The 133,374-nt window shown below is 46.8% G+C and overlaps 4 protein-coding genes across 5 annotated transcripts; 2 read left to right on the forward strand and 2 right to left on the reverse strand.

The window, feature by feature from the left end:
- Positions 1 to 8,006: 8,006 nt before the first annotated feature.
- Positions 8,007 to 27,327, reverse strand: LRRC20 (leucine rich repeat containing 20). 2 transcript variants are annotated; one of them, XM_001374846.4, is made up of 5 exons: positions 27,182 to 27,327; positions 22,980 to 23,146; positions 21,606 to 21,755; positions 16,486 to 16,653; positions 8,007 to 10,760 (listed from the first exon to the last, which is right to left on the reverse strand). In XM_001374846.4, exons 2-5 carry the CDS (start codon positions 23,047 to 23,049, stop codon positions 10,603 to 10,605), a joined length of 546 nt encoding a protein of 181 aa, XP_001374883.1. In that variant the 5' UTR covers positions 23,050 to 23,146; positions 27,182 to 27,327; the 3' UTR covers positions 8,007 to 10,602. The 2 variants fall into 2 exon arrangements, with proteins under 2 accessions (XP_001374883.1, XP_007478021.1); XM_007477959.3 differs by lacking the exon at positions 22,980 to 23,146 and having other exon boundaries at positions 27,182 to 27,295.
- Positions 27,328 to 58,530: 31,203 nt separating this feature from the next.
- Positions 58,531 to 60,154, forward strand: LOC100011519 (methionine aminopeptidase 2-like). The gene is given in 2 exon segments (XM_016428477.2): positions 58,531 to 58,918; positions 58,921 to 60,154. Coding segments are annotated over 2 exon segments (1,434 nt in total). The 5' UTR covers positions 58,531 to 58,581; the 3' UTR covers positions 60,018 to 60,154.
- Positions 60,155 to 63,378: 3,224 nt separating this feature from the next.
- EIF4EBP2 (eukaryotic translation initiation factor 4E binding protein 2) lies at positions 63,379 to 91,769 on the forward strand. Its single transcript, XM_001374925.4, has 3 exons — positions 63,379 to 63,805; positions 83,719 to 83,895; positions 85,252 to 91,769. The coding sequence occupies exons 1-3, from the start codon at positions 63,646 to 63,648 to the stop codon at positions 85,281 to 85,283; spliced, it is 369 nt and encodes a 122-aa protein (XP_001374962.1). The 5' UTR covers positions 63,379 to 63,645; the 3' UTR covers positions 85,284 to 91,769.
- Positions 91,770 to 94,719: 2,950 nt separating this feature from the next.
- On the reverse strand, positions 94,720 to 102,095 carry NODAL (nodal growth differentiation factor). The gene is made up of 3 exons (XM_001374963.4): positions 101,869 to 102,095; positions 96,027 to 96,754; positions 94,720 to 95,600 (listed from the first exon to the last, which is right to left on the reverse strand). The coding sequence occupies exons 1-3, from the start codon at positions 102,029 to 102,031 to the stop codon at positions 95,448 to 95,450; spliced, it is 1,044 nt and encodes a 347-aa protein (XP_001375000.1). The 5' UTR covers positions 102,032 to 102,095; the 3' UTR covers positions 94,720 to 95,447.
- Positions 102,096 to 133,374: the final 31,279 nt, after the last annotated feature.

Here is a 133,374-nt window from a genome sequence, read left to right on the forward strand (position 1 = left end):
GCTCATCATGATGACTAGATATTAGTGTAATTTTCTGAACTTTCAGAGAAGCACATCTTCATGGAGCGCCCCTTGTCAGAATGTCAATTTCTTATTTCCATCAAACTCTCGAAGTGCTCATAATAGCCTTAGGTGACAGCTGGGAGGGCCCTCAGAGCTGGTGGAGCTGAACCTCCTCACTTGGGGGAGAACTCTGAAAGCCTGAAGATGGGATGAAATCCGGCTGAGGAAGCGCCAGGCTCAGGGTTGGCACTACATCCTTGGGGTCCAAATCCAGGGTTCTTTCTCTGCATCACAGATTTTTATACCAAGTAATTTCCATTTTCTCCTGGGAGACAAAACCTGGGTTTTCCCTCTTTATATCTGTTTCATTCTCATTGTGTCCCTTTTCTATATTTGCTCCATAAGGTCTTAAATTGCTTTCACTTTCTTATAGATGTTCAGCCTCCCAACCAGGCGTGGGCTGGTAAATGTTTAACTTCCAGCTTCCTGGAAGAGAACATGTACTCACTTTTAAGTTCAATGTGCATTATTAGCATTTTCTCCATCACTTTCTAATTCTAGGAAAGCAATAAAACAATCCATCCAACCCCGACTTGTAGTGTTTGTTGATTTCTGAGGTATAAATGCTCACACTGAAAATTTAACAATTGGCTTTCCATGAGCTAGCAAGAGCTGCCTCTAGCCTTCTACCCACTGCTCCCATCCCACCTTCTGAAATACTTTATTTTATTTTATTTTATTTTATTTTATTTTTTAAAAACCCTTACCTTCCATCTTGGAGTCAATACTGTGTATTAGCTCCAAGGCAGAAGAGTGGTAAGGGCTAGGCAATGGGGGTCAAGTGACTTGCCCAGGGTCACACAGCTGGGAAGTGTCTGAGGCCAGATTTGAACCTAGGACCTCCCGTCTCTAGGCCTGGCTCTCAATCCACTGAGCTACCCAGCTGCCCCCTGAAATACTTTTTTAGAAGGAGTTAGAATGCCAGAGAATGCCAGTAGAGCCTGGCCTTCATGCTGGTAATTCATGACTTTAAGTAAGAAATTTTCAGACTTCCCAAGAACGTGAGAGTCTTCAGGTTGGAAGGCCTTTTGGAGGTCATCTAGTCTGACTTGTTCTAGAGGCCTCAAACCCCCCTACGGAATCCCTGACAATGGGGTCATCTAGTTTCTGTCTTCTGAAGGCTTCCAGTGAGGGGAAGTTCCTTACTTCCTGTGCAGCCCGTCCCATTCTTGAGATTGTTTCCAAGTTATTCTTCGCAATGAGCTGAAATCTGCCTGTCTGCAGCTTCCATACTGCTTCTTGTTCTGTCCCATGGGGCCAGGCAGAGCCAGTCTTCCATGGAAGAATTCATCAAATACTTGGAGACAGTTCTCAGGTCTCCCCCCACCCCAAATTCCTGTCTTCTCTTTTCTAAACTAAGCACGCCCAGTTCTTTTGCCTCCTCCTTACATGGAACAATCACCAATCATCTCCCCATCCTGATCATCCTCTGGACACTCTCCAGTTTGTCCTTGACCTCTCTAAAACATGGGGTCAAAATGGAAAATGTTACTCTAGATGGGATCTCACCAGGTTGTGGCACTGTCCCTTGATGCCACCATATCTCCTTTTTTGTTTAAACCCTTCCCTTCCATCTTGGAATCCATACTGTGCATTGGCTCCAAGGCAGAAGAGCAGTAAGGGCTAGGCAATGGGGGTCAAGTGACTTGCCCAGGAAGTGTCTGAGGCCAGATTTGAACCTAGGATTTCCCGTCTCTCCGCCTGACTCTCAATCCACTAAGACACCCAGCTGCTGCCCCCTGTTATATCTCACAACAGAGCCCAAGATTATATTTTAATTTTATCTTAATTTCAGTTCTAAGACAGAAGAGTGGCATGGTATGGCAGGCAATTGGGCTTAATTAACTTGTCCGGGATCACCCAGCTAGGAAGTGTCTAAGGCTAGATTTGAACCCAGGACTTCCTGTCTCTGAGCCTGGCTTTCTATCTACTGAGGCACCTTGCTGCCCCAACACTGCTGATTTATAATGAGGTCCTCATCTTTTCACATGAACTGTGATCCAGCCATAACTCCGCCATTCTGTACTTGTGAAGTTGACATTGTGAACCCAACTGGACTCTATTTTACATTTGCTACAGAACTGTACACAGTATATATAGATCTCGGTTTGATAGTCCCGCCATCATCATCAATCAAGGCATAAAAGAGGGAAATCCACATTTGCCAAAGATGTTCGCCTCCATGATGGAGGAGATTCAGCATGGCGTTCCCATGGAAGAGGAATTCTCCCTGGAGGATGGGCCATGTGGCCATCCTGATGGTGGAGGGCAGAACCAACCCTAGTTCCTTCTGAAGACAGGAGATAACCAGACAGAGAGCCAGAGTGCCCTCCTCCTAGTGGGATTCAACCTACATAAGGATACTCCCCCAGCACCCTCTCCTTCCTTCTTCAATGGACTCATCTCCCATGACCTATTCTTCCACCCCTTCTTGGTCACACATTGGAGATGGTCATAGCCTGGATCTTGTCTTCCCCCACAAAGACTTCCATATTCATGAGCTCTAAAATTCCCTTCTCAGATCATGGTGTTATTATTTGACTTCTCCCTCTGCCTTGCTACCCGAAACTCTGTTCTCTGTCCTCATCACAATGGCATTCAGTCTGTCTCTTCTTCACTTCTTTCCTAAGCCATTGCCCTCTGGGGAGAATGGACCAGGTGTCTACTAAGCACCTACTGTGTGCCAGGCATGCTATTAAGTGTTTTACAAAAATGATTTCATTTGATCCACACAGGACTCTGGGAGGGAGATGTTTTTAGGTGCTATTATTATTGCCATTTCACTGTTGAGGAAATTGAGGCAGCCATAGGTAAGAGGCCTTGTCCAAGGTCATGTTGAAATTAAGTGTCAGAGCCAGGATTTGAAGCTAGATTCTTGAATTCCTGAATCTCGTACTCTGCCTGCTAGCACAAGGGTTTTTAAAGCGGGATCCTACAGATTTCTGGAAGTTTGTAGATTTAGATGGGAAAAATGACATCTTTATCTTCATCAACTTTTGATGTCCTTTACAATCTTGTACATTTTACTAATTTAAAGCTATCACTCTGAGAAGGGACCGATAGGCTTTGCTAGATTGCCTAAGGGGGCTGTAAATTTAAAAAATTAAGAACCCTGGTGCTTTGAATTAAGTGGAAGGATTTTTCAGACTGGGAGTTCCCCACCTTTACTATCATGCCCCCCCCCCCAAGAAATCCCCTTCCTAAAAAGCCCAGGATCCTTGCTTCCCTGAGCAAAGATAAAAAAGGACCCCAAGTTTGCTTTTAAGGGGTTCATGGATTAGTAGGGTGCAATATGGCACCAGCAGAAAGAAGCATGGTATGGCAAAAAGAAAGCAGAACTTGGAAACAAAGGGACTGGGTTCAAGTAGCGACTGCTACCTACTTATTTACTCCTTGGATGACTTTAGGTGAATTATTTCACCTCTAGGCTTTCTTTTTATTTTTCCCTCATCTGTAAAATGGGGGTTGGAGGTGATGGCTTCTATGAAAGGATCACCCTATATCCATGGCAAAGTGTGACAAGGGCAGGGGAAAGACAAAGGGTTAGTGCAGTATTTATTCTGTATGCACAACCCATTGTTTATAATTAAGATTCTCTGGAGCCTGTATCTTAATTCATGGTTACTTATTAAATTATTAAAATTTTATTAAATAATAAAAAAGAAAAAATAATAAAAAAGAGAAAGAAAAGGCACCGGCCACCTGTGGCCAGCCACTGTCCCCCTCCACCACCACCACATTTAGAACGATGGCACGCGGTGCAGTTCTCTGTTGTCCATTTTTCTGTGCTTGACTTTGACTAACTTACTTAGATGCTTCACTAGCCAAAAGGCTTGTTTACAAATAAACAAAGAACTTTCTCCATCTTCATTCATTCATCAAGGGGGGGATGAAACAAGGCTAGAGCCTCAATCTTAAGACTTCACTTTGCCTTGAAAACCCCAGGGTTGTCTTGGGGTGCCCCCAAAGGGGCACGGTTTGATATTAAATTTCCACTCCATGCATCCTGATGCAGGAGGGGGGGGGGGAGCTCTTCCATTCCCCTTTGACCTCCCAATGCCACATGATTTGCAAGCAGATTTTGTGTGGTTTGTTAGGGGGGCACGACTGCTCTCCCCACTTTTCAAATGAAGAGGATGGTCATAAGCTGACTCACTTCTAGGATCAGTTCTCTAAAAATTCCACCGACTGAGGCCAGACTTATTTACTAAGGAGTCACAAGCTTAGCCAAATCTACTCAAGGCTACCTACCCTGTGCAAGGATGGCATTGTATGGAGCACCAGTGGGCATGAGGATAAAACAAAAGAATCTGCTCTCAGGGAGCAGACTCTGAAATGGGGCAAATGGTTAGGGTCCCAGATTTGAAGTGGCTCCCCCCCACCCTCTTTTTAAACCCTTACCTTCTGTCTTGGAATCAATATTGTGTATTACAAGGCAGAGGAGTGGTTAGGGCTAGGCAATGGAGGCCAAGTGACTTGTCCAGGGTCACACAACTAGGAAGTGTCCCCATTTGAACCCAGGTCCTCCTGACTCCCGACTTGGTGCTCTATCTCTCGTGCTACCTAGTTGCCCCAACAAAGCCCTTCTCTTTAAACCTCTGCCCTCTCCACATGATTATTCTTGATGAAGAATATCATATGGTTTGTTTCCTCATCGTGTTCTAAGCTTTATAAGAGTTCTGTTCTTTCTCCACATACATTCATGGTCTCAGAATCATAACTAGGAAACATAAATGGAATCCACATTTGCAGCTGGGGTGAGGGGGGGCACTTTCATTTTTTCTTTAGAAAACAATCAGAGATTGATTGGGAAATGGCTAGACAAACTGCTCCGTGAACGTAATGGAATGTTATAATGTAGTACAAAACAATATGATGAATACCAAAATTTTTTTTATTAAAAAAAGGAGGGGAGGCAGCTGGGTAGCTCAGTGGATTGAGAGCCAGGCCTAGAGATGGGAGGTCCTAGGTTCAAATCTGGCCTCAGACACTTCTCAGCTGTGTGACCCTGGGCAAGTCACTTGACCCCCATTGCCTACCCTTATCACTCTTCTGCCTTAGAGCCAATACATGGTATTGACTCCAAGATGGAAGGTAAGGGTTTAAAAAAAAAAGGAGGGAAAAGGTTAACAAAACTAGATAATACCTCCAAAGAGTGATGTTAGATGGGGTGTTCATTCCCATGGTCCCCCATCCCTGCAAAAGAGCAGCAGGTGGTACCAAGTGTCTTCTCCATCTCTTCTTTAGGACCAACTTGGTCATTCTAAGTTCGAAGTCTTCCCTTTTTCGTTGGTGGCCATTGCGCCCACTGTTTTCCTGGTTTGGCTTACTCTACTTACGTGGCAGCTCTCCACACTTTTCTGAATTCTTCACCTTGTGAACTTTAAAAATTATTCCACCCTACACAGACAGTACTTTAGGGGAAGATAAAGTTGTAATATCCTGATTGAACAATGAAGGTACTTAGTTCCACCTTATAGTGAAGCTAGAACAGTAAGCGGTCTATTTTTAGACCTCAATACAAAAAGGTGTTAAGTAACTATGAAGGTTAAATTAATCACAAAAAGGTCAAGTAACTAACAAAAGGTGAACTTAACAAAGAAGTGTGAAGAAGCTCAAAATATATAATCTAACCAGAGAAGGTGAGCACTAAAGAATGGGCAGTCCTGGAGAAAAGTGTCTGCTGTGATTGGTAGATGTGAAAATTTAGGAGAGGTGACACAAGAGAAGGTCTTTAAAAAGAGGATGTAAAGGCCAGAAAGAGATTCCGACATATGGGAAGTTCAATGGTGGAACTCGGCCTGGAGGAGCTCAATCAGACAGCTTCCTTGAGATGGTCTCTTGGTGACTTGGATAAGACTGACTTCCTTTTCCCTTAGGCTCAGGGAGGCCATTTTTGCCAAGGCCTTTAATTCCTGCCTGGCTCAGCCTGAGTCGGAGCAGTTTAAATGAACTCTTTCCTCTTTCTCTCTCTTCTCCTTAATTCCTTCTCTCTCTATTAATTAAAATCACCATAATTTCCCAGCTGATTTGGGTATTTTATTATTTGGGATTTTCCCCTGGCAACCAATTAATTTAGATTTTAAGTCAAAATGCTAAAATCATCCTTTACAACCTTCATCGTTTCTTAGAGAAAAACCATTTTAAAGGGATAATTCAGTTCATCCACCTTGTTAACAGCCTGCTATGGTTGTGGTACAAAAATCCTGGGGTCTGGAGATGATTTTGCAGGTGGGGATCTCAGAGAGTTAGTGGACAGTGACAGGTTTGGAAGGAGAGAATCTGCTTCTGGAGTTGTTTGCACAACTGTAAAGTGAGAAGATGGCTTCCATGAGCCCCAGGGCCCCCTGCCAGCACGTACATCTTCAAATTGGATGAGAAATACAATGGCCTGGAGAAAAAGGGGCCCTTTGCTGCCCTTGGGATTAGGGCAAATTTCCAAGGACCCAGAGCCATGGAGTGACCCCATTTCTGAGGGGTCTTCCTCCTTGTTCCCTTTCTGGGGGCTCTGGAACCAGTCCCTCACAGCCTCACAGAACCCTCCCTTGGGGAGAAGGGATCTGCTTCCATGGCAGCCTCCAGAGGCACTGTCCGAGGCAAACGCCACCTGGTCATTGCCAAGCTCTGCCTCCTCTTTGTCCTCTGCTAGAGCTACTACATGTCAAAGGGTGTTACCACTCAAGGCACTGGCACTATGGAATGGCTCAGCATCAGAATGGTGATGGCTCATTAGCAAAGCAAGGCTAACTCGATCTTGCTGCTGCCTCACTATGACTCCCCAAGAACTCCTGGGCCTTTCCGTGCACCCTGCCGCTGCCCTCTCCCCTCTCCCGGAGAACAGGGGCTTTGTGCCGGCAGGGACTGTCTGCCTCTAGTCTCCTGCATAGCCCTCCACACACAGTAACTGATTAATGATCATTTCCTCTCCTCCCTTTGGCCTTTCCTCTTCTCCCTCCCTTCTTTCCTTCCCCTTTTCTTTCCTTCTCTCGTCCTCCCAGCTTTCTTCCCTGCCCTCCATTCTCTCTCTCTCCCTCGCTCTCGTTTTTATTCCTCCTTCAGTCTGTGCTCACAGTTAGGCACCTTGGTTGGATCCGCCATCATCTGACCTCCGCTGGCACAGTCTTTAAAGCCAAGTCATTGAAAAAAATGTAAAAAGTGAGCTGTCAGGTAGCATAGTGGATAGAGTACCAAGTCCTGGGTTCAAATCTCACTTGATACTTCCTAGCTTTGTGCCCCTGGACAAGTCACGTAACTCCCGATTGCCTAGTCCTCGCCACTCTTCTGTCTTAGAATTAATACCAAGACAGAAGGCGAGGGTTTCACATTTAAACAGAATGCACGCTCTACGTTTTTCTGTTCAGAGAGAAGGGAATGGGCCCAAGGGCTTGCAATGATCTGGGAGGCTCCGAGGACTCCAGCTGGCCATCAATATCTGAATACCTGAAATACGGCCCCTTAGAGATTCATTCCTTTGGGTCAAGTATGGTCTCCTCCCTCTGGGCAGTTTTCTCAAAATGCAAATAAGCAATAAAATACACATCTATGATGCAATTAACTGTTAGAAGGGATGGTGCATTGAGTCCTAATAGCATACTTTGAATTAATTTCATTTTTAAAAACCCTCATCTTCCTCTTAGAATCCATACTGTGTGTCAGGGCTGGGCAATGGGGGTGACGTGCCCTGCCCAGGGTTACCCAGCTGGGGCGTGTCTGAGGTCACATTTGAACCCGGGCCCTCCCGTGTCTGGGCCGGTACTCTCTCTACTCTACGATGAAGACTCCTCCAGATGAGCCTTGCTGGGGCCTGGGCTTGCAGCTAGCCTGTGCCAGATGGGGAGTCCCCTACGACGGATGGACCCTCCGGTAGGTGCTGGGGCCACAAAAAGGTAAGAGACGTTTCTGCCTTCAAGGACCTCCCAGTCACTCAGCCACTGCCCCGAAGGTGGAATCAACATCCTTTATTGCAGACCCAGAACCCAGCAAGCACTCTTCACACCACAGATCACACCAGCTTCCAGACAATGGGCCAGGAGGCACTTCCGCTTCCACGGAGAGAGCGGAGGCCGAAGGCCCCTCCTTGAGGGCCCAGGTGGGGCCGCAGCATCAGAAGCCGGCGGGCACAGTGGGCACGTGGCACGTGACCTGGAAGTCGGGGACTTCCGCTCCAGCCTGGCCTGATGGCCAAGAGCGGGCGATCCTGGCTCTGCCCCTTCCCCTCGGGGGCCTCAGTTCCTTCATCTCTAGAGAGAGGGCGCCCGGAGGTGGGTGTAGCCGCGTCCAAGTGCTGCCCGTTGGGAATCTTCCCCTCTAAGCCTAGGGGGTAGCAGCTGAAGCAGGGAACGTCCCCAGCCCAGACCGTGACTGGCCCTGGCACCTGGCCCCCTTCCTGGCCACGGCTTGGCCCAGACCGTCTCCTTTTGGCTCCTGCCCATCTCCCCGCTCTGCCAGGCTCTCGACCAGACCCGTCGGCCCGGCTCGTTCCCTCCTGGCGGGGAGGGGTGGCATTTCTGGAGGCCTCCGAGCGGCAGAGCCCGCGGGCACGAGAGGAAGATGGCCTCGAGGCCAGATGCGGGACTTGGCGGCATAGTCGGGCACGGTGCCAGGCCTGAATCCTCACACACAGCCCGTCAGGCCCCGGGAATGGAGGGAGGAAGAGCCGGGCCACCGGCTGGTGTGGGCAGACACAGAGGGGCGGAGATGGCCGCTCTGCCAGCGTGCACCAACGGGGGCTTCCTACAGGCCATTTGGGGAGGCACAAAACAAACCCCAGTCCCCGCCCTCAGGAACGTGCCTCAGCCAAGCCGCCAAGCATCCGAGCGAGGGCCCCGAGGCACGAGAAGCCACCAGCAAGCGCTGACGTCGGAAGAGGGACGAGGGAAGTCCCAGGGTCTCTGCAGGCCGTCCAGCAGGGGTGCCCCATTGAAGAAGGTGCCATGCTCGGTGGGCAGAGCAGAATCGCAGCAGCTCCAGGGCCCGCTGAGCCCATGCAGAGGAGAGCCTCGGCTCCCGTGGTGGCGCACACACACACGCACGCACACGCGCACACACACACACACACACACACGCACACACACGCACACGCTCTCTTCCAGGGCGAAGGACAACGACCTTCTCGTGGGCAGTGCCAGGAACTAGCGGTCATGGCTGGGACTAAGGCAGAGGGAGGAGGGGCTGTGAGGGTCGGGCACCCACACGCAGACACCCCAGAGTGACTGTGGGGAGGGAGAGAATTGGGGGCGACCAGGGCGCTGGGGATCCCGGCATCAATGGCAGAAGAGGGAGACTCACAGGCCCTGAGGAGATGGGCAGCGGCGTCAGGAGGGCATGCACGGTCTGGGACGCGTCCCCTCGCCCCGCACAGGGTGCCACCAGGGCCACGGCCCCATCAGATTCTCCGTTATGGGAGGCTAGCCCAGGAGCGCTAGGGAGAGGCCCCCCCCCCCCAGTCCCTCCGGTTCGGGGTGTGAGTGGGGGGAAGAGAGCACACAGCAACCCCTGTTTTTCTTTTCTTCTCCGGGGGCACCAGAACCTGCCCCAAGCAGGATTCCTGTGATTTCGGGGCCAGGACCGCCCAAGCCAGGCTCTTTGGGAGCTTTCTTGGGGACTCACCCTGGGGCGATTCTCCCTTCAGAAGCCACTTGGGAGGCAGATGGAAGGGGGGCGAGTTGGGGGTCTTCTGCAAGCCCCTTCCCTCCTCACTACCTTGGGAGGGAGGGGGCATGTTGGAGGAGCTCCGTTTTACAGAGGCAGGCATTGAGGCTCACAGAAGCGAATGCTTTGTCCTTGGCTGCTGAGCCAGGGCTAGGGTTCAAGGGGTTTGGCCTGGACAAGGCCGTCCCTGGGCAGGGCGCCTAGGGCTGGCCGGCCTGTGGTCTGTTACTGGCTTTAGGAAGTGAGCCTGAGGAGCCGAGTCCTTGTGGGGCTACTGTGGACCTCTGCTGGGGCAGTGATGGTGAACCTTTTAGAGACCATGTGAGGTGTGCCATGCCCCGCCCCAGAGGTCACATGCCCTGCCCTGCCCCCACCCCACTCAGGGGAGGGAAGACTTTCATTGGGCTGCTGGGTAGAGGGGCAGGGAGGAGGTGGAGAGGGGGAGGGGAGCGCTGGCAGAATCCCTCAGCCTTCTAGTAAGTCACTCTGGCAGGCAGTGTGTGCCCACAGGGTGGCCATGGGCCTTGGGCAAGCACATCGGGGCACAGAGGACTAGGGTGAGATGATACTTGGCCTAATCCCTGGCATTTGTCATGCTGCCATATTTGCAAAGGGCTCTGCTTAGGACGTGTGCCTTTTCTTATTGCCGTGCCTTTGCCCGGGCTGTGCCCCATACCTGGCACCTTTGCCTCCCAGAATCCCCGGTTGCCATCAAAGCTCAGTTTGAAGGCCCCCCCACGAGGTCTTCCCCAGCCTCTCCTCCAGCACCCTCAAAGGCCCTCTGTGGCATTGCACCTGCTTCTCCGAGGCCCACCTCCCCTCCCCTGGCCTTTAGGGGGTCCCGTCACCACGCTCCCCTCCCCCTTCCCCCGGCTGACCCCCCACCCCCTAGGGAGCCGCATCGCCCCGGGCCCCCTCGGGGGACAGCAGGAGGTCGAAGCTGAGGAGGGGCCGGGCAACGGCCCGCACCTCTGCGTTCAGGGGGTTCCGCCGCAGGTTCACGCTCTTCAGGGACGCCATGGCGGCCAGCTTCTCCACGGGCACGTCTGTGGGGAGACGGGAGACGCCGAGGTGAGCTCTTCCCTCCCCCCACACGGCGGGGAGCTGGGCCTCAGTGGCCTCCGTACGGGCCAGGCCTTCAGCACCTGCCCGGAGGCCCTCCCGCCCCTCCCGCTCTACAGCGTCTCGGGGGGCCCCCGAAGGGTCTGCCGTCCCTGGCCGAAGGCCTCAGGCGGGGCTCCTGCCTGGAGCTGAGCCGCCTCGGCGTCTCCGTCAGGCACAGACCGAGGATGGCGGCCCGAAGCCGGGGGCAGGATCTGAGCCCGAGTCCCCCAGCCTTCTCCGGAGAGCCCCGCAGTGAGGGGAGGCCTGGCCGGGCACTGCCGCAGCAGCTCTGGGGAGGGCAGAGCGGCCTCTGGGTGAGAGGGCCAGAGCGGGGTGCTGCGGCCTCCGAGGAGGGGAGAGAAGGGCCGGCTGGGGACGAGGGGCCGCGAGCCAGGGAGAACCGTCTGTGGGAGGGCGACCGCGGGCCTGGAAGAGCCTTTAGAGAAGGTCGGGGGGCTCGTCGGAGGCCAGGCAGAGGCTGCGTCGGAGGGTCTCTGGCGTGCTCGTGAACAAGCTGTTTGCCCCATTTTACAGAGGAAGTGACGGAGGCAGGATTCACACTCGCCTCCCAGCTCCGGTCCTGCCCTCTGCTCACTATGCCTCCTGCTGCCATGAAGTGCCGGACAGCCTGCTCCGGGGATGCAGGAAGGGGGGTCTTGTTGTCCCCATCTGACAGAGGAGGAAACTGAGGCTGACCTCGATGGGATGCCCCATCAGAGCTGTGCCAAGGGACGTCGTCTTCCATCTCTCTGTTTGTGGATGTGTTTGAATTAGAACCCAGAGCCGAGAACGGAGCGGGCTGCGGGCCGTCAGACCTCGGCTCCTGGGACATTCCAGACGGGCACCCCGAGAGAGCGGCCCCGGCGGGTCCCAGACGACCCCGAAGGTCTCTTCTCGAGCCCAAACCCCCAGGCGGAACCCTCGAGGGCTTCCTTAGAGGTGCTCCGGGCCAAGTGCGGGCAGGGGGATGGCAGGGGGATGGCAGGGGCTGGGCCGGACGGGAGAGCCCGCGAGGGCGGCGGAGGCAGAGCCGGGAATGGGACCGGCGGCTCCCTCCTCCCGAGGGCTCATCACTAAAACGCTTTTCTTTCCATCCGCCTCCACCTGCCTCTCCAAGGACGCTTCCTTCCAGCCTCCGACGATCCTCGAGACTCAGAGCACCTCCGGGCGCCGCCGCCACCTTCCTGACGGGCCTCTTTGCGTCCCGCCTGTCCATTTTATGCTTTTTAAAAGGTGTCGGTTGGAGAAAGGGCGCGTCGGGAATGAGCCTGAGGAGGCCGGCCGGTCTTCTTCGGCCACGTCGGCCCTTTACAGACATTTAGCGTCCATTAAGCCAGAGAGAGCCGCCACCATCACCAGAAATGATCCGGATCAATGGCACGAGTACAGCATTCAAGGAAAAACAACCAGCAGGCGGGCAGAGGGGTCAGCGGGCAGGCTGGCAGGCGGGCAGATGGGCAGGTAGGTATATGGGCAGGTGGGCAGGCAGACGGGCAGTGCCCACCACATCTCTCCCCATCCAATGGGGCAGGCATGGCTGGCCGAGGCTGAGGTCGAGTTGGGGAGGGGCTGCAATCTGTCTGTGGGCGAAGGACCGGCAGTACCCCACAAGGCGGATGAGTAAACTGAGTCCAATGAGGCTCGCGGGAGGACGCCGGTGTGTGTTTCAGCCAAGGAGAGGCCACAAAAGAAGGACAGGAGATGAACTCGAGAGAGGCTGGAGGCCTTCGGGCCAGCCTGGGGTGTCCGCAGGCTGGACTGGTGACCTCATCAGGTCCATCTTCTCGTCTACAAAATGAAGGAACTGGAAGAAGGTCTCTGAGGTTACGCAACGCCCATTCACCTGTCTCTGGAGGGAGGACATCCAGCCGGGAGCCCCCAGTCCGACACTCACCGGCTGCTTAATCTAGGACGGTGATGGTGAACCTTCAGAGCACGAGGGCCCAAACGGCCCCAGCCAGGGGAGGGAGGGAGGCAGCGCTGCTGGGCAGGAGGTGGAGAGCGTCCCCTCCGGCACGCGTTGCGCAGGCTCGCCAACACAGCTCTGGGACAAGGGCTCCGGGGCTCTGGGGCTCCGTTCTTTGGGTAGCTGGTCCCTCTGGCAGTCTTGGGGAAGGGGGCCCTCATCAGAATGGCACGAAACACACCGTATTACCAAGGAAGCTTCTTGGGGACTGGCAGAGCCTTCCTACTGCGGCCTCTTCCCACCTTCTTTCCAGACAGGTCTAACTTGCTGCTGTCAAAGTCCCAAAGGCAGCCAAACCAAATTAAAACAGAATGGGCAACACTGACCAAAGAGTGACAGGTCGAATGACCGAGAGAGAAGCTCAGGCTTCTGAGGCAGAGTGGCCCAGGGAGATGCCTGCCACGACTTTCGGCCAACGGATGTGTCGCAGGGCGGGAGCCTTCCTGGCTTGGCCCAGCTCTACCGTGGAGCCCATGAGGAGAATCGCTGCGAGTCCCCTTCTGCTCCTGGGCCGGGCTTGGTGCTGGATGTTGGGCCCCTCCAGACTTCTGCTGCCAAGCGTGCTAGTGGGGCCGGGCTAGCGTCCTGCAAGCCGTCTGCTCTGCCCTTTGCCGCAGGTAGTGACTTCAGAGCCACTCCGCAACGCCACAACGGGACAGGACACGCCGCTGTCTCTGCCGGAGGGCACCCGGCGCATGTGGTGTTTAGGCAGGCCTGGACTAGGCGGCCGAGCGCTCCTGGGGACAGGCTGGGCCCTCCTCCAGGCTCAGGACAAGGCCTGCTTGGCTCCACCTCCAGAGAAAGAGCGGCCGGAGTCAGGAGGGCTGAGGGAGGCAGGGAGTCAGAGAGGCCAGGGAGGCCAGAGAGGCAAGGGAGGCAGAGAGGTGAGGGAGGCAGAGAGGCCAGGGAGCAAGGGAGGCAGGGAGGTGAGGGAGGTGAGGGAAGTGAGGGAGGCCAGGGAGGCCAGAGAGGCCAGAGAGGCAAGGGAGGCAGAGAGGTGAGGGAGGCAGGGAGGCCAGGGAGCAAGGGAGGTGAGGGAGGCAGGGAGGCAGGGAGGCCAGAGAGGCGAGGGAGGCAGGGAGGCGAGGGCTGCTTCGCGGTGGTGGGGTTGTGGGAGACTCTTCAGGACAAAAATGAAGGCTGTGGAAGGATGTTTTGCATGATAATGCGTGGCTCACCCAGATGGAAGCCTGCCAGCTCCTGGCGGGGGAAGGGAGGGAGGCAGCCTCGTGAGGATGCACGAACCCCACTGCGGCACGCTGGCCCAGGGCCGGCACACACAACGGGTCTGGATCAGGTCCCGGCCGGCCGGAGGGACGGGACGGTGGAAGCGGGTCCCTGGAGCCCGCAGAGGCACTCCTGGCCTCCCCCCTTTAGAAATGTTCAGAAGGTGTTCGGGGGGCAGCCGGGCTGGCCCTTGCTGTGCGGCTCCTGCCTCGGAGGCCATCCAAAGGGAAGGTAAAGGGTGTAACAAAAGGGAGCCGCCCCCCCCTCCCCCACAGCCGGCTGGGCTCTTGGAGCAGTCGGGCTGGGCTCAGACAAAGCCGAGCACAAGCGGTGCCTGATTGCAGCACCTGCCCGACGGCCCAGGAAAGGCTCTGCGGGCGGCCCCTCCCCCACCAACAAGGGCCTGTATTTCTCTCTCCACAAAACCCTGCTTTGACTTAGAATAGTCCTAAATGAATAAAACGCTTCCGGTCAGCTGGGGCCTGGCAGGCTTCTTCTGCCCCAGCTCCGGCCTAGCGAATCCTGGGACGCCAGAGGGGAACCCCGCAGGGCCCTGAGTCCTGGCTCAGCCCGTCCATCGCTGGCCGTGGGGCTGGGAAATGGCGCCCAAAGAAGGGGCTGCCGCTGGGCCCCGGCCCCGGGGGATGCTGGGGGACAGAGGCCCAGGCGAGCGGCCGCCGTGCCGCTTGTCCAGCGAGAGCCGGAGCTCAAGTTAGGACGTGCCCTCCTCCGGGGCACAGACTGGCACGGAGCAGGGGTGCCCAGAGACGTCTCCCCGATCCTCGGCCCACAGATAGAGGCCCGTCGTCGCACCCATCCCAAAGCCCAGCAGATGGGGAGAGGCTGTTCCTGGAAGCAGGCGCGGAAAGAGAACAAAAGGGCAAGAGATGAGAAAGAACCGGCCGCCGGCTTGAATGGAGGGCCTCCGAGGCGCCAGGCTCAGGGGAGGCAGTGGGGTAGGAGCACAAGGAAGGACACGGCCCTGGGCCGGGGGGGAGAGCGTGAGGCGGGCAGCCCTGCCAGAGGGCACGAGGGGGCACCCACGGGCAAAGGCCTAAAGGGCAGGCTGGACCTCTCCCGAGCTTCATCTCTTCTTCTGCGGGGGCTCGAGCGCCGACGACATCCGGAGAGAGCGGCCGGGGCGACGCGGGGGCTCCTCCTGCGGCTCTCTTCGCCCCTTCCTGACGTGAACATGGAGGAGGTCCTGGGCTGCTCTGGGCAGGCAAGGACTCCTCTGGGTCATGAGGTCAATGAGGCCCTGCCGGCCCTCTGGCCTTTCCCTGTGATCTCGGGCCGGGTCAGGCCTGCTGACTAAGGGCAGTGATGAGCTGGCCTCAAGAACCAAGGCCCAGGAGGGCAGGAGGGCAGGAGGGCAGGAGGCACAGGAGGCCCAAGAGGGCAGGAGGGCAGGAGGGCAGGAGGCCCAGGAGGGCAGGAGGCACAGGAGGCCCAGGAGGGGAGGAGGCACAGGAGGCCCAGGAGGCCCAGGAGGGCAGGAGGCCCAGAAGGCCTAGAAGGCCCAGGAGGCCCAGGAGGCCCAGGAGGGCAGGAGGCCCAGGAGGGCAGGAGGGCAGGAGGCCCAGGAGGGCAGGAGGCCCAGAAGGCCTAGAAGGCCCAGGAGGCCCAGGAGGCCCAGGAGGGCAGGAGGCCCAGAAGGCCTAGAAGGCCCAGGAGGCCCAGGAGGGCAGGAGGCCCAGAAGGCCCAGGAGGGCAGGAGGGCAGGAGGCCCAGGAGGGCAGGAGGCCCAGAAGGCCCAGGAGGGCAGGAGGGCAGGAGGCCCAGAAGGCCCAGGAGGGCAGGAGGGCAGGAGGGGAGGAGGCCCAGGAGGAGGGTCCCAGAACACCAGGCAGGAGGGGATTCAGAGACCCTGTTACAGAGGCGACACGGAGGCACAGAGCGGGCGGGACTCGTCACATCCCACTACTGCGATCTGATTGTTGCCTCCGAGGTCGCTGGCGCCCTCCTCTCCAGATGGCTCTCCAGCTGACCCAACTGCTCGGGCCCTTAGGCCACCACTAGTGGTCCGTCCTGGAGGCTCTGTCCTGGGCCCTCTTCTCTCCACACTCCCTCAATGGTCCTCTCCGTGCAGATGCCTCCCAGGTCTACACATCGAGCCTCGTCTCTCCAGCGCTCTTCTAGACTGTTCCCACACGTGCGCTTCCCAAACTCAGCCTCCTCTGGAGGCTGGCGGCCTGGAAGGCTCACTTTAGCTGGGCCTCTGAGAAGCCCACTTCCCCCAGAAGCCTCTCCTGCGCCCGCCGTGGGTGCGCCCCCCGAAGGGCCTGCCCGGGGTTGGGCAGACGCACGGCTTTCCCTGGACTCCTGGCCGGCAGGGATCTCACTGCCTTGGGCTCGCTCGCCATAGGTCTGTCCTGAGGAAGAACTTAATAAATGCTCGCTAAGGAACAATTCACAAAAACGAACACGCTCTGCCTCCTCTTGCTCTCCCCCAAGCGCCTGGCATAAGAACTCACCCACAATCTCATTCTCTTCTAGGTTGATGGTCTCCAGGGCCTGCAGGGCAGTGAGCCGCTCTGGGAAGTCCTGGAACTGGTTTCTGGACAGGTCGATGGCCTGGAGGTGCTGGAGGGTGCCCACCTCATCAGGCAGCCCGTGCAGGCAGTTTCCCTCCAGGCGGAGCTCTGTGAGGGTGTGAAAAGAGAGGCGATGAGACGGAGGAGAAAGGAAGGCGGGTGCTTAGAGCTCGCACGGCTCCTTCCGTATTTTTAGAACTAGGAAGAGAGACTGCCTGGCTTTGGTGGCTGCACTTGGAGGCGGTTGCTCCGGCTCCCGATGCTGGCTCTCCTCTTTCCCGACATGACACGGTGTCCTTGGCCAAGTCCCTCCCCATATAGCTGGTCTGTGGGGCCTCTGCTAGGTACCCACCTGTCTGAGAGGGAACCCCAGAGGACGAGAGGTGGATCCCACAGACACTGCTCCACTGGGCAGGGCTAGGCAATTTGGAAGCTGTGATTGGCCCCTGTGAAGAGGGGAAGGGACAGGAAGGACTCTAAAAGGTCTGGAACTTCCTGTCCTGGTCCCTGCTCCTTTGGACTTCTCGGGACTTCTGGCTTGGAGAGATTCGTGCACCCTCTGCTTGTTGGCGCTTCAGTGGGGCACCCTCTTCAGAGTTCGAAGACGATGGTCTGTAGAAACCGAGGAACCGCAGCCATTAATACCGCTGTACGATTCTGAGACGACGGAGACGGAGGGGATCGGATTACCGGCCATAAACTAGCAGCTCTTTTGCAGAGAGGACCCAGAGGCCGCCCACGGGGCTTTACCGGGGCCGCGGGAAGGCAGAAGTGATAGTCTGGAAGCGGCGACTTGAGACGGACTCGCCAGGCCTAGACGTGGGCCAGGGAGCCCCCGCGGGCATCGGCTCGTTAAGCAGCGGAAGCAGCCGGGAGACCCGCAAGTCACGCTCAGCCAGGAACGAGGGCCACGTGCAGAGTTGGGGCGCAGGACTTCTCCTTACAGACTTCCCTTTACGTCCCTTTTCCTCCGCATTTGAACAAAAAGGAAACTGGGGCCCAGAGGAGGGGAGGGTCCACGCCTCTCTGTCTGGCACGGCCTCCTTTGACCTTACAGTCCTGTCATACACGCACGGTGTCTGCCCGCTGTCTCAGCGGCCAAGCTTTAGCCTTTTTTCTATTTCCAGACCTTAGCACAGGACCCGGCACCGTTTGTCAGGAGTGATGACTACGACGACAGTATCTTTTGGGGGCAAGGGAAGAGGCCTCATCCTCAGGGAGGCCTGTCTGCTGTCCCCAGGAAATACAAAGAAGCCTCCCCTTCAGAAGGGAAATCCCTGGGGGCAGCTGGGTGGCTCAGTGGATGGAGAGCCAGGCTGAGAGAGGAGGTCATGGGTTCAAATCTTGCCTCAGACACTTCCTAGCTGGGGGACCCTGGGTGAGTCACTTAAAGCCCATTGCATAGCCCTTACTGCTCTTCTGCCTCAGAACCAATACGCAGGAGATTTTAAGGTGTAAGGTTAGAATTTTTTTTAAAAAAGGGTGATGCCCAAATCACATACCCACCACAATGGAATCAGCTGCTGCCAGCCTCCAGGCCCTTGAAAGATGATGTGCAAAGCCAAAAGGCTCAACTTCATTTGACAGAAGAGAAAATGGAGGCTGGAGAGAAGTCTCCTTCCTTCTCTGGCCTTTTCTCAGCAAGTATTGATTACGTACCTCCTAAGAGGTCCTGGGGAAACAAGGTGGAACAGCCCCTGGCCTTCCCACCTTGTGCCGTACGAGGGCGGTGGTGGCAAACCTTTCCAAGATCACGTGCCCAAAGTGCTCTTTACGCCGCCTGGGAGTCCCTGTGTTACCCCAGACAGCGGAGGGAGGATGTGCTCGTGCTGGGTGGCTGGGGGGAGGGGGAGGGGAGCAGCCCCCTCCGGCAGGCCAGGGCACGTGTGCCGCAACTTCGCCAACACGGGACCAGGAGAATCCAAGCATTCACGTAGACATACAAGCTGCTGTCACTCTGTTGTGTCTGGGGTCTTTGACTCCATTCGGGGTTTCTTGGCAGAGATTTTCTGTGCATCTGGTGGGATCCCCACCGAGCAGGCGGCCCTCCATTCCCTCGAGCCCTCAGGACCTTCTCCTGCTCTGACTTCACCCTGGGCTCGGCGATGCTCCTCTCTTGCTGCGTCTCGCTCCTCCGCCTCCTCTGCCTCCCCTCACAAGCTGCCCAAAGGGGCTGGCCAAAGCCCGGCCACAGCGCTCGCTGCCTGCCCCGCCAATGTGCACCGACTCCTCATCACCCAACGCTTCCCTCCCTCCTCTCAGCTGAGGATCTGCCTCGGACGTCACCGGAAAACCTGGAGCTCCGGAGCCCTCGGCATCGCGCCCCGCTCTCTCCTCCTCTGCCTCAGCCTCTGGCAGGGAAGCGGCCTTCTCCGGACCCAGGCCAGACCCCATCCCTTCCCCCTTTCCCAGCAGATGAATCATCCGTGCGGAATCATCGGCCTCCTGTTCCTTCCCTTCTACCTTCAAACCAGTCCAAGTCGCCGCCATCCTTAAGAAGCCTTCCCTGGGGCAGCCTGGTGGCTCCGTGGCGGGCACAGAGACGGAGGTCCTGGTTTCACTGTGGCCCCAGACATTTCCTCACTGCATGACCCTGGAGCCGCCACTTCAGCCCCGTGGCCTTGCCTTACCGCTCCTCTGCCTTCACATCCCTGCAGGGTACTATCGACAGCTGGGTCTCCTTCCTTCCTGAAACGCCCTGAAAACCGTCCGCACTCGCTGCCTCTGTTCCTCTCTTCTCACCCCTTAGTCCGGGGAGCCAACAGACCGAATGTAGCCCGACATGGAAATGCATGTGGGGGCTGTTCCGTACTTTGGGCCCCTCGTGGGACGGCGAAAACGCGAACATCCAGGTTTTTTCCAGAAAAGTTCTGCCCAAACCCACCCAAACCCACCTCTCCCATCTTGTAATTGAGGTAAAAAAATCCATTTCCTAAGCGTCGTCCGCTTTCATTCCTCGTAGAGCGGTCGTGCAGGCCACAGGCAGGAAGCAGAAAGACGAGGAGACGCGGGAAGAGAAGGATCCAGGCTGGACAGCAGTCGGGATGGCCGGGAGACAGAGAGGCCGAAGGTGAGCGAGGCCCGGAGCTCCTGGAGGCGCTGCTCAATAAATGCTGACAGACTGACTGAAAAGGGGCTCCCCGGCAGAGGTTGGCCCCTTGGAGCCCGCAGGGCGACGCCTCCCAATCTTTCTGTCAGTCACCGCTGGACAAAGAGCGAGGAGGAGGAGGCCTCCCAGACACCGAGCGCCCCCTGCCCGCTGGCCTCCTGGCCGCCCGGGAGGGCCGGACAAGCGTCCTGGGCTCCCTCGGGGGCAGAGTTCCCTGACCGTCTCCCAGGAACTCCCCCCCAGAGGCCTCTCCCGGGCGTCCCTGAAGTCTACCCGCCTGCAGGGGGCAGCCCGTGGGGGGATGGGTGCCCTCCGCCCTGGCCCTCCCTGGGCAGCCTTTCCTTTCACCGTCTTCTGGAGGCCAGCTGGCAGGGCTCGTCCCACTCGGGGCCTCCTGCTGCCCTCCCCGCAGGGCCTTCTGCAGCGTGTGGGGGAGGCCGGGCGGCCTCCCAGCATCCTCCTCGCTGCTCTGTGTCTGAAGCTCCATCTCGTTGTCCAGGGGGCAGCGGCCTCGCCTCGGCCTCCTTTCGGGCTTCTTCTCTCCCAGCCCAGAGGGAAGCCCGGCCAGAGCCGCGTTTGCCTGCTCTGTCTGTCTGATGGTCTTGGGCTCCCGGAGCCGCGGCAGCCTCTGGAGGAGGCCTGGAGGCGCCTGGGGGGGCGCTCCTGCGGCTCTGCCCAGGACGGTCCTGCCAGGCTGGCCTGGGCACCCGCCCGGGGCTGATCCGCCTCAGACAGGCCCTACAGTGGGGGAGGCCGGCGGCCATCGAGGGGCCCGAGAAGGGCCGGCAGCGGTCTGGGCCCTGCCGGAGTTCAGGCACAGCCCGTGTCTGATGGCGCCGAGAGCAGCTTCTCCCCACAGCGGGGCTCGGCGTGCGGCAGAGCGAGGGCAGGGCAGCCGCCCAGCCGCTGCAGGGCCAGAGAGGGAAGCCTTTGCTGGATGAAGTGAAGGCCGGGCCACCGGGGAGGCCAGGATGCTCCCACAGGCCGCGACACGAGCCTCCCTGCCTCCCTCCGTCTGAGCCTCAACTTACTCCTCTGCAAAACGGGGGTGAATGCCCCGCTGGATGGCTGCTCGGGCAGGAGAGGCTCCCAGGGATGGGCCAGCCGGGCCAGCGGCCTTTGTTGGATGAGGGAGACGGCCTCCCCCCTCCGGCCCCGCAAGAACAAGCACTCGGAGGAATCCGGGAAATGGGTACCAAGAACGAGGGGCCGGGAAAGGGGGGTCGTGCAGTCTGGGGGTGGGGGGCTCCCCGGCCCCAGGAGAGAGCAGGCCTGTGGGCTGGATGACCCAGAGGAGGGTGCCGAGGAAGCTCGCTGAGCTGGGAGCGGAGGCACATCGGAGAGCCTCGCGGAGGCTGGCTTGGCAGCAGCCGAGTGAGCACTGAGGAGGCGCCTGACAGTCAGCATGGGGGGGGGGGGGCGGCAGCCACTCGTTATGAGCCCCATTTTACAGTGGAGGAAACTGAGGCTGAGAGATTAAACAGGGTCACCCAGCTCTGGTCCACATTCAGAGCAAAGGCCCGCTGGGCCTCAGGCCTTCATCTGTGCAATGGAGCCTCCTGGCCTCCCAGCATCCTCCTGTGAATGACTAGGGGGTGAACAGGCAGACAGACGGAGGCTTTCCGAGGCTTCCCTCCCCTACCCCGGGGTGCCCCGTTCCCGCGGGCCCTGGAAGAGATGCTTTAAGGATCCTCTGGATGGAGGGGGACGCGGAGGCCGCCAAGGCAAGTGACTCGGCCAGGGCCACTCATCTGGGAAGGGCTGGAGGTCTTCCTCCTGTGGCCAAGCCGCCCGCACCCCCTGGGGTCCACCCTGACCGGGTGCCTCCGGCCTGACCTGGGCCACCCATAAAGCCCAAAGGAGAGCGGCTGACCCCCCCCTTCTCCCTAAAAAACCCAGCAGGCGAAGGTCCCCCCAGCAGCAGTGAGGCCCCGCCCCCTGCCCCGCCTACCTCGGAGGTGGCCGAAGGTGGTCATGAACTTGCCGCTGAGGGTCTGGAGCTCGTTGTCGGCCAAGATGACCAGGCGGATCCGCTCGGCCACCGTCCGCAGCACCTTGTAGATGGCCACCGGGAAGGAGACCAGCTTACACTCGGCCAGGTCTGAGGCGGAGGAAGGGGGGACGCGTCAGTGCGAAGCGCTCAGAGGAGAGCAGGGCAGGGCCAGAAGGGGGCAGAAGACCTGGGTTCAAATTCAGCCTCAGGGCCTGATCCTGGGCTGCCCAGGGCAGCAAAGCCCTCCACAGGCTCTTGTTCCGCCCCACCTCCATCGCCACACCGGAACAGAGGGGGGGCCAGACTGCGGGGCTCCTGGGAGGCCCGTAAACCTCCGGTGTCTGGGCTGGAGCCAGCAGGACAAGGAGGGCTCTGTGTCTCCGGGCCGGCAGCCATGTTAGCTGGGGGGCCCCAGAGCCCCCGGGAGCCGGAGGCGACAGGAGAGCCCGGAGCGGAGCAGAATGGAGGCCCGCCAGGCCTGCAGAGCTGCCGCCCAGACACCCGTGTACACGCCCCTGCACACGCACACACACACCCATACACACCCGCACACATCCATACACACCCCTGCACACACACACATCCATACACACCTGCACACACCCCTGCACACGCACACACACCCGCACACACCCACACATCCATACACACCCGCACACACCCCTGCACAGGCACACACACACACCTGCACACGCACACACATCCATACACACCCCTGCACACACACACATCCATACACACCCGCACACACCCACACATCCATACACACCCGCACACACCCCTGCACAGGCACACACACACACCTGCACACGCACACACATCCATACACACATGCACACCCCTGCGCAGACACACACACATGCACACACACACATCCATACACACCTGCATACACACCCGCACACACCCCTGCACACGCACACACACACGCACACACACACCCCTGCACCTGCACACACATCCATACACACACCCCTGCACACGTACACACATCCACACAAACCCGCACACACCCCTGCACACACACACATCCATACACACATCCCTGCACATGCCCACACCTGCACACCCACACACACACACACGCACACACACACCCCTGCACCTGCACACACACCCGCACACATATCCATACACACACCTGCACACCCGCACACACACACACATCCATACACACCCGCACACATCCACACACACACCCGCACACACACACATCCATGCACACACCTGCACACCCGCACACACACACACACACAGCCCTGCACCGACACACCTGCACCCCCACGCACCCCCCCACCCCGAGCCCAGCCCAGGCCAGACTCGCTCCCTCACCCAGAGTGTCGGAGCCGCTCTCCACCGTCTCGTTCACCTTCCTGGCCACTCTGGCCACGGCTTCGCCCATCGTGCTCAGCGGGCAGACTTGGCCTGAGGATGGCCGCCTCCGAGGCTCCCCTCCCGCTCCCCGGACTGACAAGGGACACCGGCAGCCGTGACGCTCCCTGGGAGACAGGAACGAGTCAGGTCCTACCGGTTTGCCGATCGGAGGCAGCGTGGAGGGAGCCGGGTGAAACCCAAGACGAGGCGCCCGAGCTGGGCTGCCGCCCCCAGCCGGCCTCTGAGTCACCCGGGCCGGGAGGGGCCAGGGGGGAGCCGAGGCTGCCCCACCCTGTGGCTGGGCCCTCTGCACCCCCGCCCCCACTGGCTGCTCCCTCTAGCTGGTCACGTCCAGGGCCCGAGGGAGCCCGAGAGGCCGGGGAGGATCCCTCTGAGCAGGGCACCTTCTGCCCCGCAGGATGGCACCAGGGTTCATCTGCAAAGCACCCCTGGGAGGGCGCCTCGGCCCGGGCCTCCCGGTGGGGACGTTGCCCCGACCCCGGGCCCAGGCTCTGGTCGGTGCTCCGACGACTGCCCCTTCCCACCCTCGCGCTTCCTGCCGAAGATAAAATAGGGGCCTTCGAGCCCCCCTCCAGGACGGCTCCACGCGCAGATCCAGTTTTCTCTCCAATCTTCCCCTTGCGAACGGCAGCACGACTCTCCGTCTGCCCCACGAGAACCTCACCGGCCGCCTCGTGCCTTTGGGCCTTCTGCTTCTAGGCTCTTCCTCACCACCATCCTCTAAAGCCAGCTCACAGGCCGCCTCTTCCAGGAAGCTCTCCCGGGTCCCCCGGGAAGCTTCCCTGTGGCAGCTCGGAGCACTTTACTGAGTGACGCTCTAACGTGGCGGTGGTGGACCTTGGCCCATGATGAAGGGTGCCCGGGCAGAGCAGGGCTCCTCCCTCGCTCCCGACCCCTCCAGAGGGGGGATGCCTTCGGGTGGGGCCTCCTCCCCCGAGTGCTCCCTCCCAGGGTCCCTGCTGTGGTCCGGGAGCTCCTCGGGGGCCCAGCTGGACTTCTCGAGCCCCCCAGGGCAGGGACAGTCCCTGTGGCTGCATTTTCCGGGTGACTCACAGGCGTCTGGCTTACGGTAAACCCTTAACGAGCCTGACAAGCTCCTGGCTCAGAGGTGATGCTCGCCCTCCGGGCGCTCCCCGAGGCGGCAGGCCCAGGTGACCCTGAAACCAGGGGCGCCCCCCGCACGGGCGGACTCCGGGCCCGCAGGAGGCTGGTGCAGGAAGAGGATTTTGTCTTCCTTGTCATTTCTGTTTTTGTCCAAGGTGGGAGGAGGCCAGAAGGCGGGAGAGAACTTTTTGTAATTAAAACAATAAAATTCAGGTGGCAAAAATCCGTCTGTCTCAGAGGACCAGATGAGCCCCTCCGTCCTCCCCGCAGCCCCCTCACTCTCTGACACACTCGTCCTTTCCCAGCTGCCAGACCTCCTTGTAAAGAAAAGCCCGACAAGCTTCAGGGGACGGAGCAGTCCCCGGGCTAACGGCCTGCATCTCCGCCTGGGCCAGCCCCCCACGAGAGGAACATCTGGGACGGCCTCTTTCTCACCACCTCCCCCAGGGGAGGGTCTGTCCTAGGGTGGGGGGGGGGTGTTGAATTTGGAGTCAGAGGATCCGAGTTCAAATCCCAAACTATCCTTGGACATGGAACAGTTGCCTGTTTGCAGTGAGAGGGGATTTCCTCACTGGAAATTCCAAATTACTGCATGAGGAACCCAAGGCCAGAGGGTTGAGTGACTTGGTCACCAGGCAAGTAAGTGTCTCAGGCAGGTTTTGAACTCAGGTCTTGCTGACTTCCGGGCCCTGTGCATTCCAGAACCCCTTGGGGGAAGCTCCATCCAGACACATACACAGCCCACCACATCTTCAAGCCGAAAACCCTGCCCCCAGCGGCCCCATCAAGTCCATCTCCCATGCCTGGGTCGGCCTCCTCCAGGCTGGCTCCCTTCCTTCTCCCCCTTTCTCTCCTCCAGAGCTCAGTGGACCAGGGCGGCCACTCTGCATTCCCAGAGACCAGAAGAGTCTCCTTAGCCTTCTGGAGGTGGAATTCTGTGACTCCAACTGTGGGGCTGGCTGGGACAGGCTCCCCGCAACTCCCCCAAAGGCAAAGGCTCTCTGCAGGGTGTGAATCTTAAAAATGCTCACACTCTACCCTAGAACATTTGGTTAAGGCCATTCCTCATTTTGAACAATGGAGGTACTTGGTCAGGAATGTGAGAACTCTAACGCGACTCCACCCATCCTTCGGCATACTTCAGGGGAAGATAAAGTTGTAAACTACGATGGAACAAGGAGAAAGTCCCCAACCCATACTTAGAGCAGGCAAAAGCCCCAAGCCAGGTGGTCTATTTTAGACCTAATACAAAAGGGTGCCAAGTACTATGAAGGCCAAAGTAAGCACTAAAAGGTCAAGCAACTATAAGCTGCGCAAAGAGGTGAGAAGTCCTCAGAAGACAGAACCTACCCAGAGAAGGGGAGAACTAAAGCATGGAAACTGAGAAGGGACAGTCCTGGGGAAAGTATTTAGGGGAGGTGACACAAGAGAAAATGTTCTTTAAAAGGAAGGAGCTGGAGGCCTCGGGGGAAGCGGAATAGGAGCTGGTCTCTCTGAACTCTAGAGCTTGCTTGGTGCGATCTTGTGGTGAGTGATTAAGGCCTGGCTAGTCTCTCTTAAAGCTCAGGCCCTTCCTACTATTTCCTCTGCCTCTCTCTCTCCCTTTCTTTAATTCCTTCATTTGTATTCATTAAAATCTCCATAAAACCCAGCTGACTTGGGTATTTCATATTTGGGAATTTTCCCATGGCAACCACTTATTTTTGACTTAACTCAAGACACTAAAAATTATCTTTACAGTTTTGGCAATTCAAAGTCTTGAACCCACATTTTCGTGGTCATGGGAGGTTGCGAACTGCTTGGACTTCTGAGCCCTGACTTTCTGCCTAGTGACAGCTCTAAGCCATAGGGGCAAGGGCTGGGCAAATGGGGCGAAGTGACTTGTCCAGGGTCACAGAATGTGAAGCCAGGGCCTCCCCACGGCAGGCCTGCTCTGCCTCCCGGCCTCCACTTAAGTCAGTCTATCCTGGGCTGGTCATCTTCTTCACTTCCCTTTAAGCATTCACAAGCAACTGACAATCCGGATGCCGAAGGGCTACAGGACCCCCAGAAGGGAAGACTTCCTGGCGGGAGCCCCACTTCTCTGCCTCCAGCACCCCCTCTTGTCACCGGCTGCTCCTATATTTAGTTTCTGGGTCCGGGCAGGGGAAACTTGAGGGCCTGAAGCCTAGGGGGAAACCCAAGCAGGCTAACCCCTCCCAGGCCTGGGAATGGGGCTTAGGGGGGAAAGAAGAGCCGTCTGGTCACCCCAAGCCCAGCATCTCCTGGGCTCTAGACACCTCCTCAGTGCAGCAAAGCCAATGCCTTGTCCCAGGAGTCTGGGGCTGAAGTCCCAGAGTGTGGGGAAGGATGGCTCACAGGCAGCCTGACGTCATCCTGGTGCCAATGCTTGACCACAAAGGAAACTGACTAAAGCAAAATAATGATGAAAAAGCCGAGTTCCCTGGAATCCCCAGAGGGCTGGCATCTATCTACAGGGGCCCTGGAGGTAATGTCATGGGGGGGCTATTAGGATTCCCACTGGGCAAGCAAAGGGAAGAGTCGCGTCAAGAGTCCAGCGGGTGAACCTGAGTGTGACCTTGGCCAAGGCCTTTCTCCCCTCCGAGCCTCAGTTTCCCCACCTGCCAAGGCGGACTGGATGGTCTCGCGCCTAGGCCAGGATGCTAGGGTGACCCCTTGGGGGCTCCTGGGCTCCATCCTAGGTAGGAGAGCTCAGGACCAGTCAGGTCTTCTGAGTCGGCCCCAGAGGAGCGGGCTCTCCCCACCCAGTCAGGACCCGCAGCCAGCATGGGGGCGGGGCTAACACGCGGGAGGTGAGGAGCCTGGCCGGACTCGAGTCAGTCCCGCCCACTGAGGCGGGGCCAAGCCTTGGGGCGGGGCCCAGCGCGCGGACATCCCCCACTCCTCCCTACTTCCCCCTCCCCCACCATGTCTTCTCGCGCTGTCTATATCTTGCGGCGGTTCCCTCTCTTTCTCTCTCTCTTTTCTCTTTTTTAGCCAGGGCACTGAGAGGGGCTGCCTACTCCTCCACTTACACGAAACTGGCTCCGGCCCCCGGCGACCGATACGCCGCACTCCGGCTCCCGTCGCCCGCCCCCTACTCCAGAGCCGGTGAGAGGGGGGACGTGACCGGACGCGCGCACCCAGCCCTGACCAATCCGCGCACGCGAGAAACGCAGAAGGTCCGCCTCTGGCCCACGCGAAGCCAATCAGCATTCTCTAGCCCCGCCTGGCCTGGAGGAGAAAGGGACTGGGAGGGAGAATAGAGGGCGAGCTCCCTCCGTCCTCTTCCCCTCCCCCTAGGGTGCCGCCTACCGGGCGTCTGCCTGGCCAAGGGAGAAAGGAACCCCCGGGGTGGGGGTGGGGGTGGGGGTGGGGGTGTGAATGCGTGGAAGGATAGGCTGAATGGATGGATGGATGGGTGAAAGTATAGAAGGGTCAGTAAGTGAAGGGAGGGAAGGCTGGGTAGAAGAATGGAGGGATGGGTGAATAGTGAATAGATGGTAGGATGGAAGGATGTATGGGTGAAGGAAGGAAGAGAGGAGGAGTGAGTAGAATGATGAATGGAGGAATGGGTGAAGGAATGGAGAGGTCAGTAGGTAGAAGAGAGGGAGAAAGGGAAGGATACATGGATGGATTAGTGGATGAGTGAGGAAATAGATGGATGGATGGATGGAAAAATGACCTTCATTATTAAGCGCGCAGTACTGGGCTATGTTGGGAATACAAAAAAGAAAAGCGGGGCAGTCCCTGCTTTCAAGGGCTCACATTCTAATGGGAAAGTGGAGACTATAATTATGAAAGCTATTGACTTAATATTGCTACAATGGCTATTATATTCCATTTTAAGGTTTGCCAGGCATTTTACATGTGTTATCTCATCTGAGCCTCACAACGACCCTATGATGTAAGTGCAGGGGATATAGCCATTTTATAGACAAGGAACATGAGACTAGGAAAGGTGAGCATTAGAGTTTAAATTCAGATCTTCTGGTTTTCAAGTACCACTCTCTATCCACTGGGCTACCTAGGATCATTTAAATAAAGACCAAAGGATGTTATTTGTTGATATTGTTTTACAAAATGCCCTAGGTGTAAGGGAATCTCAAATTCTAGGATCCAGCCTACTTGGGGCTTCCTTGAATTTTGGCTATTCTTTAGAAATAATTCCTTTGCACAGGTTTTATCTATACCTGGACTAGACTCCCTTTGCACTGCTGCCTCCTAGAACCCACCTTTCTTCAAGGGATCATATTCTATAGCATGTTGGTCAGGCATTTTTCAGTCATTTCTGACTCCTCAAGGGCCCCATTTGGGCTCTTCCTGGCAAAAACACAGCAGTAGTTTGCCATTTCCTTATCTAGTTCATTTTACAGATGAGGAAACCGAGACAAATCGGGAAATGATTTGCTTAGCCAACCAGCTAGTAAGTGTCTGAGGCCAGATCTGAACTCAGGGATATGAGTCTTCCTGATTCCAGGTCTAGTACTCTTCACACTGTGGCACCATATATATAGTAGTCTCTTGGTGATCGAGAATGACTATTGTCTTTGTGCAGTTTCATCTACGGTGTACCCTCATGTGGCTTTGGAGTCCAAAGGCTGAGGCACAGAGTTTGTGGCACATGGGGCATGGGACGCCAGTTGTTACGGGAGGTACAGTTGTGGCCTGGTGTCGGCGTTAACGCGCAGCGGCAAGACGTCGATGTCGCTCATCTTCAAAGGTGGTGGCGGCCTGGTGAATGTGGGTTCGCCAGCTGCTTCTGTCAGAGGCAGTGAGTTCTAGTTACTTTGGTGTAATGCCAGCCCACTTCAAGTTGGACTTTAGCTGATCCTTGAATCTTTTCTTTGGTCGGCCTTGTTTCCTGAGTCCAGCTGACAGCTCACCATAGAATACCTGTCTTGGTATTCGCTGTGGGTCCATGCGGATGATGTGTCCAGACCATCGTAGCTGGGTTTTGAGGACCAGGACTTCGATGCTGGTGGAGTTGGCTCTGTCAAGGACTTCCTGATTGGTGATTCGGTCCTGCCATCGGATTCCTCATGATTGACCGGAGGGAGCGTTGGTGGAATTGCTCCAGCTGTTTCATGTGCTTCCGGTACAGTGTCCATGTCTCACAACCGTACAGGAGTGAGCTGAGGACCACTGCGTTATAAGCTTCATCGCAGTGCTTACACCTCTGTGTTGGAGGACTTTGCAGCGCAGCCGCCCGAGTGCCTGGCTGGCCTTTTGGATCCTGGCATTAATCTTGTGGTCTAGGGACCTGTCGTTGGTGATGGTGCTGCCCAGGTACTTGAAAGTGTTGACGTTAGAAAGCTGCGTGATGTCAATTGTAATGCACGTTGGCCTCCCTGGTGCAGGTTGGAACAGCACCTCTGTTTTGCTGAGGCTGATAGCCAGGCCAAACAGTTTTGTTGTGGTGGAGAACCTGTCCACAATGGTTTGGAGATGATTTTCTTGGTGGGCCATGAGAGCACAGTCATCTGCGAAGAGAGCTTCCAGGATGAGTCTCTCTGTTGTCTTTGTTTTTGCAGTCAGGCGGCGAAGGTCAAATAGTGAGCCATCCAGTCGGTATTTGATGTAGACGCCCAGGTCTAGATCCATCACAGCATGTCATAATACTTGGGTGAAAAATAGGTTGAATAGTACTGGAGTGAGAACACAGCCTTGTTTCACGCCATTGGAGATGTTGAAGAGATCGGAAGTCTCTCTACCAGATAGGACTCCCCCTGTCATGTCGACATGAAAGAGCTGGATCAGTTTGACGAATTTTGCTGGGCAACCGAGCTTGCTGAGGATCACCCACAATGCGTCCCTGTTCACTGTGTCGAACGCCTTTGTCAGGTCTATGAAGATAATGTAGAGACTCAGGTTCTGCTCAAGGCATTTTTCCTGCATTTGCCTCACTGTGAAGACCATGTCGATGGTGCTGTGATCTGGTCGGAAGCCACATTGTGATTCAGGCAGGTTCTGTTCTGAGACAGATGACAGGAGTCTGTTGAGTATAATACGGGCGAGGATCTTTCGGGCAGTGGAGAGTAGTGAGATGCCTCTGTAGTTGTCACAGGCTGCTCGTGAGTCTTTGTTCTTGTATAGGGCTACAATGGAGGCATCTCTGAGTTCTGGGGGCATGTCTTCTTCTTCCCATATGCTGGTCAGCACTATGTGGAATGCCTGGAGCGCCTTTCCATTTAAGGCCTTGTACACCTCGGTTGGGATCCAGTCTTTACGAGGTGCCTTGCCTGCACTCATTTGTTTGATGGCTTTTTGGACTTCCTCTATTGAAGGAGGGACATCAAGTTGTTCAATGGAGCGGTTTTGGGGGATCTGTTCAAGAGTGCTTTGGTCAACTGAAGAGGGTTGGTTGAGAAGCTGACTGAAGTGTTCTTTCCACCTGTTGCTGATGCCTTTTTTATCTTTTATGAAAGTGTCACTGTCAGAGGATAGCAAGGGAGTGGTGGTGGGTTTTGATGGCCCATAGACAGTCTTGAGGGCACTGAAAAATTGTTTGTAGTTTTTTATATCAGCAAACCACTGGATTTCTTCTGCCTTTTTTCCCCACTATTGGTCTTGCATCTTCCTGATCTCACGCTGTGCCGTGGCTTGGAGAGACTTGAATCTGTCCTTTTTAGGAGCAGAGTTTGGGTTATTTTGCCACTCCATAAAGGCTTTGTTCTTCTTGCTCAATAGGTCTTCAATAGCAGTGTTGTTCTCGTGGAACCAGTCCTGGTGGTTGCATTGTTTTGGGCCTAGGACTGCCTTTGATGTTTCCTTCACTGCATCTCTGATGGGAAGACTTGTATAAATGGATGCAGAATTAAATGAGCAGAAGGAGGAGAATAAATGATACAGTAACATCAACATTGTAAAGACAAACACCTTTCTAAGATTTCAGAATTCTGAACAACAAAGTGACAACAGTGATTCCAGAGGATTGGTGAACTATGCTACCCACCTCTTGATAGAGAGGTGATGGACTCATGGTAAAGAATAAGACCTACATTTTTTGGATTTGGATAATGGAGGATGTTGTTTTGATTGACTAAACATATTTTTATAAATGTTTTGATTTTCTTCCTTTTTTCAAGGTGATTAGGGGAAGAGGTCAGAAGGAGAGAGAATAAATGCTTATTAATTGAAAAAACTAATTATCTTATATATGCTTAATTGTATGTACATGTCCTTCCTGTCTTCTTCCCTATCAAGGAATTTAAATCCCTTGAGACCAAGAACATGTCCTCAAGAACTAACATAAAATTCTAGGCCAAGAGCTGGAGGGGGGTGTGAATCTTAAAAACTACTCAGATTGTACTTTAAAAGATTTGATTTAGCTATTTCCTTATTGTAACAATGGAGATACTTGGTCTAACAAGAATCAGGAATGTCTTGGCAACTTTACATTACTCCACCCATACTTAGACATACATTAGGGGAAGATACAGTTGTAAACTCCTCATTAAACAATGAAGGTACTTAACTCATACCTTGTAGTGAAGCTAGAACTTTAAACTAAGTCTATTTTTAGACAGTTTGTGGGGGAAGGGGCCAGGAGTGGCAGTGGGATCTTGTGACTAGCACTTCTTTCCTGCTGTGGGGGGCTTGCTGCCTGGTGTTGGAGGAGAGAGGAGCTTGTTCAGCCTGTCTGGAGTGGCATGCTCTTCTTGGTTCAGCCTGAAGATTCAAGCCCAATCTCTTCTTAAGGTCAGATTTGTTCTTGTTTGCTTTCTGTCTACTGCTAAGATTCTGAATTATACAAACTGGACTGATATAGAGGATACAGAAGTGGGAAAACCCTCCGCCAGCCTCTAGGGCCTGGCCCTATACTCTGAAGCTAAGGAAAATATCCAATTCCAACTGGATTATTAAACTTTATATTATTTGAATTCGCAGTCAGATAAGTGGACTATCTTTTCTGGTCATAGAGGGAGCTGAACTTCAGTTTCAGTCATTCAAAGACAAACAGACTTCATTGGACCCCTGCTGTTTCCTCTCAGCAGGGGGCATCTCCCTCCCTTGCCTCACCAAGCAGTGTTCCCTCTCTCCCCTTAACTCCTCCTTACCCTGCTACGAACCTCCCATTATCCCCCATTTTTCCAATCCCTTTTCCTTTCCCAATAAATATAACACTATAAAGGTTAAATTAGTACCTAAAAGGTCAAGCAATTTACAAAAGGCAAGCTTAACAAAAGAAGTATGGAGTACTCAGAGGATTTAATCTAACCAGAGAAGGTGAGAACAAAAGAAGATGAGAACTAAGAATGGGCAGTCCTGGGAAAAAGCATCTACTCTGATTGGTAGATGTGAAAATTTAGGGGAGGTGACATAAGAGAAAATTTCTTTAAAAGGGAAGGGATAAGAGGAATTCAAGGAGTTATTGAATTTAGTTTGTAGTATTTGGAGTTTGGAGTTGAAGTGAGGACTGGAGCTTGCTTGGAGACGATCTTGTGGTGAGTGATAATGACTGACTCGCTCTCCCTTAGGCTCAGCCCTTTTCTACTGCTTGGCTATTCTCTCTATTTCTCTCTCTCTCTCTCTCTCTCTCTCTCTCTCTCTCTCTCTCTCTCTCTCTCTCTCTCTCTCTTTCTCTCTCTCTCTCTCTCCTTCCTTCCTTTAATTCCTTAATTTATATTAATTGAAATCTCCATAAAACCCAGCTAACTTGTGTATTTTCATATTTGGGAATTTTCCCATGGTGACCACTTATTTTTAGATTTTAAGTCAAGACACTAAAAACTATCCTTTACAGTTTGGCCAAAACCTTTACAGAGTTTGGCATTTGCGGTTTTAACATTCACAGTTTCGGCAACCATGCTTTGGCGGTTACACTTGAACTACTTTTTTTTTTCTTTCTTAAAAAAAATCCTTACCTTCTATCTTTAAAACAATACTATGTATCAGTTCTAAAACACAAGAACAGTAAGGGCTAAACAATTGGGGTGAAGTGACTTGGCCAGGGTCACAGAGCTAGGACATATCTGAGGCCAGATTTGAACCCAGGACCCCCCATATCTCCAGGCTCCCTATCCACTGAGCCACCTAATTGCCCCACCAGGTCACCTTTATTAATTTATTTATCTATTCATTCATTTATTTATTTGTTTATTTTTAAAAACCCTTACCTTCTGTCTTAGAATCAATACTGGGTATTGGTTCCAAGGCAGAAGAGTAGTAAGGGCTAGGTAATGGGGGTTAATGACTTGCCTAGGGTCACACAGCTGAGAAGTGTCTGAGGTCAGATTTGAACCCAGGACCTCCCATCTCTAGGCCTGGCTCTCAATCCACTGACCCACCCAGCTGCCGCCTGCCACCTGGTCACTTTTAAATGGGATTGAGGGAACCAGACCAAAAGAGAGGATGATGTGCTTCCCAAGCTGTGCAGCCTCAGAAATTGGATGACTTCTGCCCTTCCAGTAGAGAGAATCTATTCAGTTCAACAAAAGTTTTTGAAGGTCATATGGCTGTGCTAGGTGCTGGGGAACAGAAACCCAAACTGAAATGGTCCCTGCCCCCAAGCAAGAAGCCTAGACCTCATAAGCATTCATTCAGTAAACACTTAGTGCCTATTATTAGTTCATGGGACTAAATTTAGGACCTCAGGCCACCTAATCCAATCTCCTCATTTTACAAGCCAGGAAGCTGGGGCCCAGCAAGGCTCAATGTCTGAAAGCAGAAAATGTTTCCGTTTTGATTGTATATGCCCTTTTTCTAGCACTGTGCCTGGCATACAGGTGATGCTTAATAAATGCTTGTTCTTTGATTTCTCTGCTGAAATTTTTTTTAATTCTTTCTTTCTGTCTTAATAGCAACTCTAAAACAGAAGGACAAGAGCTAGGCAAATGGATTTAAAGTCATTTGCCCAGAGTCACACAGCTAGGAAGTGTCTGAAGCCAGATTTGAATCTAGGACCTTCCAACTCCAGGACTGGCACCCTATCCACTGAGCCACCTAGCTACCCCACTCTTTTAAAAACTTAAAAAAATATATTTTTAATTTCAAATTGTCTCCCATTAAGAAGTCAAGAAAATCAAAACCTATCACAAATATATGGCTGTGCAAATTCCCACATTAGCTATGTGAAGCACCCACCCCATCTCCCCCCCAAATAAAGGAGAAAATGTTTTTCAAGCTCTGCTCTTAAGTTCTCAGTTTTCTCTCTGGAGATAGGTTTCATCCTAAGTCCTTTGGAATTGCAGTTGGTCGTGATGCTGATCAGAGTTCCTAAGTCTTTTACAGGTGATTATCTTCCAATAATGTGATCATTTTTTTTTGTTTTTGTGTGTAATTGTTTTCCTGGTTCTGCTCACTTCACTTTGCATCACTTCAAATAGGTCTTCCCAAATTTTCCTGAACCCATTGTTATTACTGTTTCTTGAATCCTCTGTAGCATTTATTATATATTTCACAGGCTCACAGATTTAGTGCTGGATGGGACCTTCAAGGCCATCTAATCTACCTCCCTCATTTTACAGAGGAGAAAACTGAGATTGAGAGTGGTGAAGTGACTTCCCCAAGTCAAACAGGGAGTTACATATAGCCGGGATAGGAACCCTGATCCTCTGATTCTTCATGCCCCCTCTATGCATCTCAACATTGCCCTTTGGGGATCCCTAGCTTCACCTCTTTGGAGACTATTCCAGTCCATGATTCTTAGCCACAAGGTACCACTAAAAGAGTGTTAAAATCCTGGGGGAGAGAAATCAACAAATAAGGTATAGTCCCGGTCCTCATAGTACCTACATTCTCCTGGGAGACTTATGCAATGGGATGCCTGGAACTTCATGCACTATGGCCAGATGACAGTGGCTCCATCCATTCCACATTCTGATGCAGAAACAACAGGACTAGAGTCTGATTCCCAGAACACATGGTTAGGGGTGTTATAAAGCTGGTCCTTGAAGGTACACCTGCACCAATACTCTGACTCTGTCTCATTTCTCCCCTACCTCTCTGACTCTGTTCTTCTCTGATTCTATCTCTCTGTGTCTCTGTCTGTCTCTCTGTTTCCTTTTCTATCTCTTTGTCTGTCTCTCAGTGTCTATGTCCTTCTTTCTGTCTGTCTCTTGGTGCATCTATCCTCTATCTCTCTGTCTCTCTCCTTCTCTATCTCTGTCTCTCAGTGCCTCTGTCCTCTATCTCTCTGTTTCCTTCTCTCTCTGTCTCTCAGTGCCTCTGTCCTCTATCTCTCTGTTTCCTTCTCTCTCTGTCTCTCAGTGCCTCTGTTCTTTATCTCTCTATCTGTTTCTCAGTGTCTCTGTCCTCTCTCTGTCAGTCTCTTGGTATATCTGTCCTCTATCTCTGACTGTCTCTGTGTCTCTCTTCTTCTTTATTTTTCTTCTCTATCTCTCAGTGCCCCTGTCCTTCTCTATCTGTTCTGTGTCTCTGACCTTCTCTTTCTGTCTCTCTCCTCTATCTCTGTTTCCTCCTCTATCTGTCTGTCTCTCAGTGTCTCTGTCCTCTATCTGTTCTGTGTCTCTGACCTTCTCTGTCTGTCTCTCTGTCTCTTTCCTTCTCTATCTCTATTTCCTCCTCTATGTCTCTGTCTGTCTCTCAGTGTCTCTGTCCTCTATCTTTCTGTCTGTTTCTCTGTCTCTCTCCTTCTCTAGCTCTCTGTGTCTCTGTCCATCTCTATCTTTTGGTCTGCCTCTCAGTGTCTCTGCCTCTCTCATTGCTCCTGAATGATTTGAATTTGAAAAGTGAGACAACTGGTTTGTCTTTTGAGAAGTCACAGGACTGGAATGGAGTGGGCCATGCAGACTTCATCATTCAGTCATATCTGACTCTTTGTGACCTCCATTTGGGATTTTCCTGGCAAAGATAATCAAGGCGTTTGCCATTTCCTTCTCCATCTCATTTTATAGAAGAGAAAATGGAGGCAATTAGAGTTAAGTGACTTGCCCAGGGTCACCCAGCTAGACAGTATCTGAGGTAACATTTGAAGTCAGGAAGATGATGAATCTTCCTGACTCCCAGCCTGGCACTCTACCTGCTGTGCCATGTAGAAAGGGGGCAAAAACTTGAGTAGAATGTTGAAAACAGGAGGAGGATTAAGGCCAAGAAAAGAGAAGGATAATGTACAAAGGACTGGTGGCTGCTGGTTCTTACCCAAGAGAAAATTAGCATTGGGCAGAAGTGGAAATTCAGTGTAACTTTTAGAGAATTGAGTTTATTGCCCCAAAGGCACAGATACGAGTAAGGGGTGGAAATTTCAGAGGGAAATTTGGTGCAGGGAAAAGTTTTCTAAAACCAGAGCTCCCTCCAAATGGACCATGCTGCTTTGGAAGGGAGAGCGATCTCTATCAGAGATTAGGACTGGAAGAGACCTTACAGGGCAGCAAATCATGGGACGATAAGACTCCGAGATCTCAGAAGTTTTGAAGCCAACCCCTTCATTTGACAGATAATAATAATAATAACTAGCATTAATAGAGTATATTAAGGTTTGCAAAACATTTCACCTATCTTAACAGTTTATCCTCATAGTTCTGTACTGTTATTATCCCCATTTTAGAGATAAGTAGACTGAAATGTTGCCCAGGGTCACAGCTTATAAAGTGTCTGAGTAGGATCTTGACCTCAGTCTTCCTGGCTCCAAGTTCAGCGCCCTACCCATTGGGCCATACTTCTGCCTGTCTAGTCCTCTCATTTTACAGATAAGAAAACTGAAACCTGGAAAAAGGAAAGGGTTTGCCCAAAGACCAACAAGTAATAAGGCCCTGAGTTGGGCTGGACTCCAGGTCTTCTTGTAAGTTGTCTTCCTATAAGTTGGTCTACCAGTAACCAACAGTAATTTTTTCACTACAGTGTGTTTGGCTTTTTCTTTTTAATAGCCTTTCCCTGCAAATAGAGGCCTTCCTAGGGTGGGCCATCAGCAGCCTACCTCTCTTTAATATCTGAGAAGTTCTCCAAATGATCCATAAACTCACCATCTTTTTGTACTTTGGAGTCAATTGGCATTTCATTGACTTGAAAGAAGGTGCCAACTCTTCCTCCTCATCCCTCAGTCTTGGAATATAAAATCCCATGGATACCCCATTGTTCAGCCTGGGAGAAAATCAGAGGGACCTAAACACCAGAAGCAGTCTTTGGGGCTCCCAAGAAAACCATGGCTTTGGGGAAAGAGACCCAAATTTAGAGACAAGACTTGGTTGGTTCAAATACTGCCTTTGTCCCTTAACTAGCTGTAGGATTTAGAGCAAACCTTATACTTCTCCATATCTCTATAAAAGTCCGTTAAAGAAGTATTTATGAATCATCTCCTTTGTGCTTGGCACTGCGCTGTCTGAGGGAAATAGGAAGATGGAAACCGAAATCATTCCCGGTCCTCAAGGGACTTAGGTTCTGTTAGGGAGATAGATACATGTTTACAGATGGGTGGACCGGTAGGATCAATACACATATCCTCTAGACGACGGTCCCAATTCCTACTTGCCTGAATGAGGCTAGCCTCCCAGAGTAAAGCTGACCACATCTCTCCGTGAAAGTTGTAGGAAGCCATGGGGGTATTTTTCTTTTTTCTTTTTAAAATTATCATTAAATTTTTTTTCAGTTCCAAATTCTCTCCTTTCCTCTCTTCCACTACTGGAAAGTCAAGAAAACAAAACCCATTGCAAATATGAGTAGTCATGTAAAACAGATTTCTGTATTAACCATATCCAAAAAAAATACCAAACAAGAAAGATAAAAAGGAATGCTTTTCTCAGCCCCCGGAGTCCATCAGTTCTTTATTTGGAAGTAGCCATCATGTTTCATCATTGTGTCTTCTAGAATTGTGGTGGGTCATTATGATGATCAGAGATCCTCAAGTCTTTCAAAATTGATTATCTTTAGAATTTTGCTCTTATTGTATAAATTGTTTTCTGGATTCTATGCATCACTTTTTTTAAAACCCTTACCTTCTGTCTTTCAGAAGAGTGGTAAGGGCTAGGCAATGAAGGTCAAGTGACTTGCCCAGGGTCACACAGCTAGGAAGTGTCTCAGGTCACATTTGAACCCAGGACCTCCCATCTCCGGGTCTGGCTCTCAATCCACTGAGCCCCCTCACAACACTTTGTATCAGTTGATGCAAGGTGTCTCTGGTTTCTCTGAAATACATAATTTCTTACACCTCAATAGGATTCCATCATATTCATGTATCATAAATTATTCACCTAGGCCCCAATTTTTGGATACCCCTTCAGTTTCCAATTCATTGCCACCTCAAAAAGAGCTGCTATAAATATTTTCCTACATATGGATCTATCTCCTTTTTATTTGATCTTTTATAGAAATAGGCTTAGTAGTGTTGTCAACGAGTCAAAAGGCATATATAATTTAATAGTTTTTTGGACATGGCTCCAAATTGATTTCTACAATGGCTGGACTAGTTCCTAGCTATAGCAGCAGTGCATTCATGTACACATTTTCTCACATCCCCTCCAACATTAGCCATTTCCCCTTCTTATCATCTTAGCCAATCTAATAAATGGAAGGTGGTCCTTCTGAGTTGTTTTAATCTCCTTTTTCTCTAATTATTAGTGATTTAGAGCATTTTTTTCATATGGCTACAGATAACTTTGATTTCTTCCTCTGAAAACTGCATACCCATATCCTTTGACTGTTAACCAACTGGGAAATAATTCTTATTCCTGAACTTTTGAATCAATTTATTGATTTTAGAGATGAGAACTTTATTAGAGAAACTTGCTACTGAGATTCCCCCCCCCCCATTTTCTTTTATTTCTTCTAATTTTAGCTGCATTGGTTTTATTTGTGCAAAAAAGAGTTTAATTTTATAGTATCAAAATTATCCATTTTTACCTCCTGTGAACCTCTCTATTTCTTGTTTAGTCATGAACTCTTCTCCTATTCCTAAATCTGACAGATAATTTATTCCATGCTCTAATACTTTGCTTATGATAATACCCTTTACATCTAAGTCATGTACTCATTTTGACCTTATCTTGGTATGTAGTGTGAGATGTTGGTACACGCCTAATTTCTGCCTGACTTCTTTCCAATTTTCTCAACAGCTTTTGTCAAATAGTGAGTTCTTGCCTTAGTAGATTGGATCTGTGGGTTTATCAAATACTGTACTAGGTTACTATGCTCATTTGCTTCTGCATACTGTGTTATACATCTGTTCCTCTGGTCAATCAGTTTATTTCTTACCCAGTATTACATTGTTTAATTATTACTGTGTTGTAGTATAGTTTGAGAGCTAGTCATTTTAGATATTTTTTCACTTTTTTCCCCCATCAATTCCCACAATATTCTGGACTTTTTGTTCCTCTGGATAAATTTCATTATTGTTTTTCCTAATTCTATAAAATAATTTAGTAGTTTTGTATGGCACTGAATTCTCAGTAAATTAATTTAAGTAGTATTGTCATTCTTATTATATTGGCTTGGCCTACCCATGAGCAACTAATATTTGTCTTTTAATTATGTTTGTATAGTTGTTGTGTGTGTCTCTTCAGTTCAACTCTCAAGTATTGTTACCGTCTGCAGTTATTTTAAGTGGAATTTCTCTTTCTATCTCTTTCTTCTGGGTTTTGTTGGCAATGAATAAAAATGAGAATTATTTGTATGGGTTTATTTTATATACTGCAACTTTGCTGAAGTTGTTCATTGTTTGTTAGTTTTTTGTTGTTGTTGACTCTCTAGGGTTATCTAAGTTCTAATTCCAAAATGGTTCTCCCCATGATAGTCTTACCATCGTCTGCAAAAAGTAATTGTTTTCTTCTTTAGTTGTTATAGTTGGTCTGTCTATTTCTTCCATTGATTTTTCTTGTCTTATTGCCATACTTAGAATTTTTAGAGGATAGCTAGGTGGCTCTGATAAGAGTTTGGCACCTGAATTCAGGAAGACTTATCTTACTCATTTCAAATATGGTCTCAAACATTTATTAGGTGTGGGACTTTGGGCAAGTCATTTAATTCTGCGTGCCTCAGTTTCCTCATCTGTAAATTGAGCTGGAGAAGGAAATGGCAAACCATTCCAGTATCTTTGCCAAGAAAACCCCCAAAAAGGATAGCAAAGAGTTGAACATGATTGAAAACAAATGAACAAAAGCATCTCTAGTATACTATTGAATAATGATAGACTTTTCTTTCTTCTTTATCCTACTGGGAAAGCTTCTAGTTTCTTTCCATTATTCCAAACCCCCTTCCTTATTGTCCTCATTAATGAGATAATACTCACTCTTGGTTTCAGATAGATTCCTGTGCTTTTTAGTGTTTTTGTTGGCTTTTTTTAACAACAGGAATGGATATTACATTTTGTCAACAACCTTTTCTGAATCTATTGGAATAATTATATAATTTTTGTTGTTTTTAATTATTGATATAGTCACTTATGTTGGTAATTTTCCTAATATTAAATTAGCCCCACATTCCTGTTATAAATCCAGCACAGTCATAGTGTAGGATCTTTGTGATATATTGGTGTAATCTCCTTGCTAATGTTTTATTTTAAAAATTTGCGTCAATATTCATCAGGGAAAATGGTCCATAATGGTCTTTTTCTGTTTGGACTCTCCTTAGTTTAGGTTTAAAAAAATCCATATTTGTGTCAGAGAAAAGATTTAATGGTACTCTTTCTTTCCTTTGAGGTGTTTTTCTAATGCCATTGACTGGAGCCCCCATTCCAATTTGTTCTTGTTAATATTGACGCTACTGACAATATTTTTTATTCATTGTTCAACCTGATGATTAGCATCCCAGGACCATTTAATGAGATAATATCAATTAGCTTTTACAAAGGGCTATTTACTATGAAGTAGAAGAATGGAATATTCTTCCCCCCCCCCCCCCATTGAGGGAGGGGCCACCTTGGTCCCTGGGATGAGCACACTTGAACTTGAATCTATTTACCCCACCAAGTCCATTTCTGAATTTGACATCGTCAACAGATAGAGATGTTCCCTTGTTTTCCTGAGACCCCACTATCTTGTTCGCAGATGCTACAAAAGAAATAGCCGAGATCTTCCCATCATTTATTATATTCTACAGTTTTTAGACAAGTCATGCATGAAATGCGAATATGAGGAGGATTATTAAATGCATCAAGACTCTCCTCCTAATGAAATGTGGATAGACCAGTCTTCTTATTTAGCAGTCCATTATAAAATTTCATCCCGATAGAGTCATTATTTTCTCTGAAATTCAAAATAACATTTGTGATGCACTAAAAAATGGACAGTGACTCATAGGGGCACTTGAAGGAAGGTCACTGATGTGAGCCAGGAGGTAGAGAGGGACCTCATTCCAAGCAGGAAGACAGTTTGTGCAAAGACATAGGACTGTGGTGGGAGATGGATGATAGAAGGAATGCCAAGGTAGCCATTTGGCTGCAGAAGAGACATCAGGAGGCCTTTGGTTGTTAGTAAGTGTAATATAGGCCAGTAAAGGAGGTTACCCCTACCAACATTGGTGAATAGGGGAGAGGGAGAGAAGAGGTTGATCCTCCTCTCTCTTCCCCTTAGTGAAGGCAACCTGAGTGTGTTTCCCTGAGGGACAGAGCGTGTCTCCTCAGAGATTTGGTTTGAGAGGTAGAGGTTAAAGACAGGAGGAGAGGGCTTTGGAGAAATGACCCACTGCCTCCCTTCTTGATCTCAGCTGTTGTTGAGAGGCAGGATAGATTTTCTTGCCTCTGGATCCTCCCAATACCCCAACTACCACTTTCCCTTTGAGATCCGGGTTTACTCTCCAATCCTAGTCTTGAGCTAATCCTCCTCCTTGGGAGAGGTGTGATTCTCCCCAAATCTTCAGTCCCCTTCTTTGGTGTCAGAAAGCAGGCAGACCTGGTCTATATAATAACACTTTAATAGAAAATCACCCAGGGAAGGGGAAATAGGAGGATGGAGTAAAGAAAGTGGGTAGCAGGAGTCCCTAAAGACTGACAGACTGACCCCCCAAATTTTGGGGGTCCATGCTTTAAGCCTTGACTCCTCTTCTGGTCAGCAGCTACTTGTCCTGAGCTAATTTGGTTATTGCTGGAGTTCAAGACAGATTAGGGGGATGGAGAGATGGAGAAAATCCTTGGAGAAGGTTTCCTCAGTAGATGGCTTCTTCTAAAGTCCAATCTACTGTGTTGAGGTGAGCAAAAGATTTCCAGGGATCTCTAGGAAGCTGTTGGGGTCCAAAGGGAAACCTGCCTTTGATCCTCTTGTCAGGCTCTCAGCTGAAGGAGTCAGAGTTGAAGTGGCAGTTTCTCAGTTCTCTCAGCTCTTGCTCCCTTTGGAATTCTGGGTCCCTTCCTTTCTGCTCTTCTCCCACATGGGCTGCTTTCTTGCTTTTCTAGATCAGATTTCCTTCCTTTGCATCTTCCTTGCTTTTGCAAATTTTCTCTTACGTAAGTCATGTCTTGATTCTTCCCAACTCCATGGAGCATAGCACATGTACATGGTCCAAGAGGTTTTCTTGGCAAAGATAATCGGAGACAGGTCTTGAACTCAGGTCTCCCTGAGTACAGGTCCAGTACTCCATCCACTGTGCCACCCAGCTGTTAAGGGAATCATTGAAAAGAGATCAAACGTGGAGCTGGAAGGGACCCAGAGGCCATCGAGTCCCTCTTATTTTACAGATAAGACTAAGTAACTCAAATTGAGACAGAAAACCTCAAATGGGATCAAAAGGTCAGACAAGACTGATCAACTAAGCAACAACCAGAAAAGGTGGTGGAAAGGACAGTAAATCTATCGAGAAGACCTGAGTTTGAATCCTGATTCAGGCACTTAATTAGTTTTGTAACCCTGGGCAAATCACTTAACCACTGCCTCAGTTTCTTCTTTTGTAAAATGAGAATAAAAGTTGTTGTGAGAACCAATAATATAAATAAAGCTTTAAATAAATGTCAGCTATTATTATTTTCTCTAAGGAGTTAAAGTGATTTTCCAAAGTCACATGAGCAAGGATCAGAAGCAGAATGAGAATTTGGGTCCTCTGACAAAGGAGCTGGAGTTTTTCTGCCATCCCCCCTTGGGTTTCTTTGACGGCATCAGGTTCCCTCCAGGAGAGGGCAATGTTGCTAGGAGTGGAGCTTTGCACTTGGCAGGCACCTGCTCTTGGGGCCAAACACTGTACATGGTGTACCCTGCCTCTGGGCACAGGCTGGCATTGGGTGTGTCTGTCATTCACTGTTATGATGACGCGATGTTTCTTTTTGCAAAGGGCTTTGCATCAGACTTGGAAAAAGTGCAGCTGAAGCTCTCTCTAACCTTTGGCATTGTTTTCCTTCTGGCATTTGGGAGGTGGGGTAGGAGGGGGCCAGAGCTCCCATTTGGAGACACCTCTAGTGGGACGTTGGCTTGGAGAGCTCCTGGCTGTTCTTTTCCTTTCCAGCTTTCCCTCCCATCCCCAATTCTACCCACTCCCACAAGCCTACTCCCCAGTTTTTCCCCTGGCTACTGCTCTGACCCCCATCTCCATCAGCTTTTGCAGTGATTCAGTAGGTAATCCTCAAAGCTCTCCTGGGTGTGTCTACACTAATGCCTGGGCAACTCCCTTTTTGCCCAAGTACAAACTGTGCCCCCACCCCCATCCTCAAGAACAACATCATCATCATCATTATAATCAAGTGAGGAAAAACACGATAACCATGATAGCAATAAATGCTGGTTCTCTAAGGATACGAGATGCCGATCTCGACACCACACCCTGGTAAACAGTTTCACGAGTGGCCAGAAAAATTCAGCGGCTGCCGGCCAGGCTTCCGTGGATGAATCAGCCTCTTCCCTCTCCTAAACTCCCTTGATGATGACCACTGTCCATTCCTTGGCTGGTCGTCCAGCTTCAAGGAGCCCCACAGAGCTACGTCATGCTTATTGAGCCCTACTGGGTGCCAGGCTCGGATGAAGTGCTGGACAGAGGAAGAAAGGCACAAGGCAGTCTCTGTTCTTGAGGAGTTCGCAGGTTATTGATGGAGACAACTCAGCATACAGACAAATAGATACAAACAAGCTACAGGCGAGATAAATCAAAAATAATCAATGGGAGAAGGTTTCTATATAAGGAGGGATCAGAAAAGTCTGCCTCTTTTTCTTCTCCTCCTCCTGTAAACTTTTACTTTCTGTCTAAGTAACAATCCTAAGACAGAAGTGTAAGGGCTAGGCAAAGGGGAGTTACATGCTTCTCCCACTAAAGAAGTGTCTGAAGTCACATTTGAACCCAGGACTTCCCACCTCCAAGCCTGGGTCTCTCTCTGCAGAGCCATCTAGCTGCTCCTCTGGGAAGGCTTCTTACTGAAGGTGGGATCAAGTAGGGGAAGCACGGTTTTGGAGTTGGAGGTATAGGGTTCGAATCTTGGTTTTATCACCATTTCTGTCACACCTCTTGTTATTTGCCCTTATCTGGACCTCTGTGAAATGAGGGGATCGGTCTAGAGGATCTTTGGGGTCCCAGGCTTTTTTTGGGTGCCTGGGCCATTTTATTAAATACAGCATACAAGATGGGGGGGCTACAAACCCTCCTCCCACAAAAAGCAACCCACGAAATAGAAAAATAAGCACCAAAGAACACACAAAATGTGCCGAGTTCCCAATATGGGGGTGAGAGTGGCGGTTGGGTCCCATCCTTTTTAAGGCATTGGAGGTGGCTTTCATTGAGCATAATAAACTAACCTCTCCCATTTCTGCAGCACATTAGTGTGTTCAAAGCATTTCCTTTACCACACCCACAGAAGAAGGTGATATAAATGTTATCTCCATTTTGCAGATGATGAAACTGACCCTCAGAGAGATGAAGCGACCTGCTTAGAGCTAGCATCAGGGCTTATACTTCAATCCAAACCTCCTGACCCCCTGTCCCTGCCCTTTCAAAGGAAAAAAAATCCTTCCTTTGTGTAATAAGTATAGGCTCGACAGGCAGCTAGACGGCACCATTGCAGATAAAGTGCCAGGTATGGAGTCATCTTCCTGAGTCCAAATCCGGTCTAAGCCATTTACTAACTGTGTGACCCTGGGCGAGTCACTGAACCCTGTTTGTCTCCGTTTTCTCATCTGTAAAATGAGCTGGAGAAGGAAATGACAAACCACTCTAATATCTCTACCGAGAAAACTCCTCAAAAGGGGTCCCGAAGAGTCAGAGATGACTGAACAACCATAAAAACAGATTTGGAAATACCGCCACCTATCTTATTTATTCTTCAGCAGAATATAGTTATTTGTGTGCAAAGAATCTTCCTCCGATTGGATGGAAAGCTCCTTGAGGGCAGGAGTAGCTGTATCTCCACTAGTTAGCATACTGGCTTATATGGTCAAAGATTGAAAGTTGGAAGGGACCTTCTGAATAATGTAGTCTGACCTATTTAAGAAAGCCCAGGGATGTCGAGTCACTTGTATGGATGGTCACACATGGAGTCAGTGGCATGACCAGCATCTGAACCGAGATTCTCTGGCCCTAAATCCCAGGCTCTAGCCACTGTTCTAGGCTGCTTCGATGTAAAAGCACTCAACATTTGTTGGAAATCCAATCTATTGTCAAGACACAATGCAGAAGCAACATTTGAGTGTAGAGGGAACAGCAACAACTCCTTACACTCCAGACGGGGGGACTTGATGATTTGTTGCTTAGTCGTTTAGTCATGTATGACTCTTGGTTACCCCCTGGACCACGGATACTGTCCACGGGACAAGATGACAAAGATGCTGGAGTGCTTTGCCATTTCCTTCTCTGGCACATTCAAATAGGGGAGTAGCTTGAGAGTTCAAATCACTTCAGGCTGGGGTCTCCTTTGTGGGGGCTGTATCTCCCAAAGGTGGGGAGAAGAGGCTTTCTCTCTCCTCCCTGCTCATCCATGGAAACTTCTCACCCAGGAGCGGGGCCCCAAGAAGGAGACACTCATCCAGTAGCTGGAAATGCAGTTCTAATGAGCCTCTATCGAAGCCAGATTTCAAAAAGAAGCCCAGCTCCTTTGAGAACACACAGAAGATAAAGGCACTGAAGAAGAGGTCCAACGAAGCCACATAGAATCGGGAGTGGAGAGGGGTAGACAGAGGAAGCAGCCACAGAAAGCAGAATCCCTGGTCTAGAAGGGAGGCTCTGGTGTCTGTTAACTCATACCCTTCCTCAATGATGTGGATGAAGGCTACCAAATTTACAGCGGACACCGTGCCAGGATGGACAGCTAAAATACTAGAAGACGGAGTCAAGATCCAAAAAGATCTCAACAGGTCAGAACATTGTGCTGAACATGAGATGTTTTTTAATTTTAATTTTAAAAAATATTTTCTCATGGTTACATGATTCATTTTCTTTCCCTTCCTTCTTCCCTTCCTCCTACCCCAGAGCCAACAAGGAATTCCACTGGGTTTTACAAATGTCTGAATATAAGATAATATAAGAATAAGATGAAATTGAATAGTCAATCAAGGAGCATTTTAAAAAAAAAACCCTTACCTTGCATCTTGGAGTCAATTGGCTCCAAGGCAGAAGAGTGGTAAGGGCTAGGCAATGGGGGTCAAGTGACTTGCCCAGGGTCACACAGCTGGGAAGTATCTGAGGTCATATTTGAACCCAGGACCTCCTGTCTCTAGACCTGGCTCTCAATCCACTGAGCTGCCCCCTCAAGGAGCATTTCTAAATCACCTACTATGTGCCAGGCACTGTGCTAAGTGTTGGGAATACAAGGAAAGGTTAAATAGAGACAGTACCTGACCTGAAGGGGCTCATATTTTTACCTGGGGAGATAACACGTAAGCAACTACGTAGGGCAGATTGGTGGCAGTCTCTGACAGAAGGCATTAGGGAGGGCTAAGATAAGTTGCTTGCAGAAGCAGGAATACCCTTACTATCTGTCTTAAGAATAATTCTAAGTATCTGTTCCAAGACAGAAGAGTGGGAAGGGCTAGGCAAGTTGGAAGTGACTGAGGCTAGATTTGAACTCAGGTCTTCCTGAGTCCAGTCCTTTATCCACTGTAGCTGCCCCAGACTGAGAGCTCTTTAAACTGAAAGTGAGAAGCCTTCTAGAGCCCAAGAAACTGTCTTCAAGTGTTCGTTTATAGGATTGTCACAGAGAAGAAGGGTGAGACTTGTTCTGTCTAACCCTACCTGACAGAATAGGAGAATTAGGAGAAATTGGAAAGGGGAGAATATTGAGAGAACTTCCTAACCATTGAATTGTCCCAAATGGACAGTTCTGCCTTGGAAGATAATTTCCCTGTCATCAGATGATGGAAGAGTACTTGTCAGGCATGTGCTATAGGGGAGAATCTGCTTTTGATGCGGGTTAAATTCATTTTCCTTGAGGGGTCTTTTTTTGGGAGATTCTGTGATGCTTGAAACTCAGACCGATTTAGTGACTTCTTCATGGTTACACAGCAAGTGTCAGAAACAAAATTCAAACCCAGTCCCCAAAGCCATCTGAGCCCCCTCCCCCCCTACTTTCTTTACCATGGCAATTAGTCACATTCTACAAAGCTCAGAGAATGAAGAGCTCTTTTTTGTTTCAGCCTGTCCACTATGAAGTCATCCTGTGATTTCATGATGCTTCCAGGGGCTTTCTGCTGGATCTAGTCCACATAACCCACCCCCCCTTCTCTAACTTCCATGGTGCTTATTATATCTACCTTACTGTATAATATTTTCATTCCCATACTCCCTTTAATGGTTCAGATCTCACTGTAGCCTCACTGCATGCAACTCTTTTTTTTTTTACTTTACTTTCTGTCTTAGTATCTATACTAAGTATCAGTTCCAAGGCAGAAATGCAGTTTGGACTAGGCAAGTGGAGTTAGGTGATTTATCCAGGGTCATACAGCTAAGATGTATCTGGGGCCAGATTTGAACCAAGGTCCTGGCTCTCTATCCACTGGGCTACCAAGGTGCTCCACATATAATTCTTTTTTTTTTTAATTTTAATTTTATTTGGCCAATTTAGAACATTATTCCTTGTTTACAAGAATCATATTCTTTCCCTCCTTCCCCTCCCCTCCCCTCCCCCTTCACAAAGTCAACACGCAACTCCACTGGATATTACTTGTATCCTTGATCAGAACCTATTTCATGTTGTTGATATTTGCACTAGGATGTTCATTTAGAGTCTCCATCCCCAACCATATCCCCTCGACCCATGTATTCAAGCAGTTGTTTTTCTTCAGTGTTTTTACTCCCACAGTGTTTCCTCTGGATGTGGATAGTGTTCTTTCTCATAGATCCCTCAGTTGTTTAGGATCATTGCATTGACACTAATGGAGACGTCCATTACGTTTGATTGTACCACAGTGTATCAGTCTCTGTGTACAATGTTTTCCTGGTTCTGCTCCTCTCACTCTGCATCAGTTCCTGGAGGTTGTTCCAGTTCACATGGAATTCCTCCACTTTACTATTCCTTTTTGCACAATAGTATTCCATCACCAACATATACCACAATTTGTTCAGTCATTCTCCAATTGAAGGGCATCCCCTCATTTTCCAATTTTTGGCCACCACAAAGAGTGCAGCTATGAATGTTCTTGTACAAGTCTTTTTCCTTATTATCTCTTTGGGGGTACAAACCCAGCAGTGCTATGGCTGGATCAAAGGGCAGACAGTCTTTTAGAGTCCTTTGGGCATAGTTCCAAATTGCCCTCCACATACCATTCTTTTTTTTTTTTTTTTTTTAAATATATTTTATTTGATCATTTCCAAGCATTATTCGTTAAAGACATAGATCATTTTCTTTTCCTCCCCCCCACCCCCCATAGCCGACGCGTAAGTCCACTGGGCATTAGATGTTTTCTTGATTTGAACCCATTGCTTTGTTGATAGTATTTGCATTAGAGTGTTCATTTAAAGTCTATCCTCTGTCATGTCCCCTCAACCTCTGTATTCAGGCAGTTGCTTTTTCTCGGTGTTTCCACTCCCATAGTTTATCCTTTGCTTATGAATGGTGTTTTTTTCTCCTGGATCCCTGAAAGTTGTTCAGGGACATTACACCGCCCCTAATGGAGAAGTCCATTACGTTCGATTATACCACAGTGTATTAGTCTCTGTGTACAATGTTCTCCTGGTTCTGCTCCTCTCGCTCTGCATCACTTCCTGGAGGTTGTTCCAGTCTCCATGGAACTTCTCCACTTTATTATTCCTTTGAGCACAATAGTATTCCATCACCAACATATACCACAGTTTGTTCAGCCATTCCCCAATTGATGGGCATCCCCTCGTTTTCCAGTTTTGGGCCACCACAAAGAGCGCAGCTATGAATATTTTTGTACAAGTCTTTGTGTCCATTATCTCTTTGGGATACAGACCCAGCAGTGCTATGGCTGGGTCAAAGGGTAGATATTCTTTTGTCGCCCTTTGGGCATAGTTCCAAATTGCCCTCCAGAATGGTTGGATCAGTTCACAACTCCACCAGCAATGAATTAATGTCCCCACATTGCCGCATCCCCTCCAGCATTCATTACTTTCCTCTGCTGTTATGTTAGCCAATCTGCTAGGTGTGAGGTGATACCTCAGAGTTGTTTTGATTTGCATCTCTCTGATTATAAGAGATGTGGAACACTTCTTCATGTGCTTGTTAATAGTTTTGATTTCTTTATCTGAGAACTGCCTATCCATTTCCCTTGCCCATTTATCAATTGGAGAATGGCTTGATTTTTTGTACAATTGATTTAGCTCATTATAAATATGAGTAATTAAACCTTTGTCAGAGGTTTCTATGAAGATTTTTTCCCAATTTGTTGTTTCCCTTCTGATTTTAGTTATATTGGTTTTGTTTGTACAAAAGCTTTTTAGTTTGATGTAGTCAAAATTATTTATTTTACATTTTGTGATTCTTTCTATATCTTGCTTGGTTTTAAAGCCTTTCCCCTCCCAAAGGTCTGACATGTATACTATTCTGTGTTTACCCAATTTACTTATGGTTTCCTTCTTTATGTTTAAGTCACTCACCCATTTTGAATTTATCTTGGTGTAGGGTGTGAGGTGTTGATCTATTCCTAGTCTCTCCCACACTGTCTTCCAATTTTCCCAGCAGTTTTTATCGAATAGTGGATTTTTGTCCCAAAAGCTGGGATCTTTGGGTTTATCGTATACTGTCTTGCTGAGGTCATTTTCCCCCAGTCTATTCCACTGATCTTCCTTTCTGTTTCTTAGCCAGTACCAAATTGTTTTGATGACTGCTGCTTTGTAATATAGTTTGAGGTCTGGGACTGCAAGGCCCCCATCATATGTGTTTTTTTTCATTATTTCCCTGGATATCCTTGATCTTTTGTTCTTCCAAATGAACTTTGTTATGGTTTTTTCTAAATCAGTGAAGAAGTATTTTGGTAGTTCAATGGGTATGGCACTAAATAGATAAATAAGTTTGGGTAGGATGGTCATTTTTATTATATTGGCTCGTCCTATCCATGAGCAGTTAATGTTTTTCCAATTGTTCAAGTCTAGTTTTAGTTGTGTGGCGAGTGTTTTGTAGTTGTGTTCATATAGTTCCTGTGTTTGTCTTGGGAGATAGATTCCTAGGTATTTTATTTTGTCTAAGGTGATTTTGAATGGGATTTCTCTTTCTAGTTCTTGCTGCTGAGCTGTGTTGGAGATATATAGAAAAGCTGATGATTTATGTGGGTTTATTTTGTATCCTGCAACTTTGCTAAAGTTGTTGATTATTTCAATTAGCTTTTTGGTTGAATCTCTAGGATTCTTTAAGTAGACCATCATGTCATCCGCAAAGAGTGATAACTTGGTCTCCTCCTTGCCTATTCTGATGCCTTCAATTTCTTTATCTTCTCTAATTGCTACTGCTAGTGTTTCTAGTACAATGTCAAATAGTAGAGGTGATAATGGGCATCCTTGTTTCACTCCTGATCTTATTGGGAATGCATCTAGTTTATCCCCATTGCAGATGATATTAGCTGTTGGTTTTAGATATATACTGTTTATTATTTTTAGGAATGACCCTTCTATTCCTATGCTTTCTAGTGTTTTTAATAGGAATGGGTGTTGTATTTTATCAAAGGCTTTTTCTGCATCTATTGAGATAATCATGTGGTTCTTGCTAGTTTGCTTGTTGATGTGGTCAATTATGTGGATGGTTTTCCTAATGTTGAACCAGCCCTGCATCCCTGGTATGAATCCTACTTGATCATGGTGAATGATCCTTCTGATCACTTGCTGGAGTCTTTTTGCTAGTATCCTATTTAAAATTTTTGCATCTATATTCATTAGGGAGATTGGTCTATAGTTTTCTTTCTCTGTTTTTGACCTGCCTGGTTTTGGAATCAGTACCATGTTTGTGTCGTAAAAGGAGTTTGGTAGAACTCCCTCTTTGCTTATTATGTCAAATAGTTTGTATAGTATTGGGGTTAATTGTTCTCTGAATGTTTGATAGAATTCACAGGTGAATCCATCAGGCCCTGGGGATTTTTTCTTAGGAAGTTCTTTGATGGCTTGATGGATTTCAATTTCTGATATGGGATTATTTAAGAATTCTATTTCCTCTTCTGTTAGTCTAGGCAGTTTGTATTTTTGTATATATTCATCCATTTCTCCTAAATTGGTGTATTTATTGCCATATAATTGGGCAAAGTAATTTCTAATGATTGCCTTAATTTCCTCCTCATTGGAGGTGCTGTCCCCCTTTTCATCTTTAATGCTGTGAATTTGCTTTTCTTCCTTCCTTTTTTTAATTAGATTGACCAGTACTTTGTCTATTTTGTTTGTTTTTTCAAAGTACCAGCTTCTTGTCTTATTTATTAAATCAATAGTTCTATCACTTTCGATTTTATTAATTTCTCCCTTAATTTTTAGGATTTCTAATTTGGTTTTCTGCTGGGGGTTTTTAATTTGATCGCTTTCGAGTTTTTTCAATTGCATTTCCAATTGATTGATCTCTGCTCTCCCTTGTTTGTTAATATGAGCTTTCAGGGATATGAATTTGCCTCTGATTACCGCTTTGGCTGCATCCCAAAAGGTTTGAAAGGATGTTTCGCCATTGTCATTTTCCTTGATGAAATTATTAATTGTTTCTATGATTTCTTCTTTAGCTAAACGGTTTTGGAGTATCATATTGTTTAATTTCCAATTGGTTTTAGATTTGGTTTTCCATGTACCATTACTAATCATTATTTTTATTGCCTTGTGATCTGAGAAGGCTGCATTCATTATTTCTGCTTTTTTGCATTTGTGTGCTATGTTTCTGTGACCTAATGTATGGTCAATTTTTGTGAATGTGCCATGTGGTGCTGAGAAGAAGGTGTATTCCTTTTTATCCCTATTTATTTTTCTCCATATGTCTATTAATTCTAATTTTTCTAAGATTTCATTCACTTCTTTTACCTCTTTCTTATTTATTTTTTGATTTGATTTATCTAAATTTGATAATGGTTGGTTCAAGTCTCCCACTAGTATGGTTTTATTGTCTATTTCTTCCTTCAATTCTCCTAGTTTCTCCATTAGAAATTTGGGTGCTATATTATTTGGTGCATACATGTTGATTAATGATATTTCCTCATTGTCTAGAGTCCCTTTTAACAAAATATAATTACCTTCCCTATCCCTTTTGATCAGGTCTATTTTTGCATTGGCTTTATCAGATATCATGATTACCACTCCTGCCTTCTTTCTATCAGTTGAGGCCCAGAAGGTCTTACTCCATCCTTTAATTCTGACCTTGTGGGTGTCAACCCGCCTCATGTGTGTTTCTTGAAGACAACATATGGTAGGGTTTTGGATTCTAATCCATTCAGCTATTCGTCTACGTTTTATGGGTGAGTTCATCCCATTCACGTTCAAAGTTATGATTGTCATTTGTGGACTCCCTGGCATTTTGATTGCCTTCCCTAATTCTAACCTTTTCTTCTTCGGCTCTACCTTTTAGTCCAGTGATTTACTTTGAATCAGTCCCCCTTGTCCCCTCCCTTGATGTTTCCCTTTTTAGTCCCTCCCTTTTTGTTCCCTCCCCCTCCCCCCTCTCTTTCCCTCCCTTTTTGTTCTCCCTCTCCCCCTCCCCCCCTTGGTTTTCCCTTCTCCTTACCCTTGTTGGGTAAGATAGAATTCAAGATCCCAATGGATCTGGATGTTTTTCCCTCTCAGAGTTGATTTCCCTGAGATTGAGGTTTAAGTAACCCCCCCCCCCCTCTCTTCCTCTCCTTCTTATAGGAGTTTTCTTCCCCTCCCCTTCCCCTGTGAATCTTTGTGTGAGAGCCATTATTCTATTTGGTCTTTCTTTACCCCCTATTTATACATTACATTTTCCCCACATATTAGTATACATAGGTTGATATAAATGTAGTCCTTATAGAAGAGAGTTTGAGTAAAAGAAGATAGCATTTTTCCCCTTTCCTTAATATTTACCTTTTCAGGTATTCCTTGCTCTTTGATTTTCGGTATCAAACTTTCCACAGAGCTCTGGTCTTTTCTTTGCAAAAAGTTGGAAGTCTTCTATTTTGTTGAATGCCCATACTCTCCCTTGGAAGTATATAGTCAGTTTTGCTGGGTAGCTGATTCTTGGTTGGAGACCCAGCTCTCTTGCCTTTCTGAAGATCATGTTCCATGCCTTACGATCATTCAGCGTAGAACTTGCAAGGTCTTGTGTGATCCTGATTGGCATTCCTTTATATCTAAATTGTCTTTTTCTGGCTTCCTGTAGGATTTTTTCTTTTGTTTGATAGCTTTGGAATTTGGCAATTACATTCCTGGGAGTTGTCTTTTGGGGGTTTAGTGTAGAAGGTGTTCTGTGAGCTCTGTCAGTGGATGTATTGCCCCCTTGTTCTAGAATCTCTGGGCAATTTTCTTTGATTATATCTTGTATCACCATGTCCAGTTTGGTGTTTATTTCTGGCTTTTCTGGGAGTCCAATTATTCTTAAATTTTCTCTTCTCCCCCTGTTTTCCAGATCTATCACCTTGTCGGTGAGATATTTTATGTTCTCTTCTAATTTCTTGGTGTTTTGGCTTTGCTTTATTAGTTCTTGCTTTAAAGCCTGGTTTTCTTTTACAGTTTGGTCAAACTGGTTTTGTAGATGCGTGAATTTCTTTTGCATCATTTCCCACTTTTCCTCCCAGAGGGCTTCCATCTTTTTGGTCCTTTCTGATTCAAATTCTTCATGGGTTTGTGGAGAGTTTCTATTTCCTTTGGAAGATTTTGGAGAATTTTCTTGTATATCTTCTTCTATCTGCTCTGTATTTTGTATTTTGGCTCCATAGAATGTGTCCAGAGTCGCCCCTTTCTTCTTATTTTTCTTGGTATTTTGGGGCTTCTGTGCTTCTGTGGAATTTGTCATCTCTGAACGTGGAGGATTGGCTTTTCTTGTCTTTGTCTGGTGATCAGTGGCTTTAGTCCTGGGCAGATGTTGGTTCTATGAGCGTTCCCTGGGTTAAACTGAATATGCCTCACTGGAACTGGAATGGAAGGGTCGGACCACGAGGCCACACTCTCCTCCTGGCTCGATTTCCGGAAGTTGCCTTCAGAATCCCTGGCTGTGAGGCTGTTTCGTAGGCCTGCGGGGGGATGGGCTGCCGCTTCCCCAAGCTCCGAGAGCACAGACTTTCACTGAGACTTGGATAGCAGGATCCAGCCCGTGAGGCTGTCTTGCCCGCCCTGAGGGTTGCTGTTGTTTTGACCAGCTCTCTGCAGCGGAGGCCCCAGGCAGTAACTTTCACCCGGACCGACAGGCTCTTTGCAGCGGAGGCCCCAGGCAGTAACTTTCACCCGGACCTACCGGCTCTCTGCAGCGGAAGCCCCAGGCAGTAACTTTCACCGGGACTGGGACTTGGGTAGAAGACCCTGAGGGTTGTTGTTCCTCAGACCCTGCTCTCTGAGCCCGGCGCGGCTGCCGCTTCCGGGAGCCTTGGACTCTGCGCTCCTACCCCTGAGGTCCGAGGGATCTCGGGTTCTGGCTTTTAAGGGGAGCCGTACCTTTTGAACCGGGTCCAGGTCCAGGAGGAGGGTTCCCAGGGTCTGTGCTGTTGATCGTTTTGAATTTCGGCGCCTTAGGAGCTTCTAGTTTGAGATCGGTCGGGAAGGGTTTTCCGGAGATCTGAACTTCAGCTTTCTCTAAGCCGCCATCTTAACCGGAAGTCCCACATACCATTCTTAATAAAGGTCCTTGATGTCCAGCCAACAGTACTGGGGGCTTTTACATACATTGGATGTGTCTGAATGATATTAGATAACATTTATATAGCCCTTTAAGGTTTACAAAGCACTCTACAAATATTATTCCATTTAACCCTCAAATGAAAGGGTAAAGGTCCGAAGCACATCCTTGGGAGAAAGATGCTATGATTATCCCCATTTTACATATGAGGACACTGAGGCAGGCAGAGGTTAAATGACTTACCCAGTGTTACCCAAGTCATATCTAAAGCTGGATTTGAACTCAGATCTTTCTGATTCCAGGTCTAGCTCTCTATCCACTATGTCACCTAGCTGAGTTTACCAATGGACCACACTGGTTGGCCATCTGCTTTCTCTTACTCGACATATGCGTTCGCCTACCTCCGTTGCTGGCTCTTTGATGATCTCTTAAACTGTATCATTAAGCCTTCATTATATCCTGTTCTGTTCTCTAATTATCCACCCTGCACAATTTAGCACTTTATTTTATCAGCATAGAATGCTGATATAATTGTTTAATGTAAGTCTCACTTCACTAGTGAAATTGCAAGTTCTGTCTGGGAGAGGCACCATGCCTAACTTTACCTTCATAATGACAGGCACAGGATGGGCTCTGAATATTTTTTTTTTGCCCCTAAATTCTAACTTTCTCTCTTAGAATTTATACCAAGTATAGGTTCCAAGGCCAAAGAGTGGTAATGGCTAGACATTGGCGGTTAAGTGACCTGTCCAGGGTCACACCACTAGGAAGTGTCCAAAGTATCCACCTAGCTGCCCTACTCTAAATATGTTTTGATGGACTGACATTGATCTAGGGTAAATCATACCCATTCTTTGTGGCTCAGTTTCCTCTTCTGTAAAATGAACAAATTGTGTTAGATAATTTAAAGATGAATAGGTGTCTTTTAGCTCTTAGAGTACAAAGGGCTACTATGTGGGACATTCTATGCCCTCAAAATTTCCAACTCTGACTTTCTGGTGTAAAGATAATTTTAGGGTTGTGACTTAAATCTAAATTGGTCACCAGGGAAAAAACCCCAAATAAAATACCCAAGTCAGTCTGGAAATTTATGGTAATTTAAATTAATATAGAGGGAAGGATTTAAGGAGCAAGAGGGAAGAGGGTATAGGATTTCTCCCGCCTGGCCTGTGCCAAGGGGAGTTCAAGATTTCTGCCGCTAAGTCTCTGAAGGAGATTAGAGGCTTCTAAGAGGATAAGTTTGGAAAGTAAAGGAGAAAAAACTCAGCCAGAAACTCACCACTGAACCAGACAATAGCTTGTAGCCATGTCAAGATGCTGAAAGGCTCAGCACACTGCCACCAGCCAAATCTCCACCGCCAAAAGGTCCCGGAGAGAGGAAGTGAGCCAAATATATAGATCTTTTACCCATGTGTCCCCTCCTCTAAATGCCCATTCTTTAGTTCTCATCTTCTTTGATTAGATTATATCTTTTGAGTTACTTAACACTTTTTTTGTTAAGTTCACCTTTTGTAAGTTACTTGAATTTTTTTGTGATTAATTTAGCCTTTATAGTTACTTAACACCTTTTTGTATTAAGATCTAAAAATAGACTTAACTTAAAGTTCTAGCTTTACTATAAAGTAAGAACTAAGTATCTTCATTGTTCAATCAGGAGATTACAACTTTATCTTCACCATAAAGTAAGATCTAAGTAGGGTGGAGTAATTTAAAGTTCACAGGACAATCCTGATTTTGTTAGACTAAGTAGGGTAGAGAAATCTAAAATTCACAATCCCCCCTGATGATGATTGGGAGACTAATCTCCCCAACTGATCATTAAACATAATCATCCTGCACCTCCAAATTTTCTAACTGCAGGTGCACACATACATTTCTTCTAAGAGGAAATTACAATAATTAGATAGAAGAGGGAAATAAAGAAAGACAGACAGTAAAACCAATGTTTGCTGGATACATTTACAAAAACCAATTAGGGGGCAGTCCCCTTTTGGCATAGGAGTATACATTCAAATAAATGTTCAATCAAACTTCAGTTCAATCAACCACACCCAAATTTCATTCTGGATCTTCTTGATGTAGTGTAGGTTTTCTGGCATCTTTCTGCAACAGTTCATTCTCTGGATTTAGGAGTTAGCAAGCTTCTTCCTTGAAGATCTTTTCTTGAACAAAATTTCAAAATCTTGGATTTTTATTAAAATATACTGGGTTACAAAGCCCATCTTGTGAGTAATAGTAAATCAGCATAGTAAATAACAAATGTGCACTGAAGCCAGGAAATTTTGTTTATACTGTTCAGTAGTTTGAGTACTGTCTGACTCTTTGCGACCCCATTTGGTGTTTTCTTGGCAAAGATTCTGGAGTAGTTTGCTATTTCCTTCTTCAGATCACTTTACAGATGAGGAAACTGAGGCAAGTAGGGCTAAGTGATTTGCACAAGATCATATAATTTAGTAAGTATCAGAGAACAGATTTGAACTCAGAAGTTGTTTTCCTGACTCTAGGCTGGGTGCTTTATCCCCTGTATTACCTAGAGGGTTTATCTCCCACTTCTGATTCATATTAGTGGTGTGATGCTAAGCAAATCACTTAATATCTCAATGTCTTTCTTAAAGTATGATCTATGATCTATAAAACCCTGGATGTCCTTGAGACCCTTTCTGGGAGTCCTTGATGGCAAAATTATTTTTGTAGTAAGGCATTTTAATTTCCAATCCAGTAAACATTTTCATAATAAGAAATTTAAATTTCTAATATGGTAAATATGGATAGCTATTATCTGTATAAACAAAATCACCAAGAATTTTTAAGCTCACACAGGTTCTGAAACCAGTCTTTCCAAGGGAGTTTCCAGTCACACTTGAATTACAGGTCCAGTTCCCAACCCTAAAATCGTGTACTTTTATCCTTATAACCAGTCTGGGAGGAAGTTGTTACCCCCATTTTACAGATAAAGAAATGGAGACAGAGAATCTATGTGATTTTCATAGGATCATATAGCTAAATTGAGATGGATTTGAACTCAGGTCTTCCTGAGTTATTTAGTGCTCTATTCACTATAATATATCATATGATTAAATGTTTCCTTTGCTAGAATGTAAACTCCTGGAGGGCAGGGACTGGTTCCTTCCTTCCTTCCTTCCTTCCTTCCTTCCTTCCTTCCTTCCTTCCTTCCTTCCTTCCTTCCTTCCTTCCTTCCTTCCTTCCTTCCTTCCTTCCCTCCCTCCCTCTTTCCCTCCCTCCCCCCCTCTTTATTTCCCCTTACCTTCCACAGAAAAGTGGTCAGGGCTAGGCAATGGGGGTTAAGTGACTTGCCCAGGATCACACAGCTAGGAAGTGTCTGAGGTTGGGTTTGAACCCAGGACCTCCTCTCTCTATCCACTGAATGGGCTGCTGCGGGGAGCGGGCCTTTCTAGCCTGCCCTCTCGTTCTCTCTTTAGCAACATGGCGGGCGTGGAGGCGGCGCAGGCGGCGGCCGCAGAGAGGCACCTGAACGGCGAGCTGGAGCCGGACGACAAGGACGACGGCGCGGCCGCCACGGCTGAGGAAACGGCCAAGAAGAAGTGCCGCAAGAAGAAGAAGGGCAAGGCCGGAACCGCAGGACAACAGGAAATGGAGGGAGAATCGGGGACTTCTATCAATGAGGTAGTCAAACAGCTGGAAAAACAGGCCCTGGAGGACAAAGAAAAAGAGGATGATGATGAAGATGGAGATGGAGATGGAGATGGAGCAGCTGGAAAGAAAAAGAAAAAGAAGAAAAAGAAGAAAGGACCGAAGGTACAGTGCCACCCTCAGTGCCCATATGTGACCTGTATCCCAGTGGTGTGTTTCCAAAGGGCCAAGAGTGCGAGTACCCCTCAACACAAGATGGGCGAACAGCAGCTTGGAGAAGCACAAATGAAGAAAAGAAAGCGCTAGACCAAGCCAGTGAGGAAATCTGGAATGATTTTCGGGAAGCTGCCGAGGCACACCGACAAGTAAGGAAGTATGTGATGAGCTGGATCAAGCCTGGGATGACCATGATCGAGATCTGTGAAAAACTGGAAGATTGTTCCCATAAGCTAATAAAAGAGAATGGCCTAAATGCAGGACTTGCCTTCCCTACAGGCTGCTCCCTCAATAACTGTGCAGCCCATTACACTCCCAATGCTGGAGACCCCACAGTCTTGCAATATGATGATATCTGCAAGATAGATTTTGGAACACACATCAGTGGTAGGATTATTGATTGTGCTTTTACTGTCACTTTCAACCCCAAATATGACACATTGTTAAAGGCTGTAAAAGATGCTACTAATACTGGAATAAAGTGTGCTGGAATTGATGTTCGCCTTTGTGATGTTGGTGAGGCCATTCAGGAAGTTATGGAATCTTATGAGGTTGAAATTGATGGCAAAACATATCAAGTGAAACCCATTCGAAATCTTAACGGGCATTCAATTGGGCCATATAGAATACATGCTGGGAAAACGGTGCCCATTGTCAAAGGAGGAGAAGCAACAAGAATGGAGGAAGGAGAAGTATATGCCATAGAGACCTTTGGCAGTACAGGGAAAGGTGTGGTACATGACGATATGGAATGTTCGCATTATATGAAAAATTTTGATGTTGGACATGTGCCAATAAGACTTCCAAGAGCAAAACATTTGTTAAATGTCATCAATGAAAACTTTGGTACTCTGGCCTTCTGCCGCAGGTGGCTAGATCGCCTAGGAGAAAGCAAATACCTGATGGCTCTCAAGAATCTGTGTGACTTGGGCATTGTGGATCCCTATCCTCCCTTATGTGACATCAAAGGCTCCTACACAGCACAATTTGAGCACACCATCCTCTTACGCCCAACATGCAAAGAAGTTGTCAGCAGAGGAGACGACTATTAAACGTAACCCGAGGCCACTTCAGCCGCTTTGTATTCTGGGCTTTGTTGGGTGTGCAACATATTGTCTGTTTTTAACAGTGGACCTCTGTAATACTTTCCCATGTGTGAAAAGGAAGGAATTCAGTCAAAGGCAAGTCTTCTAATGTAACTAACTGAGGAAAAAGCTTTCAGGGCTTTAGAGAAATTTCACAAATGTTAAAATGTTGAATATTTTCTGTTCAGGAAAATGTGCTATGAAGCTCAATTTTTAGTTTGGAATGAGTTATACATTTTGTTTTGAACATTTATTCTAAAAGATGCTTTTCAGATATTTATATTACCATATTCCTTGAATGCTTTGAATGACCACCCAATTCTACTACACTTAAGCCTTCTGGTATATTGCCTTTTAAACTTCCTGGATTCCATTTTGTAAAAAATAAAGACAAATTTTCAGATCTAAGAGAAAAAAAAAATCCCCAGGAAGTGAGCGAATTCCAGAGGCTGTTCCCTACCTCACTTCCTGTGTCTCACAAATGCCAATGGTTGGCTCTAGCTTGGCTTAGGACAGCCCAGGTGGGCAGTTAGTTATTTCTGATTTGTCATTGACTAGCACATACCCGTTTAGTGTGGGTGTGCACAATTTTTGGGTGCTAGACCAAGATGGAGACTTTTTAAAATTCACAATACCCAGCTTCCCCCTCACTTTTCTTTTTGTACCCATGGTGCTTAGCATACAGTAGACACTTAATAAGAGTTTTCTTGATGGATTGCTGGAGTATTGAAGTCCAAACTCAGGTGTCTAGGCAGCTACTCAGAACAGTAAGAGAACATGATACTAGAAATCCTAGGTTCTCTAGGGATCAGCTAGAAGTCTTTCCGATAAGATCAGGCGTGAAACAAGGATGTCCACTTTCACCATTATGATTCAATATTGTATTAAAATGTTAGCAATAGCAATAAATATGAAAAAGAAATTGAAGGAAAAATGAAATAGAGGAAACAAAACTATTACTTTACAAACAACAGGATGGTATAGTTAAGGAACCTTAGAGAATCAACTAAAAAACTAACTGAATTAATGTAGAACCCATATTTCCAATTGATTCTAAGATGGAAGGTAAGGGCTTAAAATCTTTAACACAACTTTAGGAAAATTGCAGAATGTAAAATAAATATACAACCATCAGCATTCCTACAAATTACCAACAAAACCCAGCAGGAAGAGATGGAAAGAGAAATTGTATTCAAAATAATTGCGGATAGTATAAAAAACTTGGGAGTCTATACCTGCCAAGGTTTATACAGTAACTACATGAAGACATTTACAAAAAGCTTTTCACGTTCATACAAATCTAAATAATTGAAGAAATATTTATTGTTCATGGGTAGGCCTAACCAATATAATCAAGATGACAATACAATCAAATCAATTAATTAATTTAATGCTATACTATAAAATTACGAAGGAATTATTTTATAGAATTAGAACAAAATAAAGCATGTATCTGGAGAAAATAAAGTCAAGAATTTCACGGGAATCAATGTAGCAAAAAAGTGAAGGAAGGGGGCTGAGTAGTAATAGATCTCTATATTATAAAGCAGTAGTCATCAAAGCAGTTTGGGGCTGGATAAGAAATAGAGTGGTTGGTCAATGGAATAGGATAAATAAACAATATACTGAAGTAAATGATCACTGAAATCTAGTGTTTGATGAACCCAAAAAGTCTAGCTATTGGAGTGAGAACTCACTATTTGACAAAAGCTGCTGAGAAAACCGTAAAGGAATTTGGTTATCTGGCTACACTGATTATTAAGATAAGCTCAAAATGGACACACCATTTAGATACAAAGGGTAAGCTCCATCAAGGGAGCACAGAAAAAATTCAGAACTGTCAGAACTATGGTTAAGGGTAGAGTTTATGAACAAACTAGAGAAAGAGAAGATCAGAGGAGGAAAATATAACATTAAAAAGTTTTTTTTTGCAAACAAATCAATGCAGACAGGATTAGAAGAAAAGCAGGAAACTAGGAAAACCGATCTTAAGTATCTCTGCTAAAGGTCTAACTTCTCAAATCTATGAGGAAATGATTCAAATGTTCAAGAATAAGAGCCAGTCCTCTGAGCAATGGTCAATGGATAGGATCGTTCTGAGAAGAATATATCAGAGCTATCATTAATCGTATGAAAAAGTGCTCTAAATCACTAATAATAAGAAAAAAGTAAATTTAAAATATCGGAAGTGCTACCTCACACCAATGGAACTGACTAAAATGGCAGTAAAGGAAAATGACAAATGTTGGAAAAGATCTGGAAAAACGACACCCTCTTGGTGGAATTGTGAACGGATCCAACCATTCGGGAAAGCAATATGAATCTATGCTCAAAGGGGTATAAAACTGGGCATACTCTGATCTCAGATACTTCCCGGCTGTGTGACCCTGGGCAAGTCACTTAACTCCCATTGCCTAGCCCTTACTGCTCTTCTGCTTTGGAAGCAGTATTGATTCTAAGACGGAGGAGTGAGGGTTAAAAGAGAAACCAAACTTTGCGCATACCCTTGGACCCAGCAGTGCCACCCATCACCGGGTCTGTAGCCCAGAGATCAAAGACAGGGAAAAGGACCCACTTGTACAAAAACAATAGCGGCTCTTTCTGTGGCTCCCAAAGAACTGGAAATCTAGAGAAGCCCCTCAGTTGGGGAATGGAAAGACAAGTTGTGGTCTATGCTAGAGATGGAACACTAGAGAACCACGAGAAATGTACAAGACGATGGCAAACCTGGAAGTGCTACAGAGGGAAGTGAGCAGACCCGGAAGAACTAAGTACATTGTGAAGCCCTTGTGTGAATGGAGTTTGAAGCCAATTACGGCTCATTATTCCTTTTTTTTTAAACCCTTACTTTCCGTTTTAGAATCAGCTGGAAGTGCGGGTTCCAAGGCAGAAGAGCAGTAAGGGTTAGGCAAGTGGGTTTAAGTGACTTGTCCAGGGTCATACAGCCAGTGAGTGCCTGAGGTCACATTTGCACCCAGGACCTCCAGTCCCTGGGTCTGACTGTCTACTGAGCTCCCTAAGCTGCTCCAGGCAGTTTTTTACTCGGGGATTTTGGGGGCCGTTTTCTTGCACAACATGGCTAGTGCGGAATTATGTTCTGCATGACCACACATGTATGACAGCTGTCGTATTTCTTACCTCCTGGCAGAGAACTTGAAACTGAATCTCAACATTTTTAAATGTACAAAAAGAAAGAAATCCAGTAGGCAGGGCTGGAGACCCGCAAGGGTTAATCAGTACCCCAGGCTGGAACTGGCGATTCCAGGCCGGGGCCCAGACCCCTCCTGCCCCTCCCCCTCCATACATCACGTCCGGCTGCCCCGCCTCCCTTCTCCGCTTCCGGTCGTCGTCGCCGCTGCTGCTGCTGCTTCTGCTGCGGGGCTGAGGCGGAGGCCGAGTGATCGGGCGGCGGCGGCGGCGGCGGCGGCGGCGGCTGACGGGGAGGAGCCGGTGGGCGGGCGGAGGGAGGCGGCGGCGGCTTCGGGAAAGAGAGGGAAGCGGCAGTGAGTAGAGCGAGCGCGGCAGCAGCCCCGCCCCGCCGCGTCTAGACCCGAGTCCGCTGCCGCCCCCGCCCGCCCGCCAGCCCGCCCCAGCCATGTCCGCTTCGGCCTCGGGCAGCGGCCCCGGGCCCGGCCCCCAGCATAGCCAGAGCCGGGCCATCCCCACCCGCACCGTGGCCATCAGCGACGCTGCGCAGCTACCTCACGACTACTGCACCACGCCCGGGGGCACGCTCTTCTCCACCACGCCGGGGGGTGAGGCGCGGCGAGGGGGAGGGGACGTCTACACCGGGACAGGTTGGGGAGGGGCTCGTCTACACCTGCGAGGGAGACCATGACGGCTCTGAGAAGTTAGAGAAGCAGCCAGCCCCAAGGCTGCCCAGGTGCATGGGGAGGGCTTCAGGAAGTCCTTTGAAAGGCTTGGAGGGGACGGGGGTGCGCCGGGGCCTGCAGTCTATGCCTGGGAGCGGGGACTGCGACCGCGGGGAATCGGAGGGCACCCAACCAACTCCGTGTCCCGCCCCCGTCTCCTCCTCCCTCCCCAACCAGGCGGGCTGACTCCGACTCCCTTGGATCCAACTTTCCTCTATTCCCCTCCCCCCCAGGCCTTTGAGCCCCGCGGCCTCTTGAGCTTCCCCCCTCTCCCAGATTTCTTCACAGTCCTTGGAAAAGCCTCCAACACTTCCTAGCTGAGTGACCCTGAGGCTTACCCCTATTGCCTAGATCTTCTGCCTTGGGACCAGTAGGCTATTGATTCTAAGGCGGAAGGCAAGATGAAAAAAATATTCCTGGTCAAGAGAATGGGTTTACATTTCCCCCCATAAATTAGCACGCTGTTGATTTTGAGTCTCTTCTGGGACTCTTCGGGGCCCTGGAAGTTGATCCGTTTCGCTGTTATGAATCCCAAAGAGAAGCTTGGGGTTGGGGGACGAGCCGGTGCGTCTTCCCCGGGCTCGCCGCACCATTGTTTACTTTGCATGAAAGTATCCTGATTGGTTGGGGCTGGTGGCGAGTTGGGGTCCTGCTCTGGGCACTGATGGCGTTTGTCTGGGTACCAATCCTAATCACAAGGTGGCTTCCAAAAATGGGGTGCGGCTGGAGAAGGGGGTGGGGATCGGGCCCGGAGTAACAGATACTTGTCTGGTTGGCTTGTGGAGGGCCAGGGCTTTGCCTTTTGGGATGCTGCTGGTGAATTTGCAAATAATAAATTGTGGGGGTTATTTGAAGGGGGAAAGGGAGGATTTGAGCCCCCTCTCTTTTCTAATCGTGCCTCTTGGGCATTCCTGTGCACTCCAGATCATGGGTCCAGTCTGACACCTCAGATCTGAGTGACAAACATTTAAAGTCTTTCATTTATGCTTTCAGGTTTGCAAAACTCTTTTCGCACTTTAAAGCTCCATGTACTTCCTCTATAGGAGCTGAGCCGCTTAGGACACTGATTGAGCTCTAGGTTGTAGGGTTCTGCACACACTAGTGCAGAAGAGCTTGGCTTTAGGGGAGAGCCTGGTGCCTCCTGGAGGCAGTGGCCTGGTCCTTAGAAATTTATCTGTGTTGAGTGCTGGATTTGAGGAAGTGCTTACTTTGAGCTATGCAGGACATGAAGCCAAGTTGTTTACCAGGCCTTGCTCCTAGCCTGATCAGTGCCAAACCAACCTACTGGTTCAGTTGTCTAGTGTCAAAATATTTGTAAACCAGGAATCACTCTAAATTACTCTAAATTAGAGTTATAACCTCCCCCCCCCCCCCCCATTTGAATCTACTCTCTGATGCTTAAACAATAGTTTTTTAACTCTTGAGCTTGATTTTACAGCTTCCTCTTTGTTCATGCTATAGTCATTTTAATAGGTTTCTTTCAGTGTAGAGGCACAGTCCTTATAATTTTTACTATATAAAAGGTAATTGTAATTCCATGGCCATGATTCCACTTGGGGAATAGATAAGGATTAAAAGGATGTAGTAGGAAGTTTTCTATTAAAACAGCTAAGCTGCTTTAATCTAAATAATCTTGCAGGCTTGCTTTTAAAAATGTCTCATTGTTCCTAAAATTGACTGAATTTTTTCCCCTAGAAATGTTTGCCCATTTTCTTCTCCCTTTGCTCAAGTGTGAACTTGGGAATAAAGATTTAGAATTGAAAGGGACTTTCAGGACCAATTCCAGCTCCTTTATGACACAGATGAGTAAATTGTGGTTTACTCTGCGTCCACCTGAGGTCACAAATTATAAGCTGCCTAGCTGGGGTTTGAATGCAGGTTTCTGGCTCCAAAATTTTTCCTACTACATCACCTATATTTCATATATGCTGCAACTAGTTTTTTGTTTCAGGGTCATTTCTTGGTGTCTCGATTGGTCTATGTTTTTGACAAAGAAATTGAGATTTGTGGATAGAACATTGAATAGGGTCCAAATCCTGCCCATACAACTTATTAGCTGTGTGACCATGGATAAGTCTTAATTTGTCTGTCCCTCAGTTCCCTCATCTGTAAAATAAGGAGGTTGCATTTAATAGTCCTCTAGGGTGTCCATCCCTTCAAGCTCTAAAATGTGTGGTCCTATGAAAAATCCTGGATATTAATGAAAGTTAATAGTCAATAAACTTTTATTAAGTACCTAAACTGTTCCAGGCACCATGATAGGTGTGAGGATGCAAAGATTAAAAAAGCAAAAACCAGTTCCCACTCACAATCTAATGGGGGAGACAACATGCCAATAACTGGACAAATAAGATATATACAGAGTAAATCGGAAATAATCAGCAAAAGGAAGGCTCTAGAGTTAAGAATGAATAGGAATGGTTTCCTGTAGAAGGTATGATGTTAACTAGGATTCAAAGGAAGCCAGGATAGGCAGGAAGCAAAGCTGAGGAAGGGGATTACATGCATAGGGACAGCAGTGAAAATGTCTACAATCTGGAGGAATAGCAAGGAGGTTAGTGTCATTGTATCGAGGAGTATTGGGGGCAGGCTGTGGAAGGTTGGGTTATGAAAAGCTTTGAATGCCAAACCAGATTTTGTATTTGATCGGGGAGATGATAGAGAGCCATGGGAGTAGGTGAGTGACATGGTCACACCTCTACTTTAGGAAGGTCATTTCTACAACTCAGTGGATGATGGACTGGAATAAAGAAATTTGAAGCCTGTTGCAGTAGGTCAGATGTGAAGGGTACTGCACCAGGACAGTATCAGAAGAAAAGAAGGCATGTGCTAAAAATGAACAGCTCCTGGCAACAGATCAGAAACGGGAAGTGAAAGCCTGAAGAGTTGAAGATGACACCTGGGTGATCCTCTGAGCAGTAATAGGAAAGTTTGCAAGGGGGAAAAGGTTTGAGGCGGGGAAATAAGTTCAGTTTTGGACCTGTTGAGCGTAAGATGTTTCCAGAATATCTAGTTTAAGATGTCCAAACCACCATTGGAGAGGTAAAACTGGAGATCAGCAGAGAATTTAGGCTTTACTCCATGAATAAGGTATGTTCATAAGATTCATTCACAATACTACATTAACACCAACTTTAATCTAGAGAGCCTTTTTACTTTAATTAGTGTAGTAAATAAAAACATCAAAATAAATACTTTCAGATATTGTTCTGCTTTGGAGCTCTTCATCTTAGATTAGAGGGCTAAAATGGAGACTTGGGTAGTATTGGTTCTTCTCTTGATTAAAGAAAATACACCATCATTTATTTTTCTTGTCCAGCATGTTGATAGTAGAAAATAGTTTTGAGGTAGCATGGATATTTGCATACTCCATAAAAATAATGTTAAATTTCTTTAATTGGAAATTTCCTGTGGCCTGCTCTTATTCTTCCTGCTTTTTCTTGTGTCTCCCCCTTTTTCTGAATTCAAGCCAGTTCAATGGGTATCTTCCATGTACATATGTATACTGTGTACAGTGTACTACAACCTAGAAAGAGAAAGAATGTATAATCTTGAGGAGACAACATTGACCAGAAAAAATAATAAATCAAGTGCCAGAGTTCAGAATTCATAAAAATGACTAATCTGTTGGTTTTACTTGAAAATAACAAGTCAGTAGGAAAGAAAGAGATGAATCTCTTTTTTTTATTACTTTAGAAATGTCACAGTCTTATATGTAGAAGAAACACCAAAATGAGAGTTGATGACTCAGTTTGCCAAAAACACCAGACAACACACAATCTAGTGTGTTTATACATGCATATATATAATTTAAAGTTTTATAAAATATATAAAACTTTTCAAAAAGAAATTTCAATTATACATAGAAACAATTTTTGACCATTGTTATCTGACAATTTGTGGTCCAGATTCTTTCCCTTCCTCCCCCACCCTTTCAAAAGGCAGTAAATAGTCTGGTATAGGCTATACCAGTGCTGTCATACCATATATATTTCTATATTCCTCATGCTGTGAAAGAAGGCACAGTTCATATACATAATAAAAAACTCATGAAGGAAATAAAGTGAAAAATGGCATGCTCTCATAGTTCCTTCTTTGAATATGGATAGCATTTTTCGTATTGAGTTTGTAAAAATTAAAATTAAATCTTAATAGTAAAAGTATTATATTTTAAGGGATTTATTAAAGATCATTGGGATTTAAGGAATAAAGAGGATACAAAATAAAGACCTGCCCATGGCTGATTAGCCATTTTCAAAATCCCCACTCAACACCATCACCATGCTGGCTGGCTGCCAAAAAAAGAGGGCACAGGACTACCCACTGAATATTTATTTCTTGTTCAGGAAGTATGTAATGACAGGAAGTCAATGGGTTCCCAGGAAATGTAGTTCTTTTTTTAGGGTAACAGATTTTCAATTATACAAGTTCTTTGGGTTTATCTTGGAACCTTGCTTTGCTAGTAATTAGTTCTCTTCAGTGACTCGCCCAGGGTCACACAGTTGGGAAGTGGCTGAGGTCACATTTGAACCTAGGACCTCCCATCTCTAGGCCTGGCTCTCAATCCACTGAACCACCCAGCTGCCCCCTTTCTAGGTTTTTCTGACCTTGTTCTGTTTGTCATATCTTGTAGTACAATGGTATTCCATTATATATATTTTAAAACTCTTACTTAAAAACTCTTAGTAACAACTCTGAGACAGGCAAGGGTTAGACAATTGGGGTTAAGTAACTTGTCTAGGGTCATAAAGCTAGGATGTGTCTGGGGCCAAATTTGAACCCACGACCTCCCAACTGCAGGCCTGGCTCTATTTGCTGTGCCACCTAGCTGCCTCTTCTTTATAATATTTTTTCTTTTGTGAGCCTTGGTCTATCACTGATCAGATTATAATATTCTATTTTGGAAAAGTTTCACAAAATTGCTCTGGTAGGAATTGGAGAAGGAATGGTGGTCAAACATCTGTTAATTTGATAAATGAAACCTTGTTTTTACCATGAGCATATGCCCTCACCCACTGTGGAGAAAGGGTTATCATGTGGCACTTTCCCTAGTTTGTAAAGAAGTTTGTTTACTTGTTTTTACATTGTCTTCATTTCTAAATATGTCTCTTCTCTGTGTTTCCCCCCCCTCCCCCCATTATTCCCAGATATGAAAGGAGTGCAGAAGGGAGAAAAAGGGAGCAATTTAGCAAGATCTGCCAGCATAATGTTTACCCAAGTGTTGAAGAAGGGAGAGCTGTTTTCTTATCTCTGCTCTAGAGCTCTGAGCTTGCTCATTATGATTACTACATCCAATTTTCAGTTTTTATTCTTTGAAGTAACATTTTGTAGTTGTGATGTAGATTCTTGCTTGCTTCTACTTCCCTTGGCATCACTAGTCATTCTTTCTTATGGAACAGTAGTATTCCTTTGCATTCAGGTACCATAATTGGTTTAGTATTCTCAGTTTCTAGTTCTTCAATAGGTCGTTTTCTTCTCTGACAAGGAACAGAAAAATGAGGCTGTAAAAAACCATTCCCTGCTCCTGAAGAATCTCAGACATTAATCTAGGCATTTTACAGAGGAAGAAATTGAGGCCCTAAAGGATGCCGAGCACCTTATTCACTATTTCGCATGGTAGGTAGCAGAATTAGCATTTGAACACAGGTCTTTGGACTTCAAGTAAAGATCCCATCCCATTCCATTTTAAAAATATGATGATTTTCTAAAATTACCTTGTTTCTTTTTGTTCTGGAGGCAGTATCTTTAAAGGATCCCAAAGCCCTCTTTTTGAAAGGTATTTTAGGGACTGATTAAAGTTATAGAGATTATCCTTTTTTTTACAAATTCTCTTTTTCATTTTCTATGTACAGTGCTTCACTGATCATGAAATGTTCTACTCTGTTCTTCGTTCTCTTAGATATTTGTAGGACCATTTTATAGATTTGAAAATTCTAAATCTCAGAGTTTCAAGATTTATTCTAGGTTACACAGCTACTAACAGAACTGGCACTGGCCCTCCACTTCTAACTTCAAATCTGAGTCTGGTTTTGCATTCTAATACTACTCCTGTATGTGTTTCCTCAAGCCAAACAGTATTTAAAAGCCATTCTCTAACTATTGGGCCATGTGGGAGTGTAGTCAGTGATGTTTGTGTGGGTCTAGGAAGAAGGAGAAGAAATTACATTTAAAGAAAAAAGTGGCAGCAGCAAGGCATTCCCCAGACATTTATTACCTACATGGGCCCTGGGTGCAAGGCTGTTGGCTAGGTCCTGGGATATGGAGAGGGAAAGTTTAAACCACCAGCTCCAAGTACGAGTTTCTTTCCTACACTTCCATGAACTGTTGCGAAGTGAAATAAGCAGAACCAGGAGAACGTTAGACACAGTAACAGAAACATCGAGGGATGATCAAATGTGATTGGGGCAATGCAGTGATCCAGGACAACTGTGAGGGACTTACACATCCAGAGAAAGAACTGTGGGAGCAGAAACAGAAGAAAATATATAATTTATCACTTGTGTGTATGAGTATATGATTTGGGTTTTTGAGGTTAAAAGATTACTGTTACAAAAATGAATAATGGAAATAGGATTTGAGTGATCATATATGTATAACCCAGTAAAATTGCTTGTCAACTGGGGAGGGGAGGGAGACAACAAGAATCATGGAAAAAAATTAAAAAGTAAAATTCAGTTTTTAAAAAACGTTTCTTTCCTGGGAGAGAATTGGGCTTTATGGGCAGAAAAGGAAAAACAGCACTACTGCTTGCTCTTCCATGAAGTTTCTGGACGACCTTGAGCAAAGTCACTCTGTCTGAGTTTATATTATGCCAATCACACTCCTGGAGCCAGGGAACTCCTCCTCTCTCTGGGCTCTTGTCCCTGTTGACAAAGGGAGTTCATTTCCATGTATAGGAAATGCCTGAGGAATAAAACCACAACAGAAATGAGTTGCTTCGATGCTCACCTTCAGATGCCTTGGATAACTGCTAGCTTGTTTTCTTGGGGGAGACTGACATTAACCCCCTGTTAGCCTGCTGGCTGTGAGACTGTATGAGCTTTGCAAGCTCCTGGGTTGGGATTTACAGATCATGGTCAGCTGATTGTTCTTCCTAAATACTGTTCTGCTTCCTTTCTCTGTGCCTTTCTTTGCACAAGCTCTCTCCCTATGCCTGGAGTGTAATTCCTCCCAACCTCTGCCTCATGTGGAATCCTTGGCTTTCTACAAGACCCAGCTCAGGTGCCAGCTGGTCTCACTTGCCAGTTCCCTGCTCCAGAAATTCTTTTCTGTATTTTTGTGTATATGTCATTGACCTTCAGTGGAATGTTAGCACTTTGAGGGCAGGGGCTTAAATTTTTTTGGCCTTTGTATTTTGAGTGCTTGTCACACAGTAGGCACTTAATAAATGCTTGTTATGGGGCAACTGGATGATTCGGTGGATAGAAGGCCACACCTGGGGATGAGAGGTTCTGGTTTCAAATGTGGCCTCAGACATTTCCTAGCTGTATGGCCCTGGGCAAGTCACTTAACTCTCATTGCCTAGTCTGTACTGCTCTTCTGCCTTGGAACCAATTTTAAGACTCTTACAAACTGTATGATCCTGGGCAAGTTTGCCCTAGCCTCCTTATCTGGGAATAATAACAGCAACTATCTTGCAGGGGACTTGTGAAGATCAAATGAGATAGCATTGTAAAGTGCTAAGCACTATGTTTGGCACATAGTAGGTGCTTATAAAAATAATTCTCACCCTCCCCCCATTAGAACAATCTGAAAATATATGCAGTGAATTCCTTTTTCTGCAAAGGAGAGGTGTTAGGGGTATTTTCTCATATTTCTTCTTCGGGGTCTCCTCTTCTTTTTAATTTTGAAACTTAAACTTTTGATTGTTTTGTGGTTCTTTCCATTTACATTGTTATAGTTAATGTGAAAATTATTTCTTGGCTCTGCTTGCTTCATTCCACATCAGATCATGTAATCATTTGCTTGCTTCTCTGTATTCCTCATAACAACAGAGTAATATTCCATTACATTCCTATCTTTAGAATAAATTATTGTAAATTGATGTTTAAGGAGGTACAGTATAATGGGAGAGACTCCAATATGATAGAAATATGTATGCTATATCGGGTCATAGGATCGTAGATCAAGAGCTGGAAAGGCACTTAGAGGTCCTCTAGTCTTTTTAGAGGAGGAAATAAAGGTGCAGTGACTTTTCTGAGGTTACATAGGTATTAAGCAGTGAGCAAGGAGTCAGTGTCAGATGTTCTAAATCTAATCTCTCCACATTGCTATCCAGGGTGGTCATTTAATAAGCTCTGGTATATGTTTTGTGTGGTAAGTTGGCTTCCCTGGCAGAATGGAAGTTCCTTAGGTGCAGAATTTTTTTGCTTTTTTCTTTGTAGCCTCTGCATCTAGCAAAGTACTTGGCACACAGTAGATTCTAAATAAATTTCTATTTGGTTATTTTTATCAAGGACTTTGATGTACTGTGTTAGGGACTGTTAAGGCAACTTTCAGGGAACCTAGAATATGAGAAATATGATGTATTCAGATAAGTTTAGAACAGTAGTACAGAAGAAGAGTATTAAGTGCTGAGATCATATTCAAGAAAAATCCCTGAGCCTGGTGGGGTTAGGGAAAGTTTTGGGAGGAGGGAGCATTTGAGGTTAACCTTGAAGAGTGAATAGGATATCTGCTGGCCGCTGATGGATGTTTGAAGAACATTTGAGACATAGGGGATAGTTTAAGCAGAATCAGTAAACCTTGGGACAGGTTTGTTGGGGTGGCAAGCACAGTTATGCCCCACTCCACAATGACAATTGATGCAAACATGATATTATGGATGGGATATTAGAGAGGTGTGCTAGTTTCATAGGAACAATATTTTTAGTTCAACAGAAATAAAATTGGGTTTTAGGACTTGATGATAGATTTCAGTTGTAAGATATTAATAATTTGTGGAATAGCCATATGTCAAAGTGACAAAAGAATCATTAATAAATTACTCTTTAAGGCCAGACTTGCATCCAGTTCTCAGTTCATCGAACTGTTGACATCTAGCCCACACCTCTCAATGAATCTCTTACACAGGAATAACAGGAGAGGTTTTGTAAAACCGTTTTGCTTAAACCTGGACAAACTTAATCTATAATTTATCACATTGCATTGAATTACTAGGCTCAAAGAAGAAATAAAATTTGTTGAAAGGACCTGTTTTGATGGACCAGTGCCAGTTCTTTGTGATAACTCGTTTTTTCTTAGATGCTCATAGACTTTAATAATATATTTATTCCCTTTAGTTTTGTATTCTAGAAATTTTCCAGGAATAGAAGTCAAGTTCAGTGACCTGTAGTTTGCAGGCTCCATTCTCTCCTCATTTCTTTAGAAAATATTTGCAGATCTTCTGGTGATGATTGACAATGGCTTAGCAGCCACACCTGCCAATTTTTTCAGTTCTCTGGAATGTGATATATAGAATGTTCACAATCCACTTTGGTGGGAATATCCGTGTGTAGTGGAAGAGTCCTGGGAATGCTGATTGGGACCTTGAATGTCTTTACTTATTAAGCAACAGGAAGCCATTAAAGCCTTGAGCAAAGATGATGATGTCTCTATCAAGAGGACTTAAAACAATGCCTGGAATACAGTAGGTGCTTAATAAATGTTCATTTGGAGACTATCTGACAAAGGTATTATATGATAGGTTGGAAGGAGTAAGAGACCAGAAGTAGAAAACCTGTTAGATGAGTGTAATAGTTCAGATAACAAGTAATAATGGTTTCAATTAACCTATTGGCAATGAGAATGAAAGGAGATGAATTGAAGAGAGTGAAAGAAAGAAGAAAGTGAAAGAGTTGAAAGACTTACTGAAGAAAATGACATCTGGAAAGGTTAGAACAAAAATTGATATCAGAGAACTGCTAGATTCCCAAAGAAGGACTTGTGGAAGAAAAGAGAGGGCCAATGACGGGGTCTCTTTAGGAATACTGTGGTTAAGATGGCAGGATGAGCAAGAGGCCAGCCCAAGAGATAGGCAGAAATGAAAGTTTACAAAGGTAGGAGGAACATGGGGAGACTGTGTGTGTGTCAGGTGAGGATGAGAGGAGGGGGATACTGTTAAACAAAGTTAAGTTCCTGCTACAAATGAAGAATTGTAGAAGGCGTTGGTGGGTGCATGGGTTTTACAGGTCGTGAGGGCTTGAGGGGTTCAGTATTTTTTTCTTTTTATAAGGAATGCTACTAAAGAAAAAAAGGTCCAGTTAATACAAAGCTGTGAGTGAGAGGAGAGTTCCCAGAGGATGAAAGGAAATTGCAAGAGAGTTTTATTGAATTATTTCTCTACACTAATCCTAATGTTCACTGTTAATAATTAATGGGATTAAGAGTGCCTATACTACCTCATCTGTGAAATCTAACCAACAAGTCGAACTGTTCTAGGAGGCAGGCTTTTACCTGGCAGGTTTAGACTGCCTTTTCTTGGAATCAGAGCCCATGAATTTCTTACCCTAGAGAAAGTTTCTCAGATAAGGTGAATTTCCCAGCCCAGACTAGAATGGGTATATTTAATTCCTTTGCTCTGCCTTGGGTTTTTTGGTACAGATATGGGATTAGCTTGAGCCTCATTACTTATACTTATGGCTGTGAATTGAAGAATTGTAAGATTTAGACTCAATAAAACCCTAACAGCAAGCCCAAATCCCCCTCATTTTCATAGACAAGGTAATCTAGAAGAGGAGAGGCTGTGATTTTCCCTTAAGTAATCATCCGAGCCAAGGCCAGAACTAGAATTGGAATCTCCTGACTTTCCTAGTTTAGGGCCTCATCATTGCCCTGGGCTGCCCCTGTTGTTGGATGGTGAAAGGAATCTCTTGAATCAAAGGCTGTGAATGTCTTTTCATAAACACATTCTGGATATTTGCTCAGGAAAGCCATCTTTGACAGTAGTGATTGGAAACAAATAGGAATGTAGGGCTACTCAGGAATATCCTAAATCCTTGTGTTATTTTTGGAAGCTTTTTTTTTTTATATAAATGAGTAAAATAATCATAGCTAAGGGAAAGGGTTTGTCTAAAATCAAATAGCAGGCTCAGCAAATTTGGCATTTGAATACTCAATCCCTGAGGTTTCTCACCTCATTTTTAAGGGTGCCTGGGTAGCTATTTTAACTTTCTTCATTTTACCTAGTTGTAAAATGGAATCAACTGCTCTACCAAGTTACTTTTAGAGTAGCAGCACAGTGCATTGAAGTTCATGCAGTGATGGCAACATCCTTGGCTTTCCTGTTGAAGTAGAAAATAATAGCTTGGTGTTGAGGATTAGAATGATAGGCACCTATGACAGAATCCCAGGTCTTCTGATGTGCTCGTCCAGAGTACGGTCTTAATAAATTGTCATGGGAAAGGTGGGGCAGGATTTTAGGTAACTTTTGAAGGCCAAGTAGTAACTTATCTCTTGAATGCTTACTATGTGCAGTGAACTCTACTAGAGAGAGATATACAGCCTAGTTAGGAAGACAAGATATCCATTTATTCATTGAAAGGTTTCTTTTTTCTAATAAAAGGTGGTTTGGGAAACTATGACTTAGATCGGCTGCACTTGAACTATTCCTTCAAGGATAGCATGGACTTGGGGTTGGTAAAAACACTCCCTATGAGAAGAACTGTAACTGCAATGAATAGGTAAATTGGGGAGGGGGTCATTCTGAATGAACTTGTTTCATGTATTAGGATATGGGAAATGGGTAGGATGGGGCTACATGATGGGGGCTTTTAATGCAGGCTAAGGAACTTGGGCTTTACTGGGTGAGCCAATAAACAGTAAGTAAACATTTCTTAAGTGTCTGTTCTGTTACAACCCCTTGGCTAAGCTCTGAGGATACAAAAATGCAGAAGACAGCACCTGCCCATTAGGAGCTGATATTGCCTGGGTAGACACTGGGCACCTTTTGATGGGTTTTTAGCAGGGGAGTGACAGAATGACAATATCAGAGCTGATGAAGCCATGCTGCCTATTTATTAGTGATCTCTGCTTCCCTTTCTTAGATGTTTACAAGCCATCCCTTTGATATGTTCTAGAATTTTGTCAGAAATCAAAATCAAATTTATTGATTGCTAGTTGGTCCATTCTATACTCTTAGGAAGTAAGAGAAGGAAGGAAAGAAGGAGAGAGGGAGAAAGAAAGGAGGAAAGGAAGGAAGGAAGTAGGATAGCATTTGGCCTTCTCTAGGACTGTGGTAAAAACCTTTTGTTCTTTACAGCTATCTCTTATTCAACCAAGCACCTCTGTGGAGATGACTCCCAAATCTTATCTCCTATCTTTGACCTCTGGTCTTTTTTCTATAACTACTTTTAGGACTTCTCCAGCTGGATATTTCCCTGCCACCTAAAAGGTAGCCTGAGATGAATGGTGGATTTGGAGAGAGAAAGAAGCCTTGAATTTGAATGCTACTTAGCACTTTTATGACATTGGGCAAGTCACTGTTAATTCTCTGGAACTCAGTAAAATGAGGGGATTGGACAGATTGCTTACCTCTAAGATCTTTTTCAGCTCGGAATCCATGAGCTTCACCATATCCCAAACTGAGCTTATTATCTTTACCAAGTTCTCTTGATTCTATGCAATATCTCCTACATATCTGCTCTCCTTACTGCTATAACTCCTGCCTTTCCCAGCAGGTACAGGTTGCTATCCACTTGACTTTTGCAGTGACCTTCCTCAACTTTTTCCTCTCCTTCTACTATTCTTTCTTACCAGAATAGTCTTCCTCATGGAATCTAGTTATGACCTTACTTCATTCAAGATTCTTCAGGAGTTTGCTGTTGCGTCCTGAATCAAGACCTTCCTTGTTCTGCTGCCACCTCATCTTTTTATCACTTTCTTCCCATGTGCCTTAGACTAGCTAAACTGGATGACTTAATGTTCCTCAACCCAGTTCCTTGTGCTTTCCCACTTAAACTCACACATTTTCTCTGCCTATAATGTTCAGTTTTTCATTTCTCAATCACGTCCAAATCTTCATAACCCTATTTTGGGGGGTTTTCTTGGCAGAGATAACTGGAGTGGGGATTTCCTTCCCTAGTTCACTTTGCAAATGAGGAAATGGAGGTAACCAGAGTGATTTGCCCAAGGTCATCAGATAGTGTCTGAGGCCAGATTTGAACTGACCTTTTATATTCCTATAATATCCTCCTTTTTCCTTGTTGAATTCCTATCCATCTTTTTAAAAAACCCAGTTCAAGTGCTGCATCTTCCATGAATCTTCCTTCATGCCTTGCCAGTGTGATATGTTCCATTCTGACATATACTTTATATTGGTTTCAGTGTCAAAGGAGATGTGGGGTGTTGGGAAGAGAGTGATGTGACAATGTCAGAAGAGAGATGTTAGGAAAGAAACAAGCAACAGCTTGGATGTGGAGGGTGAAAGATAGTGAGGAATCCAGGGTGACTCCTAGGTTGTGAGCCTTAGAGACTGTGTAACTGCGAAAATGTGGTTTCTAAGACTGTGAATTGCCAAAACTGTAAAGGTTTCGGCCAAACTGTAAAGATACTTTTTAGTGTCTTGATTTAAACCAAAAATAAATGGTCGCCATGGGAAAAATTCCCAAATATGAAAATACCAAAATCAGCTGGGTTTTATGGGGATTTTAATTAATATAAATGAAGGAATTAAGGGGGGAGAGAGAGAGACCTGAACTGAGTTCAGAGACCCTCCTCTGAACTCCTGACCTCCTCCAATTCAGCTTCCAAACTGAACTAACTCCTTTTAAAATTTTTTTCTCTTATGTCACCTCCCCTAAATTTTCACATCTACCAATCATAGTAGATGCTTTTCCCCAGGACTGCCCATTCTTAGTTCTCACCACTCTTTAGTTCTCACCTTCTCTAGGTAGATTATATCTTCTGAGCACTTCACACCTCTTTTGTTAAGCTTGCCTTTTGTAAGTTGCTTGAACTTTTAGTGATTAATTTAACCTTTATAGGTACTTAGCACCCTTTTGTATTAGATCTAAAAATAGACCACCTAGCTTAGGGTTTTTGTTTCACTATAAGTATGAGTTGGGGACTTTTCATTGTTCAATCAGGAATTTGCAACTTTATCTTCCCCTAAGGCACTGTCTGATCCTGGTGGAGTAATTTTAAAGTTCTCAATACATTCCTGACCAAGTACCTCCATTGTAGAGAATGGGGAATAGCTTAATCAAATCTTCCGAAGTAGAGTCTGAGCAGTTTTAAGATTCACAACTGGGAAGATGAGGGTCTAAGACAGAACTCCAAGGGAAATCTGTGGTTAAAGGATGTGATCCAGAGGAACCCCCAAAAGAGACAGAAGTGGAGTGGTCAGGTGGATTGGAGGAAAACCAGGAGAGAAGGGAGTATCAAGGAGGAGAGAGTGATCCATAGTGTCCAGGGCTGCAGAAAGGTTAAGAAGAATGAGGATTGAAAATAGCAACATTGCATTTTTCTACTATGATCATTAATAATTTTGGAGAGAGTATTTTTGGTGGAATGATAAAGTCAGAAGTCAAATCATATGAAATTAAGAGAGTAAAAGGAGGAAAAAACATGGAAGCATGACATCTATTGTAGGTTGCCTTTTTTGAGGAATTTAGCCACAAAGGGCAGAAGAGAAATAGGATGATAATTACCAGGGATGAAAGCCTCAAGTAAGGTTTTTTCAGGATGGAGGAAACATGGGCATTGAAAAGGAGCCAGTAGAAGGAGGGCTAGAAAATAAGTGAAAGAGTGGGAATGGCAGAGGGGACTGTTTATTGGAAGAGATGAGATGGAATGGGATTACATAAGATTGCTTGAACAAGTAATGGGGTTAATCTTGATAAAGAGTAAGGCAACTTCATCATGTGAGACATTGGTGAAGGAGAAAGTAACCAAAGAGAATAAGGAGTTCATGGCAAATACTTAAATTTTTTTCCCTATATTCCCCTATAAAATATGAGGCAAGGTTCTCAGTTTCTGGGAGGTTTAAGGAGGTTAAAATTTTTTTGGAAAAACCTCTGTAGTGGGGAGGGATATATATATATATATATATATATATATATATATATATATATATATATATCCCATATATATATATATGGGAGGGATAGATAGTAGGATTGCCTAGCAGTGAGGGCTCAGTCAAGGTTGTATAACAAAATTGTAGTGGACTCAAAAGTAGTTGTATAATTTTTTCCTTTTTCATTTGGGAATGTGTATAGGCTGACAGATGTTAGGAGTGACCCAAGGCTGAGGCTTGACTGGGTGTAACTATGCTAAGGGGACTCTAAGGGTAAAAATAGTGAGCAGAGGACAAAAAAAAAAGCCAGAGCCCAACCAGTCTGCCACACTTAAACCTCAGCAAAAAGACCCCTCCAAACGTGGGATCAGCCAATTTATAGACCAACCCACACCAGGACGTTACATAGGGATGTAAGAAAAGGGAACCTTGGGAAGAGTAGAGAATGCTGGGGGATGAAGTCCCTGGGGTACAAATTTTTAAAACACTCCCTGGGGTCTGTTGGGAGACTAGTCTCCCCAGTGGATCATTTTAAACATAACCAACTTATAAATAAAGGTTTTTCACTAAAGGTACCTATAATATTGCAGTTTCTATGGGAAAATTACAATAACTTAAGGATAAGAGGGAAAGAAAGGGAAAAAGAACAAAACTAAATAGGGGACAGCCCCATTTGGCTTAAAAGTGTACATTCAAAACAAATGCATTCAAACCTCCCCCCCCCCCCCCCCCCAAAGTTCAATTCAGCATATCCAACAGTTTACTCAGGATGTTTTGGAACAGCATGTGGTCTCTGCAGGCATCTTTGTGGCGCCTTCTGTAAGAAGTTCACTTTTTTTGGATTCTGGGAGGTAGAAATTCTAGTCCCTTATTCTATACTCTCAAAAGAAATTAGTTTACAAAAAAGGATAATAACACATTCCCCCCTGAGGAGGATATTGACAGACACAGAAAAGACACAGGGACGGATACATTACTGAGGTATGAAGTATATGAATCATTGCAAAAAAAAATATCAAAAAATATCAAAAACATCACAAAAATACAAAAGAATCTACTGGATGAAATATAAAATATTGAAGTCTTATATGTAAAAATCCTAAGTAAGGAAAAAGAAAATTATAATAGGTTTTTGAATCAGGGCCCGATTAAAGTGATTTATGTCTGATAATCCTGTAATAGCAATCATGCACTTACCCACTCAGTAGCCAGGACTACAGTAAATTGCCACAGTATGAAAGACAGAAAAGGTACTAGCTTTTTGAAGGAGATGGGATATATCATTCCCTGATCTGATCTTTCCTCTTCTCTCAGGTATAGCAGAGCCAGAACAGCCAGTGTCAGGTGCTTGATAGAAAGTGTGGTTCAAGGAGTCTTGCATCTAACATATGTGAAAGAACCGTAACCTTGAATCTCACACAAGGTTCAAGTCCTCTTGTATTGGCGCAGAATCTCATCAGTCCTACCACCATTGGTTTGTCTCTTTGACCTGTGTGCCCATTTGGCACCATGCAGGTGAATCCTTTGTGATCCTTTCTCCTGGAATCAGACACATTCAGCAAACAAAGTTCCATAATATTTAAACAACCTGTGGCAGGTTTCCACAGTCTGAAGCTTTTGGGTATGCATTTACTTTTTTAGGGTTAATGGATATTTTAAACTTACGCCAGTGCAAAATCAAATCTCTCTAATACTGGTGACATATGCTTCAAGGTACAAAAAATGGAAGAAAGAAGAAAAAGAAAACTCAAATACTATATCGTACATGCAAGGGTTGGGGTTAGGGTTAGACCGAGAAGTCAAGGTGGAGAGAAGAAAAGAGAGTGGCTAGTGGGATATGACCTGGGAGAGAATTGAGGAGTCAGGGGTTTGGAGGTCATGGTAGAAATAAAGGGGAGAGTCAGTCAGAGAGACATGTGAAAAACCAATAGATTATGGTCAGATAAGGGGATTTCCTGGTACATTTGTGAGTGATGGCAAGATCCAAGGGGCTGATTATCATTGTGTGTGACTGAGATGGAGGAGGAGAAAAGGTTGAGGAATCCAGTATTTGAGGAAGAATCAATATATATGTTGACTATAAATTCCATTAAATTTAAGAGGTAAACCAATGTGAAGAAATCTAGAAACCGGAGGTTGAAAGCATGGCAGAAGGTAGAAATCAAAAGGAGATGAAACAAGTGACTTCCCCATTGCTGTTTGCTACTGAAAGAGGTTACCACCTGGTACAGGCTGAAGGTAGTGGTAGGGGGATTTAGTTCGTCAGGCATCTGCCAGAAGCTGAGAAGCAAAGGGTTTCTTGTCATGCCTTGGTAAAAATTTCATCTTTGTGGTAGAACCAACAAAAGGAAATTCTCTTCTGGATCTGATTTTCATTAACCAAGAAACTGGTGTTTGGGGTGAAAATGATAGGAACATGGGAGAAATGGGACGACTTCTTCAGAGTTTGTGACAGAAGAGAGAAAATAGGTACACAGTCTGCTACATACCCTAGATTTTGGGAGAGCAGATTCAGAGAAATGGTGGAATCCCATTGAATAAAGTGCTTCTGCAACGGTCAACTTTGGAGGGATTGAAGATGCTCAGGAATGAAATTCTAAAAGCCAAAAGGGAAGCATTTGCAGTGAGGAGGAAAACCAATGTCAATGAACAAGTAACTGAGCCTGCAACTTAGATTTTTAAAAGAAATGGCAGGAGGTGAATAAGAGTGTGGCATAGTCTTGGGAAATCAGGGTAAGGAATCCTGATGTGCAGCTTGAGGTGAGGGCTTCTAACTGGAGAAAAAGGAGACACGTACCCAGGAACACCAGGAGCATTGCCTGAGTTGCACAATGCTTGTTCTCTTCTTGTTTTCTCTGCAAAAGAGAATGACCTTTACACTGAAGATGTGAAGTCAAAAATGACTTGACCAGGGATTAATAAGGAGAGAGTAATGGATCAATTACCTAGCTGCCCTGAATGAATTCAAATTAACTGGCCCAGAAAGGTACATTGTAGGATTTTCTACAAATCCTTGGTAAACCAGTGTCTTGAGCTTATAGATCATTTGGTAAACCAGTGTCTTGAGCTTATAGATCATTTGACATCTTTGGGTCTAGAATTCCATGTTTATCAACCTATAACACCTCTACCAGCTCCATCCTTTTGCTCAGGACTTAATATAGGATAGATTTGGGTATAGAAGTAGAATGTCTTGCTCTTAAGTAGGAGCTAGGCTTTGGGGATTAGTTTGTATTGATTAGAATTAATTCTTAGTATTTTCAAGAACTTTTTGGTTGTCAGGGTCTGAAGAAAGTCATTAACTGACTAATGACTACTCATTTGGCTCCATCCTCTATTACCCCCTTCCATATTATCTATATTACCAATTGAGTATAGTAGATGCACAAAACTTTTTTAAAAGTGTAAATAAAGACTAATTTACTAGCATTATTTAAAAAAATAAAATTATAGCATCCACGTGATTTGTGTTTTCTAGGTAGTTGAGTGTTGGAGTAGTTGAGTAGTATGAGTTGATAGTGTGGGCTTATCAGGCCCAAGTTCAAATACAATTCATTAATCACTTAACATTTCACCCATAGTTTCCTCATCTCCAAAGGGGTTGGATTCAACTGACAATGATAGCTTTTCAGGAACTTCTTGTGCACCCTTTTGGTAGTTATATTAGGGGACTTGTAGTGCTATATTCCATGGGGGGGTAGAATTTTCTTTGCCTTCCATCAAGTTCTCTTTAAAATGTTCTTCCTTGTTATTTTTTGGAGTTATACTATTTATTGGGAAAGATTGAGGGGATAACGGAAGGTTTGTAGCAGGTTATGGAGGAGTTGAGGGGAGAGAGGGAGTATTGCTTTGTAATGCAAAGGAGAGAGATGCCCCCTGCTGAGAGGAAGCAGCAGGGGTCCAATAAGGACTATTTGTCATTGAATGACTGAACTGATGTTCAGCTCCCTCTATGCCCCAGAAAAGATAGTCCACTTATCTGATTGCGAATTCAAATAAGATAAAGTTTAATAACCAGTTTGGATTTTAGAGGTATCAGGAAAGAAGGGAAAGGGATGTCCCTAAATAAGGTTGGAGTCTTCCTCAGCTTTGGAGCTAAGGCCAGGCCTCTCAGGCTGGTGGAAGGTTTCTCCCACTCCTGTCCTTTGCACTAGTTTTGTCAATTACAGAATCTTAGCAGTAGATAGAAAGCAACAAGAACAGTTCTAACTTTCAGAGCTGATTGGGCCTATGTCTTTGGGCTGAAGCAAGTAGAGGTACTCCACTCCAAACTGGGCTGAACAAGCTCCTCCCATCTCCAACACCAGGAAGGAAGTAAAGCTACCAGGAAGGAAGTAAAACTGGCAGGAAGGAAGTGCTAGTCACAAGACCCAACTGCCACTCCCAGTTTCCCCTTTCCCCACCAACTGTCAGTCTTGACAATTTCTTCTCTCTTGATATTCCCATTATTGCTAGTTCTAACACAGTGGCAGAAAGTTCAGAACTTATTTCTAGTTTCTTTTCCACAGGGCAATTGGATTTTGTTGCCATTAGGGTGGTATTTCCCCCATTTTCTGCAGGAAGGACAGTAGCTAGGATTTTTTTGCAAATGGAGCCAGGAAGGAATTCTTATCTTAATGTTTCTCTGGCAGTTATTAACCTAAGGCTGGACACCTAATGATTTAAATCTTTGATTTGAAAGCTTTAGAGAGTGAAGGCAGTTTTGTATTTGTAATATCATCTGGTATAGCAATATGCTGCTGATAAACACAAAGTTTGTTTTAATTTACCCACTCCCTTCCCCACCCCTTCTCTTTTTTAGGAACTCGAATCATCTATGACAGAAAATTCCTGTTGGATCGTCGAAATTCTCCCATGGCTCAAACCCCACCTTGCCACCTCCCTAATATTCCAGGAGTCACCAGCCCTGGTGCCTTGATTGAAGACTCCAAAGTGGAAGTGAATAATTTGAACAATCATGACAGGAAACCTACTGTAGGTAAGGGAAAAAGGGGGTAAAGTTGGAAGACTAATAGGGTAAGAGTGCAGTGGAACATTAGTCAGCAATTAAATACAATTCTTTAAATAAAAATTTGGCTGTGTCTATATTAGAATTTTGGAAATGACCTTGAAGGGCAGTCAGACCCAGTAGTACAAAGAAAGGGGGAGTGACATGGAGGAAAGGGAACAGTCAGGTGCAGAGACTGAAGGTTTGCATGCTTCAGACCTTATTGTTGTTCCCTGATCTTCATTTACTTGGTGGGGCAAAGTACTGTGCTCTTTAAAAGAGCACAGAGCCTCTTTTCCTGCATTAGTGTCACTCTCTGGTGCTTCCTTATGATAAGGTGACCCTAAGTTCTTGAAGGCCATATGTGGCATATGACAGGGACATCTGGCAGGTGCCACCAATCTGGAAAGATCTTGTGGATGGGCACTAGGGCAGGATCTGTGGTCTCAGGACCACCTGATCTGAGTCTGGAGTGGGTCATCACCACATTGGCTCCATGGTAATAAGTCTTTCAACAAAAGTTTCTCTATCAAGTGATAAAAGAATTGTTTTCTCATTAGGGAAGAGAGTACCTACACTGATGAAATAACAGTGGGAAAGGGAATGTGACTTTTCCTTTTTCCAGGTAGACTGGAGTTTTTAATTCATTATTTCTCCAGTTTAAACCCCCACCCCCTCAAAACAACAACAGCTCTGCCCATAGGGTGACAGAATTGTCTGTCCCTGGGGCAGGCATCTCATGCACTTGAACAGCATTCTGACTCTTCTGTTTCTCAAATCAGTTGTTGATGGACATTTATAATTCTCAGCAGAGTCAAAGTTCAAAGGCTTAGGTGGAGCCTGTTGACGTGACAGATGCCTCCTCACTCCCTGGGAGCTTGCCTTTTTTGTCAGCCTGTGAACAGAAGGTCACTGGGAAAGTTTGGAACTTGGCTTATTTTTCCCAATCACTTTTCACTGTAGGATGGTTTGGCTGCTGTTCTGTTTTTCTAGATGAGGTATTATCTGAATCCTCTCAGTTAGAACTTTATCCAAAGGAAAACAGAGTGGTTTGGGGTGGGCAGTGGAGGGAGGTGGCAAAAGATTTGCAGAGTCCAAGGTAGCTGTAGCAAAACACTGATGCAGTGAGGGCAGAACAAAGCTAACAGTTAGCTAAGACTTAAATATAGCTTGCCTTACCTTTCCTCTCCTTTTTGTTTGGTTCTTCTGGTTTTCACTTGTAGATTGTTATTTCTGAACAAAGAGCTGATGCTTGATTTGAAGTAAATGTATAATTGCCCTTCAGGGGACAGAAACACATTCTGTGTCCTTAGTGTAGTGTTTCATTTTTGGTTTGTTCTAAACCAGGGGATGACGCTCAGTTTGAGATGGACATCTGATCAGTCTCCAGATGACAGGAGAAGCAACAACTCGAATACCTGCGTGGACCTGATTTGACCAATAGGATTGAGAACTGAAAAGACAGAAGAGGCAGTAGCAGCATTCTCCATTGCAGTCTCCACCTCATCCTCCAGGTGCCAAAGGATAAGAAGACTAGCTCCCCTTCATTGACTTTTCTCCTTTGCTCCAGTGTCCCTTACCCCATTTGGACTGAATCAAGGCCCCTAGCATATTCCTGCAGAGATGAGCCTGTGTAGGAAGGGAGCCGAGCCTTCACCCTCCCAGCCATCTTCCCATCAAGGTGGAAAGCTCACTTCCATCCTAGGCTGGATGCCAGTTACCAACTACTACAAGGCTGGGGAGGGAGATACATGTAGGTTTGTTGAATACAACATTATCCATTTCTCTTCCCCTTTGCCCTCCTCCTGCCCCTCATGCTTCAGGACTGAGTAGTCAGAATGCAGGTTGCTGGTGTTTTGACTTTCAGAGCTGTCAAGAGTAGGAGGGGACATGAGTTGCCACTTATCTTGACCTCTGGTATCCCTCAAAGGAAGAGCTTTCTCAAATGCTTCTGTGAAACCTGGGTTCTTACTACCCAGCCTGTAATGCTTTGTGGCTCAAAATCTGTCTATTCCCTCTACCTTTTTTCCTTTAGGGCAGCATGTCCTCTGTCTAGGACATTGCCTCACCTCACTATCCTTTCCCCTTATGTACCTGTTGGAACAAAACTTTTTTAAACTTTGTACTTCAAAGGCAGGGAGCCATTAGTATCCAGCTTTGGTGCCTCTTCTCTTACTCCTCCCTGAAATTCCTGTCTGCAGAAACGAATTTCCCTTGTTCTTCTCAAATGTCCTCCATTAGCACCAAGAGCAGGCAACATTGGGCACCTACTTCATTGTTGCTCTTTCTTTGATTCTAGATTGAAACTTGAAAAATGACCTCTTCCAAGTTGGTTTGGAATACATTTGGAGACCTAGTCTCAGTAGTCAACTTCTCTCAGGTTGGCAAACAAGCTTTCCATTCTTTCTGTTGCCCTGGCTTCACTGTCTCTTGGATTCTACAAACAAGAATTCGGGGTAGAATTTGAGACTGGTCTTAGAATTGACCCAAACTTTCTCCTTGTGTAGTTCTGCTTTCTGTGGCTGACAGATGTAGAACTGGAGATAAACATGGGCTTAGTTTCACCCTTGCTGTCTTTCTTTCCCTCCCTTTCCCAAGCTTCCCATTGTATTCTGTTGTTTCCCTGTATTTTCTTGTTTCTCTGCCAGTCTGTTTTGTAGCCTGACATCAAAGGTACCTTGATCTGAGTTGGTATCTGATAACATCAACACTCCTAGGTTAGGAGTGAACCTTTATTTTTAAGATGACTACAGACCTATTTTCTAGAAACATTTTCAGTCAAATTCTGAACAGCAACTTTTTCATTGAACATCTTCCAGTATCAGGAAGGTGAGAGGTCTCTGTGGAGTAGTCTTGCTGTTCTAATGCCATCATCTTCTGTTTTTGCCCAATTCTTTTGATTTATACTTTTGTACTTTTCTCTATGACTGTGTGTGCATGTTTAGGGTTTGTAGTGGGTAATTCCATATAATTAGATCATTCTGCCTTGCGCTTTGCCTTTCCTTTTTCCTTCTTTTCCTTGGCTCTAAACAAATAGTTGGTTTCCCTTTGGATCCCAGGCTCCTCTGATTACTGCCTGTTATTGTCCCCGCCCTTCCTTCCACTAGACTCTTGGCTTGTGTGATTGAATTTCTTAGCATCCCAGGTTCTGATATTGAGAGCTCAGTTCCCTGGGTAAAAGTCACAAGCCTGTACAGCTTTTTTAAAAAGCTATTTGTTTTCATTCTGAGCTATGAAAAGTCCCTGGTGGTGTATACATTTTCACATGAGACAGAAAAATTTCTTAGGAACTTGATTCTGTTCTCTACTACAAAATGGGAATAGTTAAAGGAACAGAAACCTTTGGACATTGTCAGTGTTTCTCAGGAATAAGCTACATGGGTAGCTTTTAGGGGATGTTTGCATTGTAAAAACTTGGAGCTGAGAAGAGTGACCATACCAAAAAAAAATCCTTATCTCCACCTTAGTTCTAATTAAATTCCTCCAAAGTATGGCTTTCCATATTCTTAAAAAAAAAAACAACTTTTAAGTTGAATAACAGGACCCATTTGGAATTTTTTTGGTCCAAGAAAGAGCTTGGTCTAGTTCAATAGTTGGCATTGAGTGGACCAGACAGCCAATTTATTGATGAGTCAAAACAACAAAGATCAGTTTGGGCTTCATTGTTAATAACATGGAAAAACTCAATAGTTTCTTTGAACAAAAAAGAGGGATTAGAAACACAGTTTTAAAACAAGGAACCATTGTAGTACTCGTTCCCCCTTTTTAATTTAATTTAATTTTTTAAACCTTTATCTTCCATCTTAGAATCAATACTGTGTAAAGGCAATGGGGGTTAAGTGACTTGCCCAGGGGGTCACACAGCTAAGAAGTGTCTGAGGCCAGAATAATTGTTGCTTTTTAAGGGGAAGGTTGCAACCAAATCGTCTTCCCTCTCTTTTAAACCTTCCCACCCTCTTCTCTGAGGTTGAAGGTCTCCCCCCAAAAGAAGTGCTCTTTTGATGCTAACCCCACGAGGTTTTCTGATCCTACTGTCGGTGAATGTTTTTGAATAAAATACAAGGCCCAGCCGCTGGCTTGAACACCCAGTTGCAGCCAAGCACAGTATTCCTAGTAGCCAGAGGGAAAGTTTGGATGCTGTGGGCTGGCATGTTCTCTTTTTAGAAGTCTCCTGGAATCCTGGTTTCATGCCCTTAAGGTGGTGTTCAAGAAATTTTTTGGAGAGAGGGCCTTTGCAATCTAGGTGACCCTTAATTTGCATTTTCCTTTCTATGTAGGCACTCCTTTTCTGAGCCATTGGAAATAATCCTCATTTTACTGAGAAATGACCCACCTTTCTTGTTCTGGTCTTCTCCCTACTGGTTCTGACAGCAACATCTGGAAGGTCAAGAATCAAATTCCTTCCATATCTACTTCACTGAGTATAGATGATCCAGGTGCTAAAGATCACTATAATTTAGTGAAATGGCCCTTCCAGGGATCTATTGCCAAGAACCTTGTTCTTTTTATTCCCACCCCATAAAGAATGAAATTGAGGCATAAAGCAGTGAGCTGAAGCTTTATCTCTATGATTTATTGCTACTGAAAACATGATTGACTGCCAAAAGTTAAACCAGAGAGAAGAGAGCTTTGAAGTCTTAATAACTAAATCTCTTCTCCACAGAGCTTCTGGTGTCAAACATGGTGAATGAGTGAATGAGTGAGTGAATGAGTGAATAAGGAGGGGTATCCCCTTTACAGAGGAAACTCTGTATGGCTCTCAGCAGATTGAGACCTTTTTTGTCCCATCTTAGTCATATAGGCTTACATTTTCCCCCTGACCCCTCCATATTTCTTCTCATTATCCCAAATGCCAGATTTTAATTTCTGATGACTAGGTTCAGATCATCTTTTTTGGAAAGTCACTTAACTTCTCTTGGCCTCAATTTTCCTTATCTGTAAAGGAAGAGAGAGCTAGATCAGATGACTTCTGAAGTCCCAGTTCTAGATCTCATGACTATGACTTAGGAATTTCCAGGTCAAGGTATTTAGGCTATTCCTCTGAGGAACTGTGGTAGAACTAATAAAGTTGAGGGAACAGGGCAAGGTCAAACCAGAATCATTAAGCAATGACCCCATTTGAGAGATGTGATCTGATTAACAGAGATCATGGTTTGAAGAGAAGCAGATGTGGCAAAAGAGCCAGGCTATAGAGAAACAGAAGATTGGTTGGTTTGCCAAACCCAAGGCAAGAGTATCAGAAATTAGAATGAGCAGAGATAGAGGAAGCAGCCTTCTAGGATTTAGTTTGAATTAGAGAGGAGAGAAGAGAGTAGAGGCCCTAAGTGCTTGACCGCACCTGAAGACATCCTCTTCTGCCTTACCTTGGTTTTCTAGTTAAAACTTCTACATTATTTTGATATGTGTTTATAAAATTAGACCAACCTCTTATTTAGGTTGAACTTTAGTGAGTCATCCTTGCTTTTCTCAGCAGCATTTTTCTCCCCCTCATAAGAAATAAGAGATTCCTGCATTAAAAATGCAGTATGTTAATGTTATGTGTTTGGGTGTCAACATTTATCTGTAAAGAGTTTGAGCAGATTTCTAATTCTTTCTCGCTTTCTTTACTTCATTGTCAGTCAGATTGGCATCTTCTGCCATTTGTGGGAAAGTGGGTCTTAAGAATGTCATCTCCATTGTGCCCACTGGCCCCCTTAATATTCTATTGTAGCTTCAAAAGAGAATCCTTTTATTGGGCCTAGGCTAAAGTTCTTTCTCTGTTCCCAGCAATGCAGTTGTTCTGAATCAACATTTCCTTTGATAGTTGAAGAGTTGATTGATAGTCTTTCCTGCTTGGAAAGGTGCCTGGTTCCAATCCCCATGATCAGGCAATCAGTCAGTGAAATATTTATTGTCTGCGGTGTGTAAAAGTTCCATTCATTTTAAATGTCAAGGTGCTTCAAGTAGCACTGTGTGTGTGACTATCTAGGTGGGAGCCTCTCTCAAGTTTCTTCTCTTCTTCCCAAATTGGACGATTAGGTGTTGGAGCAATTGCTTTGGGCTTCCTTGTTCTTAAACCCTTTGTTGGCTCTTTACCATGGCCTCTTAACTGCAGAAATTAGGAACTATGGCATTAGGAAACACCTTGCAGGAGAGAGATCTCCATCTCCTGTTACCTGTATTTTGCCTGCAGAGGGCAGTGTCTGAATCAGAGCTTCCCCTTCCTTTGGCAATCATTCTTCGGAGTAAAGTAAAGCCCTTCCTCTGCTTCCTTCTCATTGGTTCAGAGCTTTCCCCACTTTGCACATCTCTGGACCATAGGTCTGTGGGCAGCTGTTGGGCTCTTTATTAATCTGCGTAACCCAATCACATTTAGAGATGGGGTAGAAAGGGTTCGTTGAAATGAGTGCTTCATTCTTAGAAATCTGTTTGAATTCTGGATTTTGTTGGGCTTTGACCGTCCTTATAACTCAATTGTTTTTCATTTTCCCTAAATGAAGATGGACCCAGAGCCGAGAGGAGAAATTGTGGACCTCAGTTCTAGCGACTTAAGTCTTGTCACTGTTTTGCTTATGGTTTTTGTTTTGGAGTTGAGGTTCTTTTAATAGTAGACTGGAAGCCAAGTCAAAATTGTATATTTTTTTTCTCCTAAAATTACCAGGATTTGGTTGGTATATGGCTTATTTATTTTCTCAACCCCCCTCCCCCCCCCCGGAATATTAACGACTTCCTTTGGGCTGGTCCTAGAAGTTGCTCCCTTTTGTTAAAGCTAAAATACAGGAAAGGCCTTTTGGTTCTTTTGTTAATCTTACTGTGGTTCCCCTTTCCTTAAACTCTGCAGACCTGCAGATTACATTTTATGTCTGGAATGTTGGAATGAAAACTTGAGGATCTGGGAAGTGCGACTGAGATGACATAAGTTCCCTCAGGTGTTTAAACTCTTCTGCTCTCTGCCTAACGATTGGAATAGGTGGAGAGATGCTTGGAAGCTTGATAATCATTTAGCCAAATGGGATTCTTGAAAGGGAAGTTTCTTCAGTATTAAGAGAGCTTTGCTTCTTGAAACTGAAGTTACTCAACATCCTAGGCTTGGAAGACTCTGTGAATCCAGCAAGTGTGGGATGCCCATTCTAGCCCCCATGTTCCTTCACTACTTTTTAGTCCTGATCTTAAAAACAAACAAACTCATCTGTGCCAAGGGTAATTTACTTGAAACTATGGGACTAGCCCCATCCTATACATAGAATAGAGATCAGACTAGACGAGCAGGATGAATGATCCATCCCACTTAATAACTTCCCCATGTCTGTGTTAAGCATCACCGGGCATTGGTGGTCCAGTGCCTTTCCTTCACCTCAAGATGGAATCCATCTATTTCTACCTTGGTGAAGCCACTCTCTTCCTGAGGGGGGTGAGGTAGGCCTTGAAGGTGTCTTGGAGAACCCAAAGGACACTTGTATATTGGGTGTCCATTTTAAGCTTCTTTTTAATAATCTTTTATAAAGAAAATGTTCCCTCCCCTTGCCCAGTCTAGCTGCTTCCCCCCCCCCCCCTTTGTCCTCTTGCCCCTTTCTTTTCAGTGCCATTCTGAATCAAAAGCTATGGGTAGCCAGAAATTGTGCTGAGACCACCCTGGCTATCTCCTTACCCACTCATCCTTCCCACTCCCTTCCTTTTCATTATCATTCTGGATGGAAGTCAGAGGCTGCCAGCCAAGGCCTTTAGGCACTTCTGCATAATTCCATGGGTTTTGTGGGGTTTTTTTCTTTTGTTTTCGCTTTGGTTTTTACTTTAATTGTTCTTCAAAACCAACTGGTATTTGGAAACATAGGAAAACTCTCACCAACGGTTGCTGTTAGTTAGATCAATAAAGATCTTGACTAAAAGCTTGGCTTTGGATTGTTTTTTTCCCTTCACACTAAAGCATCTTAGTTGGGAACCTTCCTTAGAATGTGGATGGGGTTGAGGGGGGAGGAGGTGAAAACCTTTGAGCCTGTCACTCAAGACTAACGAATGCATCCTGAATCCCCTGAAGTTAGGGTGTCGTTCTAGAGAGAGACCTGTCAATATTTTAGAAAGAGCCCCCTAGCCTTTGGGGTCAGGAGCCCAGGGTTCAAGAATCAACCAAAACCCAGAAGTTGTGTGCTCACAAATGAACAAATCCCTTTGCCTCTTGAGTCTTAGTGTTTTCATTTGTAAACTACCTACTTCATAGGACTGTTGTGAGGAAAAGCACTTTGTAATGTTTCCAGTGTCATCTCCTTTCCTAGGGAGTGCTTGGCTGGGGTGGGCTATTCCTCTAACAGCCAGAGGCTGAAGCCTCTCTCGGACCCCTAACACAAGTGTTTGCTGAGGACATCCCTCATGCTTTGTAATTCCATTGCCTGAATGAAGGCTCAAAATAACCCCAGCAGGATAGCCTTTAAGACTGGCATTAGCGTAGGGAAGGAGACTCTTTGCTGATGGGATTATTAATGATCTCATGGGTTGAGAGTCTTCCAGAAAAAGGCCTAATGCATAGCCTTGGTTTCTGAGGATTCTCGATGGTTGTCATCACAGGTAGTTTATCTTAGTGTGCCTTAAGGGGCATGACAGTGTACTAGTGGGAAGAGTAACGGTTGGAGCTGGGTTCCTATGTGCTCCAACTCCAGCTGTGACCCTCAGCAACCTGAAAAGTATTTGGGCTCATTGGACTTGGGGCTTCTGGAGACCTGGATTTGAACCTGGGCCCCATCATAAAGCCACTCATGTTGCTTCTAGGAACATCCCTCTCATCTGTAAATGAGGCAAATTCTGGCACTCCCTTAAAGAGCTGGGCATCCAGTACTTTGTAAACCTTAGAATCACCATGGAAATAATTATTAAACTTAACTTGCATCAGAGATTTAGATCTGGAAAAGTGACTGTAGGCATCTTCTGTTTCATCTCTATTTTAGAGGAAGAAATGGGTCCAGAGAAGTCCTGTTTACTTGCCCAAGATCACACAGTACCAAAGCTGGGATTTGACCTCAAACCCAGCATGCTTTCCATCTGTCCAAGGCTGCCAACCTGCTGGGGGAACCCTTTCCTTACCCCCTGACCTTTACATTAAAGTTCGCTTATGTTTCCATCGTCCCTGAAGTTTACAGCCTTCAGAGCAGCTGAGTGAGCTAAAAGGAGAATTCTTTGGCCAGTGTGAGCTTTCTAGGAGAGGAGTAGCATTACCCATGATTCTAGGTTCTCTTTTGGGCCCACTCCTTTTCTTGTACTTCTCTATGCAGCTCACAGCCCCCTGGACTAGTTGGTAGTGAATGGCGCGGCTCTGCTCTTCATCCAGGGGTCTTCTTTGCCATAGATGCCATTTCGATCCCGTGCCTGCTCGGAGAGGACACAAGATGACTCTTCGGCCGACCCTCACCGTACTCATAGATCCTTTGGGAAGGGAGGTACCCAGTATAGGACTTGGAGAGGGGAATCTTGGTGTGACCCAGCATGGACGCCCTCCTGCCTGATCATCCCACCCAAGAGCAGAATACAGTCCACGTTCAGAGGCTCTGCCAGACTTTCAGCTTTAAAGGAAGGCGCCTCTTGTCAAGGCTCCGAGTGCCTCTGGAGAGTAGATCTGCTGACTGTAGGCACGCTGGCAGCAAACAGACTGACTGCTAACTTCCTCTGTTCTGGCTGCGTCAGATCAGCTCACTTATCCTCTCTAGGACCCTGTGCTCGTCTGGAGGCCCTGGGAGTTGCGAAAACCTTTGGAGGGGGATTCTCTTCGCCCAGGGCTCCATTGCAGTAGTGGGAATGATATATCACGTGGTCTATGATTTGCAGGAATGATCCGGTAGCTCCAATTCCTGAACGAACGCTAAAGCAAGCGAGTGAGCCTGCGAGAGGAGTACGGTATTAAATACGTCATCTCCGTCTAATGTGGGCCGTGGCTGCCTGGATCAGATCTGATGATGGCTGAGGGAATCGAGTTCACTTTAGCCCGCCAGATCCAGTCGCCTTTAGGTGTCTGACTTACGACGGCTGGCGCTTCTCTGGCCCGTACCCCTGGGACTAACGAAGCCACCTCTTGAAGCCTATTCTCCCACCCTGTAAAGGGTTCATGGAAGCTTGGTCATTCCTCCAAGTAGGCAGCTGCCTGTCCTTCCCAGCATGGCTAAAAGACGATGGCCCTGGAGATTCGGGGTGGGCAGGCTGGGACCATTTGCTGGGAGTCACCGACCTATGGAGCCTGTATGAACAAGCGCGGCCTTTGTGCCTTGAAATCTGGTCCAAACTGGGAATTGTGCCCAAGTGCTCTGAAGTGCGAATAAGGGAGACGTTCAGGCAGGACCCAGCGCTGGTTGGCTTTACAGATATGGGAAGAAGCAGGGGAAAAGAATAGTAGGGCCTTGAAGTACCTGAGAAAAAGGTAAACTCAAGCTGATGAGAGTAGAAAGAACCATGAACTGGGGAAGTCAGGAGATCTGGGCAGTCTCCTAATCAGGATGCTCCTTCCTAGCTATATAAGCCTTAGTTTCTTCCTCCATCAAATGGGGATAATAATTGGCCTACAAATATATCTCAAAGGACGATTGTGAAGAAAGAAGGATTTGTAAGCTTTTACTCACTGTGGAAATATGCTATCTTAAAATCAGAAGGCAATTTTTCTTGGTGTCCTCAGCTCACTCCAGCAGGACAGGAGAGTCTACATTCCACCACTTATTGGCTGTTTGACACTGGGCAAATCACTTAAACTCTGGGCCTCAATTTCCCTCCACATCGTTAAAAAGAAGGGATTGTGTTCTTGGTCCATGAAGTCCCTTCCAGCCCTGAATTCTAATCATCACCACCTTGAATAAGATGTCCGCATTGGAAAAGGCCTTGGAAATTACATAGCCCACGCCCATCATTTCACATGAGAAAACCATGGCTTGGGGAGGGAAAGTCAGTTCACTAGTAAATGGTAGAACTGATTGAATTCAGATTTTCAGAACCTCAGGCCAGGGCTGTTTGGGCTGTATCAGCTCGGAAACTTGGGAAGCCCCCTTAAAGGCCACTTTAAGAAATACTGTCACCTTGAGACAGGCATGCATTGTGTTTCCCCTGGGGGCTCTAGGGGCCCAAGCACCAGTGGAGAAGGTGGCAGCACCTTGCTTCCATCTTCCAAAGTCGTCTATGCCCAAACCTCCCAGAGAAGGTTTTTACTTTTTCCATTAAATGCCAGAGAGCCCCCTGGGAGAAGCTTCATGTTTTATTGCTCTGTACAGTTCCTTGGCAGAGACCAGCTCATGCTCACACAGCTTCCCCTTCCCGTCCTCCCCAGCACCATCCTGGGGTACCAGCCCCAGAAAAGACCCCTTCCATGAAGAAGAAACAGGGCCAGCCCCTGACCTGGAGCTCGTGTGCTCCATTGTCTCCAAAACTGGTCTCTTAAGCCAGATTCAAATCATGTCGTCTCCGGTGGGCACTGAATCTGGGAAGCCGTGTAAGCCCAGTGACTGGCGCCCTCCGGGCCCTCCACAGCCCAGCCGCACTCCACCACCGACGGAGAGTTGGGAGTTAAACTGAAATAACCCGTAGCGTCTTTGAGCGTCTCCTCAGTGGCACCCACACTCCTCTACGATCATGTCCTTGTGGTGATCCAGGAAGACGTTGCCGTTCTGCGAGTACAGCATGCTCAGGGGCTTGGTCTTCACGGGAACACAGCACGTGGAGGGCACGTGCTGGGGCTGGTAGAACTTCAGCAAGCTCTGCAGGGGAGAGAAGGAGGGCGGACTCGGTCCCAAAGACTTCGACAGGAGACCCAGGTTTGTCCTTAACGTCTCCCTTGTGCGAGGCATGATCTGAGGATGCTCACCCTTACCTAGCGCTGAGTCTGGCCAGGACGGTGCCTTGGATGCCGATTGTAAAGCACTCTAAGACCACATCCGTCCCTTTTCTTCTGTCCCACTTTCCCGCCTCTCCCCCTTTTGCTCTCTCCCCACCACTGTTTAGGCAGCTGAGAGAGACAGGAGCCACTGTAAGTTCTGTCAGCTATTCCGAACTCTAGACCCAAGTCAGCTCCCATTTAGGAATTAATGTGGGCTCAGCCTGGCCGCCGAGCTAGAGCTCCGCCAGGCTTTCTTGCCCCTCTCATCTCCCTCCGGCACACGCACGCCCACCCTCTGGGACGGTACCTGCATGTAGGCATGGTTGGTCGGCCGAAACTTCTCTTCCACGGGGTTGGGGCATTCTCCCTCGCAGCGAAAGGCCTCGTACTGCTTGGGGTAGATGATCCACGAGCCCCAGCCTATCAGGTTAAAGTCCACTGTGAACCTCACTTTCCTACAGTGCTGGTGCTCAGTCCACTTCCGGTGTCGAGGAGGGTGTCGCCTGTGCTTCTCCTCCTGTGAGATCCTGCCTTCCTTGGCCCTCCAGGAGCTCTCGGCCTCCCACAGCAGCGTGGAGCTTCCCCAGCGCCTCTGCTCCTTGGAGAGGTTGGAGTGGAGCATGAGCAGCACGTTGGAGACGGGAGGCTCTGGGGGCCGGCGCCTGCAGTCGGGGCCCGCTGCAGCCATCCCTTCCGCTGTTGAGGCCAGCATCTCCTCCGGGTCACTCAGGGCCTTGAACCACCTGGAGAGGGGCTCCGTGACCTCCAGGACCATGCCGTCAGCGGAGAAGGTGACCTGGGAGGCCGTGACCACAAACAAAGCCAGCTGCCGGCGCTCGAGGCAGGGGGCCGAGGAGTTGTCCTCCAGCTCCCACCTTGGCTGGTGAAAGATCTCTACCAAGAGCGGGGCCTCTGCAGGAGGCTCCGCCGACGGGGGCAGCTGGATCCGAAGCTCGGCCCACTCTAGGTCTTCCTCTTGGCTCAAGAAGGAAAAATCAAAGGCAAAAGTCCAGTGTTGGCTCACCATCACCACATCTAGGCAGAAAAGCAAACAGAAGGGAATGGGGTGAGCAGGAGGCTGCCTCCGGGTTCCAGGAGCAAGACCCATGAGCCCACCCATACCAAGCGGACTCTTCCCTCCCAAAGAAAACAAAGGTCCTCTTCGGGCTGGTTTGCTGGAGGCAGCTGGGGCATAATGGAGGGGGAACCCCAATCCTTCCACTTAATGAGGAAAAATCCCACTAAATTTAGCGTTGGAAGAATTGGTTTCAAACCTTGGCTCTGCTGCTCTTGATTGTGACATTTGAGCCTCTCTGCCTTGGTTTCTTTTTTAACATAGATGATAATGCTGACACTCCCTACAGAGATTCATAGCTGTAATCGACCTTAAAGACCATTTAATCCAACACCCTCATTTTACAAATGAGGAAATGTTCCAGAGAGATGAAATACAGGCAGCATTTGCACTCGGGTCCTTTGACTCTAAGTCAGTGCTGTTCACTGTACTGTGCTGCCTTTCAACCTTCTGAGGAAATAGATGTGTAGAGCTTAGAATACCAAAGAAAGGGAAATAATGAAAAAAAAAACACAAAGGAAGGGGGCCTTGCAGTCCCAGATCTCTATATTATAAAGTAGTGGCTAAGAGACAGAAAGGAGGATCAGTGGAATAGACTGGGGGCAAGAGACCTTAGCAAGACAGTATATGACAAACCCAAAGATCCCAGCTTTTGGGACAAAAATCCACTATTTGATAAAAACTGCTGGGAAAATTAGAGGACAGTGTGGGAAAGATTAGGTTTGGATCAACACCTCACACCCTACACCAAGATAAACTCAGAATGGGTGAATGACTTGAACATAAAGAAGGAAACTATAAGTAAATTGGGTAAACACAGAATAGTATACATGTCAGACCTTTGGGAAGGGAAAGACTTCAAAACCAAGCAAGACTTAGAAAGAGTTACAAAATGCAAAATAAATAATCTTGAATACATCAAATTAAAAAGTTTTTGTACAAACAAAACCAATGTAACCAAAATCAGAAGGGAAGCAACAAATGGGAAACAATCTTCATAAAAACCTCTGACAAAGGTTTAATTACTCAAATTTACAAAGAACTAAATCAATTGTACAAAAACCCAAGCCATTGTCCAATTGATAAATGGGCAAAGGACATGAACAGGCAGTTCTCAGCCAAAGAAATCAAAACTATTAACAAGCACATGAAGAAGTGTTCTACATCTCTTATAATCAGAGAGATGCAAACCAAAACAACTCTGAGGTATCACCTCACACCTAGCAGATTGGCTAACATGACAGCTATGCAAAGTAATGAATGCTGGAGGGGATGTGGCAAAGTGGGGACATTAATTCATTGCTGGTGGAGTTGTGAATTGATCCAGCCATTCTGGAGGGCAATTTAGAACTATGCCCAAAGGGTGCTAAAAGACTGTCTGCCCTTTGATCCAGCCATAGCACTGCTGGGCTTGTACCCCAAAGAGATCATAAGGAAAAAGACTTGTACAAGAATATTCATAGCTGCGCTCTTTGTGGTAGCAAAAAATTGGAAAACGAGGGGATGCCCATCAATTGGGGAATGGCTGAACAAATTGTGGTATATGTTGGTGATGGAATACTATTGTGCTCAAAGGAATAATGAAGTGGAGGAATTCCATGGAGACTGGAACAACCTCCAGGAAGTGATGCAGAGCGAGAGGAGCAGAACCAGGAGAACATTGTACACAGAGACGGATACACTGTGGTACAATCGAAGGTGATGGACTTCTCCATTAGGGTCAATGCAATGTCCCTGAACAATCTGCAGGGATCTAAAAAACACTATCCATAAGCAGAGGATAAACTGTGGGAGTAAAAACACCGATGAAAAGCAACTGCTTGACTACAGGGGTGGAGGGGATATGACTGAGGAGAGACTCTAAATGAACATTCTAATGCAAATACCAACAACAGGGAAATGGGTTCGAGTCAAGAACACATGTGATAACCAGTGCAATCGTGCGTCGGCTATGGGAGAGGGAAAGGTGGGGGGGGGAGGGGAGGAAAAGAAAATGATCTTTGTTTCCAGTGAATAATGTTTGGAGATGATCAAATAAAATAATGTTTAAAATTTAAAAAAATTTAAAAAATACCAAAGAAAGGGGGCAGTTAGGTGGTTCTGTGGATTGAGAGCCAGGCCTAGAGATGGAGGTCCTGGGCTCAACTGTGGCCCGAGACACGTCTAGTTGTGTCACCCAGGGCAAATTAACCCTGTTTGCCTCAGTTTCCTCATTTGTAAAACAAGCTGGAGAAGGAGATAGCAACCCACTTACCTAGTCCTTACTGCTCTTCTACCTTGGAACCAATACACGATATTGATTCTAAGACAGCAGGTAAGGGTTTAAAAAAATACTATAGAAATGTGAGTTTAGAGCACTGAGCCTGGCATGAGTTAGGAGGCTTGGCTTCCATCCTGCTTTTGACACTTCCCAGCTGTGTGACCCTGGCCAAGTCACTTTGACCCTGTTTGCCTCAGTTTCCTTTTCCATTAAATGAGCTGGAGAAGGAAACGGCAGCCTACTCTGGTATCTTTGCCAAGAAAACCCCAAATGGGGTCATGAAGAGTTGGACACGATTGAAAATAACTGAAAGTCATCAACAAATAGCAGCTCCCGCTTGGGGTTGAGATACTATGCTAGAACTCTCTGTAGACCGAGTGCCATATAAATATTAGCTATTTATTATACAAATTAAGTACATTCAGAGACTGTGGGAGCTGGGAGACCTCCGCAAGTTAGAATCCACTCTAATCCTCTTTGGCTTTAAGACTGGGACAGGGGATATAGGCAGGATTTGAACCAAGGACCCCGGATTCCCAATCCGCCCCAGACACCACAGAGGCACACCACGGGGACAGTCCAGACTTAGCTTCCCACCTTCTCTCACTTGGAGGAGTCTGCAGGCAGAGAAGGGCTGCTAAAGGCAGAATTCACCAGTTCAGCGGGTGTAGGTGGGCACCTCAGAAAGCCTTCTCCCTCCCCCCAGCCCGACAGAAGTGGGCACCCCTCCGAGGACCTCTGGGACCAAGGAGGTCCCCGAGGCCAATCCTCGGGCTCTGAGAGACACCGATTTGGGAAATGGAGCTTAGAATCGTCTCCCTCCTCTTCTCCTTTGGCTGGCCGCTCCGCCTCTCCATCCCTCCCTCCCCTCCTTCAGGCATGATTGGGTCAGCGCCTGGGCAGCTTATTCCCAAGAGGCGTGGGAAGCGCTGGTGCCACTTAGCAGCCCAGAGACTTGAATTAGACGGTTAAGGCTCGTGATGCCTTCAGTTTTTCTTCATTTCCTTCCAAACACCCCCCGCCCGACCCGACCCGACCCGACCCGACCCGACCCGACCCGACCCAGTAAGCCTCATTTTCTACCCAAGAGGGGAAATATGGAGCCAAAGTAAGGGCCAGATGCCAGGGGACGCCCATCCTCTCCGAAGGAAGGAAGGAATGGAGGCTGATCGCCAAGGAGGGAGCCCCCGGGAAGGGCATCCACCAGTCCAGCGAGGCTTATTGCCCTCATCCACTGCTATCCGGTGTTCCTAGAACCCCAGTTCCTGGAGGGCAGGGGCTGGTTTTGCCAGTCTTTACCCTGGGGGCCTAGCCCAGTGCCTGGCACATAGTAGGCTCTTAATAAGTGTTTGTTCACTGACAGTCTCATTCACAGTTGGCTCCAGAAACAGATCTTAGACTCGTAGACCTCAACTCGAACTGAAGCGACCACAAGACCCGCTTGTCCAACCTCCGCATTTTACAGATGAGGAAACTGAGGCCCAGGGTGATGGGCATCCCTCCCAAGTTCTTTGATTCCAAAGGCCCTGGGCTTTCTACCATTTGTACACACACACACGCACGTTTAGAAAAGCCAATCCAGAAATCTAGTGCGGGGGCGGGGGGGAGAGGAGGGGGGGGCAACCAGCAAGTTATTCCCCAGCCCCCCCTCCGCCCCCTATAGCGTGACCTCCTATCACTCCAAGAGTCTGCGGAGGGCGAAGGACTTTGGCTTCGTGGCTTGGGTCAGAAGGTCTAGACGAGCTCCGGGGTGACCAGAGGTCTCCCGAAGGAAATCGTTTCCCCCGGGGGCCAGGCTCTCCTAGACTTGTCGGCAAACCCAGATGACCCGAGAGAGGAGGGCGCGGGAGTGATCCGACCCGGGAGTAGGACTGGGGAGAGGAAACGGGACTTTCTCACCTCTCCCTCCCCCTCTAGGCGCTGGCCCAGGGGTCAGTGACAGGAGGTCGTGGTTTCTTTCAGATTAGGGATGTGGATTGCGGGGGAGCCCCCGGGGCCGGCTGTAGTCTGGCCTCAGGGAAAGCCGAGGGAAGAAAGGGTCCTCGGGCTGGGAAGGGGCAGTGCCCCGCCCCCAGCGGCGGCGGGATGTGGATTAGGCTCCCGGGACCCTCAGTTAAGTGAGGGGCGGGACTCCCGGGACCCCGGCCTCTCCCCAGTACCCGTCCGTGGAACAGAGGTGGTCCAGGTGGCTAGTGGCCCCTGATCCCCTAGCCTGCGACGCCGCCCCCCAAATCCTAGTCACCCCCTCCCCTCGGGACTCCCCTAATCAGGCAACACCCCTGGATCATTTACCGCAAATCTTAGGACGTCTCTAACGCGAACTATTCCTACCGTGGAACAGCCCCGCCTCTGAGATGCCCCTAACCTAACCCGGGGACCCCACCGACACCTCCTCAGACCCCTGTGCGTCCTCCTCAATGCTGCCGGCCTCCTACTAAATCCTGGGGTCTCGACCCCGAGATAGACAGCTTCCAGGCCCAGGGCACCCATTCCCCGGGGCCGTCCCTGAAACAGACGCCTTCGATTGCCCCGCTTCCTCTGGGCGCCCTCCCCCGAAGCCACCTGACACCCGAGCTCCCCATCAGACCCCAAGACTACAGCCCTCAGACAAGGACTCCTGTTTCCCGAGATGCCAAGGATGCTGAAATACGTGATGCCCGCCGGGGTCCCTCTGCCAAAAAAGAATGAGATCGTAGGAGATGGCACCCAGCCCCGCCCCTGCCCTTACCGAGATGAGCCGGGACCGGCCATCCCTCTGAGCTCCAGCCCCGCGGGTGCCCCCCTCCCCCCGCCCAAGTTGTTGCCCACCCTTACCCTGCGACTGCAGGCTGCGGACGATGGAGGCACGGGGCTGGTGCCCACGGTAGAGCTTCAGCATGTAAGCCAGGGGAGAAGGCGAGGAGGGCAGGGCCAGGGAGACTGCGATCGTTGCGGTCCCCCAGGCCACCAGCAGGAGACCCAGCAGCAGAGCACCCATGGCCAGGTCCGACCTCAATCAGGTCTCGGGGCAAAGACTGGACCTCCGCCCCTTTTATGCTCCTTCTTCCCGCCCTTCTCTCCTTCCGAAGATCCCTCCCTCCTCTCCTACTTGGCAGGACTAAGGTCACCAGGGCACCAGGGGAGACACCCCGGAGAGAAGGCAGGCAGGATGGGGAGGGCTGGGGGGGGGGCAGGCAGAGAAGAACAAGGGGGAGGGCCCAGAATTAATGGCTTAGAGGAGGGTTTTGCACATCTCACATCCTGGGGGAAACCAAGGAAATTGTGCCTCAGTTTTCCCTCCTGGGCACCAAAGTTGGGCATAAGATCTCCTTTTCCTCTTTGGACCCTTCCACCACCACCATCATCATTGCCAGCATTTACCTAGATGGAAGGTTTGCAAAGTGTTTTATATTTATGTCTATTATCCTCCCAGAGACCCTGAGAAACCGGGGCTATTACTCCCAATTTACAGACGAGGAAACTAAGTCCCAGAGAGCCTAATTGACTTAAGTCACTCTCCCAGCCTTAGCTGCAACCCCCAATTTACAGATGAGAAAACTAAGGCTGAGAAAGTGACTTAAGTCAATTAGGCTCTCTGGGACTTAGTTTCCTCATCTGTAAATTGGGTAAAAAGAGCCTCTCTGGGGCTTAGTTTTCTCATCTGTAAACTAAGGGCAAGTGGACTAAATCCAGGGCTCCGAATCTCCTTTCTTGTGGCACAGATCCCTTTGGCAGTCTGGCGAACCCTAATTCTGCAGTGGTTTATTGCCTGCATTCATTCTTGATCACATCAGCTAGACGTTATCAAACTGTAATTTTTTGCCCCACCCAAGTTCACGAGCCCCTGAAATCTCCCCAAGGACCCCTAGGAGGACTGAGGACGCCTGGTGAAGACTCCCGGGCTTAGAGGACCTCCAAGTTTCCTCTTATGATGCTAGGATTTCTATAGCACTTTTCCTCAAGGTTTACTGCGTTGCCTTCAAACAAGCCTGTAGGGTATAAAGGAACAAGTGTTCCCACTTATGGAGGAGGAGAGGCGAGATCATTTATTTGTTAAGGATCCCCAGACGGGGAGTCTCCCGTCTCTCTGACACACACGGGACCGCTTCTTAGGCAAGTCTTACTATAGAAAAGCTGGGGTGGGGGGAGAGCCACCGAGGGCTGGGGGAGCCGCTGCTCCCAAGTATTCATCTCAACATCGTCCACAGTAACAGCCATAGACGTTGTGGAATGATCCACCGTGCTAGACTCAGCTCCTCTCAGCAGTGCAACGATCCAGGACGGTTCTTCAGGAGGGACTTCAGACAAAGAGTGCTCGCCACCCCCGGGGAAAGAGCTGTGGGAGTCCGAATGCAGATCAAAGCCTGCGATTTTCCGCTTTAGGTTATTTGGGTTTGGGTTTTAGATGAGGATTCTCTTACAACAGTGACCATCATGGAAGTATGTTTTATAGGTATAACCCAGATCAAATTGCTTACCATCTCTGAGAGGGGGAGGGAAGGCGGGGGTGGCGAGAGGGAGACAATTCAGATCGTATAATTTTGGAAAACGAATGTTGAAAATTGTTATTACATGTAATTGGAAAAATAAAATGACAAAGAAAGAAGGAAGAAGGAAAGAAAGAGAGGGAAGGAGGGAGGGAGGGAGGAAGGGAAGATGGAGGGAAGAAAGAGAAGGAAGGAAGGAAAGAAAGAAGGAAGGGAGAGAAGGGAGAGAAGGAGGAAGGAAAGAAGGAAAAAGGTAGGGAGGGAGGAAAAGGAAAGAAGAAAGGAAGAAAGGAAAGAAAGAAGGAAGGGAGAAAGGAGAGGAGGGAGGAAGGAAAGAAGGAAAAGGGAAGGAGGGAGGAAGGAAGGAAGGAAGGAAGGAAGGAAAGAAGGAAGGGAGAAAGGAGAGGAGGGAGGAAGGAAAGAAGAAAAAAGGGAAGGAGGGAGGGAGGAAGGAAGGAAGGAAGGAAGGAAGGAAGGAAGGAAGGAAGGAAGGAAGGAAGGAAGGAAGGAAGGACATCTCAGAGAGAAGCCAGGTGCCCGAACTTCTCGTGTGTGATGGAGATCTCATGGAGAGATGCTTTTGTGCATCAAGACCAAGTCTCCAATCCAACTCTGTCTAGAATTTGCAGCTGGCTGCGGTCTTAGAGAGCATCTGAATCTAACCTTTCTGATTCAAACTTCTCAGTCCAAATGTACAGACCCACCGCTCTGGCCACTTGTCTAAGGTTCACCCCAGACTTCCTTCTCTTTCCGTTTGTCCCCTCCATCTTTATATGCCTCCAGTCCTCTAACTTCTTCACTTCTGTTTTTCTTTTGAAGAGGCAGCCTGTTTCAAATTAGTTGATTCCAGACTAATTCCCTACGCAGGTCCTCAAAAATCCAGCCTATGAAAAAGGAAGAGCTTCCCCAAATCAGACAAAGGGATGAGATTGTGACAGTGGGTGGGTTCTGCCACCTTGGACACTTTCCAGATGTCCCTGATGAGCTGACCGCCTATTTGACAAGCCTGGAAGTTGGTTGGGGGTGGGGTGGGGTCTCTGCAGGACCTGGGGTGGGAGGAGTGAAGTGAAAGTAAAAGGTGAGAAGGGAGTGTGAACGAGGTGGTAAACTATTGAATAAAGCGGGACCTGTAAAGTGAGTAGGAAGAGAGACATTTCCTTTCCTAGCTCAAATAAAAAAAACACTTTTACTTTCTCCCTTAGAATGGATACTAAGTATTGGTTCCAAGGCAGAAAAGTTCTAAGGGTTAGGAAGTTGGGGTTAAGTGACTTGCCCAGGGTCACACAGCTAGGCAGTGTCTGAGATCAGATTTGAACCCCAGGACCGCCTGATTCCAGTCCTGGTGCTCTATCCACTAGACCATCAGGTAGGTTTCCTGACTGTGCAATTGGCTTTTAAAGCTCTTTAGTCTGGGCCTCTTTCTGCCTTTTGTCTTTTTATGTCTCACTCCCTTCCAAATAGTGCTGGCCTCCTTGATGTCCCCTTTCTCATTAGATTGGGTGCTCCTTTAGGGCAAGGGCTATCTTTTATCTCTCTGTGTATCCCCAGCCCTTAGCCCAGTTTGGGCACATAGTAGTTGTTTAATAAATAGTTATTAATGAGCTTCTGGCATTAATCTCATTTTGTCATCACTCTTTGTATTTATGATCTTAATAAGCAAAGATTGTCAATTTTTTATCCTTTTGGTCTGAGATAAGAGTAAGCAGGGACGGCTGGGTGGCACAGTGGGGAGAGTGCCAGGCATGGCCAGGAAAACTCATCTTCCTGAGTTCAAATCCAGCCATAGACACTTATTAACCCTGGACAAATCACTTAACGGTGTGCCTCAGTTTCCCCATCTGTAAAACAGACTGGAGAAGGAAATGGCCAACTGCTCCAGTATCTGCCAAGAAAACCCCAGATGGCATCCTGGAGACTTGGCAGGCAGAGCTCAACCACCACAAGAGGAGCAGTCTAAGAGGCAGGAAACGAATGAACGAAAACCCATTTATTTAGCAGTTTACTATATTCCAGGCATAGTGCTAAGAAAGCCACGGCCACACAGTCCTTCTGTATGCCCACGGAGCTCACTTCTAACCAGGAAAGACACCTGGGAGGGGAGCAATGACCAGAAAAGGGAACGTTTTGGCTTAGGAAGTGGAAAGGGGAGGGGGAGGCGAGACACCCCTTGACAAGCAGACGGTGAGACAACCCAGCCGGGTGGCTGGATGGAATGTGAAGACTCCGACATGGTCTCGTGTCTAGGGTCAGTCAGGAGACACTGCAGGCTATCAGGGGACTGCTTGGCCCATGCTCAGACACAAATTTAATTTTTAATTTTAATTTTTTAAACCCTCCCCTTCCATCTTGGAATCCATACTGGGTATTGGCTCCAAGGCAGAAAAGCAGTAAGGGCTAGGCAATGGGGGTTAAGTGACTGGTCCAGGGTCACACAGCTAGGAAGTGTCTGAGGCCAATCAGACCCAAAATAACTGTCATAAGCTGATGTATTAGATTCATTTTCCCAAAGGCTTGGGGTAGGGATTATGGAAGACCCTGTTAAGTTGAGACTCCATATAGGAGAAAAACTGATATTAGAAGGGTCCAAGTTATCCCAAAGTGAGGTCAGCCTCAGGACATCGTGGGTTTGAATCGTGGTTTAGGTATGTGTTTCTCATGCCTCTGGGAAGGTCTTTTCTCATCTCTGGGTCTCAGTTTCCTTATTTATTATAGTAGAAAGTAGGACTTGATTTCTAAAGCTGTTGAGACCTTCAGAAGGAGCTGGAAGGCTACTTTCTTTTGTATTTAAAATTGTTTATTTGGAACTTAAACATAAAAAAATTAAACATTTCCATGAAGAAAGTAGAATGAAAAAAGAGAATTGTACAGGAGACTGTAAATTTCCATTATTTAACAGCTTGCTTTTCCTTTCAGGCGTGGCACAAATTCAATATGTAACTTTTAAATTTAATTTATTAAAACATTTTTTTTCAACAGGTAACTTTTAAGGCTGGTCTGTGTTTCTTTTTGTGTTCTTCTGTTTTTAAATGCTTCGTGGGTAACTTCCCTTCCCTTTTTTCTATTCTCTTCCCACTTTGAGCTTCAATAATTCTTGGTTCTATTCTTGTCTCAGCCATGACTCAAAGGAGGAGCTGGGCAAATGGCTTAACTTCTCTGGGTCTCAGTTTGTTTATCTGTAAAATAGGTTTGCTCTCAGAGACGCAGAAGAGAGTATGGTGCAAGGGAAACGGCATCCATAGTAAAAGGACTTGGCTTCAAATCTTTCACCTGTTATTTTGGGTAGGACACACCTTCTCTGGCCCTTAGTTCCTCCTTTATAAACTGAGGGAATTGAACTAGATGTCCTTCTATGTCTCTTCTAGCTCTAAATCTGGATCTTTGGCCAGATGGCCTCCCCCACCTTTAAAAAAAACCCTTCCGTTCTGTCTTAGAATCAATACTAGGCATTGGTTCCAAGTCAGAAGAGCAGTAAGGACTAAGCAACGGGGGTTAAGTGACTTGCCCAGGGTCACACAGCCAGGTCATTTTGGGTTTGCCTTTTCCACAGTCCTTTCCAGCATGAAATCCCCATTCCGATAATCCACCAAAACAAGCAAAGAAGCACATTCCAAGGGAAACAGCTCTGAGCCTAAAAATGGCCTTCTGCCCATCCTTCGTGCAATAAAGGTAGATAAGAGACCTTCGCCTCCAATTCGGAATGGATCTGACAGAAGTGTCTGTGTGGCTCCGCGGCTCTTTGTACTCTCTAAGCCCCCCATGTTATATCCCACAATCCCTTCCCGTTTCATACCTAAAATTCTGAAATGTATTGAGAGAGGGGCAGCTAGGTGGCCCAGTAGATAGACTCCGAGCTTGGAAACTGGTCTCAGATACTTCCTAGCTGTGTGACCTTGGACAAGTCACTTCACCCGAACCGTCTAGCCTTTGTGGCTCTTCTGGCTTAGAGTTAATACCAAGTTTTAAAATAAGTAACTAAATACTTGTTGGGTTCCCTGGAGTAGACAGGGAGAGCGGAGACAAGAGAGACGGATTCTGGCAGCAACAGGATGATGTAGGTGCCTGCCCTTTTGGGGTGGCGTGGGGGCTGTTGGAAGAGCCTGAGCTCCTGTGATTCCGGAGAGGAGATAGGCATCTGGGGAGGCTTCCCAGCTGGCGTGGTGCATGTTCTGAAGTTCTGGGCTTCCCTGGACACCATATACTTCTCCTTTACAGAGGATAGAGTTGGGCAAAGACCAGGGGCACCCCTGCTCTCTGACCCTGATTTAAAGCCAAGACAGGGAATCCCCAAACCATAGAAAGCTCATTTTGGGAAAGAAACCTGCGAGGACATCTTGTGCAGCCCATGTCTGAGGCAGCTGGGTGGTTCAGTGGATAGAATGCGTGCTCTGGAGTCAGGAGGACCTGAGTTCAAATCCAGCCTCAGATATGTATTAGCTGTGTGACCCTGGACAAGTGGCTTTACTGTTTGCCTCCATTTCTCATCTGGAAAATGAGCTGGAGAAGGAAATGGCAACCCGCTTCAGTTATCTGCCCCCCAAACCCCAAATGGGTTCATGAATTATTAGTCAGACTTCCCTCTACAACCAGCCCACCCATTGTTCTTCTGCTTGAATACTTCTGGGGACAGGGAACCCCGATTTCTCAAGGGGCCCCATTCCCCTTTCTGATGGCTTTTACTATAAGGAGTTTTTCTCCTTCCCCTGCCTAGATTCATCCAAGCCCGTCTAACCGTAGCTCCTTGTTCTACACACTGCAGCCAAGCAGAGGTTAAAGCCTCTTCCGTGGGAAAGCCCGCCTGTCCCCACACCTGGAAGGTTTTTCTCCTCCCCCTGCCTCCTGGCTGACTACAAATCCCACCTCTGCAGGAGGCTTCTGCTAGCCCTTCTTACTGTCCCTGCATTCCCTCTGAGCCCCTCTTCCATTTAAACTGATTATGAATATAAATGGATATAGCTGTGTGCATGTTGTCTCCCCCACAGTGAGCTCTGTGAGGACAGATGGTGTATCCCCAACACTGAGCACCCACCGTCCCCTCGGAGTATACAGAGGTGCTTCATAAATGCGTGTTGACTGACTTTTTTCAGCTTCTCTAGCCAACCCTCATGTGGCACAATTCCAAGACTGTTCACTTTCTTGGCCCCTTTGAGCAATCACTTCCACCCTCGGGGACCCAGTCTTCTCTTCTCATAGAGGAAGAGGAGGAGGAGGAGGAATGAGACAACATGGCCTCAGAGGTCCCTTCCAACTGCAGCGTTGTCCCCCTGAGACCCCCTCCACATAGACACGCCCACAGGGGCTAATTCCAGCCTGTGACTGCCCTCCCTAAAAGGGGTGCCCAGAACAGAAGCCAGCGCTCTGACAGGAGGGCCTGGGGAGAAGGGGTCCCCTGGGTCTCCTCTCTCGGCCGCCCACCTCAGTTCCTCCTTTCCCACACTCCTCTTTTCTGGCAGCCCTTAAATAACCCTCGAGACCGTGGCCTGAGCCGGGAATGTGAGGACAGAGGCTCAGGCAGAAGCCAAAGGGCAACGCCAGCTTTGGACGGGTTTCAACTCCGTCTTCAGAAGACGATGACTTTTTAATGTCGGGGTGGGCTGGGAGTTCAGCCTTGGACTCGACCGCCTCCTCTCTCCAGCGCTCACTTTCTCTATGCCTTGTGGGTGCTTTGACTAGTCAGGATATTGGACAGAAAAACCAATGAACTAACCAGCTAAAGGGCTGACTGACCAACAGAAGGACCAATAGACGGACCAACGTGGTCAACTAACTGGTCATCTGATTAGTTAACTGACTGATTGGCTGACACCTAGAAGGCTGAGTGACCAACTGGGTGACTCACTGGCTGACTAACTGGTTGGTTGCTTAACTGATTGGCTAGCAGACTGATTGGCCAGTTAACTGACTGGCTGGTTGGCTGACTCAGTTAGACTGACTGGCTGACCGGTTGGTTGATTGGTTATAACCAACTGATTAGCAGACTAACTAGCTGGTTGGTTGAATAACTGATTGGTTAATTGACTGACTGGTTGTCTGACTAATTGGTTGCTTGTTAACTGACTGACTGGTTAAGTGTCTGTCTGTCTAAGACACTCCTCCTGACCAGTGCAGCCAGCAGCCTAGAGTCAGGCTCAGGGCAGTTGGCCAAAGGCACAAATAGCTTGGCTCCGTTGGTTTCATGACTTCCTGCCTTGACCGGAGCGGTTGTCCTCCATGTGATACCGAAGGGCTCCATTCCCCTTGGGGTGGGAGATGGAAGTGATGTGGTTCCCAAGGGCCCCCCCTCCCCAGTAGGGTCTCTTCTAGGGGGCAGGATGTTTGAAGAGGCCAGTTGGGGCTTCCCGTTGTCACTCATTCATTCACTTGACAAATATTGACTGAGTGGCCACCGGAGTGGTGGCACTACGTGGGATACTCGGAGAGACACAGAGTCACAGTTTGGGAAGTCAAACAATGGCGCACCTTGTGTGAGGAGACACAGAGTGCTAGTTGGAGCCCAGAGGTCTGAGAGCCTGGAATGTCAGTGGAAAGGCTCCAGGGAATGTAGAGTGTTGAGGCTGAAGGGAGCCTTTGGGAAGTGGGATGGCCGAGGTGGCACGTGCTGGAAGGAGTCCTTAGGGAGCAGAATGCAGTGGATATGGGGGCTCTTAGCCCAGGAACTTGCTTTATTTTAATATTTTGATTGCAATCGTTTATATTTCAATAAAACTGATTTCATCTTTAATCCTCTGGATTTTAGGCATTTGAAAAAGCCACAACTCTGAGAAAGGGTTCATAGGCTTCACCCCATTGCCAGAGGGATCCATGACATGCCAAAGGTTAGGAAACTTGCGCAGGATGCCAGAGCTGGCGGCGACCTTAGAACAGAGACCAGCGGAAGTGCCGGGGACCTTTGAACGTGGCATGGCAGAGCCGGGGAGGACATCATAATGGGTAACTAGTTTTCATAAAAAAAGGGCACTTGACCCCCATTGCCCAGCCCTGACCACTCTTCTGCCTTGGAACCAATACACAGTATTAACTCTAAGACATAAGATGAGGGGTTTTTCCCCCTTTTAAACATTATTTTATTTGGTCATTTTCAAACATTATTCATTGGAAAAAAGATCATTTTCTTTTCCTCCCCACCTCCCACCACCCCTCCCATAACCGACTCAAGAAGGTGAGGGTTTAAAAAATAAAAAAAACCCCAAACAATTAACAATTTACTGATGATTTAACGCTGCTAACTCTCTTGATGCTTAGTACCCAGTAGGCACTCCATAAATGCTTCTTTAATTGACTGGCTGACTGATTTCCTGAATATCTCCTCACCCCAACCAAGAAAAATATAGTCATTGGTGTGCTGGTAAATGTTTAACTACTGACTCTCTAGGGCAAAACCAAAACAAAAAATATGCTCCCACACTTTTCAGTTTAATCTGCATCATTAACATTTCCTCCATCACTTTCTCAAGTCTAGACCAATCAGCAAAGCAAATGAAGCCATGATTTGGGGCATTTGCTGGGGTGGAGGGTGTACATGTTCACCCTGAGAGTTTCACTGGGAGCTCTCACAAGCCGGTCTGACCTGCCTCCAGCACGACTGGAAGTCGACCAAAAACCAAAGCTGGGTCCCTGTTTGTTACTGGGGTCCTGGAATCGTGTGCCTCCTCCTGTGCCTGTTGGTTTTATGGATAAGAAATTGGAGGCTTGGGGAGGTCGAGTCATTTGTTGATAGATCACATGGGTTGAGTAATGACTCGATCCAAGGGCCAGTGCAATCATACTGGTGTTCTGTCCACTAAACCAGTCATAGAAGGAAGATGTATTCAATCCTGGAAATCAAGGGATTGGCTCCAAAACGTACCCCAAAGTCATGGGGCCAAAGCTAAGGGGTCCTTGATTTAGAGTTAGACAGGCTTAAAAAGAATATCAAGTCTCTCTCTTCATTTCACAGCATCGCTGGGGATGTCAAGAGAAATGGAGGAAGGATTTCAGCCCACTGAATGGAGTCTCCACCTTTGGGAGGCCACATTGCAAAGGGTGGACAGGCGTGGATGGATTTGGATCTGCATTGTTAGAGGGAATTCCAAATGGCTGAAATACATATCCAGTGGAATACTTAAATATCTTCCTCTCCCATGAGGTTATAAACTCAAGGATTGGCGAGCCTGGGATGTTGTGTATATCCTTGTACTCCAGAACCCTAGCATAGGGTCTTGCACGGTGGGTACTTCAATATTTATTGAAATGCAATGAAAGAGGATCAGTTTCTCATACTCGGTTCTGAACAATTTCCTCTGTTCAGGTTCTAACCTGAGCAAGGAGAGACCTACAGGATCAAGTGGCCTAACTCCTGGAGGGAGACTCAGCAGAAAGAGAGAGGTCCCTGGGCTGAAATCCATTTTTAAAAAACTCTTATCTTTAGAATCAATTTTAAGTGTTGGTTCCCAGGCAGAAGAGTAGTAAGGGCTAGGCAATGGAGGTTAAGTGACTTGTCCAGGGTCATCAGGAAATATCTGAGGCTTGATTTGAATCCAGGACCTTCCATCTTAGACCTGGCTCTCTATCCACTGAGCCACCTAGCTGCCTCCTGGCTGAGATCTTGAAACTCTTAGACATCTTCCCTAGGGCAGGCCCCTTCTCCAAGGTCCTGGATGCCCATAAGCCGCCTCTAGACAGATCCCACTTATGAAATGTGGATTCATAGTCCAGGGCTCTTCCCTCCCCTTCCCTCCTCCACTCAGATCCTGGGCTCAGACCTCCAGTGGAGCCTAAAGTTATTCTTTGGCTGGACTGCTGTATGCAGTGAAGGGACCAGCCTTTTGTTATCAGAAGAGCTGCTCAGCCAAAGAGGGCACTTCTGGGATGTTCCTCTGAAGTTCCTTGAGGCTGAAAGTCGATGGATCTGGGTGGGATCAGCTGAGACCTGTTGTAAAAGGGCTCTACAAACTTTCAAGTGCTTTATAAATGATAGCTACTACTAGCATCACGGAGGGGAAGGTAGACAGACAGAAGCAATTCTTCCCCTCTCCTTTTCTCTCACAGAATTTCAGAGCTCAGGGGGGCCTTAAAAGCCATCTAGGCTAACCTGGAATTGAGTAAGGACCTCTTGGATAGCCATGCCTCTGCTGGAAGGACTCCAATGATCCTTATTCCCAGCAAGTCCTGAATGGCTCAAAATAGAACAGTTATTGAATTAAAATTTAGTCATTCAGTCGTGTATGACTCTTCATAACCCCTTGTGAGGTTTCTTGGCAGAGATAGTGGAGAGTGGTTTGCCATTTCCTTCTCCAGCTCATTTTCTAGATCAAGAAACTGAGGCCAACAGGGTGATGTGACTTGTCCAGGGTCACACAGCTAGGTTTGCTATTTCCTTTTCCAGACAAAGAAATTGAGGCCAACAGGGTGATGTGACTTGTCCAGGGTCACACAGCTAGATTTGCTATTTCCTTTTCCAGACAAAGAAATTGAGGCCAACAGGGTGATGTGACTTGTCCAGGGTCACACAGCTAGATTTGCTATTTCCTTTTCCAGACAAAGAAATTGAGGCCAACAGGGTGATGTGACTTGCCTGGGGTCACACAGCAAGCGTCTGAGACTAGATTTGAACTCAGGTTCAATCCTCTATATACTGTGCTACATAGCTGCTTTTGCCTGTTGTTTCTCATTTATGAATGGGGTCTTATACCCCCATCTGGCCCATCCTTCCCTGTTTTCACCATCTCTAGTAAACCTGCCTTGTTTAGTTCCACCCAACCAGGAGTGTTATCCTAGGCATCGGGGCTCCTAGAGATCATTCTGTTTCCCTCCTGCATTTGACAGAGGAGTGCCCAGATCACACAACTACCGAGTGACAGGACAGACACCTGAATACCCCAAGGATGCTGCCCAGTCACTTCTGGGTAATTTTGTCCTTGCTTCCAGGTCCCTTTCCTGACTAGGAACATTGATTTGGAGCCAGGAGGGGCTTTGGTGGTCATCTAATCTAACTTTTTACGGTGGAGGAAAAGTGACTTGTCCAAGGTCACATATTGGTTACCATTTGAATCCAACTCCTCTGCCTCCAGGTATAGGTTTCCCTCCCCCAAATAAATTCCCCAAAGGCAGGAGCCCAGTGTCCCTCCCTGCTAGGGTCCCTCCGTGATGGAGTCAATATCTTTTGGCTTTGACCATTTCCTATCACCTCAGAGCTGCCTGGAATGGGCACATCTTCTGAGACCATGGAGGGGGGGGGTCCCAAGGATTATTATGAATAATTGGGAGGACTCGAGGAGGCAGGAAGCTCCTGTCCGTTATGGAAATGATATGGGCACTTGGGGGGAGGGGAGAGGGGGAGTGGGGGGGTTCTTCTGGTCTTGTTTTTCCACTTTGCATTCTGGGGTGTGAAAGGCTCCCAAAGCCCTTTCCTCCCACCAGTCCCAGGTGGTAGGAGAGGAAGAATTCATTCCCATTTTACACAGGAAGGAACTGAAGTGCAAATAAGGACAGCAACTCAGGCCGGGCTCATACTGGATTCATGGCTGCATGGAGATCTCTGTGGATTTGTTTCCTCCATCCCAATGGAAGTTCCTGGGGGGAGCAGGGATGATGGCTTCATTATGTAGACCTGAATCTCCAGTGTCTTACAGGGTGCCAGGCACACAGCAGTACCTTAACCAACCAAGGACAACTCCCTTATTTCACAGACATGCAAGACCGGGTGGTAATTTTACAGAATGGGAAACTGAGGCAAATAAAAAATTTTTGTTACAACAATCCCTTTATTTCCCTCCCTCCCCACCACCCACCATTCCCGCAGCCAACGTGCAATTTCATTGGGTATTACATGTGTCCTTGATCAGAACATATTTCCATGTTGTTGATGTTTGCACTAGAGTGATCATTTAGAGTCTCCATCCCCAATCATATCCCCTCAACCTATGTATTCAAGCAGTTGTTTTTCTTTGGTGTTTTTACTCCCACAGTGTTTCCCCAGGATGTGGATAGTGGTTTTTCTTGTAGGTTCCTCTGAATTATTCAGGGTCACTGCATTGCCACTAATGGAGAAGTCCATTACATTTGATTGTACCACAGTGTATCAGTCTTTCTGTATAATGTTCTCCTGGTTCTGCTCCTCTTGCTCTGCATCGTTCATGGAGGTTCTCCCAGTTCCCATGGAATTTCTCCACTTTACTATTCCTTTGAGCACAATAGTATTCCATCACCAACATACACAATTTGTTCAGCCATTCCCCAATTGAAGGGCATCCCCTCATTTTCCAATTTTTTGCCACCACAAAGAGTGCAGTTATGAATGTTCTTATATAAGTCTTTTTCCTCCTTTCCCTCTTTGGAGTACAAACCCAGCAGTGCTATGGCTGGATCAAAGGGCAGACAGTCTTTAATCGCCCTTTGGGCATAGTTCCAAATTGCCCTCCTGAATGGTTGGATCAATTCACAACTCCACCAGCAATGCATTAATGTCCCAACTTTGCCAAATCCCCTCCAGCATTCATTACTTTCCATAGCTGTCATGTTAGCCAATCTGCTAGGTGTGAGATGATTCCTCAGAGTTGTTTTGATTTGCATCTCTCTGATTATAAGAGATTTAGAACACTTCTTCATGTGCTTATTAATAGTTTTGATTTCTTTGGCTGAGAACTGCCTGTTCATGTCCCTTGCCCATTTGTCAATTGAAGAATGGCTTGATTTTTTGTACATTTGGTTTAGCTCTTTATAAATTTGAGTAATTAGACCTTTGTCAGAGGTTTTTGTTATGAAGATTGTTTCCCAATTTGTTGCTTCCCTTCTAATTTTGGATGTATTGGTTTTGTTTGTGCAAGAACTTTTTAATTTGATGTAATCAAAATTATTGATTTTATATTTTATAATTTTTTTCTAGCTCTTGCTTGGTTTTAAAGTCTTTCCTTTCCCAAAGATCTTACCTGTATACTATTCTGTGTTCACCTAATTTGCTTATAGTTTCCTTCTTTATATTCAGGTCATTCACCCATTCTGAGTTTATCTTGGTGTAGGGTATGAGATGTTGATCCAGACCTATTTTCTCTCATACTCTCTTCCAATTTTCCCAGCAGTTTTTTAAATCAAATAGTGGGTTTTGGTCCCCAAAACTGGGATCTTTGGGCTTATCATAGACTGTCTTGCTAAGGTCATTTACCCCACGTCTATTCCACTGATCCTCCTTTCTGTCTCTTAGCCAGTACCAAATTGTTTTGATTACCACTGCTTTATAATAAAGTCTGAGATCTGGGACTGCAAGACCACCTTCCTTTGTATTTTTTTTTCATTATTTCCCTGGATATCTTTGATCCTTTGTTCTTCCAAATGAACTTTGTTATGGTTTTCTCTAATTCAGTAAAAAAAGTTTTTTTGGAAGTTCAATGGGTATGGCACTAAATAAATAGATAAGTTTGGGTAGGATGGTCCTTTTTATTATGTTAGCTTGTCCCACCCATGAGCAATCAATGTTTTTCCAATTGTTTAGATCTAGTTTTAATTGTGTGGAGAGTGTTTTGCAGTTGTGTTCATATAGTTCCTGTGTTTGTCTCAGCAGATAGATTCCTAAGCATTTTGTATTGTCTAGGGTGATTTTAAATGGAATTTCTCTTTCTAGTTCTTGCTGCTGAGATGTGTTGGAGATATATGGAAATGCTGATGACTTATGCGGGTTTATTTTGTATCCTGCGACTTTGCTAAAGTTGTTGATTATTTTGACTAGCTTTTTGGTTGATTCTCTGGGATTCTTTAAGTAGACCATCATATCATCTGCAAAGAGTGATAGCTTGGTCTCCTCATTGCCAATTTTAATACCTTCAATTTCTTTTTCTTCTCTAATTGCTACTGCTAGTGTTTCTAGATGTTAAATAATAGAGGTGACAATGGGCATCCTGGTTTCACTCCTGATCTTATTTTATCGCCATTGCAGATGATGTTTGCTGATGGTTTTAGATATATACTGTTTATTATTTTTAGGAAAGGCCCTTCTATTCCTATAGTTTCTAGTGTTTTCAATAGGAATGGGTGTTGTATTTTATCAAAGGCTTTTTCTGCATCTATTGAAATAATCATGTGATTTTTGTTGGTTTGCTTGTTAATATGGTCAATTATGTGGATGGTTTTCCCAATATTGAACCATCCTTGCATTCCTGATATGAATCCTACCTGGTTATAGTGAATAACCCTCATGATGACTTGCTGGAGTCTTTTTCCTAGTATCCTGTTTAAAATTTTTGCATCTATATTCATTAGGGAGATTGGTCTATAGTTTTCTTTCTCTGTTTTTGACCTGTTTGTCATAAAATGAATTTGGAAGAACTCCTTTTTTGCATATTCTGTCAAATAGTTTGTATAATATCGGTTGTAGACCTAGTTTCCTTGCTTTCCGGAATATCATATTCCATGCCTTTTGGACCTTCAGTATGGATGCAGCCAGATCCTGTGTTATCCTCATTGTGCTTCCATGGTATCTGAATGACTTCTTCTTGGCAGCTTGTAATATCTTTTCTTTGGTCTGATAGTTCTTGAATTTGGCTATAACATTCCTGGGTATTCTCAGTTGGGGATTAAGTACAGGAGGTGATCTGTGGCTTCTTTCAAACTCCACTTTTCCCTCTTGTTCTAGAATAGCAGGGCAGTTTTCTTGAATAATTTCCTGTAGTATTATGTCCAGGCTTTTTCTTTTGTCATGGTCTTCTGGTAGACCAATGATTCTTAAATTGTCTCTCCTCGAATGATTTTCTAAATCCTCTGTTTTGTGAATGAGATGCTTCATATTTTCCTCAATTTTTTCATTCTTTTGGTTTTGTTTTATAGTGTCCTGCTGCCTTGTGAGGTCACTTAATTCTAGTTGTTGTGTTCTGGTTCTTAAAGACTGGATTTCATCCCTGGATTTTTGGTCATCCCTTTCATTCTGGTCTGATTTTCTTTGGAGGTCATCTTTCATCCTCTTTACCTCATTTTTCGTCACTTTCACCTCATCTTTCATCTCCTTTGCCTCATTTTCCAGTTGGTTGATTTTTGCTTTCAAGACACTATTTTTCTGTTTCCAGATGACTTAGTTTTTAATTTCTTTTCTCGATTGTCTTCAGCCTCTCTTAATTGTGTTTTGAATTGCACTTTGAGTTCTTCCAAAGGCTGTATCCAATTCTCTGGTATTTCTGATTTATCATTTGATGATCCCATCTCCTCTGTTCCATTTGCTCTTTCTTTGTTCATTGCCTGTATAGAAGCTGTCCATTGTAATTTCTTTCTTCTTTTTCTGTTGTTTGCTCATATTTACCCCTTCTTTACTCTCTGTATTTTTCTGTGCTCTTGCTCCTCTCATTTTCTTGGTTTTGGGGTTTTCTGTCAGTCTCCCCTCTTGGAGCTTTGACAGAAGATCTCTCTGAGCAGTCTGTGGGAGAGGGGTGTTGGAGTTTGAACTTCCCTGTCCTCTGGAGGCTTTTGATTGGATTAACATCCAGAAGTCTGTGAGGGAGGGGTGTTGAAGCTTGGGCTTCCCTGACCTCTGAAGACTTTTGATGGGATTAAGTTCAGCTAGGTTGAGCTGTATGTGCTCTGAGGCCAAAACCTCCTGGAAGGCTGGAGTAATATGGAGGGTCTCCACCACTGTGACCAGGCTGCCCGCTCTGCACTCCCTCTCCAGCTCCTTCCCCACCACCTGTGTTCAATGCTCTGAGCCTGGCACAGCCCTGCTCACAAGGTACACCCCCCAGACCAGTGCCTTTGCCTGCCCAGAGGTTCCCACTGCTTCTGGAGGCTTAGCGTTCTAGGTGGGGGTGAAGGGGTCCTAGGACCTTCCTTCTGCCTTCCCTTTAAACCTGAGTGTTCTCGAATTCCAGCTTTTGGGAGGTGTACCTTTTGAATTAAGTCTAGCAGGAGGGTTCCTTGGCTCTGTCTTGTTGTTAGGTTTGATTTTCAGTACCCTAGGAGCATTTAGTTTGTAATTGATAAGGAAGGGTATTCAGAGGTCTGAACTTTTGCTGCTTCTACACCACCATCTTGACTCCACCTGAAACTGAGGCCATTTGGAGGTGAAGATATTTGCCCACAAGCCTCATCACAGTTAGGATTTGAACCTGCAACTTTTGCCTTTAAACCTATAGCTCTTTCTACTCTAATGGGGGCAAAGTTTGAGAGAGAAAACCTGAGGAGTGGGAGCTTGTGAGGGGGAGGGACACTGGGAGGGAGGAAGAAAACTTCTCTGCCCTGGCCTGGGGAGCCCAACTCTGGCCCTCTTTGTCTTTCTCCTCTCCTCTCTCCCTCTCTTCCTCCCTTCTTCTCTTCCCATCTCTATCTCTCTCTTCTCTTCTCCTCTCCTCTCCTTTCTATTTCTCCCCTCCCCTCTCTTTCTCTCCCTCATCCTCTCAGTCTCTCCTCTCCTGTCCTGTCCTGTCCTGTCCTGTCCTCTCCTGTCCTCTCCTGTCCTCTCCTCTCCTCTCCTGTCCTCTCCTGTCCTCTCCTCTCCTCTCCTCTCCTCTCCTCTCCTCTCCTCTCCTCTCCTCTCCTGTCCTCTCCTCTCCTCTCCTGTCCTCTCCTCTCCTCTCCTGTCCTCTCCTCTCCTGTCCTGTCCTGTCCTGTCCTCTCCTGTCCTCTGCTCTGCTCTGCTCTCCTCTCCTCTCCTCTGCTCTCCTCTCTGTCTCTGTCTCTGTCTCCTCTCTCTCCCTCCCTCCCTCCCTCCCTCTCTGTCTCCCCTACTCTCCCCTTCTTTTTCTGTCTCTGTCTCTCTCTGTCTCTCTGTCTCTGTCTCTGTCTCTCTCTGTCTCTCTGTCTCTCTCTCTGTCTCTCTTCCCCTCTCTCCTCCCATACTCTTACCATTTGTCTTAGAATCAATAAAGTATTGGTTCCAAGACAAGAACAGTAAGGGCTAAGCAATGGGGGTTAAGTAACTTGCCTAGGGCCACACAGCTAGGAGGTGTGTGTGACCAAATTTGAACCCAGGGCTTGCCACCTTCAGGCCTGGCATTTTATCCACTGAGCCAGCTAGCTGCTCCTTGCCTCAGTTTCTCTTAGCACCTGTTCTAGAGGAGTCATCTATTCGAATTTGTTTCCACTTTCTTGGAATCTGTTGGTTTTTTCAGCCTGACATAAATGTTATGAAATGTTCATGGGCCAAAGACCTGATTTTATTTATTTTTAAAAGTTTGTGGCCTTAAAAAACTCTTCTTTTACATGCTTGTTTCCTTGTTCTGCTGTTGTGTATCAGAGTCTTGATTCTGTGTTTCTCCCTTTGGTTCCCTGCAGGGTCTTTGATCTCCAAATGGAGACTCAGAAAAGAAGTCTGCTGAAGGGCCTGCAGAGCTGAGCCTGGAGTTAGGAAGCCCTGAGTCTGAATGTTGCCTCTGCCCTTGCTAACTGGTGACCATAAGCAAATCACTTTGCCTCTTTGACTGTTTTTCATCTGTAAAATGGGAATAATAACTGTCCTTTTGACCCACTCAGCCAATTTAAGTGACTATAGAGTTCTTTAGCCCCTGTACCAGGTCTTTCCTGAAGCCCCCCAAACCTTCCCTCTCCCAATTTTGCTTATATTTGTTGCCCTTTGTGTAGCCTTGGCAAGGTCCCCTCCCAGCTCTGGGCTCAGTTTCCATATCTCTAAAATGAGGGATTTGGAGGAGTGTATTCTCTGTCTGATATCTTGTGCAGTTGGGCTTGAAATACTCTCCTTCCTGGCTTCCTTCAAGGCTCTGCTCACATCCCACCTTTTTCCAGAAGCCTTCCTGGCCCTTTTTGCTGATAGGGCCTTCTACCTTCCATTCATTTTGTATTTATCTTGTATGTACCTATTGTTTTCCTCCCTTGGAATGGAAGCTCCTTGAGGGCAGGGGCTTTCTTTTATAGCCCCAGCTTTTAGCACAAATCCTTGTTGACAGACTCTAGCTTGCTCCCTGTGCCTCAGTTTCCCTGAACTGCAGAATGGGGCTAATTATTCCCACCTTACAGAGAATGACTTGAAGGAGAGGCTCAAAATAAGGCAGGAATTTTATTATGAAATCTCTTGAAAGGGGACCAGGGTGTTCCTGGTTTGTGTCCAGCAGGTGGCAGTGCAGGACAACAGAGTCCCCAGAGTCAGGGTCTCCTTGTCTTCTCTCCTGAGAAATAAAGCTGTGCCAAAGAAGAGAAGCCAACAGCTTCTGAAGGAGCTGGGAGAGTTGAAAGGGATCTTCCACGCCTAGAAATCATCTCTTCCTTATTTTATAAAAGGGGAAACTGAGGCTCAGAGGAATGAAAGACTTGTTGTGGTCATGCTCGGTAGGATCAAAGGTGGGATTCTACCCCAGAGTTCTGGATTTGGGTTCAGAGGAACAGGGTTCGAATATCACCTTTACTTATCCTCTATGGGACCTGGGGGAAGTCCTTCATTTTTATGTGCCTCAGTTTCCAGATTTATTTGATTTGTTATTTGATGATGCATTTGCTTTTTCTCTTGCCCCTCCCTTAAGCATCAAGTCAACCTAGTGGGTTCTTGCTCTGGTTCTTGCATGTATGCCTTCATCGGGGGATCTAGGAATCCCATCACTACTACACCAAGGACACATTGCCATGGAAGTAGTTTGGGGCTGTAGCTGACCTTCACTGAGCCGCCAGACTTTTCCAAGTAAGCGCAGGCTCCCCCAGGGTGACCAGTGAGGACATTTACCAAACAAGAGGACCCACATTGGGGTCCTATAACCAATAACTACCAGGGTCCCTCATCTCTGACCTATTGAGCAAGAGAACAGGGAACTGAGGGAAGCTGGATGACTCAATGGATAGAGAGTCAGGTCAGGAGATGGGAGGTTCTGGGTTTTAATCACACACTTCCCAGCTGTGGATCCTGGGCAAGTCACATCACTCCCACTGCCCAGTCCTTATCACTCTGCTGCCTTGGAACCAATATACACTATTGATTCTAAGATGAAAGGTAAGGGGTTAAAAGAGAGAGAGAGAGAGACAGAGACAGAGACAGAGACAGAGACAGACAGAGACAGAGACAGAGAGACAGAGACAGAGACAGAGACAGAGACAGAGACAGAGAAAGAATAGGGAAATGCTCTGAGCGTATTATTCAGGATACAGGTATTCTTTTTGATCTGGTACCAGCATCATTGACTCAGTATTCGCTGGACATTAGTTGTGCCTAAGGTCTCAGGCAGCTTAGAGCACAGCCCAGTGCAAAATAGTCTTCTTAAAACCATACAACAGAGGAACACTCTGCAAAAACTAATTGGGAACTATCACATTTGACTACAATGAATTCTCCTCTGGCTCTCTTGCTTTCTCATGGGCCCAGATGTCCAGAGGTTTGTACTGACTTCAGGGATTTGGGTGCAGGTAGATTAAAAATATTCATGTCCTAAGACCTTTCCAGGTGCTTAGAGATAAAAGTATTAACTTATATGAATGGGTCTGTGTCAGAGCCTCAGTTTCCCCCCTGCAAAGTGGAGATTATAATATTTGTACTTCCTGTTGCACAAGGTGGTTGTGAGGAATGTGCTTTGTCAATATTTAAGTGTTATAAAAATAGAAATTATTATTGTTGTTATTATTGTTCATGCTAATGATTGCATGCTTTTTTCTTTCCCTTCCTTCCTTCCTTTCTTCCTCCCTCTGTCCCTCCTTTCTTTTCTTTCTTTCTTTCTTTCTTTCTTTCTTTCTTTCTTTCTTTCTTTCTTTCTTTCTTTCTTTCTTTCTTTCTTTCTTTCTTTCTTTCTTTCTTTCTTTCTTTCTTTCTTTCTTTCTTTCTTTCTTTCTTTCTTTCTTTCTTTCTTTCTTTCTTTCTTTCTTTCTTTCTTTCTCTCTCTCTTTCTCTCTCTCTTTCTCTCTTTCTCTCTCTCTCTCTCTCTCTCTCTCTCTTTCTCTCTCTCTTTCTCTTTTCTCTCTCTCTTTCTCTCTCTCTTTCTCTCTCTCTTTCTTTCTTTCTTTCTTTCTTTCTTTCTTTCTTTCTTTCTTTCTTTCTTTCTTTCTTTCTTTCTTTCTTTCTTTCTTTCTTTCTTTCTTTCTTTCTTTCTTTCTTTCTTTCTTTCTTTCTTTCTTTCTTTCTCTCTTCTTTCACCCTTTCTCAAGGCAGAATATGGGTAAGGGCCAGGCAACTGGAATTGAGTAACTTGCACAGAGTCACACAGCTAGGAAGTGTCTGAAACCAGAACCTCCTGTCTCCAGGCCTCTCTGTCCACTGAGCCACCTCGATGTCCCTCGATAATGCTTTCCTTATCTACATGGATTAGTAGAATGATCAGACATGGATCTGGAAGGGTGCTGAGAGGCCACAGATATGACTTCCTTATTTTACAAATGACGAATCTGAGTTCCAGAGAGGTTAAATGACTTTTCATAGGTCTAGAACTAGAAGGAACCTTATTTGAATGGAAAGTGAGGCTCAGTCACAATTGGCCTGGAATGTAGGGATTGGGGGGGGGGAAGGGAATAAGCATTTAAAAATACCTACTATCTACCTAGGACCTGGGTTAAGCACTTTTACAAATATGATTTCTTTGGACTCTCACAACCACTCTTATGATCTCCATTTTACAGCTGAGAAACCTGAGGCAGATAGTGGTTAAGTGACCTGCCCAGGGTTACACAGATAATAGGTGTCTGAGCTGGATATGAACTCAAGTCTGTCCTGACTTTAGGCTCAGGAATGTCTCAATAGCACCATCCCTAGTTGCCTTAAGGATCGAGCGACTTGGGTTCAAATTCTGCTTCTGATGCTGTGACCTTGGGCCAGTCACTTAACTAATGTGGGTATTTGTTTCCCTAGTCTGCAAAAGGAGGGGGTTGGACGAGATGGCTTCTGGGGCTCTTCTCACTGGTGACGGAAGATACCCAAGCTTCCCACTCTGAACATTTGTGCCACCCCCCTCTGGCAAAGCTACCACCCCTGCCTGTCCACAGGAGGAGAGTTATGTGCTGGGGTGGGGGGGGGGGGAGGCAGGGTTTGCCCTGAAAAGCAAGGTGGAGAGGAAGGGTGGTGGAGGAGGGCCTGGGGGGGCGGAGTCTCCCATGGGATTGTTGGGAGTTTTCTAACTCCACCCTGGGGTCATTGTGCCTTTGTCATCTCTCTCAGTCCCCGATAAGTTTGAACTTTATCTGTTGGTTTTTGGAAAGGAGGAGAAGAGAGAGAGAGCAGCCCTGCTTCCGAGGAATGGGGGATGGAGGGAACAAAGAACCGCCTGAGACTGGGGAGTCTTCCCCGCTTCGCTTCTTTTCTCCCCTCCAAACCTAAGGTTCATGAATGGCTTCGCTTTTACGGCACTGTCGTGTCTGGGCATCACTCCTTCCCCTCCCCCAGTTATCCCCCGATATTCTGGAACTGAACCCTTTGAGGTAACAAGAGAAAACAACGCGGCAAAAATCCTGGATGGAGAGCAGGAGCAGGGGCCCAGTTCATCTTCGTTGGGGCTCCCCAGCCCCTCCTTCCCCCCTTCTCTGTCGAGGAGGAGGGAGGACTTTGTGCAGCTCTTCTCAGAGTCTCCGATGGCTTTTCAGTCACTCAGAGCCTGGCTTCCTTGGTTGGATGCCTGGTTCTTCTCTTTCCCTGTATCAGTTCATCGAGATCCCCCAGTGTTTCTGGGAATTCCTCCTTCACATCATTTCTTACTACACAACAATATTCCATTCAAATCCCAATGAGAGCCCTTTGCCCAGTCCTGAATGACAGGCACCCCCAACTTGGTCCTTCTCACTTGATAATAGTACTAGATTGCTAGACCGAGAGCCCAGAGATCTGAGTTTGAATCCTGCCTCAGACATTTGCAATCCTGGGCCAAACAAACACTTAGCTCAGGTTCTTTCTCTAGAAAAAGGGGTTAATAATAATGTTGGTTTTTTTTTAAACCATTAACTTCTGAATTAGAATCAATACTCTGGATTAGTTCCAAGGCAGAAAAGCAGTAAGTGCTAAGGGACTGGGCTTAAGTGGCTTGGCCAGGGTCAAACAGTGTCTGAGGGCAGATTTGAACCCAGGATCTCCCAACTCTAGGTCCAGCTCTTTATCCATTGAGCTACCTAGCTCTTTCCCATAATAATATATTTTTTGTTACCGTTTAGGTATTTTTCACCTTTTTATTTTTGTGTCTGACTACGCATGATCCCATCTGAGGTTTTCTTGGCAGAGCTGCTGATGTGGTTTGCCAGATGAGGTTTTACAGATTAGGAAACTGAGGCAAACAAGTTTAAGTGATTTGCCCAACATCACACAGCTAGTAAGTATCTTAATCCAGATTTAAACTCTGATTTTCTCAACTCTAGGCCTGGTGCTCTATACATTGTGCCACTTAATAATACACACTTGAACCTTATTTCTCAGGTAATTTGAGAAAATTCATAGAGAACCATAAACAGGAGAGTAGTCTTAAATTTTTTTTTATTACATTACACCCAGGAGGAGCACTGATGAAAATGGGAGCCCCCAAAACATCCTCTATGAGTCACAGAGCTCACAAGGCAAAGACATCACCTTTTCTTCTTCTCTGTGTCCAGCCTTTCTTATAGGATTTTCTCTGTGTCTCTGCCTCTCCTCCCTCTCTCCCTTTCTACTGCTCTCTCTGCCTCTCTGTCTCTCTCTCCTCCCTCCCTCCCTCCCTCTCTCCTCTCTCTGTCTCTCTCCTTTGCCCTCCCTCTCCCCCTCTTTGTTTCTCCCTCCCTCCCCATCTCTCTCCCCATCTCTCTCCCCCTCCCTCTCTCTCCCCTCTCTATGTCTCTCTCTGTCCTTCTCCCTCCCTCCCCCTCTATCCCCTCTCTGCCCCTCTCTTTCTCTGTCTCTCTGCTTCTCCCTCTCTTCCTCTCTCCCTCTCGATCCTCTTTCTGTCTCTCTCTCTTGTCTGTCCTATGTGTGTCTCTCTGTCTTTCTCTTTGTCCCCTGTCTCTCCCCTCTATCTCTGCGTCTATCTCTTTCTGTCTCTCTTTCCCTCCCTCTCTATAATTCCCAGCTCTCACCCTCCCAAGCTAGGCCTCTTCTCTGTTCAGGCCTTGTTCCCCAATTCGTTGCCTCTGAGAATTCCCAGCTTCCTGTGGGAATTCCGAAGGAAGCAAACTGGGGGGAGGGCCATATGGATTGGGCTGCTCTACCTGGGAGGTGAGTGAGACAGTCGGCACAGGAGGTATTCACAGTTTCTAGCGTGGGAAATGTCAGCTTAGTGTGAGAGGAATCAGGGGTTGGGATGGGGGAGGCAGGGAAGAGAAAGAAAAGGATTCATTTGGATTCCTGCCAGACCCCCTGGAATCTCGGAGTTGCAAAGGGCTCAGAGACGGGTCAGTCCAACTCCCACCTGCCCAAGGATCCTCATCACAACTTCTGGAGCAGCGTTGTCCTGGGCTGCCCCAAGATCCCTGGTGCAGGGGAAGCCAGATTCCAGAAGGAGCCCAGCCTATGCTTTTGGACACATTGGAGTCTTGGGAATTTTCTCCTTCTGGGGAGCAAAACCTGCCTCCTTGTAACCTTTCCTCACTGACTCTATTTCTCCTGTCAGGGACCAAGCAGGCCAAGCCTCTCAGAACTCCAGGACGGCGCCGTGGGCCAGCCTCCGTGAGCCTTTCAAATGATGCCTGTGGACAGCTCCATCTCTTCTTTGGGGAGGATGGAGTCCACCTGAGCAAAGACCCTGAGCTGAAGAGAAGAGAAGGCTTGGAGTGAGGGACGTTCCCGTCTTCAACAATGTGAAGCCTTGTCTAGCAAGAAGCAAGAGCTGCGAGATTTGGGGAACTGGATTACCTTTCATTTATTTTGTTATTTCATCAGAATGAATTGTCTGAGTGTTCTTATTTATTTAAAATTTTAATTACATGTTGAAATAGCAAAATAAATTGTTTTCATTGTTTTTGATTTTTAATTCGTTTTATTCTTAATTATACTTATGTGGTAAAATAAAATAAATTGTTCTCATTGTTATTTATTGTAATCACTTCCCCCTTAATTATACTTATATGTTAAAATGACAAAATAAATAGTTTTCATTGTTATTTATTTTAAATTATTTTTATTCTCAAATTCTTATACTTAGGTTAAATAACACAATAGTTTTCATTATTTATTTTCATTATTTTAATTTCTAATTATACTCATTTATTAAAATAACAAATTGTTTTTCATTCTTTCTTATTTAATTTTTATAGTTCTTATTTATATTTATGCTAAAATAACAAAATAAAGTATTTTTTGTTGTTCTTATTTTTAAAATTATTTTTATTCTTAATTATACTTACATGTTAAAATAACAAAATAAATTGTTTTTTCATTGTATTTATTTATTTTAAACCTTTACCTTTCATATTAGAATCAATATTGCGTATTGGTTCCAAGGAAGAAGAGTGGTAAGGGCTAGGCAAAGGGGGTTAAGTGACTTGCCCAGGGTCACACAGCTAGGAATTTTTCATTGTATTTAAAATATCTACATTCTTATTTATACTTATATGTGTTCAAGTTGTCTTTCCCTGTTGTTGTTGTGGAGTCATGCTTGACTTTTCATGACCCCATGGATTGTAGAGTACACCACAATGGGGTTTTCTTGGTAAAGATATGAAGGGTTTTGCTATTTCTTTCTCCAGTGAATTAAGGCAAGCTGAGGTTAAAAGACTTGCCCAGGGTTAATTGCTGTTCAGTCAAGTTTTTCAGCTGTGTCTGATGGTTCAGAACCCTATTTGAGATTTTCTTGGCAAATATACTAGAGAGGTTGGCCATTTTCTTCTCCAGCTCACTTTATAAATGAGGAAACTGAGGCAAACAGGGTTAAGTGACTTGCCCAGGGTCACACAGCTAGTAAGTGCCTGAGGCTGGATTTGAACTCAGCAAGACTCCAGGTTTAATACTCCATCCATTTCACCATCCCTAGCAGTTTCTGCCCAGAATCACACAGCTAGTTGATATCTGAAGCTGAATTTGAATTCAGATCTTTCTGACTCCAGGTCCAGAGCTCAATCCATTGAGCCACCCAGCTGCCCCCTCATGTTTCCCAATAGAATGTACATTCCTTGAGAGCAGGAACTTTATGTTTTTGGAGTCCCAGTACCTGGCACACAGCAGGTGATTAATAAGTTCTTTTGATTGACTTGGGCTCACTAGGAGAAAGACTACGGAAGGGAACATCTGCCAGGAATTCGGAAGCTTCCCGTTCCCAAGAATCCTCCTGAGAGGCCACTAGGAGGCGCAGTGGAAGGGTTCTGGGTTTGACCTGAATTTGAATTTTGCCTCTCCCTTGGCACTCTGCTTAGACTCTTCATGTCTGGTCCCGAGGAGGGACACAGGGTCCCTTAGAGCAGTGGAGAGGGGCCAATGGACGTCGTAAACCTCCAGGTTTCCTCCCCACGGACAGTCCTCTGAAGGAATCATGGGGCAATAGCTTTGGAGGCCGGCAGTTAGCTAGGGGGACTTAGAAGTGGAGGACACAGAGCCCTAGGATTTCTGGGATCCTGCGTCTATTCTGCCCCCCTCCCCCATTTACTCTTCCTTCCCTACAAGTTGCATCGATTTCTCAATCAACAAACATTTACTAAGGGCTCACCATGCACCCAGCCCTATTTATTTACTTTTTCAATGTCTTTCATTTTTACATCCCCTAAACTTCTCCCCTCCCAGCCCTCAGAAAGCCATCTCGTATGACAAAGAATTAATTTCAAAGAAGGAAAAAGAAAACCCAGCAAAACAATTCCATACATTGAAAACATCTGGTCCCAAAGACAATGTTTCACCTTCCCCCCCCCCCCCCCCCACCTCCAGTCTCTGCAAAGGTTCCCCCCCCCCCCCCCCCACCTCCAGTCTCTGCAAAGGATCGTTCTGGGGGCGTGTCCTCGGCTCTTTCTTTCCTTTGAAGCCCGGCGTGCTCTGCGTAACTTTGTAGCTTTCACTCCGCGGTTTTTCTGTCTATTTCCAAGGTTGTTATTACCAGAAACGTGATCAAAGCAATCCACAAGCCTCTCTCTTTTCTTGGTTCTGCTTCCTTCTGTCCGCCTCTGTTGGTGCTAGTTTCATCCCATTCTTCGCTTCCTACAGCAGAAGGGAGCCCCAACTCGTCGCGCGTCCTGTCAGCGGCATCGACTTTGTTCCCCCAAAAGGACTGCTAGAAATATGTTGGTGCCTTCTTGTCAGTGACTTCCTTGGGGCCGGTGCCTAGCTCAGAGTTGGGCGACTTCCCCAGGGGCACAAGTCCAGTCTACAGCAGAGCTGGGAGCGGGGCTCACTTCTCTTGATTCCAAGTGTACTGCCTTTTTTTCTCTTTTGCCAATGAGCCCTCACAGCCTTTGGCAGAAGATAATAAATTTAGAGACCGTGCCGCCCAGAGCTTCCTAAGCTTTCTGGGTGTCATGGACCCCTTGGGGGTGAGGGAAAGTCTGCAGATCCCTTCTCAGAATTGTGTTTTTAAATATATAGAATAAAAGACATAGAATTATAAAGGAAACGAATTAGAGCAAGATCTAGTTACCAAAATACTTACACATTTTCTTAGGTTAAGAATCTTTGGTCTAGTTCGTGTTTTATGGAGGGGGAAACTGAGGCTTAGACAGGTTCAATGATTTCCCCAGAACTTGGACTTGAACTTAGGTCTTTGGACAGACATCAAAGCCTTTACTCTGGCTGCCAGTCATCTGTCCTGTGGTTGTATCCTTCCCATTTTGAAAGCCCATTTGCCTTGAAATGCTGCCTTAAAGGCAGACCTTCCCAGATTTCCACCCTTCTTCCCTGAAATGACTCTCTATTCTGGACTGCTATGCTAGTCTAGGCCCTTTCCTCTGGCATTTTAGTCTTTTCTTTTTTCTTTTCATTTTATTTAATTTAATAAAAACATTTCCAGATAAGTTTTCCAAAGTTATAGGATTCATGCTGTCTCCCTCCTTTCTTGGCATTTTATTCTTGCACTGAATTTAGTTACCTGTGTGTAGACTTGGCAACTTTCTGACTGCTCCCTGAGGGCAGGAGCAAAGCCTTAGTCTTCTCTCTGACCATCCTGTTCTCAGGACAGGTCAGACACTGGGTAAATATTTTGGGCTTAAAACACCTCTGCCTTAAGGCCCTGCTTCTAGGGGCTTGGTGGCGACCCCAGCCTCCAGAATGTCTCAGGGCCTCAGGATGTTTTCAGAGCTGGAGGGAGTGGCTTTAAAGCTTCCTAATTCCACCCCTGGACTCAGAGAGGGACTGGAAAGGGTACCTTCAGGAAGAGATAAGTGGAGGTGCTATTGGTGGGCAAAGGAAAAAGTGGTGGGACTGCTGAATATTTCTGGGTTGATCTCGGACAGAAGGCTGGACAGTTGAGGCAATCATGACGTTCATGCTTAGAGTGTAAGCTCCTTGGCAGCAGGGGCTGTCTTTTCCTTCTTTCTGTATCCCCAGCTCTTGGCACACACTAAAAGGTGCTTAACAAAAGTTCTAGCAAATGAATGATGGCCTTTCACCGCTCACATCTGCTCCCCCTGGAGTCTCCTCAAAGAAGTGGAGTCTTCCTCCTCTTCTCAGGGAAGCCCAGGATTCTCCTCCCCAGGCTGTCAAGTCCTTCTTAAGGATCAGGACCTCAGAACTGGGCACAAAGTGCCTCTGGAGCCACCCACAGGGACTGGGGGAGGGGGACAGAGAGCAAAACTAAGACTAGGTCAAGGAGAGAAGCTGTTTCCCGTGAAGGGCTAGACAAGCACAGGAAGTGACTCAGTGATCACAAACCAAATCATCTCGACTGTAGATGAAACAAAGGAGACAAGCAGAAGAAGAAATCTGCGTGTGTGTGCATAAAGGAACAAACCTGTGCATGTGTACATGATCTGTGCATGCAAATGCATGTGGGCAAACATGTCTGGGCACATCATGTGTTATGCAATCCATAATTCACATGCCAATGTGCAATTGTGTTCTGTGCCTGTGTTTGGGTGTCTGGTGTGTACCCACCTTCCAGAAGGGAAAAGGCTGGTGCCTGCATGATCTCGAATTGTTTTTCCTTTTCCCCCAAAGCCTAGCAGAGTACCTGGCACATGGCAGGGGCTTAGTTCATCTCTTTTAGAGCTAAAGAGCCTTATAGATAATCTGGACCAACTCCAACATTTCTTTGGGAAAGGAAACTGAGATCCAGAGAAGGTGACTTACCTAGGGTCACTTGGGTAATAAGTAGCTCTGTGTGGATTTGAATTGAGGCCCATTACCCCCAAATCCAAATCTCTGATGTGTAGGAATGGAAGATAAAGAAGGCTTGTTGTTGCCTCAGAGTGTATTTTTGACCCCAATCTGGTTTGGAACAGGCACACAAGAGGAGGAGGAAGTTCTCTGGCCCCATGTGTAGCCTTCTCCTCTAGGAAGGTTCCTGTTGGCTGTTGGGAGCCTTTGGCCCTTGGCCCTTGGTGGACTGTACATTGCCAAAGGGGGTTGGGACAGCTGTCCCTCCTGCCATCTCCGGAATGGAAGGAATGTCTTCTACTTGTCATTGCCCCCTCTCCTTCCTCTGGGGCTGAGGGATTTCCTGTATGCCCAGTGAAATAAGGCTAGGAAGTGGAGCTGCTGATTCTTTTAAATATATATATTTTGTAAAGTGATCTTTTGTTTTGACCTGTATCCCCTGCTATGGACCTTCCCTTCCTGTGAGCCATCCTTAATGGCAATGTGTAAAATAGAAGAAAAAAAGCAGCAAAATTAACCAAGGCATCAGCTAAATCCACATTCTGGGCAGCATTCCACACTCATGTTCTCTTACCTCTGCAGTGTGTGTGTGTGTGAGTGAGTGTGTTTCTCCTAGCTCTTCCTTGTGGGCCAGCTCCATCACTATAAACATGTGGCATTTAGTATCTCTTTTTTTCCTTTCCGTTGTTGTAGATTGTTTGTTTTTAGTTTTCTGCTTCAGTTTACTTAAATCTTATCAGCTCACAGATGACTTCCTATGTTTTTCTGCATTCATCCTAGTCATCATTTCTTCCAGCCCAGGAATGTTCAACACATTCACGGACCACAATTTGCGTAGCCATTTCCCAATCAATGGCTGCCTACTTTGTGTCCAGTTTTTTTTTTGCTGCTCCAAGAAGGGAATTTCTCCTATTTCTATTCAGTGAACTTTTATAATGTACTCATAGGTGCCAGATACTGTTCTAAGTGCCGAAGGTACAAAAAATAAGTTCCTGTCCTCAAGGAGCTTACACTTTCCCAGGAGGAAATAACAATTAAATACAAAGTATCTAAAATACAAACTCACTGAGAGGGAGGAAAGAGAGACAGAGAGAGACAGAGACACACACACACACACACACAGAGAGAGAGAGAGAGGAGAGAGAGAGAGAGAGAGAGAAGAGAGAGAGAGAGAGAGAGGGAGGGAGGGAGAGGGAGAGAGGGAGAGAAGAAAGAAGAGGAGAGAGGGAAGAGATGAGAGAGAAAGAGGGAGAGAAGAGAGAAAGAGAAGAATGAGAGAAAAGAGAGAGAGATAGGAGAGAGAGAGAGAGAGAGAGAGAGAGAGAGAGAGAGAGAGAGAGAGAGAGAGAGAGAGAGAGTTGCATTTCTCTATGACTTTTCCCAGACAGGACTGTCTCATTCAACTTCTTTCTTCTACAGAGGAAGATAGATGAAGCCCAGGGAGAGTCACTTGTCTAGGTTCATATAGTTAATAAGTAGGAGAGCTGGGACTTGAACCCCAGGTCTTCTGGCTCCACCTCCATTGGCCTTTTCCACTAGGGCAAATATTCTCCCCATTTCTGCCAATGAGACAGTATTTGCGCTCAATGAGATCTTGCTCCCTTCTCTCCTCATTTTATAGATAAGGAAAGGAGGGCTAAATATCCCTCTCCAGCCACAAATCACATTTTAGAAATTCTTTTTCTTTTCTGGACAGTCCTTAGATCTGATAATCAGCCCTCCCCCCTCCCCCATTATACAGTCAGCCGGGGAGTCTTGGGGCCAGGGGAAGAGTGGCGGTTTTAAGGCTACAAATGCAGGGGATGGTGGGCTGTGAGAGGAGAAGGTGTGGAGCTGGGAGCCAGACCATGGATCCCTTTCTGAGCCCAACTGGGGATCTGGGCAGGTTTTCCAGAAAAGAGCTTGAGGAGGCCAGACCTGAGCCCCATGGAGGCCTGCCTTTGCCCTGGAGAGCCCATTTCTGCATGGAATGGCTGATGGGGTGGGGTTGGGGTCGGCCCCTTCTGGTGTTGAGAGAGGTTTCCTCAGTCCTAGCTGAGTCCTAGCTCAGATTCCAGAGCTAGCAAAGCTGGTGGGGGTGGGGGTGGTGAGATAGAAAAAGCCGCACTTTCCCCGGCGCAGCTTTTTTCTCCCCCACTTCCCCCCAAACAACTCCATCCATCCCAAGCCCCAACCCTCCCCAAACTCCTCACCCAGAACTGTCCTCCTTTCTCCCGGGGTCTCCTCCTCTTCTCTCTACCACGTACGATCCCGTCCCCGATCTCCCCATCTCCTCTCCTTCCTTCCTCCCTCCCTTCCCCGCCCCTTCCCCGCTCCCCCACTGGGGGGCGGGGGTTGGGGACCGGCGGAAGAAGCGGCTCAGGCCGGTCGAAGACCAGCGTGGGGAGGGGGCGGGGAGGGCAGGCCCCCAGACCCAAGCGCCCCCCCCCGCTTCGGTGCGGCCCGTCCCCCTGGCTCTCCCGGGCCCCGCCTCCGCTCCTCCCCTCGCTCGGGAGGTGCCCGGGGCCTGAGCCCTCCCTCCGCTCTCCGTTGCCTGGAGTCCCCCGGCGGCCGGAGGGTGTGATTGGCGGACGGGGCCGGCGGCAGTGAGAGTCCGCCCGCCCCCACATCCCCGCCCGTCAGCCCTACTGCCTTCGCGAGCCTCGGGCTGCCTGCCTCTGCCTGCCTCCGGCCGCGCGCAGCCCGCGCTCCGGGGACGAGCCTTCGATCGGCCCGGGCGGCCCCCGGCAACTCCGGCCCCCAAAAGAGCTGAGCAGAGGCTGCGTGCGCTCGCTCCCTCGCTCCCTCCGTGCGCTCCGCAGGCTC

Source organism: Monodelphis domestica, chromosome 1 (assembly GCF_027887165.1).
Source record: "Monodelphis domestica isolate mMonDom1 chromosome 1, mMonDom1.pri, whole genome shotgun sequence".
In the NCBI taxonomy this organism is placed as follows: domain Eukaryota; kingdom Metazoa; phylum Chordata; class Mammalia; order Didelphimorphia; family Didelphidae; genus Monodelphis; species Monodelphis domestica.

What these genes read in the sequence shown, in the direction of transcription:
- EIF4EBP2 (XM_001374925.4), top strand. Translation starts at nt 63,646, where the DNA reads ATGTCCGCTTCGGCCTCGGGCAGCGGCCCCGGGCCCGGCCCCCAGCAT. An exon ending in CTTCTCCACCACGCCGGGGG is followed by an intron (nt 63,806 to 83,718) that starts GTGAGGCGCGGC and finishes TCTCTTTTTTAG; the next exon opens with GAACTCGAATCATCTATGAC. An exon ending in TGACAGGAAACCTACTGTAG is followed by an intron (nt 83,896 to 85,251) that starts GTAAGGGAAAAA and finishes GTTCTAAACCAG; the next exon opens with GGGATGACGCTCAGTTTGAG.
- LRRC20 (XM_001374846.4), bottom strand. Translation starts at nt 23,049, where the DNA reads ATGGGCGAAGCCGTGGCCAGAGTGGCCAGGAAGGTGAACGAGACGGTG. An exon ending in GAGCGGCTCCGACACTCTGG is followed by an intron (nt 21,756 to 22,979) that starts GTGAGGGAGCGA and finishes CCTCCGCCTCAG; the next exon opens with ACCTGGCCGAGTGTAAGCTG. An exon ending in CACCTTCGGCCACCTCCGAG is followed by an intron (nt 16,654 to 21,605) that starts GTAGGCGGGGCA and finishes ACACCCTCACAG; the next exon opens with AGCTCCGCCTGGAGGGAAAC.
- NODAL (XM_001374963.4), bottom strand. Translation starts at nt 102,031, where the DNA reads ATGGGTGCTCTGCTGCTGGGTCTCCTGCTGGTGGCCTGGGGGACCGCA. An exon ending in CCGCAGCCTGCAGTCGCAGG is followed by an intron (nt 96,755 to 101,868) that starts GTAAGGGTGGGC and finishes TTTTCTGCCTAG; the next exon opens with ATGTGGTGATGGTGAGCCAA. An exon ending in CCAACCATGCCTACATGCAG is followed by an intron (nt 95,601 to 96,026) that starts GTACCGTCCCAG and finishes TCTCCCCTGCAG; the next exon opens with AGCTTGCTGAAGTTCTACCA.